Source organism: Capra hircus, chromosome 9 (assembly GCF_001704415.2).
Source record: "Capra hircus breed San Clemente chromosome 9, ASM170441v1, whole genome shotgun sequence".
Classification (NCBI taxonomy): Eukaryota; Metazoa; Chordata; class Mammalia; order Artiodactyla; family Bovidae; genus Capra; species Capra hircus.
Genome location: NC_030816.1, coordinates 87,169,242 through 87,313,420, shown reverse-complemented (window position 1 = coordinate 87,313,420; position 144,179 = coordinate 87,169,242). Strand labels below are relative to the sequence as shown.

Here is a 144,179-nt window from a genome sequence, read left to right as displayed (position 1 = left end):
CCTCTTCTTAATATCTTCTGCTTCTGTTAGGTCCACACCATTTCTGTCCTTTTTTGAGTCCATCTTTGCATGAAATATTCCCTTGGTATCTGTAATTTTCTTGAAGAAATCTCCAGTCTTTCCCATTCTATATTTTTCCTCTGTTTCTTTGCATTGACCACTGAGGAAGCCTTTCTTATCTCTCCTTGTTATTGTTTGGAACTCTACATTCAAATGGGTATATCTTTCCGTTTCTCCTTTGCTTTTCACCTCTCTTCTTTTCACAGCTGTTTGTAAGGCCTTCTCAGACAACCATTTTGCATTTTTGCATTTCTTTTTGTTGGGGATGGTCTTGATCACTGCCTCCCGTACAACGTCAGGAACCTTCGTCCATAGTTCTTCATGCACTCTGTCTATCAGATCTAGTCCCTTAAATCTATTTCTCACTTCCACTGTATAAGGGATTTGATTTAGGTCATACCTGAATGGTATAGTGGTTTTCCCTACTTTCTTCAATTTCAGTCTGAATTTGGCAATAAGGTGTTCATGATCTGAGCCACAGTCAGCTCCTGGTCTTGTTTTTGCTGACTGTATAGAGCTTCTCCATCTTTGACTGCAAAGAATATAGTCAATCTGATTTCAATATTCACCATCTTATGATGGTCAATGGAAGTCTCCAGGCCAGAATAATGGGGGCGGGGTTAGCCTTTCCCTTCTCCAGGGTATCTTCCCAACCTAAGGATCAAAGCCAGGTCCCCCGAATTGCAGTTGAGCCACAAGGGAAGCTCAAAATGGTCTCACATATGTACAATTACAGGCTGAAAGATAGATTAAAACAAAAACAAATACCTAATATTTGATTGTACAATAATAATCAAATGTCAAACCACTTTTAGACATATCATAGTCAAACTGTTGAACATTAAAAGTAAATTTCAGGAAGAAATGACACTGGAAAATGGAAATTTGTAGACAAAGATGAAAGAATATTGGTTGTTTAAAAAGAAAACAATAAGTTCATCTATTTAGATTTATAAGCTATAGAAATAAAACACATGGCAACATTAATGAAAAGATCCAAAGGAGGTAAAAATATTTAAACTGTTATAAAACACTTGTAGTATTCTGCATGTGGAAAAGATAATAAATTAGGAAATCACTGAATAAGTTAAAGCATATATTTTAATTCTAGACTTTCAATTAGAAAATAATGATATGAAAAGTTATAAAGCAACATTAATAGAGAAAATATAATGAAATGATTAAAAATACATGGTTATTTCAAAAGAACACAGAAAACAAGAAATAAAAAAATAAACCAAAGATTTGGCAGTTAACAGGTTAACAGAGGAGTGTGTTTAGGAGGAAGATTTCAGAAATGCTGAATTCTGTTGAGAGAGGAACAAGATGAGAACAGGACAGGATCTGTTGGATTTAAACAAGTAGCCTGGTCTTTGGATCTTTATAAGTGGTATTTTGCACTTTGGGAGCAAAAACATATGAAAAAACTGGATAAAAAATGAGAGGTGAGGATAGGAACCAGTTGCACTGATGACACTTTTTTGGAGGTTTATCTATGTTTTTGAAGCTTAGACGTTATCTGTGCAGAGATACAGATAAGAGATTCAGCACCAAGAGGCCATAGAGGTGGTGGGGGAAAAAGCGCAAATAATGGAGGTGCAGGTAGGTAGTTTCTAACAGTTAAAACACTTGTGAAACCAGTCCTGCTTATTTAGTCATACACCACTACAAAAACACCCAGAAACATCTTTCCAGCTTCTTTGTGGTCATCACCTTTTACCAAAAATGTCAGCTCTCCATATTACCGTCACTACCACTTATCTTGGCGTATTATTGAACATTACATAAATGAAATCATGCAGCATGTGTTTGCTTATGTCTAGCTTCTTTCATCCATTCTTATATTTGTGAAATTCCTATATTTCATGGCATTTTATAAAACACTTCATTCACTTTCATTGCTATATCATATGCATTTCCCCCAATATACCACATTTTTCTGTTGCATTCTCTTTTGATAGACATTAGGTTATTTCTGGATTTGTTCAGTAATGAATGAGATGCTCTAATATTCTCTAACATCTTTCTTTTGTAGAAAAATACTTTCATTTTTCTTAATTAAACATCAAGGTACAGAATTACTCCTCAAATGTTTGCATATATCCAGCTTAAATAGTCACTGCCAAACTTTATTTCCAGAATAATTGTACTGTTTTCAATTCCTGACAGCTTTAGAAAGATTTCAACTGATTCACTTTTCTACTAAAACTTTGTAAGATATTTTCCTTTTTCATTTTAATGATTCTAATAGGTAGGTAGGGGTATCTCATTATAGTTTTAATTTGCCTTTCCCTGCCGAATTGTGAATGGAGTGACTGCTCACGGATTTATTGTCCATTTGCCAGCCTCCTGTTGTCTAATGTCTTACTGCAGGGGCTGGCTTTGCATCTGGTTTCACATTTCCCACCGTTGTGATAGATCTGGTGACCATGCTAAGTGTGTGACTGCTCTGCTTCCACTCCCCCATTCTATTTGTCTGTCCACAGGCTGCGCCACTCTCTTAGTGACTGTAGGTATGTAAGGCCTCACTTCTCCTTGTGTAAGACCTCTACATTTCTGCTTCTTATCTCAGACCTCTGGATTTCTATAAAAACGTTGGAATGGGCTGGTCAATTTCCACACTCTTCTAGAAAAATTCTAGAATTTTAGAATTCTGGAATTTTGTTTTGAATTGCCATGAATTTACAAATTATTTTGGGAATGATGTTTTTATAATAATGAAATTTTAATGCATAACATGTGTACATTCATAAGTTTAAGTCTTCTTGGACTATGTTTAGTAATGTTTTATAAATTTCAGAGTAAAACTTACATACATCACTTTGTAGATTCATTATGACATTGTAGATTTTTTGATATTGTCAGTGATACTGATTAAATTTCAAATTTTATTTTATTCACATTTATTGACTTCAATTTGCATATTTTTTATACTTCAATTTATTTGCTTATTGCTACTACAGGGAATTATAATTAATTTTTATGTTGAACTTACATGCAATGATGCTGTTAAATTCACATATGAATTATTATAATTTATCTACAGATAAATTATCTATGATTTATTGTCTTTTGATTTCTATGTACACAAATATTTCTTATACAAATAATGACAGTTTTCATTTTTTACTTTTTATATCTTACAGTTTAGCTATTTTCCCTGATGTTGGATTTAATTTTCTTTCAGCTAGCAGGAAATGCAGGAGGTGTGCTTACAAGCCCTGGGTTGGGAAGATTCCTGGAGAAGGAAATGGCAACCCACTCCAGTACTCTTGCCTGGGAAATCCCGTGGACAGAGGAGACAGGTGGGCTACGGTCCATGGGGCCCCAAAGAGTCAGCACGCCTGAGCAGCTGAGCAGCAGTAGCAGGAACTGAGATGCTTTGGACTGGAGTGTCAGGCTTTGTGAGTGCTGGTGTGTTCTCATAGGCCCTATCTCCCAGAGAAAAGCCACTCGGAGGTCTCAGCAGAAAACTCAGGGCATTTTGCAGGACCCTTCCTCTTTCAGGGGATCTGAAGGCCTGGTTTTATCTGAAAGAATTTGTTTATTTGTTTACTTATTTGTTTGTCTTTCTCCTGAGAGAATGCTTAAAGCTCTCTTGGGTTTCTAACCTCTATGCAGCAGCTTTCTCCTTATTTTCTCAACCTCTGACCCTTGCGCATTTTAGGAATTAGACATGACCTCAAGGACACAAGCCTTTAGAATATCCGTTGAGCGTGTGTCGGTTAGTGCTCTAGTAGGGAGAACAGGAGAGGCTGTGCGAGCATGGACGCGAGCCTTGCGCTGATGACGAACTGGATGGTTCTGCTGCTTTTCCAATAAGGGAAGAGGGACATCAACTGAGAGCGGAAACTGGGCGGCCAGTAAAGTAAGGGTTCAAGAGAGTTTGCACAGAACGGAGAAGTCTGAGAACTAGTAATCTTCCCATGTCTGCAAATGCACTTAATATAAAAGGCTGGTGAATTGCCAGACACGTTAACGTAATTTTTGGTAAGGCAGTTTTCTCACCTGTTTTATTTATCCAGTTCATCTTGCAAGATTGATGTCATCTTAAAAAGAGTATCTATAAAATGTCTTTAAGAGCCACAAAGTGCTATAAAATATTAAGATACAAATAAAAATCAAGAGTAGTAATGGAGAAAATGGGGTTCGGAAAATGTCAAGGGAAGTAGAATAGTGAGGAAGACCTAAATTCTTACAATCTGTCTTGGAAGAGAAATGGAGACCTAATCAAACATCTGTGTCTTAGGGAACCAAGGCTTCTGTCTTCAGTGAGGAGGAAGTGTAGGGTTAGTGCTTGCTTAAGGGTCAAGTCAGAGACCCGCCATATCCGCGCTAAGTCGCCTCAGTCGTGTCCAACTCTTCGCAACCCCGCGGACTGTAGTCCGCCAGGCTTCTCTGTCCATGAGATTCGCCAGGCAAGAATACTGGAGTGGGTTGTGATGCCCTCCTCCAAAGGATCTTCCCAACCCAGGGATCAAACCTGAGTCTCTGAAGTCTCCTGAATTGGCAGAAGAGTTCTTCACCACTAACGCCATCTGGGAAGCCCACCAGAGGCCTGCTATGTACTAGGGAAGGAGTTTTGAATCCTAAACACCTAAGTGCCATTTTTAAGAGACTTGTCTATTATTGATTTATTTTTGCAGTTAGAGCATCTGAATATTCTGCATCTCTGAAGCAAAGATAAGATGAAAAAACAAGAGTTAAGATTCATTATTGTTATTATTGTTAGTGTATGTTTTAATAAATGCAAACTCTCAACCTACTGTCCCCAAAGGATTCTGCAATCACTAGGCATTCAGCCAAACAGTCGTGTATTATTCATGCGGCCGGTTTGTTTGCTTTAAAAGAAATTTAAGAGCTGTTCCAATTGCATACCGCATCCAACCTCTGTATAGCATCTGTGAGCATTCAATTCTTCTTCAGTAGCCCTTTCATCTTGAAGGCTAAAGACATATGGTCTTTGCCCTCACTAGGCTTCTTGGAGCCCTGTACCACGTCTTAGTGTGCTCTCTCTGCAATGCGTCATAATCAAAAATGTTAACAACCACTTCAATCAGGTTGAATTCCACCCTTGGGTTGAGCTCCCAGTGCATAACTCTGCTGTTTTATGAACCACAGGAGACCTGCCTCCGCAAGTAGTTTCTGGAGGACAGGATCTATGTGTTCTTGTTCCTGTGTGTGTGCTCAGCCATGTCCAACTCTTCTCAACCCCGTGGACTGTAGCCCGCCAGGCTCCTCTGTCCATGGGATTCTCCAAGTAAGAGTACTGGAGCGGGGCGCCGTTTCCTTCTCCAGGGGATCTTCCTGACACAGAGATCAAACCTGTGTCCTTACATCTCCTGCATTGGCAGGTGGGTTCTTTACCACTAGCACCACCTGGGCAGCCCACCTGGGCATCATAGAAGGGTTCAGGATTTTCTGAAAGTTACCAGATATGCCCCAGGTATCCAGGCAATAAGATTTATCAGTGCTTTCAACGGTGTATGTGCTGGGGAATATTCGATTGACTGAATGTTTAACCCATTTGATAACATATGAACTAGCACTTGTTGAGACAGTATTTATTGAGCATCTAGAGACTGTAATATTTTGTGCTTCTATTAAACTTCCAATAAGTCAGTGGAGTATCAAGTATGGTTACTCCCCATTAATAATTTTTAATTAGCTAAAGAAACAAGCCAGGTGTACATAAAGCAGTTTTCACAATGAAAACTCACTTTGCACAGAACTTAATAGTTTACTAAGAACTTCTGTCTCATGGGAGCCTCATAAAACTTTTGTAAAGTAAATCAAAGCAAGTTCCAGAGTCTCTGCTCTAAGGGTTCTGAGAAACTGAGTTTCTGAAGTGCGTACACATCTGGTAAATGGCAGAGCGGGGGCTCTAGTTCCATACGACTGACACCCCTCCCCTGGGGTTGTGTGACGGAGAAGGCCTGTCAGCGCATGTTCAGAGGAGCACACGCAAAGACACGCCTGTGGGCTTGAACGTGGGTGGCTGAGGAAGTGCCATGTCATGTGACCAGAAGCAACAGATCTTGAGAAATGAGGTTAGACCCGAACTCAGGAAAGCATGCAAGCTTCTTGAGAGAAACAGAAGTTGGACGGGATATTCTAATCCAGAATATTGCAAGCTTGATCTTTTACTTAAGACTCCGTTTTCCGTGGAGGGCCCAGGGCTCCACCCCACGAAACAGAGGTCTGGGCTTTGGATGTAGTAGATACACAGCTGGGAAAGAAAATAGGGGTGAATGGAGATTTGCAGACAAAGAGAGGCATTGCTGGGCTCAACTAGGGAACGGGCAGTGTCAAAAGGTTTCAGTTCAGCTCACTGAAAGACGCTGGCAACAGAGTGGTTGATTTTGTGGTGTCTTATGCAGACCAAAATACATTATTTTCATAAAGTTAAAACAAATTTTTAATCATCACCTTAGTAGAGCTGTCATTTTACTCAAATCTAAAAATCTGAACCCCAATTTCTCTATATATTTAGATTAGAAAGATGCAGCTGGGCTTTAAAATTGGCCCCACGCATTTTTTCCTTCCTTAATTTGGCAAAACTATAGCAACCTACTCTCAAACATTGGCCGACTTCCTTGTTTTCCCACAATGGAAGCTTTCACATCTCTTCCAAAAGGCTTATTCACAATTATGCAACCTTTTATGGAAGCTTCCTACTGAAAGTCACACAGAGTGATGCAGGCACCCCGTTTGTCTGGATTCCTGTGGAGAGGCAGCAATTTAATGAAAACAAGGAAGCCAGACCACAACATGAGTCCGATTTTAATGTGTGAGGCCAGTATACTAAAATATTAACAAGCCTGATCTTATCATCCACATTAATGAAAACGCAGTTAGTGAAAATTCTAAATGCACTTTATTTAAAAAGCAGTCCTCGTTCCTATACTGACCACATCATACTATTTTTTAATGTTTCTTTTTTCTTGAACCTAAGGTGATGGGTCAGAGAAAAATATGCTTATTACATTTACATTGAAAAAAAAAAGAGAATTCTTGCAAACAACAATGAAATATCATTTCCACTCTGAAATACTTAACATTATTCAGAGGAATATATTTAAATGAGGCTAGCAATGAAGCATGAAATATTCAGTTCCCTGATTCTGCAGCACTAACTCCCTTATTGTTTTGAGAACAACCTTCCAGAAGTTGCATTCAGATGAAAAGTTTAACCCCTTTAGATTTGCTGGCTGTTTAATATATTTCAATAATCATGTAATTAGCTCATCATTCCTTCCACATTCGGCATTTCCCTTCTAGCTACTTGCTTTGTTTACTTTAGGGACTTTCTGAAGTTCTGTGTACAGAATTAATAAGCGCAATAATTTATCTCCTTGCAGTTCACAAGAAGCCGTTCTGACTGAACGCCTTTATCCAATCAATGGTGTGCGATACAAAGGATGCTGTGATTCTTAGTGTTACTGATTCCAGGAATCAATTTAAGATATAGTTCACTTTATTCTGTTACACTGTGATTTCTTAACCTATAGATTTTGTATCTGAAGTCATTTCCAAAGAAACTTCCTGTCCAAGACATTAAATAACTAATTAAAAGATCATGATATATAAAATACATATTTTACATATGTGTTAGTGGATTTGAGATTGACAGAAAACAAGAGGACACTTTAAACATGTTTCTCGAAGAGATAATGACGAAGGTAAACGGAGTTCAGCAATTTTACACGAAAAGAGATGATAACGCTCTAGGACTGTCTCTCTTCTTTCTTCTATTTAAAGTGTGTTCAGAGACTGAGAAGTTATGCAGGTTAAGCAAGTTAAACAATATATTATGAATATATTGCCAGAGACACTCGAGGGAGAAGTTCCTCTGATTCAAAAAGGTGGATGAAGAGACAAGTGGATACTTCCTTTGAATGAGAAGAGGGTCTCAACAGAGAGAAAAATTTCCTAGTGATGAGAGAGGGCGACCCAAACAACTGTGCCCAGGGTTGAGGCTATCCATATTAAGAAAAGATTAAGATTGAAGGCAGAAGGAGAAAGGGCATGGCAGAGGTTGAGATGGTTAAATAGCGTCACTGACTTAATGGACATGAATCTGATGAATTTGAGCAAACTTCTGGAGATAAGGATGGACAGGGAAGCCTGGTGTGCTGCAGATCCTGGGCAGAAGGGTTGGACACGACCTAGCAACTGAAAAACAACAATAGCAAGACATTAAGGTAACCATGATTGAGTCATAAAATCTAGTGAAGAATTTAGGGGGAAAATGTATATGGATTTACTAGAATTTCCCCCAACTCTGAGAAGCCAAACCAAGAAAGTACCAGTATTAAAAATGAAATTGAAATATGTTTCAGGTTAATTAAAAGAACTCTGAAACAATCAAAACTGTTCTAAAAATGTAATACACTGCCCCAGCAATAACACACCTGTCATAAATTGAGATGTTCAATTATAATTTATCATCATTTGCCAGGTTCATTTCAGAACAGACTCAGAGAGTAACTGTGTGATTACACATTACCTCAAAGTTCTATTTTAATACTTCATCACTGGTCCAGTGTTCTTGCCTGGAGAATCCCAGGGATGGGGGAGCCTGGTGGGCTGCCGTCTTTGGGGTCGCACAGAGTCGGACATGACTGAAGTGACTTAGCAGCAACAGCAGCAGCAGCACTGGTTCTAAGTGTTCTTCTTTCTTTGTTTACTTTTTATGTGTTAAGATAAATAGGTATTATCTTTGCAAGTTTTATAAGGTGAAAGGGTGATGCCTGATTTCACGTCAATGAAGCACTTTGTAGGTTGAAACATGACCAATTAATGATACTCGTCTAGTTAGGAAATGACAACCCACCCCAGTACTCTTGCCTGGAGAATCCCAGGGACAGGGGAGCCTGGTGGGCTGCTGTCTATGGGGTCACACAGAGTCAGACACAACTGAAGTGACTTAGCAGCAGCAGCAGCAGCAGCAGCAGCAGTTCAATAAAATAAGTAAAGGAACCACTTCTGAAAACTGCATTTAGACCCACTGTTATTGAAAATGCAGGCGTGACAAAAGTCTCAACGTTTAATTTCCAGACCTGAGTAGTTAATATTAGCATATTTATAATAGCTGTAGTGATTCTGCTGATAAAATAAGACAAATGGGCCTCTAAAATCAAGACATGATCAATATAGGCATGAAAAACAACCAAGGAAATTAAATGAGAGAGGTACATAAAATCCTGGTGCAATAACCATGCATCTCATTATTATTTTTACTTTAATTTGATTATGACCTCCCAAGTAGACAATCTTAAACGTCCTTATGTAAAATAATGGAAAAATCCCAGTTGACATATTGTATTTTCATTTCTGTTCAATTGTTCATATTTTATATTTTTCTTTTAGGTTGACCCAATAGCTTATTTAGAAGTGTGTGCTTAATTTCCAAGTATCTAGAGATTTTTACACTGTCTTTCTATTATTGATTTTTAGTTCGATTGCATTATGGTAGGAAAACATACTCTATGTGGCTTAATTTTTTTGAAATGCACTGAGATTTGTTTTATTAGCCAGAATATGCTCTATCTTGGTGAATGTTCCAACAGTGCTTGGAAAGAAGCTGTTTTCTGCTTTTGTTGGTAGAATGTTCTGGAAGGGTAAATTGGAACCTATAGATTGATGGTTATTCAGTCTATAGAAAACCTCCTCTTTAGGCTTTTTGTTATGCTTTGCACCTTAGATATTTTAAACATCTTAGATATTTATATAACTTTCTTTTAAAAATGCAAGATGCTTTGCACTCTATGTATAAGTTTAATATAGTCTTAATTACAGTGTAGATTCCCACACAGGTCTCCCAGGGGATTTTTCCAAAGGATCTTAAAGTTGCTTAAATGATTCCACTGCTGTGAGTAAAGGATTTCGTTATCAAATGGCAAAATAAATGTAGATCCGGGAGATGGTAATGAATTTCTTTACAGCTTTTCCAACCATTAAACATGCTAATATTGACAGTGATATGAAGAGGCTCAGCAAGTCTGTGTCTCCTTTTGTGGTGGTCACTTCAGGATCAATAACTTACCTTCCAGTTTGGAAGGGGTGTTCCCTGTATCTAGTACGTTCCTAGAAAGTGAAAGTGTTAATGGCTCAGTTGTGTCTGACTCTTTGCAACCCCATGAACTGTAGCCTGCCAGGCTCCTCTGTCCATGGAATTCAGAATACTGGAGTGGGTTGCCATTCCCTTCTCCAGGGGATCAAACCCAAGGATCAAACCCAAGTCTCCCGCATTGCAAGCAGATGCTTTTTCACCGAGTGACAAGTAGCCACAAAACCTATTGGAAAGTCCAGTAAGTTCGAAGGAGAGTCAATTTTCAGGCTTCTCGTTTTTAAGGAGAGGGGATGGGGAGAAATCTGGAAGGGCAAACAGATGATGCTGTTGTCCATGCTGTGATGGGCCATGAACTTTTGCCCATCACTGCTCCTTGATAAGAAAAGCTGCTGCGGTAAACTTGTGTGGCTGCCACCTCACATTGAGTCACCAACTGGGAACCATTCCAGGGTCTCTGAAAAGTGTCTTGTTCTTATCAGCCTACAAACTGATGGATTTCTCCTGTCTTGTCATCAGAGGGCTTCCTTTGCTTTGTCCATTGCTCTTTGTCGAGAGCCAAAACGATAGTTGTACGTTCTTTTTCCTTCCTTTTCTTTTTCACTTCAGGTGAAAGAAGTGACAGATTAGGAAAGAAATACAAACATCAGCGAAGTCTCTCACCCAGATTCTGAGAATGGCTGCTGCTTTCCATAGACCTATACCTTGAAAAGCTTTCGGCATTTTAAATGCATTCAATGTGTCTCACAATGTAAATGCCAGCAACTGCCACAGAAGTATCTCATAACAAAGCATCTCCAAACGCAATGAGTTCATGAATATGCAGGACATTTGGCTGATCTAGGAAGTGTTTGCCCAGCTAAGCCCTACCTCAGGTTGTTGGTTTCCTATGCTTGGTTTCATAGGATAACTAACTCAGGAGTGTTATCCGGGTGTCTGTTACTGGACCTAGAGTGAAGATGCATCAGTTCCCTGGGCTATGGTTTTCCATTGTAAATCACTGTAGTGCAAGAGCAAACCCATCCCAAAACAGCATCTTAGAGACTCTGTTCACATCTACTAACATTTCATTGACCAAAGCAAGTGATGTAGCCAAGCGCCATGTCAGGTGGTTAAGAAGCAGGATGGGTGTGGGAGAAGCTAGTGGCAACCTGCTGAGCAATAATCTAAACTATTACACAAATCAGAGCACTTCCTGATCTTTTCAATACACTTCTCATCTAACTTTTCTTACCAGATTCAAACAATTTATTTAAGGGGGATGTGAAGGGGAAAGAGATATTACACTTATATATAGAAAGAAGTCAATCAGTCAGTTAAGCCACTCAGTTGTGTCCAACTCTTTGAGAGCCCATGGACTGCAGCACGCCAGGCTTCCCTGTCCATCACCAACTCCCAAAGCTTGCTTAAACTCATGTCTGTCAAGTCGGTGATGCCATCCAACCATCTCATCCTCTGTCGTCCCATTCTCCTCCTGCCTTCAATCTTTCTCAGCATCAGGGTCTTTTCCAATGAGTTAGCTCTTCACATCAGGTGGCCAAAGTATTGGAGTTTCAGCTTCAGCATCAATACTTCCAATAAATATTCAAGACTGGTTTCCTTTAGGATTGACTGGTTGAATCTCCTTGCAGTCCAAGGGATTCTCAAGAGTCTTCTCCAACACCAAAGTTCAAAAGCATCAATTCTTCTGTGCTCAGCTTTTTTTTGTAGTCCAACTCTCACATCTATACATAACTACTGGAAAAACCGTAACTTTGACTAGACAGACCTCTGTCAGCAAAGTAATGTCTCTGCTCTTAATGCAGTCTAAGTTGGCCATAACTTTCTTTACAAGGAGCAAGCGTCATTTAATTTCATGGCTGCAGTCACCACCGGTGGTGATTTTGGAGCCCCCAAAAATAAAGTCTGACACTGGGTTTCCACTGTTTCCCCATCTATTTGCCATAAAGTGATGGGACTGGTTGGCGTGATCTTCATTTTTTGAATGTTGAGCTTTAAACCAACTTTTTCACTCTCCTCTTTCACTTTCATCAAGAGGCTCTTTAGTTCTTCAATTTCTGCCATAAGGGTTGTGTCATCTGTGTATCTGAGGTTATTGATATTTCTCCCAGCAACCTTGATTCCAGCTTGTGCTTCCTCCTACCCAGCGTTTCTCATGATGTACTCTGCATATAAGTTAAGTAAGCAGAGTGACAATATACAGCTTTGACGTGCTCCTTTTCCTATTTGGAACCAGTCTGTTTTTCCATGTCCAGTTCTAACTGTTGCTTTTTGACCTGTATACAGGTTTCCCAGGAGGTGGTAAGGTGGTCTGGTATTCCCATCTCTTGAAGAATTTTCTACAGTTTATTGTGATCCACACAGTCAAAGGCTTTCGCATAATCAACAAAGCAGAAGTAGATGTTTTTCTGGTATTCTTTTGCTTTTTCCATGATCCAAGGCACATTGAAGAGAATTTGATCTCTGGTTTCTCTGTCTTTTCTAAATCCAGCTTGAACATCTCCCGAGGTTCACGGTTCACGTACTGTTGAAGCCTGGCTTGGAGAATTTTGAGCATTACTTTACCAGCGTGTGAGATGAGCGCAACTGTGCGGTAGTTTGAGCATTCTTTGGCATTGCCCTTCTTTGGGATTGGAATGAAAACTGACCCTTTTCCAGTCCTGCGGCCACTGCTGAGTTTTCCAAACTTGCTGGCGTACTGAGTGCAGCACTTTCGTCATAGCATCATCTTTTAGGGTTTGAAAGGAAAGGAATGCCATAGTTTCCTTATGGTGACTTAAAGGAGAGAGAATTAATTCCAGATAAATGATGGATGAAATAACTAGAGTTGGGTAGAAAACTAGGGTGAAGATAATGCTTTTCCAAAAGAAGTAAACAGGAAAGAGTGGGCAATTTGTTTCCCTTTGGATTATCTTGTCTTTCACTAAGGTGGTTAGATTAGTTGGCAACAGGCGCGCCTAATGACGCTGCAGTAAACATGCCCCTTATGTGAAACTCATGCTTGTCTGCCTTGTTCTCTTCTGGAAAGTAATTGACTTGTTTCCTTTTCTTCAAATGCCTTTAGTTTATTTCTTAAACTGAAATTTGTTCCTCCTGCGTTCAATACTTGATTGGATTTACTGCCTGAGGAAAAATAGATTATAAAAAGATCATCTAGGTTGTAACATTTTTAAATTGTGGAAAGCAGTTAATTTGTCCCATAAAAAGTAATATATGGATTGATCAGATGGATGACTGAACTCATGAATCTACCAGTCTCCCCCAGATATAATTTCTAGAGGGGGTGGAGGGGCGTGTTTAGAAAGATAAATCCAAATTAGCAAGGGAAAATGGACTGCCTTTAGGGGACCCAGAATTATCGGTAATTTCTGAAAGGTGAGAAGGAGGTAAATAGGGCTGCAGAGGAGACCAGTGGAGGGGAGGACCAGTTATGAGCTGTGAGGCTGGCGGTGGACAAGTGGGAAAGAGCGGTGTTCCCCGGGTGGAAGCCAGATGGCGGATCACTGGAAAGTAAAGATATATGTGTATAAAATAAAAAAGAATGAATATTACTACATAGAATGATATGTACGATTTCTGTTTCATAATTTTGCACATACATGCATATGAAAATGCCTAGGAAAATACATGAAGAAAACGTAAAGCACACATTTTAAAACCACAAATATAACAGGAACACATTTTTTTAAACACGGGATTGTACAGTTTCATTTGAATATAAAATTGAAGACAGAACCTGGAGTAAAGGTCTGAACAAAGCATTCTGTGAAGGAGTGGACTCACTTGAGAAGTCAAGATTCATGTAATAATTTCAGTTTATATCATGACTTGTTAACAATGAAATGTCTTTGTATATATTTCATGTACTGAAGAACCATACAAAAGAGCAAAAATGAACACAAATACAAATCAATAGAAAGATATTTAGCAAATACAGAAAAACAAAAAATGAGCTTCTAAATATCTCTATTTAGAGATACTAAAAAAGGAGACCATAAGTATTTTGGTATGATTCTTTGATTACTTGAAGATTTTACATTATTTGGTTTGATATTAAAGCACAGGGTTGCATTTCTTGCTTTTTTTTTTTTTCTTTACAATTTCGGCAGCCTATCTAGTATGTATTGCACACATCCTATTCAATACAGGTGTGCGCTTCCTAAACTTCATGACTAATTCCTAAGTTTATCAATTACAATTCTGCAGTTAAATCTTAATCCAGTCTTTCTTGCAAACCTACCCTAAGTTTATCAATTAAAATTCTGCATTTAAATCTTAATCCAGTCTTTCTGGCAAACCTACCTCTAATATATGGGTTTGTATGTAATACAAATACACAGTTTGTCAGCAATTAATTCATGTACCAATTAAGTTGCCATTGAATTCCATTCCCTCTTGCTACATTTTCTTAGCAAGAGTGTGTGGAGTATGTGTGTGTGTGTGTGTGTGTGTGTGTGTGTGTGTGTGTGTGTGTTCTCTTCACATGGAGGGCAGGTACTATCCTCAGGACTGTGGTTAAAGCTGTAGTACCCAGAAGGTAGAGAGTGGATCATTCTTGATGAAAAGCATGGGTGGAAGGGAGGGGTAAAAACAGGAAAGAGAAATGGAAAGAGAGAGGTTATTTCAATGTTAATGAAGGACTGAGGACAGTGGAGTCAAAATGACCTGTGGAAAAATTCTGAGATGTGTCCCCTACCTTCTATGAACCAGGGAACCGAGGCCAAGATAGTGCATGCATTTGGAAAAAGCTCCAGACGTCGTTCCCACAGACACCTTGACTTCTCTATTTTGTGATGTTTATTTTTATTTGTTTGGTTGCACCAGGTCTTAGTTGGAGCACGAGGCATCTTCTGTCTTCACCGTGGATGTGGCATCTCCTAGTGGCAGTGTGAGGGATCTAGTTCCCCGATCAGGGATCAAACCTGCACGTCCTGCATTGGGAATGCAGGGTCCTAGCCACTGGACCACCAGGGAAATCCCTCCACTCGTCTCTCCATCCTCCTTACTCCCCAGCTGAGGGCCACTAGCTTACTTAGATGCCACGCACAGGAAGACTCGACATACAGTGGCTGAAAGGACACCCTGAGGGGACAGGGTTGCATTATTCCTTACCTCTTCCACCAGAACAAAACCCAAACACCTTTCTAGAGAGCTAAATGCCTGCGGGAATATTACCAACCAACTTAATATTTCAAGATCATATAAAGTATGTTTGCTGTCCAAAATAAAATTACATGAAAAATCAATAATAAAAAGGCATCTAGATAATCGCTGAATACTTGGAAGCTGTGCAATTCAATTCTAAGTATCTCAGAGGTCAAATAAAATTTCTTGTTGTTCAGCTGCTAAGTCATGGCCAACTCTGTGATCCCAAGGACTGCAGGATGCCAGGCTTCCCTGTCCTTCACCATCTCCCAGAGTTTGCTTAAACTCATGTCCACTGTGTCAGTGATACCATCCAATCATCTCATCCTCTGCCACCCTCTTCTTCTGCCTTCAGTCTTTCCCAGTATCTGTGTCTTTTTCAGTGAGTCAGCTGTTCGAATCAGAACGCCAAAGTATTGGAGTTTCAGCTTCAGCATCAGTCCTCCCAATGAATATTCAGGGTTAATTTTTCTTTTTTCTTTTTTTAGGACTGACTGGTTTGATCTCCTTGCTGTTCAAGGGAATCTCAGGGGTCTTCTCCAGCACCACAGCTCAAAAGCATCAATTCTTCAGTGCTCAGCCTTCTGAATGGTTCAGCTCTAACATCTGTACATGACTACTGGAAAAATCATAGCTTTCAATGTCAGACCTCTGTCAGGAAAAAAAAAATTAAATAGTTTGAATGAAAGTGAAAACATGATCTATCAAAAATATTAGAAAAGAAATAGGGGATATGATGCTGCTGGATACTAAAGAAATTAAAAGGATAACATGGGGAAATTGTAAATAAGCTTATATAAATTAGTTGAGCACACACTTGAAATGGACAAATTCTTTGGAAGACAGAAACTTTTAAAATTTACTTTAAATAATTTAAATATGGACAGAGAGCCACAGCACCCCATACCTATCACAAATTGAAACTGTAGTTAAAAGCCTTCCATAGGGCAAACTCAAGGCCCAGCTGTTGCTGTTTAATCACTTAGTCACGTCCAACTCTTTCGTGACCCTCCTAGGGATCTTCCTGACCCAGGGCTCAAACCCATGTCTATTGTGGCTCCTGGACTGGCAGGCAGATTCTTTACCACTGAACTGTCTGGGAAGCCCAAGGCCCAGATGACTGACTGGTAAATTTTGCTAAACATTTAAGAAAGAAATAACAAAAATTATAAACAAACTCTTTGAGAAAATATAAGAGAAAAAAACCACAACATTACACCTCACCTTTTAGGCCAATATCACAGCAAGAGCAAATGAAAGACATTGTAAAACAGAAAAGAAACAAAAAAAAAACTAAAGACTAGGCTTTAGTCCACTTTCTATATGGACCTGGTAATATGCCACAGTAAGATTAATCAAGAATTTCACAATTTCAACTTTTATACTTAGATTTGTAACAGATTTTTGTGAATGGTGAAAGTAAGCATTGATTTTTTTTTCATGTAATTATCCAGTTGTTTCTGAATCATTTCTTGAAAAACCATTCTTTCTACTTAAGATTGATTTGATGGCTTGTCTATATCAAAGGACTGTTTACCTGAGGATCTATTTATGGGCTCCCTGTCCCATTCCATTGACCAGCACCAGATTGTCTTTGTAAGTTTTACAGGAAGTCTTCAGAACAGGTATGCAAGTCTTCTGAGTTTATTCTTTGTGTGTGCGTGTGTGATTTTACTATGTCAGTCTCTTTATTTTTTTAATTTAAATTTATTTATTTTAATTGGAGGCTAATTATTTTACAATATTGTGTTGGTTTTGCCATACATCAACATGATTATACAGAGTGAAGTAAGCCAGAAAGAAAAACACCAATACAGTGTACTAATGCATATATATGGAATTGAGTTTATTCTTTTTTAAGATTTTTTTTTTAATGTTCTAACAACCTAGATGTCCATCAGCAGATGAATGGATAAGAAAGCTGTGGTACATATACACAATGGAGTATTACTCAGCCATTAAAAAGAATTCATTTGAATCAGTTCTGATGAGATGGATGAAACTGGAGCCGATTATACAGAGTGAAGTAAGTCAGAAAGAAAAACACCAATACAGTATACTAACACATATATATGGAATTTAGAAAGATGGCAATGACGACCCTGTATGCAAGACAGCAAAAAAGACACAGATGTGTATAATGGACTTTTGGACTCAGGGAGAGGGAGAGGGAGAGGGTGGGATGATTTGGGAGAATGACATTCTAACATGTATACTATCATGTAAGAATTGAATCGCCAGTCTATGTCTGACGCAGGATACAGCATGCTTGGGGCTGGTGCATGGGGATAACCCAGAGATGTTATGGGGAGGGATGTGGGAGGGGGGTTCATGTTTGGAAACGCATGTAAGAATGAAAGATTTTAAAAATAAAAAAAAAAAAGAAAAGCCTCATAGAATTGTGAAGAATAAATAAATTCAGGAGTGAGAATAGCCCAGTAAAAAAAATAAAATGTAAAGAAAAAGCCTGGTGGGATTATTATTGGGTTTATATTGAATCTACAGGTCAATCTAAAGTATATCTTGAAAATATTGAGATTTCCAATAGATTAACAAGATTTTTTGCTAATTAATTTTTCTTAGTTTGTATTTTATAGTTTTCAAGACTCAAAAGTCTTTAAAAATTTTATTCATAACTATTGAATATTTTCAATGTAACTCTAATAAAACCTTCTGAAACTATCAGGTTTAGTTTTTCACTGCTAGTATTCTGTTGTTCAGCTATCAACTCCTGTCCGACTGTCTGTGACCCCATGGACTGCAGCATGCCAAGCTCCCCTGTCCTCTGCCATCTCCTGGAGTTTGCTCAGATTCATGTCCATTGAGTTGGTGATGTTATCTAACCGTCTAATTTTCTGCCTTTTAGTATACAGAGTGCAAATGATTTTTGAGTTTCAACATTATGCTTTGTAATTTAGTTAAATTTACTTACTGACTTTATTACTATTTCATTGATTCTTCAGGAATTTTTATGTAAAATTGCTGCTGCTGCTGCTGCTAAGTTGCTTCAGCCGTGTTCGACTCTGTGTGACCCTATAGACAGCAGCCCACCAGGCTCCCCCGACCCTGGGATTCTCCAGGCAAGAATACTGGAGTGGGTTGCCATTTCCTTCTCATATATATTAATTACATTGTAGTGAGAGAATGTACTCTGTAAGACAGAAATCTATTAAATTTATTAAGACATACCTTATGGCCAAGGATATGATCTGTCTTGGTGCAAATACCACATCCATTTGGAAATAATACGTTTTCTACAGTTGTTCTGTATTGGTATTCTTTTAATTTTGCTTCAGTTCAGTTCAGTTCAGTTGCTCAGTTGTGTCCAACTCTTTGCGACCCTGTGAATCGCAGCCCACCAGGCCTCCCTCTCCATCACCAACTCCCGGAGTTCACTCAGACTCTCTTCCATTGAGTCAGTGATGCCATCCAACCACCTCATCCTCTGTCATCCCCTTCTCCTCCTGCCCCCAATCACTCGCAGCATCAGGGTCTTTTCCAATGAGTCAACTCTTCGCATGAGGTGGCCAAAGTAGTGGAGTTTCAGCTTTAGCATCATTCCTTCCAAAGAACACCCAGGACTGATCTTCAGAATGGACTGGTTGGATCTCCTTGCAGTCCATGGGACTCTCAAGAGTCTTCTCCAACACCACAGTTCAAAAGCATCAATTCTTCGGCAGTCAGCTTTCTTCACAGTCCAACTCTCACATCCATACATGACTACTGGAAAAACCATAGCCTTGACTAGACGGACCTTTGTTGGCAAAATAATGTCTTTGCTTTTGAATATGCTATCTAGGTTGGTCATAACTTTTCTTCCAAGGAGTAAGCATCTTTTAATTTCATGGCTGCAATCACCATCTGCAGTGATTTTGGAGCCCCCCAAAATAAAGTCTGACACTGTTTCCACTGTTTCCCCATCTATTTCCCATGAAGTGATGGGACCAGATGCCATGACCTTCGTTTTCTGAATGTTGAGCTTTAAACCAACTTTTTCACCCTCCTCTTTCACTTTCATCAAGAGGCTTTTTAGTTCCTCTTCACTTTCTGCCATAAGGGTGGTGTCATCTGCATATCTGAGGTTATTGATATTTCTCCCGGCAATCTTGATTCCAGCTTGTGTTTCTTCCAGCCCAGCATTTCTCATGATGTACTCTGTATATAAGTTAAATAAGCAGGGTGACAATATACAGCCTTGACGTACTCCTTTTCCTATTTGGAACCAGTCTGTTGTTCCATGTCCAGTTCTAACTGTTGCTTCCTGACCTGCATATAGGTTTCTCAAGAGGCAGGTCAGATGCTTAGCTTTCTATTAATATATGAAAGGGGGAAATGATTACTTTTTCTCTGAAGAACATCTGTAATCTGTGATTATGTAACTATGTTTATGTACATGTTATTACATATTTTCTCTCTCGACTTAATGGACATGAGTTTGAGCAAACTCCAGGAGACAGTGAAGGACAGGGAAGCCTGGTGTACTACAGTCCATGGGGTTGCAAAGAGTAGGACATGACTGAGCAACTGAACAACCACAACAAAGATACATATATATGTATATTTGTATGTATATACACACATATACATATGTATATATTTGAGGCAAATATATACAAAATATAAAAGCACACTTTATGTATGTATTTAACATCTGTAATTTAGGTAATGTTAGTAACAGAATTATTACAAATACTTGTGTTTTATTTTTGTCTTTTTCAGTTACAGATTTTTCTGGAAAATATAGCTGGTTAGTCATGCCACCAGGGATTTCAGCTAACTAAGTGGTAATCTCCTAAATTCCAGCCTCTCCCTATTAAGAACTGGTCAAAGTGCTGTAAGGTCAACAGAGCAAAACCAAGTTCAAGCAATGCTAACAAAATACATTCTTTACTAAATTTTCTCTCAAATAGATGAGTTTACATGCTGCTTAACAAATATTCCATACTGAAGGTCTTCATTGTGACTCAAAAGAAATTGTCAATACGTGTATTGCTCAGGCGTTAAAATTTTAACAACTCTGCTATCAGTGTTCTGATAGCAGAACACTCTGGATATACTTTATGTAAGCTGATAGTTGCTACACAGCTTAAAAATGTTATATTTCATTATTAATATATGCTAGAAAATAAATTTAATATTCTTCTTATGATGACATACCCTATCATATCCTTATAGACACATTTATATCGATTAAATAATTTATTAAAAATAATAATTTAGGATAACATTCTAATGTACATTTTCCTTTCTTTCATTTTTGATAGTAGTGGTGAAAAGGGAGCTTTGAAATTCTGCTTGGAATCTGCTTTTGTCTTAGCCTGATCACAACGTTGTTATATATTAGGTGTGTTTATTTTCTGTCTCTCTGGCAATGAAGTAGTTCAGCAGTGCTTGGCCTCTGGGCAAAAAAAGACTATTGAGTTAGCCTTGTCTATAAATTGGTACCACTGGGATGGACAACTACTTGTATTATTGTATTATTTTTCAAAAATGCCATATTCTGAAATACTTCCCATTCATCACCCTAATAGCTCAGCAAGTATCTTCAGTAGCCTCTGTTGTCTGGGTCACTCAGCTCTGGAGGTTAGAATGGTGAGCGTGAGGCCAGGGCTGTGGTTTTAATTCCTGTTAGGCTCTCAGTTAGAAAAAAGTCTCTGTACACAGCTACCACCTGTGCTTCTCACTTTGACGTCTCGTAGCTGCACATTAAGGGTTATAAAAGTGATATGTCACAGGAATGCAGATGACACAGTCCAATTTATCATTACTATTAGGATAAAAATTTCAAGGTAAATATTCCCTTGACTACATTTTTGCTTCATTCTTACACGGGGAAGCCTATGCATTCAGTTGAAGCTACAGATACTTCACTTAAGTGCATTTTGCTGTGTGGTAAACTAAAGTCAATATTTTCTTTTGAGTTTGGAATATCAAAAGATAAAGCAGACTGATAGTTGAACTTTGGAATCATGTTAAAGCCCACTATGTGCCATGTGCAAAACACCCATAAATGCAGAAGCCAAGAGGCTCAGAAGTCCCTTTAGACGAATTTGAAACTATTATTTTTCTGATCTTTTATAATGATATTTGGCCTATTTTTTAATTTTCTACCAAGGTGCATTTATTATCTATTTTTTGTTTACCTAGCTGACGGAGACCTGGTGTGCCCTAAGGTTAATCTTCCATCCTTCCAGTAACTGAACTTTTGCTATAGTGATTCATGATGTTAGAACACTGCCCTTGCCAGCACTACATTTTGACTTCATTAACAAGGGAAATAGATTAAGCTCTTAACTTCTTCCTCCATCCATTTAGTCAGAAAAATCTACTGGCCACCTGCTTTCTTCTGGATGCCTTTTAGTTCTTTCTCTTGCCTGATGGCTGTGGAAAGAACCTACAGTGCTTCGTGAAATAGGAGTGATGACAGTGAGCACTTCTGTCTTGCTGCTAATACAAGAGGAAAGGCTTTCAAACTTTTATCATTGAGTGTGATGTCAGCTGTGGGCTTGTAATATATGGCCTTTATTATATTGAGATGACTGAAGTTAGGGGTGACCTTGTTCATTGTCTTGATAGCATCATGCCACGGAATTTGTTTTTATCATTTGCTGAAGTCTACTGACATTTTTATCCATGCATAAAAAATCATGTTTTTCTTTCTTTTTGTTAAAAATATTAAGAGGAAATCTTTTTTTTTTTTTTTTTTTTTTTAGTTTTACTTTTCTGTGCGCTCAGTCGTGTCTGACTCTTTGCGACCCCATGGACTGCAGCCTGCTAGGACCCTCCGCTGCTGCTGCTGCTGCTGCTGAGTCACCTCAGTCGTGACCGACTCTGTGCGACCCCAGAGACGGCAGCCCACCAGGCTCCCCCGTCCCTGGGATTCTCCAGGCAAGAACACTGGAGTGGGGTGCCATGGCCTTCTCCAATGCATGAAAGAGAAAAGTAAATGTGAACTCGCCTCAGTCGTGTCCGACTCTGTGCAGCCCCATAGACTGCAGCCCACCAGGCTCCTCCATCCATGGGATTTTCCAGGCAAGAGTACTGGAGGTGGGGTGCCATTGCCGTCTCCGGCAAGGATCCTCTATCCATGGTATTTTCTAGGCAGGAATACTGGAGTGGGTTCCCTTCCTTCTCCAAGGGATCTTCCTGACCCAGGAATCAAGCCCATGACTCTGGTGTCCGCAACGCCAGGTGGATTTTTTTTTATACCACTCTGCCACCTGGGAACCCTCTTTATTTTCCTGCTACACTAATATTTTCCAATTTACTTTAAACATACATATTTCCAAGTATATTCGTGTTGTATGCAGATAAAAATTTTAAAGAATTGCTGTTGGTTTTGACAGTTTCCCTCAGGACATCTCCAACACTTAAAATCAGATCATAAAGATAATTTAAAATGCCGTTATAAGAAGACAATAAAGTGGCGGATGCAGGGTTTTCACTTTATTTATCAAACACCTTGTTGTGCGCAAAAGCACATCAGAAGATTACTGCCCAGCGTGGAGGGACTGACGGAAATGGAGCTCATCACAGCCAATAGGAGACGGAGCTCATCACAGCCAATAGGAGCTGTGTTTCTGCGTCCCTGTGTGCTTTTCTGAGTGCCGCTTGGGCTGTCTGGTCCAATAAAGAGAGAAAATCCATCTGTGCCGCCTACTGCTCTCTTCCTCTCTCAGGTCATTCTGACCCACCTGCAACTTTACTCTGCCACTGAATGTGGCTGTACAATTGTCAAGGGCACAGCTTTGGAAAGGTGACTAAAGCTGGACATTTTCTATGAAAAAGGAGTGTTATTAATGCACTCAGAGAGAGAAAATAAATGCCGGGATCCTGTGGGAGTGTGGTATAGTTTTTACTGCCAGGAATTGGGAATAATCACCTTAATCATCTGTGTCAATAAATATATGAATCAACTGGGAAGCTTTTCTTGATCAAATGTCCATGAAAACTGCTTCAGGACTCTCCCCATCTCCTCCCAATTTTTATTTATGACAACTGTTAACTCCAGTTTGTTTTGGATTTCTGCTTCATCCTTCCCTTTTAAAGTTGATGCAAAATAGAAAGCACGTGCTTTCCCTTAATAAGGTGATGAAGAATATATAGTTAACTGGGAAGTCCAGGAATTCGAGGGTGTTTTTTATGGCAAGAGCTTGCATAGCATGATGGAAATACGGGAGGGAAGAAGGCACCTATACAGCCACAAGAACTGACTGAGCAGCAGTCTTTTATTTTTATTAAGATGGACCTGAAACCACTGTAGTGAAGTGAAAGTTGCTTAGTCGTGTCTGACTCTTTGCCACCCCATGGACTATATAGTCCCTGGAATTCTGCAGGCAAGAATACTGGAGTGGGTAGCCTTTCCCTTCTCCAGGGATCTTCCCAACCCCAGGATCGAACCCAGGTCTCCCACATTGCAGGCGGATTCTTTACTAGCTGAGCCACAAGGGAAGCCCCAAGAATACTGGAGTGGGTAGCCTTTTCCTGCTCCAGCAGCTCTACCTGACCCAGGAATCAAACCGGGGTCTCCTGCATTGCAGCCAGATTCTTCCAACTAAATTTCCAACTTCACTATTATTGATTAGCATTCTATGGAGAGTGTGTGTTTTTGCTGGGTTAAAAGGCATATGCGGTCAGAAATGAATTCTTGACAAGATGATTCTGAATATTCAAAACAAGTTTGTAGGCAAAAGAGAAATTTTTTAAAAAATATTGATTAATGGAAAATAATACTCTGATTCTACCAGACTGAGAAAATATAACAAAGTTAAGATGACAAAGGGGGCTTCCCAGATGGTTCAGTGGTAAATAATCCACCTGCCAATGCAGGACATATGGGTTCAATCCTTGATCCAGGAAGAGCCTACAGGCTGCAGAGTATCTGAGCTTTTGCTCCACAGCTACTGACCAGTGCTCTAGACCCGGGGAACCACAGCCACTGAGCTCTAGACCCTGGGAACCATAGCAACTGAGGCTAAGCATTGCAATTACTGAAGCCCACATGCCAGAGAGCCCGTGCTCCTCAACAAGAGAAGGCCCCACAGTGAGAAGCCTGCTATGACAACTAGAGTGTAGGCCGCACTCAATAGAGGAAAGCCCATGCAACAGCGAAGACCCAGCATAGCCATAAATAAATAGAATTACATATACAAAAAATCAGGCATGCAGTGAGGCAGGAAAGATGACCCACAACAAAACTAGTCAGTCAATAGAAACAGACCATAAAAAGAAAGAGAAAATGCGATTAGTGGGTAAAGACAGTAAAGAAGCTATTTTGAATATAGGCTGCATGTCAAGAACAGATACGCATGCCCAAAATACTCAAATCAAAATTCTAGAGACTGAATGTATCATATAAAATATATGTTGAGTGGGATCAAAAGCATGTTAGGCATTCAAGACCAAAAAGACAAATGAACTTAGGGTGTAGAAAAAAAACAGTATCAGAAAAAACCTAAAGTGAGAAAAAAAATGTGCAGAGACTCAGTAAGAGAGGAAGCATCAGGAGGCCAAATATATACTGGAAATGAATATACTGAGTATATACTGAATACATTGGAACTCTAGAAAAAGGGGGATACAGAAAAACGTGTTAAGAAATATGGCCAATTATTTCATGAGTTAATAAAAGCTGTAAATTCAGTTCAGTTGAGTCCCTCAGTCATGTCCGGTCATGGACTGAAGGAATGAACTGAACTAAACTGCAGCAGGCCAGGCCTCCCTGCCCATCACCAACTCCTGGAGTTTACTCAAACTCATGTTCATTGAGTTGGTGATGCCATCCAACCATCTCAACCTCTGTCGTCCCCTTCTCCTCCTGCCTTCAATCTTTCCCAGCATCAGGGTCTTTTCAAATGAGTCAGCTCTTCACATCAGGTGGCCAAAGTATTGGAGTTTCACCTTCCGCATCAGTCCTTCCAATGAATATTCAGGACTGATTTCCTTTAGGATTGACTGGTTGGATCGCCTTGCAGTCCAAGGGACTCTCAAGAGTCTTCAGCACCACACTTCAACAGCATCAATTCTTCAGCGCTCAGCTTTGTTTATAGTCCAGCTCTCACATCCATACATGACTACTGCAAAAACCGTAGCTCTGACTAGACAGACCTTTGTGGACAAAGTAATGTCTCTGTTTTTTAATATACTGTCTAGGTTGGTCATAACTTTTCTTTCATGGATCGGGTGTCTTTTAATTTCATGGCTGCAGTCACCATCTGCAGTGATTTTGGAGTCCCCCCAAAATGAAATCTGTCACTGTTTCCATTGTTTCCCCATCTATTTGCCATGAAGTGATGGGACCAGATGCTGTGAACTTAGTTTTCTGAATATTGAGTTTTAAGCCAACTTTTTCCACTCTGCTCTTTCACTGTCATCAAGAGGCTCTTTAGTTCTTCTTCTTGGGACTTCTTGGTAGTCCAGTGGTTAAGACTCTGAGCTTCCCCTGCAGGGCACACAAGTTCAATCCCTAGACAGGAAACTAAGATCCTGTATGCTGCATGGCATGGACGAAAAAATAAAATAAAAGCTGTAAATACACAAATGCAGAAAGCTCAATGAACCATAAGCAGCTGAAATAAGAAAAGTACAGAACTGATCAAAATAAAATTGTCTAAGTCTATAGGAAGTTATTTTAAAAATACCATCCCAAAAGACCTACATAGATAAGAAAAAAGAAATGTACTACAGGTGACTTCTCATCAAAAATCCTAGTTAGAAAACCGAGGATGGCCACATTTATGGTAAAAGAAGGAGAAAAGAAGATTTCTATACCTAGTCAATTTTTAAAAATAAGGGTGATATTAAATGTTTGATGTACAGTCAATTAACAAACTCATCACCAGTAACCAGTGAAATATTTAGAAAGTCATTCAATCAAAAGACAGACCAGATGGAAATGTGGATCTATGCAAAGAATTTAAGAGCACTAGGACCTATAAGTGTCAATAATAAGACAGATCTTCTTATTTGAAGTTCATTTAAAAGATAATGGAGGTGCTTCAAATTAATAATATCAGCTTCCACATCAAGAAATAGAAAGTAGATAACAAAACAAACTCAAAACAAACATAAGGAAGAAAATGAAATAGAACAGAAATCAATGAAATCAAAAGCAAAAATAATAGAAAAATCAGTGAAACCGAAACCTACTTTTGTAAAAATAACAATGAAATGACAACCTTTTATCAAAACTGATTAAAAAAAAAAAGAGGAGACACAAATGGCTAATATCAGGAGTCCTGTAGAGAATAATGAGAAGAGATCCTAGAGACTTGACGAGAATCTCCACGAATACTAGAAACACCTATCAGCACATGAATTTGGCAGCTTACATAAAAGGGATCCTTGACAACTACACATAAGCAAAGTCCCTCAGGAAGATTCAATCCTACCAAACATAAAAGAAGAAATAGCAATTCAGCACAGTCTGCACCAGAGATAGAATAGGAATGAGCATTTTTCAACTCATTTCATGACACCAGCTTTGCCCTGATCTTAAAACTAGACAAAAAAGTGCAAAAAAAAAAAAAAAAAAAAACCAAAAACAAAACTGTAGAATATTATCCTGTAAGAGCTTAGACACAGAAACCCCTCAGCATAAATGATAGCAAATCAAATCCAGTTTTATGTGTATAGATAGATTGATATAAATTTATACTGGTATAAATTTAGGTGGGTGGATGGATACACACACTCATACATAAATACATAGACAACTAGAAATCTAAAGAATAGCATGTATCCTTTGTGGCTCAGCTGGTAAAGAACCCACCTGCAATGTGGGAGACCTGGGTTCAGACCCTGGGTTGGGAAGATCCCCTGGAGAAGGGAAAGGCTACCCACTCCAGAAGCCTATTCTGGCCTAACCATTCCAGAAGCAACAGTTAGAACCTGACTGGAACAATGGACTGGTTCCAAATCAGGAAAGCAGTACGTCAAGGCTGTATATTGCCACCCTGTTTATTTAACTCATATGCAGAATGCATCATGAGAAATACTGGGGTGGATGAAGTGCAAGCTGGAATCAAGATTTCTGGGAGAAATATAAATAGTCTCAGATATGCAGATGACACCACCCTTATGGCAGAAAGTGAAGAGGAACTAAAAAGCCTCTTGATGAAAGTGAAAGAGGAGAGTGAAAAAGCTGGTTTAAAACTCAACATTCAGAAAACAAAGATCATGGCATCTGGTCCCATCACTTCATGGGAAAGAGATGGGGAAACAGTGGAAACAGTGACACTTTATTTTCTTGTGTTCCAAAATCACTGCAAATTACTTTGCCAACAAAGTTCTGTCTAGTCAAAATTTTTATTTTTCCAGTAGTCATGTATGGATACAAGAGTTGGACCATAAAGAAAGCTGACTGCTGAAGAATCATGCTTTTAAACTGTGGTGTTGGAGAAGACTCTCGAGAATCCCTTGGATTGCAAGGAGATCAAACCAGTCAGTCCTAAAGAAAATCAGTCCTGAATATTCATTGGAAGGACTGAGGCTGAAGCTCCAATACTATGGCCACCTGATGCAAAGAACTGACTCATTGGAAAAGGCCCTGATGCTGGGTAACATTGAAGGCAGGAGGAGAAGGGGAGGGCAGAGGATGAGATGGTTGGATGGTATCACCATCTCAACAGGCATGAGTTTAAGCAAGCTCCAGGATTTGGTGATGGACAGGGAGGCCTGGCATGGAGTCCATGGGGTCACAAAGAGTTGGACACGACTGAGCAACTGAACTGAAAGAATAACATGCCACTAACAAGTCAGGTTTCTCTCCAAAATGCTAATGTTTTCAATATTCAAAAATCAATTATATAGTCCATTATATCACTAGTCCAGGAATAAAACCCCACATGGTTGAGTCAATACAGAGAAGACATTTGGCAAATTATACCCATTCTTAAGACTCTTCCATGGCTTCTGATTGCTCTCAGACTGAGGAATGAGTTTTCCAAGTGTCCCGGAACTCTCTCAGGACTGGCCTCTGTGATCTCTCTGGTGCTACACGCCACAGATCAATTACAGGCCCTGCTCACAATCTCTGGGGATTTGCTGTGTGTGTGTGTGTGTGTGTGTGTGTGTGTGTGTGCGCGTGTGTGTCTGTGTGTGTCTGTGTGCACGCGCACGTGTGCACGCTCAGTCCCTTCAGTCGTGTCCGACTCTTTGTGACCCCATGGACTGTAGCCCGCCATGCCGCTCTGTCCATGGGATTTTTCCCAGCAAGAATACTAGAATGGGTTGCCGTTCCCTCCTCCAGGGGATATTCCAGACCCAGGGGTCAAATGTGCGTTTCTTATGTCTCCTGCATTGGCAGGCGAGTTCCTTACCACTAGCATCACCTGGGAAGCTCTTCTCAACAAATACTGTCATGGCTTCGAAAGGCTTTCCCCTTATGTACAGGTAGACTCTAGATTTAAATCTCTGTAGAGTTTAATCAGGAAGACTTTCTTTGGAAGGTTAATGTAAGTGAATTCGCACTCTGTTACACCTCTTTATCCCAAATTAATTTTAGAATTGTATTCATATGATAATTTGAAGCTCATGTACACATTTGTGCACGCTTATCTCTTTAGTTCATTCGTCTAGCTCATACTAGGCGTTAGTATTGACATATTTACTGGCTGAGCCAATGACGCCCTTCATAATGAGTTCTGCGTTAAAAGTGTTTCACTAACGGGAATGTCTTCACTTCTTATCAAGCAGGGTAAACACTCCGGGAAAGTACACGCTAAAAATAAATATAATTTGAATCTGTTAATTTTGCACTTAAAGAGACCTTTTATTTTAACTTCAATGCCATTTTAAATATATTTATTCATTTTTGTTGTTTATTTATGAAATGAGCATTTATTAAGTTCTTAACGTGTGCCAAGTGTGAGGGCCCAACAGTGACTAAACAGACAGAATCTCTCAAATGTTTGCAGCAAACAGGCTTGTGGCTCTTGTTTGTTTGTTTGAAGAAAGAGAACACAGTGAATGAAATGAACAGCTGTATGTATTCTTTCTTCCTGGATAATGTTCGTTAATATAAAGAAAGTGCTATGCGTGCACAGCTAAAATATTTAAACCGTTTAGAGAGGAGTGAGATGAAAAGTGGAAAAAATAACCCTACCCCAGTTCCCAGTTTATTCCCCTAAAGATGATCACTGTTTTAATTTTCTTATAACTTCTCCTGGAAAGAAAGAAAGAAAAAAAATATTTTCTTGCTCCCTTAGGGAAAAGAGATGATAATTATTTACTTCTGCTTTTTACTGAAATCATAGCATGGAAAATTTCCATATTAGCACATGGATATTTACCTCATTTTTACGGCAATGCAGTATTCTGGATTCACTATAATTAGTATAACAGCTCTCCTATTGAGTAGTTCCATTTTTCTATTGTTTCTACTATAAAAGCATTTTAATAACTATGTAATAGGCTGTAACAAATAACTGGTCAGTGGAGAATGCCATAGAATATTTATTGTACTCCCAAATTATGATATTAAATATTATTCTGATCCTCATAGCATAGAGTCTCGTAGTTCAGTAACTATTACTTCCCTGTGTGTGGAAGGACCAGAGAGTCTATCATAAGATAGGGAATGAGGTAAGCAGTGGGAAAAAAAATAAAATCACACTTGGAAAGTAGCTTTTCTCTGTGTTCTCCTTTTCTTGGAGCAGAGATAAGTGAATTTCCATAACAATGTCCCTGAAAAAAGAGACAGTATTCCAAAAACTAGAGAAGTATAGGGGGAAATTCCTTTTGCCTGTTTTGTTAACCCGCCATTGTGGCAATGGAAATTCCTTTTGATCAGCAATTTGGCCTAAAACTCAGAATTTTCCACTCTCACCTCTCAGATGGCCACATTTCCTTTGGAAGGCAGTTGATAAAAAGCTGAGCAGTGATTCCGCTCAAGGTACCGGTCCCCTGCTTTCCAGGAGCTGTGGGAACCAAGACAGTCCACAGAATGCATCACTCGTAAGCACGTTGACAAGGAAACGAGAGCGTTCATCTGAGACAGCCCGCCAGATGCTGCACGATATCCTGTCCATGTGGTTCACTTACTTCCATCAAAGCCTTTCTGACAGCGTGGCAGTTTTCTCCTGTAACTGTCAAGGCTGCTTTTGTATTGGCAGGCTCAGCAGGTATCACTTTTTAGTCTCCTTTTTATTTCTTTCTTCAAGCTCACATGATCACACAGATGCCACGAAGGACTAATCAATAAATCAACATGAAGGTCTAACGAAGAGGATACATATATGAGCTAACTCATTTTATTGTTTTAAAATATCCTAAGGGGACAAGGGCTTCCCCTGTGGCTCAGTTGGTAAAGAATCTGCCTGCAATGCAGGAGACTAGGGTTTAACTCCTGGGTTGGGAAGATCCCCTGGAGAAGGAAACGGCAACCCACTCCAGTATTCTTGCCTGGAGGATCCCATGGAGAGAGGAGCCTGGCAGGCTGCAGTCCATGAAGTTGCAAGAATCAGACATGACTTTGTGACTAAACTACCATCAGGGGGACAAAATACAAGAAATGATATATTTCTAGCATGGTGATGCTTCACACCACTTAATTTCTGCCTTTTCATGAGGTTGGGAATGTGAGTTACATATTTTACTGTTTACTTATTTATCTTCAAGTAGAGAGTGTGTGGCTAAATATGTTGTATTCTTTCCTTAAATCTCCAGGATTTCTGACAATATTTCCCCTAAGTGTTGAAAGTGATGCTCTCTGAAGCTGGGAACTTTAAAGTTCTAACAGATGAATGTGTGGACATAGCAGAACCAACCTCAAGACTTAAGCTGTGAAAGAGAAGAACTAACAGACTGAAATATCAGTGATACAATTGTTCAGCTGGATTTTGACTTCAAACAATGTTGACACATAATATGTCAGACAGTTTCTTTCTCAAAAATAAGATTCAGTCTCTTAAAGAGTTAGATTTTTAGAAACTTTAAAATTTGAAATTGTTTAAATTCAGGAGAAGTTGAAAAACAAAGCAGCATTCCCACATACATTTGACCAAGCTTCCTTAAATGATAACATTGTACAAAACTATTGTACGTGTATCAAGAGCAGCAATATGACATTGATACACTGCTTTTATACAGTCTTTCCTCCCAATCCTACACCCTGGTAACTATGGAATTTTCTCCATCATTACGATTTTGTCATTTAAATAATGTTATAAAAACTAAATGAAAAAGCATATAAGCTGTTTTAAACAACTTATCAGAGATAGACTCGGCATATCCTCAAGTCACCCATTTGGAATATACTATTCAGTGCATTTTAGGATACTCACAGAATTGTATAACCCATCACCATAAACTAATTTTAAAACATTTTCACCCCAAAAAGAAACCCCATGCCCATCATGGCCTCCCCCCATTTCCCTGCTCTAAAAGCTCATACAGCATTAAGAAATCAGGAATTACTTTCTACTTTCTGTCTCCCTGGATTTTTCTATTCTGTGTATTTAATATAAGTGGAGCCATACAATATATGGTCTTCCGGCATCTTTCAGCTGAAAACTGATGGCACCAAAGTTCACATTTTAGCATGCTGCAGACTTTCATTCCATTTTTATTTCTGAATAATGTTCTGTGATGTCTATATAGCATATTTTATCTATTTATGTATCATTCAGTGGATATTTGTTTAGTTATGGGCTGTTATGACTAACACTACTGTGAACAATTGATTTCACCTTGTGTCTGCTGCAGTCCATGGGGTCGCAAACAGTCAGACACGCCTGAGCGACTGTATGAACTGAACTGAACACGCTGTCATCTACTTGTTGAGTCGTCTGGTAGTGAAAAGTGAGGGTGAAAGTCGCTCAGTTGTGTCCGGCTCTTTATGACCTCATGGACTACAGCCCATGGAACTCTCCAGGCCAGCAAGCTGGAGTGGGCAGCCTTTTCCTTCTCCAGGGGATCTTCCGAAACCAGGGACTGAATCAGGGTCTCCTGCATTGCAGGCAGATTCTTTACCAGCTGAGCTCTGAGGGAAGCCCGAGTCATCTGATAACCGCATATTTTATGGGCAAATCACATCTTGCTCAACTTCATGCTATGAGTGTTAAGTAGAGATATTTTCATTTTTCTATTATAAATACCCAGGAATATAATTTTGGGAACATATAGCACATATTCAGCTTATTGAGCTGAGCAATATGTGATTTGCCCATAAAATGTGCAGTTATCAGATGACTTGGGCTTCCCTCAGAGCTCAGCTGGTAAAGAATCTGCCTGCAATGCAGGACACCCCGATTCAATCTCTGGGTTGGGAAGCCTGGTGGGCTGCCGTCTATGGGGTCGAACAGAGTCGGACACGACTGAAGCGACTTAGCAGCAGCAGCAGCAGCAGCTCAATAAGAAATTGCTAAGAATGTGTAACTGGACTTAGAAAACCCAGGCTGTAGCTCTTCGGCCTTAAGGAAATTTTGCAAAGCTTGCTGTTTAGCTGAGGATGGTATTGTTCCAAATAGAGTGGCAGCCATGTTTTTGCTCAGCCCAGTTCAGTTTTGAGAGAGTGTAACAGTACCTTCCCTTGTTTCATCTAGATGTGCCTTGAAGTGTTGTTGGTATTTGATTTTGTTTTGTAAGCCATCAAATTCAGATATACAGCCACACAAAACCACATACCATAGACATGTCCATTCTTGAGTGTTCTCTTAATAGTGTTTTCACCACGTCTTTACAATATTTGCATAATGCTTCTTTTCTTGCGCATTTGTAGGTAGCTCACACACATCTCCAGAAGCAGGAGCAAAGTGCCAAATAAACACCGTTTCATCTCTAAACTTTTCTTCCTGGTCACAAAAGTAGTTCAAACTCTCAATCTTGCAAATCCCACGTAAATCATCAGCCATTTGAAGAAGGGCGTCTAAACTTAATTCCCTTGCATGGGTGCTGGATGTCTTAGGGACTGGAAAAGAACTTGCTCTTCAACAAATCAGATGCGGTCTATCGCAAACTGAAACTAATCCAAGTTTCCTATTTGTTTTCAATTATCTTTTTTTCTCTTTTTTTATGTGAGGGTAATGCGCTCACAGACCGGTTCCAAATAGGAAAAGGAGTACGTCAAGGCTGTATACTGTCACCCTGCTTATTTAACTTATATGCAGAGTACATCATGAGAAACACTGGGCTGGAAGAAGCACAAGCTGGAATCAAGATTGCCAGGAGAAATATCAATAACCTCAGATATGCAGATGACATCACCCTTATGGCAGAAAGTGAAGAGGAACTAAAAAAATCTCTTGATGAAAGTGAAAGAGGAGAGTGAAAACGTTGGCTTAAAGCTCAACATTCAGAAAACGAAGATCATGGCATCCAGTCCCATCATTTCATGGGAAATAGATGGGGAAACAGTGGAAACAGGGTCAGACTTAATTTTGGGGGGCTTCAAAATCACTGCAGATCGTGATTGCAGCCATGAAATTAAAAGACGCTTACTCCTTGGAAGGAAAGTTATGACCAACCTAGATAGCATATTCAAAAGCAGAGACATTATATGCCAACAAAGGTCCGTCTAGTCAAGGCTATGGTTTTCCAGTAGTCATGTATGGTTGTGAGAGTTGGACTGTGAAGAGAGCTGAGTGCCGAAGAATTGATGCCTTTGAACTGTGGTGTTGGAGAAGACTCTTGAGAGTCCCATGGACTGCAAGGAGATCCAACAAGTCCATTCTAAAGGAGATCAGTCCTGGGTATTCTTTGGAAGGAATGATGCTAAAGCTGAAACTCCAATACTTTGGCCACCTCACGGGAAGAGCTGACTCATTGGAAAAGACTCTGATGCTGGGAGGGATTGGGGCAGGAGGAGAAGGGGATGGCAGAGGATGGGATGGCTGGATGGCATCACTGACTCGATGGACGTGAGTTTGGGTCAACTCTGGGAGTTGGTGATGGACAGGGAGGCCTCGTGTGCTGCGATTCATGGGGTCGCAAAGAGTCAGACATGACTGAGTGACTGAACTGAACTGAATGTGCTCAGATTTGAAGGTAAAAACATGTTTCTGCAGGATGTATTCCACTCGTATAAAGACAAGACGAACCATGTTATTGGAGAAATCGATTTCCCATGTCACTACAAAATGATCTTTAAATATGTATGTTTATATTTTCCCATTAGTAATATAATCTTCAGATATTTTTTAAATAAAATATTTAGATCAATTCAATGAGATGAACTCCAGTGAGTGCAAAAAAATAATCTCCAAGCAGTCTCCAGAGTAGCTGTAGTGATGTCTCATCTCCCAAGCAATGCATCAGGATCTAGTTGTTCCATATCCTCTTCAGAACTTGGTGTGTGTGTGTGTGTCTGTGTGTGTGAATCTTGTATATTTATCATACACACACACACGCACACTCACTCACTAGTGGGAAAGAATCTGCTTGCCAGTGTGGGAGACTTAAGAGTTTGATCCCTGGGTCAGGAAGATCCCCTGGAGAAGGGTATGGCACCCCACTCGTGTTCTTGCCTGGAGAATCTCATGGACAGAAGAGCCTGGTGGGCTACAGTTCATGGGGTCACAAAGAGTCAAGCACAACTGAAGCAACTTAACAGGCAAGCACATGCAATTCTTCAGGAATAAGTGGTATCTCATCATGGCTTTTATTTATTAATTATTGTTTATATGGAAATTTTTTTGTGGTTTATTTATTTTTTATTTTACAATATTGTATTGGTTTTGCCATACATCAACATGAACCCGCCACAGGTATACACATGTTCCCTATTCTGAACCCCTCTCCCTCCTCCCTCTTAATTTGCATTTCCATGATGGACAACAACATCAACAAATTTCCTGTGAACACTTGGTATTTCATACTCTCTTCCCTGATGTCTTTCACGTCTTTTGCTCATGTTCTAACTGAACTGTATTCTTACTGTATCATTTAGAAAATATTTTATAATTATGGAAACAAGTCCTTGGTCAGTTATGTGATTTGCTGATATTTGCTCCCCATCTGTGTGGTTTGCCTTTTCATCCTCTTAACGAGGTCTTTCAGAAATCAAATGATTTTAATCTTGGTGAAGCACAATTTCTTCATTATGTTTCTAATGGATTGTGCTCTTTGGAGTCATATCTACAAACTCTTCCTAATCTTAGGTCACACAGTCTTCTCCAGTGTTTTCCAAAATTATAATTATGCTTTTTACACTTGGACTTATAGGTCAATGTTTTAAATACAATGTAGTTTTAATGAAGATTGTTGCTTGTTTGCTCTGCTTACAGATATCCATTTTTTCCAATATGATTTATTTAATACATTTCTTCATTAAATTGGACTTCCCTGGTGGCTCAGATGGTAAAGCGCCTTGCTTACAATGTGGGAGACCTGGGTTCGATCCCTGGGTTGGGAAGATCCTCTGGAGAAGGTAATGGCACCCCACTCCAGTACTCTTGCCTGGAAAATCCCATGGACAGAGGAGCCTGGTGGGCTACAGTCCACGGGTTCACAAAGAGGCAGACACGACTGAGCGACTTCACTTTCACTTTCTTTCATTAAATTGCTTCTGCCACTTTGTTTAAAAATCGTATGTGTGTATTCGTGCTCAACTATTTTTATTCTTGACAATGTTGACTATTACCTGAGCCTTGTGATCCTGGAAAACAGAAAAGGTTCAGAAATTTCCTCAACTTTTGTGTTCTCGGAAGGTGGATGTTTCACTTGAGGTCAGCCTGCTTTTCTGGAAGACACCTGAGGAGGTGCACTGTGCCAGCTGGGGCTGAGTCAGCCAAAGTTCAAGTTCAAGGACATCTTAAGGAAAATTGGATTCCATCCTTTTTGTTCCCATTGATCAGTTCAGATAATCATTTATAAGGAAAAGAACAGGGATTTGGAGGGACTCTTTCTAACCTTCTCAGAGGTAAATAGGGTGGCTTCCTAAGGCTAACCTAAGCCACAGGGCAGAAGGTGTGCCTTTATCAAAACCACTGCTCTGCTGGGTATCAGCTGCTTTTAAAGCAGGTATCATCAGAGATGTGACCATATAAATCCTGAGTTTTAACCTATATTGTTGCTCAAAAAAATTGTCATCGCTTCCATACAAGTTTAACAAAACATATAGAAAGAATTTTTCACTGTACATGTGTATTATTGGAATATTTCTTCATTTCTTGTAGGGGCATTCTTTTGGAAAAGCGCCAAGGAAAGAGGGAGTATCTCCTCTCCAGAAAAAGAGAAGATAGTTGGAAACTGACTACTTTCCAATGTGATTGCATAACTACTTAACTCTCTTTCTTATGACTTCGGGTCCCTTAATGCATAGGGAAGTAAGTTAGCCAACTCCTGGACTCTGCTGACAGAAAGGATTTCAGATGAAAATACTGTTGTCAGTATAACAGCTATGACTTTTCTTTTGAAACGAATTCAATATCCTCCTCTGGTATTCCTCACTGATAAAATGTTCGTCGCTACATATCACACAATTATCAAAATGCTGCTGTAACAGACAAAATAGAAAATTAGAGTTTCTCAATAAGCTAGCTCTATTAATTATGGTATGTCCATAATATTGCATCACCATAGAAATGAGATAGATATGCATTCATTGACACAGAAAATTTCCATATATAACTTCATTGAAACATAGGCATGAACAATTATCATTCATTTTCTTCAAATAGAATATATATATATTTTCTTTTTTTCCAGAAAGAAAGAAAAGACGTATAGACCATACTTAAAGCAAGTGAATGAGATTACCTAGAGAGAAACAGTTTTGCAGGAATGGAGAAAAGTTCATGACTAACCTAGATAGAAAATTAAAAAAAAAATAGCAAATGAACTTGGAAAAGATTAACCTGCAGGGATCAGAGGAAAACTGTGGAAATGTGATGGCATGAGATCCAAGCTCAATGGCCATTTCAAGAAGGAAGGCCTCTAATTGCTATTGAGAGGGTTCGGAATATGAATGGAGAGGGAGTGTTTTCTGGAGTTACTAGCTATACTATCTCCCTGGGGAATAAAATGAACTGGAGATTGATTCAGAGAGAAGGAATGGAAAGAGTGAGTGCAAGGAACTTTCAAAAGACTGCTGTTAAAGAATAAAACCTGGCAAGATGGTACTTGGAGAGAGATATAAAGTCCAAAGAGAAGTTTATTTGCTTTAACGAGACATTCTGAAATAGGCCTGCATATTTAAGGGAAAGAAATCAGGAAAGACAAAGAAGTTTATTCAGTAGGAGAGAATTGGGAGCCGAAGTAAAAGGATAAAGCTTCTGTGGTTGACAGAATAATGCCCCCCAGTAGATCCACACCCTCATCTCTGGAATCTGTGAATCTGTTACTTGGATGACAAAGGGAGCTTTGCAGTTAGGGAAAGGAGCTTCAGATGGAGAGATCACCCAGGTAGATCCAATGGATCATAAAGGCCCTTAAACGTGAAAGAGGGAGACAGGGAAGACGGTCAGAGGAGGAGGCGTGGGGACAGAGCAGAAGCTGAGTGATGTTCTTGACGGCTTTGAAGATGAAAGGCAGTCAAGGCCCGAGGTGGCTCTAGAAGGAGGAAAAGGCAGAGAAAAGCATCTCCCCTGGAGCCTCAGGAAACACAGCACTGCCGACACCTTGATTTGAGCCTCTTGAGACATAGTGTGAATTTCTGCTGTGTGTGTCAAGTCAATTCAGTCGTGTCTGACTCTTTGCAACCCCGTGGACTGTAGCCCACCCGACTCCTCTGTCCATGGGATTCTCCAGGCAAGAACATTGGAGTAGGTTGCCTTTCCCTTCTGCACGGGATTTCCCCGACCCAGGGATCCAACCCACATCTCTCACATCTCCTGCAAGGGCAAGCAGTTTCTTCACCACTAGCACCACGTGGGATTTCTGCCATCCTCCAAACGATGATAACACATTTGTGTTCTTTTAAGCCACTACTTTCGCCTGATTTGTTTCAGAGACAATATGAAGCTGCTGCAGCTTCTATCTGGCCTGTTTCCCTTAAAGGTTTCACATCTGAAGTGTGTTTCTGGTGGTGGGAGATTATATTTCTTATTGACCTCTTTATTCATAAAACTATTTCATTAAAAGCACAGACTTGATTCTTACTGAGACAATTGCTATCTCTTACATACACATGCGTGCTCAGTCACTCAGTCGTGTCCAACTCTTTGCAACCCCAAGGATTAAAGCCAATCAGGCTCCTCTGTCCATGAGATTTTCCAGACAAGAATACTGGACTGGGTTGCCGTTTCCTTCTCCATCTCTTACATATAAAGACACCATTAAGTATCTACACAATAAAAATATTTTGTAGTCAGGTCAAAATCAACCCATATAAAGTCAGATGTTTTCCTATCATTTAAATATTGCAAACAAATCTGATACTTGTTTCTTTTTCTTAACCCTCAAAATTAGTCATTGTTTGTAAAACAAAATCCCAAGAAATTCCTGATAATGCAGTCTTAGGAGGGAATTCGCAGGAGTGAAATTTGACACTCTTCCCTCATATATTAGGCATCAGGGGTGATCTTTGGGATTTAGTTTTTGTTGAGTTACCATATCTTACCCTTTCCTACTCATCCTCTTTCGCCCCTGATGGTTGGATGGCATCACTGACTCAATGGACATGAGTTTGAGCAAACTCTGGGAGATGGTGAAGGACAGGGAAGCCTGGAGTGCTATAGTACCTGAGGTCACAAAGAGTCAGACACAACGAAGTAATTGAACAGCAACAGTCTTACCCTTTCAGCCCATAAATACCGCTAATAAAACTGTCCAACAGCAGATGCCATATACGCACAAGGGGGAATCCTTGTCTTCTCCGGTCTACAGCTCTTTGGGACACTCGTGTTGAGAAATGATTGTGCCCTTATTTGAGTTTCCATCATGCTATTATAAAATTTTCATAATGAATAATTGTTATAGATTTACTTCATTAATTTACCTAAAAGATGAATCAAGGATAGGAACATCCATAATTAATTTTTGCATTTCTAGCTCTAAGCACATTAACTGATATATAACAGGCACACAGCAGAGCATGAAATTGCATACAAGGCAGCGTTTGCTATGGCTTTACCGTAGTGTTTACACAGTATTGCCTATCTTTGACTAGATTTTTATACCTGTGTGAGAAAAGTAATAATAGTACCTACTTTGTATGCCATGTTGAATATTATAGGCAACATTGCATATTAAACTCTTAGCACAGTGTCTAACATAGCTTGCCTTCAGAAAAAGTTAGCAAAATCACAATCATCCTGTAAAATCATAATCTGATAACTAATGAATGTTGATGTTGTTTCTACATGATTTTCTGAAATGAAATTCTAAGGAACAAAATAAGCTATATCACCCATCACATTTTATATGAGATACTTAACTGAAGGCAACAAATAAAGTATGAATAATTTAACCTGAAGAGGAATGGATTAAAAAGATATTAAGTGATTCACAAATCCTCTAGGAAATCTAATGAACAGAATTTGGAGGCTACATAAAGAGAAATGATAAACTAAATCCAGTCAGTAAAGGACTTCCCTGGTGGGCCACTGGTTGGCTCTGAGCTTCCAATGCAAGGGTCAGGGGTTAGAGCCCTGGTCAAGGGACTGAGACCCCACATGGTATGAAGTGAAGTGAAGTGAAGTCGCTCAGTCGTGTCTGACTCTTTGCGACCCCATGGACTGTAGCCTACAAGGCTCCTCTGTCCATGGAATTTTCCAGGCAAGAGTACTGGAATGGGTTGCCATTTCCTTCTCCAGGGGATCTTCCCAACCCAGGGATGGAACCCAGGTCTCCCACATTGCAGGTGGATTCTTCACCATCTGAGCCACAGGGACCTGGCGGTAACTGCCCTTAGCAGTTTCCACCCATAGCAAGAATGCGTCCTGCTCAGTCACATTGCTTATGATTCAAAGTGCGGGCGCGGCATGTCCAGTTTGGGTTGCTATGTCGTGTTCCCTGCTTGCCTGCAAGAGAGGCTGGGACATGAAACCTGGCATTTGTGGTTTTTACTGGGGGGAGATGAAGTTTTGTTTCCTGCAATGTAATTCCCCAACCACAGAAAGGCAAATCCGAAGTAGAACAGCAAAAGTGGTAGGAAAAGTCCTCTAAGTCTTAGTGTGTGTTCATACGCAGAACTCACGGTATTTCAAGGGAAGGCCAGTTACAGGTAAAAATATATTGATCCACTATAAAACACAGGCTTTCTGGGTGGCGCAGTAGGTAAAGAATCTGCCTCCAATGCGAGAGACACAGGTTCCATCCCTTGGTCAGGAAGATCCCCTGCAGTAGGAAATGTCAATCCACGCCAGTATTCTAACCTGGAGAATCCCATGGACAGAGGAGCTGGCATAGGGTCACAGAGGGATGGATGCAAGTGAGCACACGCTGTATAGCGGAGGGAGCCCCATGTAGTGCTCTGCGGTGACCTAAATGGGAAGGAAATCCCCAAAAGAGGGGATAGACATATGCACATGGCTGACTCACTTTGCTGTACAGCAGAAGCTAGCACCACATTGTAAAGCAACTATGCTATAATAATTTTTTAAAATATACTATCTTAGGTTTAATCATATATCAGATATAACACTCTTAAAGATTTTTTCAGCGGTAGACTAGCCCTCACCTTCCTAAAAACCAAAGTGTTTTGCCCCCCTTTATCCTCGTTCCAAATGTTTGCTGTTGTCTTTCTCCCCTGCTCTTGGGCTTAGGTGAGATGTGGCTCAGGAGTGATGGCTGAGACAAGGGTGCCGTGACTGGCAGGCTCCCAGTGACCGGCGAGCGGCTGAGACAGTCACTCAACCCAGACATATTCTACAATCCCAGGAGAAACCTTAGAACCAATCCTGCATTTGGATTGTGGATACTGTATTCGCTCCCTTGTTCTACACTCAAGTTATCCCCAGATTTCGATCAGAAGGTAACCAAATTTAACCTGTGCCTCTGACAGGAAACGCATGGCGCCTGCACAAACACCAGGAGATTGAGCGAAGCCTTAGCTTGAGCAGATTTTTAAAGCAATTCTTTAAAATTTACCACTGGCCTTTTGTATTCCCCAGGGGCATCTTCTTGAATGTTGTTCCAAAGCAATAATGTTTCAGGGTTGAACATGGTGAATGCGTAACTAGAACGGATGTGAAATTCTTGACAAAAAGGTTTTCTCATGAGTGTTTCACAAGTAATATAATGAATTCTCACTATAGTCTCCATAAAAAGTCAAGTTCCTTATTATGGTAAGGTATTCTTATTCACTCAGTGTTAGAATAATCAGAGGAAGCACCATATTTAAATATGTATCATTCTGTGTGTATATAAATATTCATATTATACAGTTTATGAGTTACATCCTATGTCACTAAGCCCAGGGGTACAGTAACATAATTTAAAATACACATGCCACATTTCAACTTTTAAAACATTTAAAGTCAATATGAAATATATGTTAACTAGTAATGTTAATATAACTTTCTCTTGCAATAATCATGTGTGCACATAATATGAATATTAAATATATGAAATATTAAAAAGTATTTCGTTAAATATATTAAATATATTCTTATAAGAAATAAAACTGCTTTTTATTCCATAAATATTAAAAACATATTATCTGTCAATGTATGGTAGATTATATTTATTTTTAATGAATTAAAATTTACAGAAAAGTTTAAAGATTCCTACCTACTGTTCTGGTCAGAAACAAAAATAAGTCATGAATCTACTCAGCAAAAATCTCTGGAGTCAATATTTCTCTAACAGTGAATGCCAGTTTCTGATGGTTTAAAACACAAATTTATTGAGGAGAACCTTGCTAACGTGAGGACTTCTGATCAGTAGCATAAAATAGGAAAAATCTAGAATTTACACGAGAGCTAAACATTTAGTTTACATAAATTTGGAATTGGTAGTGCCTCCTATTTCCCTGAAGAAGAAAGGAAAAAGTGAAAGAAATTGGGTGCATATATGACCCAAGGGGAGAGACACACACATCCAGAGGACACACATCCTACCTAGGGTTCAAAGTTCAACCAGTAGATCCATTATGATGACAAGAAACACGAAGCTCTTTTTTTATACATATAACTTTAATTTTTAAAATTTATTTTTTTAAAAATATAAATTTACTTATTTTAATTGGAGGTTAATTACTTTACAATATCGTATTGGTTTTGCCATACATCAACATGAATCCACCACAGGTATACACGTGTTCCCCATCCTGAACCCCCCTCCCTCCTCTCTCCCCATCCCATCCTTCTGGGTCGTCTCAGTGCACCAGCCCCAAGCATCTAGTATCATGTATCGAACCTGGACTGGCGATTTGTTTCATATATGATATTATACATGTTTCAATGCCGTTCTTCCAAATCATCCCACCCTCTCCCTCTCCCACAGAGTCCAAAAGACTGTTCTATACCTCTGTGTCTCTTTTGCTGTCTCGCATATAGGGTCATCATTACCATCTTTCTAAATTCCATATATATGGTTTAGTATACTGTATTGGTGTTTTTCTTTCTGGCTTACTTCACTCTGTATAATAGGCTCCAGTTTCATCCACCTCATTAGAACTGATTGAAATGTATTCTTTTTAATGGCTGCGTAATACTCCATTGTGTACATGTACCACTGCTTTCTTATCTATTCATCTGCTGATGGACATCTAGGTTGCTTCCATGTCCTGGCTATTATAAACAGTGCTGTGATGAACATTGGGGTACATGTGTCTCTTTCAATTCTGGTTTCCTCGGTGTGTATGCCCAACAGTGGGACTGCTGGGGTCATAAGGCAGTTCTATTTCCAGTTTTTTAAGGAATATCCACACTGTTCTCCCTAGTGGCTGTACTAGTTTGCATTCCCACCAACAGTGTAAGAGGGTTCCCTTTTCTCCACACCCTTTCCAGCATTTGTTGCTTGTAGACTTTTGGATAGTAGCCATTCTGACTGGCGTGAAATGGCACCTCATTGTGGTTTTTATTTGCATTTCTCTGATAATGAGTGATGTTGAGCATCTTTTCATATGTTTGTTAGCCATCTGTATGTCTTCTTTGGAGAAATGTCTGTTTAGTTCTTTGGCCCATTTTTTGATTGGGTTATTTATTTTTCTGGAATTGAGCTTCAGGAGTTGCTTGTATATTTCTGAGTTTAGTTCTTTGTCAGTTGCTTCATTTGCTATTATTTTCTCCCACTCTGAAGGCTGTCTTTTCACCTTGCTTAGAGTTTCCTTTGTTGTGCAGAAGCTTTTAAGTTTAATTAGGTCCCATTTGTTTATTTTTGTTCTTATTTCCAATATTCTGGGAGGTGGGTCATAGAGGATCAGAGTGTTTTGCCTATATTCTCCTTTAGGAGTTTTATAGTTTCTGGTCTTATATTTAGATCTTTAATCCATTTTGAGTTTATTTTTGTGTATGGTAACACAAAGCTCTTAAACTGAGTCTTCTAAATACAAAGTGAAAGAAGTCCCAATTAATTTGATTTATCAGAAAAAATCACAGATATAGATACACAGTGACAACTGATGTTAGAACTATCATATGGAATATATAAAATAAATGGTTGATATACTTGAAGAAATAAAGTTGACAAAATATAATGAAGGAAAGGAGGATATAGTATGTGACAGCAAATTTAAATTTGAAATAAACAAATTATAGAATGAAAATTAAAATAGATATTAAGTAGCTAGGCACCAAAATAAACATCACTTAAGAGAGAATTAGAGATAGATTTGAAAAACTTAAACAGATGGCTTGAAGACATTGTACAGGAAATGCTCTGTAGAAGAGTGGGGGTATATCTTAGAGAGACTTAAAAAGATGCGTAAGATTGTGTAAGACATTCTAGCACCGTATCAAGGCTTCAGTCGGAAATAATCGAAGACAGGAGAGAAGGGCAAATTGGAAGATGTTTCCAAATCTGTTGTATACAATTCACATCTTTAGGAAATTCACTGAATCCAAGCCAGAATAATAGTGTGTGTGTGTGTGTGTATGATATGTATACATACATATATTTATATAAATATAATTTTTAAAAACTTCACTCTCATGTGATTAGGAGAGCTGGCAGGTCTGTAATCTGCAGGGCAACCCATAGGCTAGAAACAGGCAGAAGTTGGCACTTCAGTCTTGAGACAGAATTTCTTTTCACTTTAAACCTCATTTGTTTCTCTCAGGGCCTCTAACTGATTGGATGAGACCCACCCACATTATTAAGGATAATCTCTTTTCCTGAAGACCAAGTGACTGTAGATGTAAATCACAACTACAAAGCAGAAAAAGTAATAGAGAAAGTGAAGAAAATGAAACATTTAAAATACCAATAAAATTGATGACTTTAGCAAGACTGACAAAGAAAAAAGATTTAAATTACTACAATCAGGAATGATAAAGGGAAAATTAGAGCTGGATTTACAATATAAAGGTCGTAAGGAAATACTCTGAGCAATTGTATGGCAATAGATTATATAATGCAGGTGAAATGAACAAATTCCTAAAAAGATGCAAACTCCCAAAACTGACTCAGGGGACTCCCCTGGCTGGCCAGTGAATAAGACTCTGCTTCCAAAGCAGGGGACTTGGGTTCAATTCCTGGTTGAGGTACTAAGATCTCACATGCCATACTGCATGGTCAAAACATAAATAAAGAGATAAATAAATAACTGCCTCAGAAGACACAAACCTGAACAGAACGGTAATGAGTGTACAGATTGAGTATTTGAAACCATTTTCCCACAAAGAAAAATCCAAACCTACATTCCTTTGTTGGTAAACTATAATGATGATTTAAAGAATTAACATTAAACTAAAAAAATAAAAAAGAAAGAAAACACTTTCTGATTCAATTTTATTGAGATCAGTCTTATCTGATAGTAAAATATTACAAAAATATTGACATAAAATACATCAACAAATTTCTAAAAAAGTGAATCTAACATATTAAGATGATTATACAGCATGACCAAATGGAATTTGCCACACAATTCTAAGTGTGTCTTAACATACAAAAATCAATTAATATAATATACCATATTAATAAAAGGGAAGCAAATATACAGTTGTAATAGACACAGAACAATCATTTCGTAAAATCCATCACTTTATGAAAAAAAAAAAAAGCTGAATAATCCCCCTAGGAATAAAAACAAACTTTCTGAACTCAACAATAGGATATACAAAAATAAAACGAAACTCACGTTGTCAGTTCAGTTCAGTACAGTCGCTCAGTTGTGTCCAACTCTTTGTGACCCCGTGAACCAGGCCTCCCTGTCCATCACCAACTCCTGGAGTCCACCCAAACCCATGTCCATCGAGTCGGTGATGCCATCCAACTATCTCATCCTCTGTTGTTCCCTTCTCCTCCTGCCCTCAATCTTTCCCAGCATCAGGGTCTTTCCAAATGAGTCAGCTCTTCACATCAGGTGGCCAAAGTATTAGAGTTTCAGCTTCAACATCAGTCTTTCAACACCCAGGACTGATCTCCTTTAGGATGGACTCACGTTATGCTTACTGGTAAATTCTTGAAAGCTTTTCTTCTATGACCAGAAACAAGAAAAGATGGTATCAGAGCCCATCCAGGACATTATAAACAGCAGGAATGTCTTTCTCAAGTTATCAACAGCAGAAATATATTGGATCGTCCAAAAGTCAGCAACGTCTTACAGAAAAATTGAAGCAAGCTTTGTGGCCAGCCAGGATTTCTCACAGCTTTACAGCCCGGGCGGTTGGAGACCAACACGCTGGTAGAGTCAGTATCTGGTGAGAGTCGGGCTCCTGGTTTAGACTCCTTTCTTCCTGCTTTGTCCTCACAAAGCAGAAGGCAGGAGATCTCTCTGAGGTCTCTCATATAAGCCCACTGATCCCAGTCATGAGGGCTCTGAATTCATGCCTTAAACATCTCCCAAAGGCCCCGCCTCCAAAAATTGCCACCTGGGCATGAGAAATATTCAGTCTGCAGCAGGTTTGAAAGAATTCCTGTCCTTAAAGTACATAAAAAGATAAAAAGAAGAACGAAGTGGATGGGAATCTATAGGGCTTTTACTTTACTTCTCCCACAAAGGGAAAGGAGAGAGACAGATCTGGTTTACTGGCAAAGGGCTTAGAACTCGGAGTAAGAGATTTTGGTTTAAAGCCTGGTTCCTGCACCAAGTGTCAGTCAGACTATTTATGAGGCCCAAAGTTCATGTACAATACATCTAAGTATCACTGTTATTGTTTGTCACTCAGTCAGGTCTGATTGTGTGACTCCACCGATTGCAGCCTGCCAGGCTCCCCTGTCCTTCACTATCTCCCAGAGCTTGCTCAAACTCAAGTCCATCGAGTCAGTGATACCATCCAACCATCTCATCCTCTGTTGTCCCCTTCTCTTGAACTCCGTCTTTCCCAGCATCAGGGTCAGCTCCAGAGAGTCAGCTCTTCACTTCAGGTGGCCAAAGTATTGGAGCTTCAGCTTCAGCATTAGTCGTTCCAGTGTATATTCAGGGTTGGAAGATTGCAAACCAAGCTAGTGAAAGTGAAAATGAAGTTGCTCAGTTGTGCCTGACTCTGCAACCCCATAGACAGTAGCCTGCACCATGCTTCTCCGTCCATGGGATTTTCAAGGCAAGAGTACTGGAGTGGGTTGCCATTTCCTTCTCCAGGGAATCTTCCCAACCCAGGGATCGAACCCAGGTCTCTCACACTGTAGACAGATGCTTTACCTTCCGAGCCATCAGGGAAGTGAAATCAAGCTAGTAGGATGTTAAATAAAACAAGTTCTCTCCTCTCAGCTTGACAAATATACTTTTATAGCACTCTGAAAGGCTAGGACCACATTGAGACTCCTTAGATTTCTCCCCAAGTTTCTGGCCTAACACCACTTGTTCTTACTTCTGACTTTATGCAGCATTACAAGGAGTCTGATGTGCATGGACATGGATGCCCACCTGTACACCCAAGCTGAGTCCCCTTGGACTCAATGGTAAAAGTCCTGAGAGGTATGGATTACCCTTGGAAGGAGAAAAAATCCATACTGATGATGGAACGGAGCTTAGATCATTTGGCCAAGGATTCAAGAATCCAGGATTCTTGAACCTGAACCTGGTCTACAGATGGGCATAGTAGCTCTGTGGCCATGTCCCTTTACTGCTTAAGACTCCCTGCCAGGAGAGAAGCATGGTCAGAGAAGGGCCATCATGGAGGCTTCTGAAGTACAGGTTTCTCTTTGTGTCCAAGGACATTACTGCTTCCACCAACTGTCTGGTGTAGAATGGAGATGATATTCAATCCATTGAATTATGAGAGTTAAAGAAAATCAAAGATTAAAGAAAAAATATTATATCAACATGTTGCCTGATACATAGAGTAATGAACTCTCTTTCTCTCTTCCTCTTTTCATTGTTACCTTAATTTCTCCCAGATTGCTCATTTATGTTCAGTTCAGTTTCTCAGTCTTGTCTGACTCTTTGCCACCCCATGAACCACAGCATGCCAGGCCTCCCTGTCCATCACCAATTCCCGGAGTCCACCCAAACCCATGTCCATTGAGTCGATGATGCCATCCAACCATCTCATACTCTGTGGTCCCCTTCTCCTCCTGCCCTCAATCTTTCCCAGCATCAGGGTCTTTTCCAATGAGTCAGCTCTTCGCGTCAGGTGGCCAAAGTATTGGAGTTTCAGTAGTAAGACTAATATTAGTGCTTCATCCTCAGGACTGACATAACACGTACGTCATATAATATGTGATAATGAGGCAAGAAATCTGTAAGTGGTATATGTGATAGGGCATGACAACCTCCTGCAGTATCCTTGCCTAGATAATTCCGCAGACAGAGAAGTCTGGCTGGCTACAGCTCATGGGGTTGCAAAGAGTCAGACAAGATTGAAGTGGCATAGCACACAGCACACGACACTCAATAGAAGAGGCACTGAACTGGAGGAGAAAGTGGGAAAGTGGGTTTTCCACTTGGGAAAACCTAAGTGGAATTTGTAACTACATGGGAGTTTCTGGTAGGATCATCTTGATATTTACCTTTTCCTGAAAAAATGTTTCCATTAGTTGAAAATGTTTCCATTCATTGGTTGACCTAGAAATTAATTCTTGCCTTAGTTTTAGCCAAACCTGATAATATACACACCCAATTTGGAAAATTCACCAAAGACTTATCACATAATCCCCAATAATACGTGTCAGGGAGATTTCTGGTTAGTGCCAGTCCTCAGATGTTCTGATTTCCCCTGGCCAGCATAAGCAGATGGCATTGTTCAGAGAAGTTGGCCTGGAGACGAAATTGGGAAAGAAACTCTGCGTGTAATTTGAAAGCCGCCTGGATCCTGATCAAACAGGAGTCATGGTGGGATTTTGATGCTTCACAGGAGTCATCAACAGGGTGAAATATTCTCCTTAAGTGAGTCCTGAATGTCTTTCGTGTCCAGTCATGGTTCCCTGTATATGAGTGTGTAGAACAATATAAAACTCTCTGATCATTTTTGCAGCAGCTTTATTTAACCACCACTTCTGCTCTGTACTCACCCCACGCTCCCAAGAGCATCACAAATGTACATATGTATCAATAAGCAATATATCCTCCAGAAGGGTCTAGAAAGTTTAGCAAAATCTGATTCATGGAAACCACTCAGATATTGAAGTTTTAACTGACATTTGGCATGAAATAAAATAATTACTGGGTTTGACAATGTTAATTTAAGGCATTATATTAGATTTTGAAAAAGTCAATGCATCTGATATGAACCTATTTAGTTGAGCCAATAAATTTTAATGAAGACCTTTCTGGATACAAATAGTAAAGGAATAAACTTTAACAAAATTTTAATCTTCAAAAACTCAGCTTTATCCAACCAATACACTTTTTGTCTTGATTCCTTTTTAGTGAAAAAAACTGACTTTCCCCACCTCCCCAAGTACCTCTTCTCATGATAATATATTCTAAAATAATGAGGCTATATTGCAGTGGCTCACTTATTTTAAAAGAAATATGGTCAACATGTAATCCATTATTTGGTTTATGCGAAGAGAAATTCCAATGAAAGATAACTGAGTATATTATTTTTCACATTTTAGAAGAATCATTGCTTAAATTGCAAGGTAATGTTAAATATAATAGACAAATGTACAGAGGTCTGTGTGCGAAAAATATTTTACTTTCTCCACATAGTGTTCTGAAAACATTAAAATTCAATTAATTCAGGAGAATCAATCAAAGGCTCCTGTTTTACAATGCGTAGTGCCATATGCATGCGTATGCCCATGTTTGTGTTTGCACAGAGAGATATGGCTGGAGAGAGAGTAAAAGATAAGGAGGCCAGTAGACATCGAAGGAAACACAAAAAAGAGAAGTGAAAAAAAGCTTTCGTGGATTTTCAAACTTTAGGAAAATTACTCAAGTCTTTGTTTCCCAAAAGGCACAGGGAAGATATCTATTAAGATATCTATTAAGGAACCCGAAAGCACTATTCTCCTTTCAACCAGTAAAGCAACGTAGGTAAGTATAATCAGAGGTGGATGCAGAAATCAGAGCCAATGAATGTTAAATCAGAAATGCAAAACGCCTGATGATATTTTAACACACAATACCTGAGAGCTTTATTCATTTTCCCTTCTATTTTAAGGGATCCTCACCTTTTCCATGTCAAGAATTCCCTGTTAGCGCTTAGGAAAAGAGGAAGTCAATGGTTGGTTGCATTAGTTTTTCTATTTCAATCTGTCACAGCTGCAAAATTGCTCAATGCGACTCCACAGGGAATGCTACCCAGCTATGCAAATGAATTCCAAATGTGACATGGGCCAGCACGGGGGGTGGGGTGGGGGGTGACTGTGCAGGCTGAGTGACTGCCACCAAGGAGCCAGAGCCATTGATTTCTGCTCATCTATCTCATCATAGTGGCCTCTCCCTAGAAGGAAGGAAAGGAAGAGCCAAAGAGAGGTACAGAGAGAAAATAAAGGTAAAATGTTTCTGTACTTACTTACGCCTCCTTCTTTCAAATACCTTTATGATCATATCATTTCCCTTCACCACATATCTTACTCATATCACAACCAGGTTAATAACTAGTCTTTACTTTTTCTCTGTCCTAATTATGTGACTTGATTTGGTGTTGCTTAATGGGGATTTGTGTCATATTCTTTAGAATTCACTAATTTGAAGAATAGAGATAACAAAGACTTGCTCTAGTTTGATGTAAATTCTAAACCATGCATGCAGAAGATATAAAATATTGTCAGCACTCTTTCACTAAGAAACTTCAGCCTCATGCGATTTTCCATTTAGCCAGGAGCTCCTTGCTTTGGTGAAATAATCCCTTATTCCTTCATTTTCAGTGGATGAGAGATTACAGGAGAAAGGAGAAATGAAGTGTTAGTGATGTCAAAAAAAAAAAAAAAAAAAAAAAAGAGATAGAATTAAGAAACCCAAATGTCCCAAAGCAGTTCATAGAACTTTCAGAATGCAGTCTAGAATGTGCTTATTTCAGAATGTTATTGTTCTCTTCATCTTCTCTGTTTGAACTGTTCTAGGTCATTTTCCTGTATGGAAGCAGATTTTTCACAGAGAAAAACTATGTCTTCTGAAAAGTGAAAGTGCTGGTCACTCAGTCGTGTCCAACTTTGTGACCCCCTGGACTGTAGCCCTACAGGCTCCTCTGTCCAAGGAACTCTCCAGGCAAGAATGTTGGAGTGGGCTGCCATTAGCTTCTTCAAGAGATCTTCCCAACCCAGTGATCAAACTGGTGTCTCCTGCATTGTAGGGAGATTCTTTACTGTGTGAGCCACCTTGGAATCCCAAGGTTCCCTCTGTTTGAGAATTTAAGAGCTATCTCTCTTGTTTAAAGAGTTACAGTGAAGGCAACGATGGGATGGCAAAACCAGGGCAGATGTACAGACAAGTTTGTTTAGCTTTTCCTGGGGGATTCACCCTTCCATTTTCAAGACCTCTCTGAAATTCTCAACTGTTTGTTTGAAAATTCCTTTCTTCAGTTGTGTTCAGTTTGTAACACAACTTAGTGGCAATATAGAGGACAAGGTATATGGTTGAAGGAGTTTGTTTTTTTTTTTTTATTGGAGTTTTATTCTTAGAAGAATCTGTATGCAGTGAAAGCCATCAGAGGAGAGATGACATCAGGATGAGGCTATCAAATCTACTTTCAAGGATTCAGAGAGATATAAGGCAGTGGATAGTAGAATTAAGCTAAAATTGACAAAAGGCCTTCTAAGAATCATCAGTGCCTTGCACTACAAATGTCTCACACAAAGACCACATATAAAAGAATGTCTCAGAAAGATTTATGGATGATCCTTTTGGAGCACTGTGTAAATGTTTATTGTATTCATAGGAAGCCCAGAAAGGATTTAAGAAGGATATATAAAAGAAAACTCTACAATTAAGTTAGACTGATAATAAAGAGAATTAATTAGTGTTGTGCTCAATTAAGGGAAAATATAATAGTCAACCTGAAATTCTAGAGCTAGTGAAATTAGGACTTCTCAGGCAGAAACTGAGTCAATGGGGGAATTACGCTACAAGAAATAATCAAAGACAATTTTCAGACTGAAGAATGATCCTAGATGAAAACACAAAATTTTAGAAGAGATTGGATAACACTGAAAGTGTGAATAAGTGGACTGTGACCAAACAAACATAGCCTACTTCCCCCCCACCCCCCACCGCCCAAGAGCCAAGATAATTTAATGAGCAATAGTCTCTAAACATATAGTTCTTGGAAAACCAGATATTGATATAAAAAGATGAAAAAGAATATTTGGCTTTTATTGCACAAAATAAAACAAACAATATTGATCATAGCTATATAAATCTATAGATTTCAAAAGAAAAATTTAATTTTCCACCTTATGAATAGAAAAAGGAAGAGATAATGAAATTAAAAGAACAGAAGCAGTGAAGTAAAAATATAAAAGAAATAAAAAATAAAAAATAATGAAGCACTGGATGTCAAGATCTCTCAATGAAATCAAGAAATTTCTATCCAGACTGATCGAGAGAGTAAGAACAAGGATAAAAATGGCCAGTATTTAGGATTGGACACCAGTATAGACAATAAAAATATTTTTTAAAGAAATAAAGAAGAGCATGAGAAAATTTGTTATAGTACATTCACCAGCTTAGATAAAACAGACAGTTAGCTTCATAAACATAAGCTCTTCAATAGCCCATTAAAGCTTGTTATCTATTAATAAATAAGTAGCCCTATTTCAATCCTATTAAAATTGCATAAGTAAATTTTTTTCGTACAAAATAAATCTCAGACTAAGATGTCAGTGCTTATGAAATATGTCAAACTCTTAGGGGAGAAAAAAGTGTCAGTCTATGCAAACTTTCTTTTTTTTATTCAGAAAATGGACACAGAAAGGAAACTTTCAGACACATTTAGGAGACAAGTATAATCTTGCTTCTAAAACCAGCAAAAGGTATTGCAAAAATAATTCAGGTCAGCATCACTCATAATATAAAACCAAAAACCTTTAACAAAATGCTAGAAAATTAAAATCAGTGATATATAAAATGAATAATATGTTATACTTAAAGAAGTTTATCATAAAAATGCAATATTTGTTCAACATTAAAAAAAAACTCAATAAATGCAATTCACCAAATTAAGGGCATTTAGGAGAGGGAAATGGCAACCCACTCCAGTGTTCTTGCTTGGAGAATCCCAGGGAAGGGGGAGCCTGATGGGCTGCCATCTCTGGGGTCTCACAGAGTCGGACACGACTGAAGCAACTTAGCAGCAGCAGCAGCAGGAGAAAAATATAATGAATAAATAGATTTTTAAAAAAGCGTATCTGACAAAATTTAAAATGAATTCATCAGACAATTTCTCAATGAAGTAATAATATGAAGAAGCATGCTTAACCTGATACTCACTCTCTATAAAACCTACAAGCCACATTGTATTTATGAGTGAGTGTTTTCTTCTATATAAGACAAGACGTCTCTCTTCACTACTTCTTTTTTTTTATTTTTTATTACTTTATTTTATACTCTATTTTACTTTACAATACTGTATTGGTTTTGCCATACATTGACATGAATCCACCATGGGTGTATATGCGTTCCCAAACATGAACCCCCCTCCCACCTCCCTCCCCATAACATCTCTCTGGGTCATCCCCGTGCACCAGCCCCAAGCATGGTGTATCCTACATCGGACATAGACTGGCGATTCGTTTCTTACATGATAGTATACATGTTTCAATGCCATTCTCCCAAATCATCCCACCCTCTCCCTCTCCCTCTGAGTCCAAAAGTCTGCTTTACACATCTGCGTCTCTTTTGCTGTCTTGCATACAGGGTCATCATTGCTATCTTTCTAAATTCCATATATATGTGTTAGTATACTATTTAACTTTGTGCTTGAGTTCTTAGTGCAACAGGCTAAGAAAAATATATAAAGCATTACTAAATAGAAAGAAAGCAATCAGTTTCTTTATTCACTAGTGACGCAGACGTATGTGAAGAATATCTTAACAAAGCCATCAAACAGTCAGCAGGACTGAACACGCTTATCTAGCAGGATCAGATGTCCCAAATTCACTGTAATAAGGATCTAATGTATTTTAGTATTCTGACAATGAACATTAGGAAATTATTTCCATTTATATTTCTAAGCCTAAATTCTATCCCAATCATTCTCTCCTCTTTCTCTGGTCCTTTAATTATCAGTCAGTTAGTCAGTTCAGTGGCTCAGTCATGTCCAACTCTTTGTGACCCCAAGAACTACAGCACGCCAGGCCTCCATATCCATCACCAACTCCTGGAGTCCACCCAAACCCATGTCAATCGAGTTGGTGATGCCATCCAACCATCTCATCCTCTGTCGTCCCCTTCTCCTCCTGCCCCCAATCCCTCCCAGCATCAGGGTTGTTTCCAATGAGTCAGCACTTCGCATCAGGTGGCCAAAGTATTGGAGTTTCAGCTTCAACGTTAGTCCCTCCAATGAACACCCAGGACTGGTCTCTTTTAGGATGGACTGGTTGGATCTTCTTGCAGTCCAAGGGACTCTCAAGAGTCTTCTCCAACACCACAGTTCAAAAGCATCAGTTCTTCGGTGCTCAGCTTTCTTCACAGTCCAACTCTCACATCCATACATGACCACTGGAAAAACCATAGCCTTGACTAGATGGACTTTTATTGGCAAAGTAATGTCTCTGCTTTTGAATATACTATCTAGGTTGGTCATAACTTTCCTTCCAAAGAGTAAGCGTCTTTTAATTTCATGGCTGCAATCACCATCTGCAGTGATTTTGGAGCCCAGAAAAATAAAGTCAGCCACCGTTTCCACTGTTTCCCCATCTATTTGTCATGAAGTGATGGGAACAGATGCCATGATCTTAGTTTTCTGAATGTTGAGCTTTAAGCCAACTTTTTCACTCTCTTCTTTCACTTTCATCAAGAGGCTCCTTAGTTCTTCTTCACTTTCTGCCATAAGGGTGGTGTCATCTGCATATCTGAGGTTATTGATATTTCTCCCGGCAATCTTGATTCCAGCTTGTGTTTTTTCCAGCCCAGCGTTTCTCATGATGTACTCTGCATAGAAGTTAAATAAGCAGGGTGACAATATACAGCCTTGACGTTCTACTTTTCCTATTTGGAACCAGTCTGTTGTTCCATGTCCAGTTCTAACTATTGCTTCCTGACATGCATACAGGTTTCTCAAGAGGCAGATTAGGTGGTCTGGTATTCCCATCTCTTTCAGAATTTTCCACAGTTTATTGTGATCCACACAGTTAGAGGCTTTGGCATAGTCAATAAAGCAGAAATAGATGTTTTTCAGGAACTCTCTTGCTTTTTCCATGATCCAGCGGATGTTGGCAATTTGATCTCTGGTTCCTCTGCTTTTTCTAAAATCAGCTTGAACGTCTGGAAGTTCATGGTTCACATATTGCTGAAACCTGACTTGGAGTATTTTGAACATTACTTTACTAGTGTGTGAGATGAGTGCAATTATGCGGTAGTTTGAGCATTCTTTTATATATGATCAATAATCTGATAGTTTTATAAACTTCTGTACCCTGATTAGGTTTTTTGAATGTTACCTATAGGGTCAATTTTGATAATTTCCATTTACTTGTCTTCAAATTTACTAATCATATCTTCTTGGCATTAATTAAATCTATTTCATGATCATTAACTTTCTGACATTGTATTAATTATAGAATGCCTGCTTTTTGTTTAAGAGATTGCAATTATCTGTTAACATTCTCTCCTTTTTAAGATCCTGATTTCCTTGTCTTTTCTCCTATTAAAAAATATGTATTTGAAGTAAAGATCGTACCTATTAACTTCAGCAGATAGCCTGTCTATGCATTCACTTTTATTTAGTTTTTTCCTCTTGATCCCAGTTTTTATTGTCTTGCTTTTTTCTTGGCCTTGAAGAAAATTCTTTCTTTGTCTCATAATATCTAGTAATCAAAGTTGTTATTGTTCTTCCCCAGACAGTGTATATTGTTTTATCTGTAACACAGGTAGGATGAGGAGATGAAACAATCAGTCAATTAATTATACATCTTGTCTACAACTAGGGTGAAGTTTCACTTAAATTTCATTTACTTCTGATTCCAAATGATCTGTGGGGAAGAACTGTAAGTTTATGGCAAACTACTCTACATCACATTGCGGAGTTTCCATCTTCTAAGCACCCAAAGTTGATGAGAGATTACTTCGCTTCCCTGTTCTGCTTTCTAACCACTGGACTGCTAGGGAATGCCCAGAAACTCTCGGCTTCCCATTTGGCGCTAGTGGTAAAGAACCCACCTGGCAATGCAGGAGACCTAAGAGACATGGTTTGGATCTCTGGGTTGGGAAGATCCCCTGGGGGAAGGCACAACAATCCACTCCAGTATTCTTGCCTGGAGAATCCCATGGACAGAGGAGCCTGGTGGGTTATAATCCATAGGGTCACAAAGAGTCGGACACTACAACAGCAACTTAACGCTGCCTTTTCGATACTGAAAGCTCTTTCCTTCCAAGTTTTTGAAGTTTGCTTTTGCTTCCTGCAACACACAAGTTCAAAAACTTGGGGTTGTGTTGAAAGGAGAATTGTTATGTCTACAGAGTAGGAGTCATCTCGTGTGTCTCTGACCCTTCAAGTACCAGTAGAAGTGGGAAGTGTTGCTCTGAGCTTGTGGCCCAGCCATTCAGCCTTGATAGCCCCATCCTTCAAATAAAGTCCCTTTGAGATAAATGATGTCTTGGGGATCTTCTAGCTTTGAATCTTTCACTCCACTCTTCCAGTTATCAAATACTATTGTGCTAATGCAGTATAAATGCTAGTGTTCTGTTTAATTATTACTTTTATAATTGCATATTATGTTTTGATATAAAGCAATATATAATACAGGGGAAAAAAGAAAAAGTGGAATTCAGTAATGGATTTCCTGAAAGATAACTTAGCCAAAAATTTAAATTTTGGTAAATTTTATGTTTCACAAGAGCTCCTTCATTTATTAAAATGAAACAGTCATTAGTCTTGCATATTTAAAACACAGTGTTCATATGAACCATGACCACTGAGCCACAAAATAAATTTCACAGTGTTCATTCCCTGGGGAATTTGCTTGTTATTTTTCTTCCATTTTTTTTTTCATGTAATTCTCCTGGGTTTGCATTTTTTTGAAAGCTCACAGTACAACTGAAGTCACAGTTTAAATGTAGATAATGCCCGTAGCAAAACTTGTAATAAGAGTTGCTAATTATTGTGCACCTACTGTACCTACTCAGTACTTATATTACTGTCATCTAATTCTCTCTTGTAGTTTATGAAGTAGGAATATTTGAAAATGCAAAACTAAAGCCTAGATGAGAAATAGCTTGCCCGAGGATACATGCTAATAGCTGCATGATCCTGACAGTGAAAGAAGGAGCTGTGATCAAAAATGCTTCCAATAATAGAGCATAAACTTCAGGTCTTAGGTGTGAGACAATAGCTCCCTCCAGCTCTCTTGGGGTCTTGAATATCACAGCACAATAATTGTTGTTCATAGTGATGCTCCTAAGAAAATCAAATGAACAGATAAAATAATATTTATTGTTTAATAAACTGGGGGACAATGAAATGCACTTTAGAAATGAGCAATTACTTCCAGAGTAGTCAGATTTCATTATGTAGTAGATAATAACAATTTTAAGTTATATGTGGAAAATGAAAAGCAAATTCTGTAAAAGAAATTATACAGAGTGAAGTAAGCCAGAAAGAAAAACACCAATACAGTATACTAACACATATATATGGAATTTAGGAAGATGGCAATGACGACCCTGTATGCAAGACAGGAAAAAAGACACAGATGTGTATACCAGAATTTTGGACTCAGAGGGAGAGGGAGAGGGTGGGATGATTTGGGAGAATGGGAATTATAACATGTATACTGTCATGTAAGAATTGAATCGCCAGTCCATGTCTGACATAGGGTGCAGCTTGCTTGGGGCTGGTGCATGGGGATGACCCAGAGAGATGTTGTGGGGAGGGAGGTGGGAGGGGGGTTCATGTTTGGGAACGCATGTAAGAATTAAAGATTTTAAAATTTAAAAAAAATAAAAAATTAAAATAAAAAAAAGTGAAAAAAAAAACAAACCAATAGTCTGCCCCTTTTTAAAAAAAAAAAAAAAAAGAAATGATATCAAAGTAAGTACACATCAATAGGATTAATATGGCTTTTATTTGTGTGTGTGACAAGGCTGTATATTGTCCCCTGCATATTTAAACCACATGCAGAGTACATCAGGCAAAATGCCTGGCTGGATGAAGCACAAGCTGGAATCAGGGGTGCCAGGAGAAACATCAACAGCTTCAGATATACAGATGATACCACTCTAATGGCAGAAACTGAAGAGGAATGAAAGAGCCTCTTGATGAGGGTGACAGGGGAGAGTGAAAAAACTGACTTGATACAACATTAAAGAACTAAGATCATGGCATCTGGTCCCATCAACTCATGGCAGATAGATGCGAAAACCATGGAAACAGTGAGAGATTTATTTTCTTGGGCTCCAAAATCACTGCAGATGGCGACTGCAGACATGAAATTAAAAGGCACTTGGTCCTTGGAAGAAAAGCTATGACACAGCTAGACAGCATATTAAAAAGCAGGGACATCATTTTGCCAACAAAGGTCCATATAGTCAAAGCTATGGTTTTCCCGCTAGTCATATGTGGATATGAGATTTGGACCACAGTGAAGGCTGAGCATGGAAAAATTGATGCTTTTGAATTGTGGTGCTGGAGAATACTCTTGACAGATCCTTGGACCGCAAGAAAATCAAACCAGTCAGTCCTAAAGGAAAGCAACCCTGAATATTCATTAGAAGGCCTGGTGCTGAAGCCAAAGCTCCAATACTTTGGCCACCTGATGTGAGGAGCCAGCTGATTCACTGGAAAAGACTGTGATGCTGGGAAAGATTGAGGGCCGGAGGAGAAGGGGGCGGCAGAGAATGAGATGATTAGACAGCATCACTAGCTCAATGGCCATAAATTTGAACAAACTCTGGGATATAGTCAGAGAAGGCAATCGCAACTCAGTCCAGTACTCTTGCCTGGAATAGCCCATGGACGGAGGAGCCTGGTGGGCTGCAGTCCATCGGGTTGCGAAGACTCGGACACAACTGAGCAGCTTCACTTTCACTTTCCACTTTCCACTCTCACGCATTGGAGAAGGAAATGGCAACCCACTCCAGTGTTCTTGCCTGGAGAATCCCAGGGACGGGGAAGCCTGGCGGACTGCCATCTATGGGGTCTCACAGAGTCGGACACGACTGAAGCGACTTAGCAGCAGCAGTAGCAGCAGCAGCAGCAGACGGCTTCAATGTTACAGTACCTAGGGATAGACACCAGCTCCCCAAAGGCAAAGATGAGAGAAGGCTGAAGTGTCCAGAGCTAGCAATCCAATGAGGTCAGTTCACATGGCCATACCTGATACTGAGATGGTGGAGAGCATCCACAACCTTGCGCTCGAAAGGAGAGGAACGGAGAACACTGCTGAGCAAACTTAGCATCTACCGCCGAAGCACATACGTGAAAAAACGATGTCCTGTTATTTACTCAGAAATTATTTTATTCTTCTGAAATGGACCTTGCTATGCCAGGAACAACTAAGGTTTCCTCCAAAAATAATATTTTACAAAGATCTTGAGAAATTTGTTATAAAGCTAAATGTCTGAAATTAAGAAATTAAATATCAAACTTATTAATTGTTTAATATGGACTTAATTGATATATTAATATTTAGATAATATTTTGAAATGTAATTGATTTACAATATAATGTTAGGTTTAGGTGTACTGCTTGGCAATTCAGTTATATATATTCTTTTTCAAATTCTTTTGCCTTATAGGTTATTATTTTAATATACTATTCATAGCTAAAATTACAATGACTAATTTGATTCTTCATAGAATAAAATTTGTATAATTTTTTAGGGTTAGGTTAGAATTAAGAGACATGTCGTAGTGTCATAGTGGAATGTCATAAAATATTCAGTAGCACAGAAGATGCTCAGCCTGATTATTTAAGAACTTATAAAAACCTTACTTACTGTCTAGAACTGTTAATGTGATGAAGAAAAATAATTATAGTTGAAGAAAGTAATACATCCCCACTTTTACCTGCATGCAATATTGAGACATATTGCTCTAATTATTTAAAAACATAAGAAAAACAATGTACTAATAATAAACAGCATGCACTACTTTAGGTAATAATCCAATATTTATTTAAGCTATTCTAACCTAATTAATGTTTTTTAAAAACTGTAAGATCCAAAGGTTAGATAAGCATACTAGAAGTCTGGAAATTTTTAACTTCAGATAAATGTTTCCTGAAATATAGAATAAATTTTGATTTGATGATGTTTTAAATTAGTTAAAATATTAATTGCAATGAATTTAATGAAATATTACTAAATTAAATGAGCATTTATTCTCCATTTTTAATTTATCAGAGAATTTTAAAAACAAAGCTGACTCCAGAGATTGGGGAAAAAAGTTGTTTGCAATACATATATCTTTTAGAGAACTCACATTTAGAATACATAAACAATCCCCTGGAGAGAGAAATGGCAACTCACTCCATTATTCTTGCCTGGAGAAGTTCATGGACAGAGGAGTTTGGCAGGCGAGAGTCCATGGGATTGCAGTCGGACACGGCTGAGTGACCAACACAATGCACACGAATAACCCCCAGTGCTCAATAACAGAGATGTAATTTTAATTAAAAATAGGAACACGCAGAAAGTTCACAAAGATAATGCAGAAATGACCAATAATCATATCAACAGGTACTCAGTATCACTGGCCATCTGAGAAAGAGAAAATAAAACTATTGTGAGATGCTGCTGCTGCTGGCTGCTGCTAAGTTGCTTCAGTCGTGTCCAACTCTGTGCGACCCCATAGACGGCAGCCCACTAGGCTCCTCTGTCTCTGGGATTCTCCAGGCAAGAACTCTGGAGTGGGTTGCCATTCCCTTCTCCAATGCATGAAAGTGAAAAGTCAAAGTGAAGTCGCTCAGTCATGCCGACTCTTAGCGACCCCATGGACTGCAGCCTACCAGGCTCCTCCATCCATGGGACTTTCCAGGCAAGAGTACTGGAGTGGGGTGCCATTGCCTTCTCCATGTGAGATGCTATTTTATATCAAAAAGAATGTCAAAATTCAAGTTAATGACTAAACCAAGTGTTGGGAAGATGTGGAGCAATTACAACCTGTATAGGTCCCATTTTTACTCACATGCAATATTGAGAAATATTGCTCTAGTGATTTAAAGACATAATTAGAATCAGCACACACTAGTTTAGGTAGCAATCCAATACTTGTTTTAACCATGCTCATCTAATTAATGTTTAAAAAACTGTAAGAGCTATAGATTAGATAAGCATACTAAAAGGTTGGAAATCTTTAACTTCAGATAAATATTTCCTGAAATATAGAATAAATGGGAGCACAAATGGAGCAACAATCTGCAAAATTGTTACCAAGCTAAATATACACTGAGGTTGTGCTCAATCACTCATCCCTTTCCAACTCTTCGTGACCCCGTGGACTGTTAGTCTGCCAGACTCCCCTGTTCATGGGATTTCCCAGGCAAAAATACTGGAGTGGGTTGCCATGCCCTCCTCCAGGGGATCTTCCCAATTCAGGGATAGAACCCACATCTCTTGTGTCTCCTGCTTTGGCAGGAGGATTCTTTACCACTGAGCCACCTGGGAAGTGCACGCTAGGTTATGAGTCAACAATTTTACTTTTAGGTATCTGATTAAGAGAAATGGAAAAATGCTTACCTAAAGACTCATGTAAAATTATTCACAACAATTCTATTTGTAACAATCCTGAAACTGAGAAAAAGACAAGTTTTCATCAACAAGAAAATTATTTTTAAAAAGCCAAACACACAATGGAATACTTACTCAGTAATTCTTTTTTAAATGAACTACTGGCATAAGCAATAACTTGGAGGAATCTAAAACAAGTTAAATATTTATATGAAGCTGTAGAAGGAACAAGATTAGTTTATAGTGACAAAAATGTGAACAGTGAGTAAAAAATTAAAGAAGAGGAATACAAGGAAATCTGAGGAGATGGATGTATTCTCTATCTTGTTTGGGTGATGCTAAAATGTGTATTTGTCAAAATTGAATTGTACGCTTAAGACATGTGCTTTGCACTAACTTTACCTTAATTAAAAAAAATACAAATTTAAGAATTACTGCTTGATTATATTTATCTGGATGTTTTTTATATCTCCAGTGCATGCATGTTCAGTCACTCAGTTGTGTCCGACTTTTTGTGATCCCATGGACTGTACCCCTCCAGGCTACTCTGTCCATAGGATTTTCCTGGCAACAATACTGGAGTGGGTTGCCATGCCCTTCTCCAGGGGATCTTCTTGAACCCAGAGATTGAAACTGCAAGTCCTGCATCTCCTGTATTGGCAGGCAGATTCTTTACTACTAGACCACCTGGGAAGCCCCCAAAGCATGCCTAGGCAGCAGGTATAGTCCTAAAATTTATATACCCTATACCTGTCCATATAGTATGTGGTGGATTGAATCTTTAGATTAAAGTCTTAAAATAGTCTGCCGAACTCCTCTCTCTATAGGATTCTACAGGCAACAGTACTGGAGTGGGTTGCCAATTCCTTCTCCAGGGAATCTTCCCAACCCAGGAACCGAACACATGTCCTGGGTCTCGTGCATTGCAGGCAGATGCTTTACTGCTGAGCCACCAGGAAGCCCATCTCTCTGGTAATAACCAGTTTGTTTAATAAGTTACCCATTTCTGCATTTTAACATTACAGTGATAGTAAAGTGTTGAGGCTCAGCATTTCAGGTATCAGAAACAGCAAGTAAAAAGTCAAGAGACAGGCAAAGGCCATATCCAGAACATTAAAGAATGCTGGTGTTAGTGGATCCTGCTGAGAAAGGGGGTCCTGAGGATTCAGTGGGGGAAGTTGGAGCCAGACATGCAAGGACTTTCAGGTTTAACAGTGCTTGTAAAGATGTCCTGATAATATTCATTATTTTTCTTTGCCTTGTCTTAACCTTAAACAAAAGCCACAGTTGGAAAAAAAAAAAAAATCATTGAAAGTTTAGACTTGCTTCTGATGTTCCTGGCACAAGCCAACATAAACAGTATATTACCTTGTATTCAAAGCACCAATGCCCCATTAAAGGAGAGCCCTTTGAGGAATTCCATATGGTTTGCAAAAGCTTGATTACAGCAGCTTTTCTGAAGGTTAAAGTAAGATCTTTTTAAAATGTTTGTGTGAACACAAATGCACACACTTTCAAATAGACATGGACGTTTAAACTTTTATGTACACTAAATTCTTGGTAGATATCCAACTATCACAAATTGAATAATTATTTAAGCTTTTTATTTTTCAAGAGTGGAGGAGAATTTAAGGATGCATATGCATGTATTTTATTTTATTTTTTTAGATTTATTTTTAGATTTTTTAAATATAAATTTATTTATTTTAATTGGAAGCTAATTACTTTACAATATTGTATTGGTTTTGCTGTACATCAACATGAATCTGCCACATGTGTACACGTGTTTCCCATCCTGAACTCCCCTCGCTCCTCCCTCCCTGTACCATCCCTCTGGGTCATCCCAGTGCACCAGCCTCAAGGATCCTGTATCCTGCATCAAACCTGGACTGGCGAATTGTTTCATATATGATATTATACATGTTTCAATGCCATTCTCCCAAATCATCCCACCCTCTCCCTCTCTCACAGAGTCCAAAAGACTGTTCTATATATCTGTATATATCTTTTCTATATATCTGATATATCTATATATCTGTGTCTCTTTTGCTATCTCACATACAGGGTTATCGTTACCATTTTTCTAAATTCCATATATATGCGTTAGTATACCATATTGGTGATCTTCTTTCTGGCTTACTTCACTCTGTATAATTGGCTGCAGTTTCATTCACCTCACTAGAACTGATTCAAATGTATTCTTTTTAATGGCCGAGTAATACTCCATTGTGTATATGTACCACAGCTTTCTTGTCCATTCATCTGCTGATGGACATCTAGGTTGCTTCCATGTCCTGGCTATTATAAACAGTGCTGCAATGAACATTGGGGTACATGTGTCTCTTTCAATTCTGGTTTCCTTGGTGTGTATGCCCAGTAGTGAAATTGCTGGATCATAAGGCAGTTCTATTTGCAGTTTTTTAAGGAATCTCCACACTGTTCTCCATAGTGGCTGTACTAGTTTGCAATCCCACAAACAATGTAAGAGGGTTCCCTTTTCTCCACATCCTCTCCAGCATTTATTGCTTGTAGACTTTTGGATTGCAGCCATTCTGACTGGTGTGAAATGGCACCTCATTGTGGTTTTGATTTGCATTTCTCTGATAATCATTGATGTTGAGCATCTTTTCATATGTTTGTTAGCCATCTGTATGTCTTTGGAGAAATGTCTGTTTAGTTCTTTGGCCCATTTCTTTGATTGGGTGGTTTATTTTTCTGGAATTGAGCTTCAGGAGTTGCTTGTGTATTTTTGAGATTAGTTCTTTGTCAGTTGCTTCATTTGCTATTATTTTCTCCCATTCTGAAGGCTGTCTTTTCACCTTGCTTAGAGTTTCCTTTATTGTGCAGAAGCTCTTAATTTTAATTAGGTCCCATTTGTTTATTTTTGCTTTTATTTCCAATATTCTGGGAGGTGGGTCATAGAGGATCCTGCTGTGATTTATGTTGAAGAGTGTTTTGCTTATGTTCTCCTCTAGGAGTTTTATAGTTTCTGGTCTTACATTTAGATCTTTAATTCATTTTGAGTTTATTTTTGTGTATGGTGTTAGAAGGTGTTCTAGTTTCATTCTTTTTCAAGTGGTTGACCAGTTTTCCCAACACGACTTGTTAGAGAGATTATCTTTTCTCCATTGTATATTCTTGCCTCTTTTGTCAGAGATAAGGTGTCCATAGGTGCGTGGATTTATCTCTGGGCTCTTTATTTTGTTCCATTGATCTATATTTCTGTCTTTGTGCCAGTACCATACTGTCTTGATGACTTGGGTTTGTAGTAGAGCCTGAAGTCAGGCAGGTTGATTTCTCCAGTTCCATTCTTCTTTCTCAAGATTGCTTTGGCTATTTGAGGTTTTTTGTATTTCCATACAAATCATGAAATTATTTGATCTCTGTGAAAAATACCATTGGTATCTTGATAGGGATTGCACTGAATCTATAGATTGCTTTGGGTAGTATACTCATTTTCACTATATTGATTCTTCCAATCCATGAACATGGTATATTTCTCCATCTATTTGTGTCCTCTTTGATTACTTTCACCAGTGTTTTATAGTTTTCTATATATAGATCTTTAGTTTCTTTAGGTAGATATATTCCTAAGTATTTTATTCTTTTCATTGCAATGGTGAATGGAATTGTTTCCTTAATTTCTCTATTTTCTCATTATTAGTGTATACGAATGCAAGGGATTTCTGTGTAATGATTTTATATCCTGCAACTTTACTGTATTCATTGATTAGCTCTAATAATTTTCTGGTGGAGTCCTTAGGGTTTTCTATGTAGAGGATCGTGTCATCTGCAAACAGTGAGAGTTTTACTTCTTCTTTTCCAATTTGGATTCCTTTTATCTCTTTTTCTGCTCCGATTGCTCTGGCCAAAACTCCCAAAACTATGTTGAATAGTAGTGGTGAAAGTGGACCCCCTTTTCTTGTTCCTCACTTTAGGGGAAATGCTTTCAATTTTTCACCATTGAGGATAATGTTTACTGTGGGTTTGTCATATACAGCTTTTATTATGTTGAGGTATGTTCCTTCTATTCCTGCTTTCTGGAGAGTTTTTATCATAAATGGATGTTGAATTTTGTCAAAGGCTTTCTCTGCATCTACTGAGATAATTACATGGCTTTTATTTTTCAATTTGTTAATGTGGTGTATTACATTGATTGATTTGCTGATATTGAAGAATCCTTGCATCCCTGGGATAAAGCCCACTTGGTCATGGTGTATGATCTTTTTAATGTGTTGTTGGATTCTGATTGCTAGAATTTTGTTAAGGATTTTTGCATCTATGTTCATCAGTGATATTGGCCTGTAGTTTTCTGTTTTTGTGGCATCTTTGTCAGGTTTTGGTATTAGGGTGATGGTGGCCTCATAGAATGAGTTTGGAAGTTTACCTTCCTCTGCAATTTTCTGGAAGAGTTTGAGTAGGATAGGTGTTAGCTCTTCTCTAGGTTTTTGGTGGAATTCAGCTGTGAAGCCGTCTGGACCTGGGCTTTTGTTTGCTGGAAGATTTCTGATTACAGTTTCAATTTCTGTGCTTGTGATGGGTCTGTTAAGATTTTCTATTTCTTCCTGGTTCAGTTTTGAAAAGTTGTCACTTTTCTAAGAATTTGTCCATTTCTTCCAAGTTGTCCATTTTATTGGCATATAATTACTGATAGTAGTCTCTTATGATCCTTTGTATTTCTGTGTTGTCTGTTGTTATCTCTCCAATGTCATTTCTAATTTTATTGATTTGATTTTTCTCCCTTTGTTTCTTGATGAGTCTGGCTAATGGTTTGTCAATTTTATTTATCCTTTCAAAAAACCAGCTTTTGGCTTTGTTGATTTTTGCTATGGTCTCTTTTGTTCTTTTGCATTTATTTCTGCCCTAATTTTTATGATTTCTTTCCTTCTACTAACCCTGGGGTTCTTCATTTCTTCCTTTTCTAGTTGCTTTAGGTGTCAAGATAGGTTATTTATTTGACTTTTTTCTTGTTTCTTGAGGTAAGCCTGTATTGCTATGAACCTTCCCCTTAGCACTGCTTTTACAGTGTCCTACAAGTTATGGGTTGTTGTGTTTTCATTTTCATTCATTTCTATGCATATTTTGATTTCTTTTTAGATTTCTTCTGTGATTTGTTGGTTATAGAGCAGAGTGTTGTTCAGCCTCCTAGAGGCATGTATTTTAAATAATACATTTTATATTGATAAAAACGTGATTATAATTCTTTGTAAGGGCTTCCTAGCTGGCTCAGTGATAAAGAATCTGCCTGCCAATGCAAGAGACACAGGTTCAATACCTGGGTTTGGAAGATTCCTTGGAGAAGGAGATAGCAACCCACTCCAATATTCTTGCCTGGAGAATCCCACGAACAGAGGAGCCTGGCCAGTTACAGTCCATGGGTCACACAGAGTTGGGCAAAACTGAGCACTGTATGCAAGAATATTTCTTTGTAAATGTGTGTTTCCCTGAGTCTATATATATATACACACTAATAGTTAAGATTTGTACAGTGATTTCTTGATTCCAGAAATTCTTCTATGCATTAACTAAAGCATACAACAGCCTTACAAAGAAAATAGTATGATTTCCAGTATATCGATGCAGGATTTCTAGTTTTCATGCTTTTTTGACCTTGGTAGTGTTCCTCCTTAATTTATGTGTGTGTGTGTGTGTGTGTGTGTGTGTGTGTATGTGTGAAAGTCGCTTAGTCATTTCTGACTCTTTACAACCCCATGGATTGTAGCCCACCAGGCTCCTCTGTTCATGGAATTCTCCAGGCAAGAATACTAGAGTGGGTTGCCATTTCCTTCTCCAGGAGACCTTCCTGATCCAGGGATCAAACCCAAGTCTCCTGCATTTGAGGCAGTTTCTTTACCACCTGAGCTACCAGGAAAGCCCTTAATTTCTGTATCCTCAATTTATTGGAGAATTGCAAAGTAATCACTTTTATAATTCTTATAATATATATATATATATTTAAATTTTACTTTATAATACTGTATTGGTTTTGCCATACATCAACATGAATCCACCACAGGTGTACACATGTTCCCAATCCTGAACCCCCTCCCATCTCCCCCTCCATACCATCTCTCTGGGTCATCCCAGTGCACCAGCCTCAAGCATCCTGTATCCTGCATTGAACCTAGACTGGCGATTTTTTTCTTACATGATATTATACATGTTTCAATGTCATTCTCCCAAATCATCCCACCCTCTCCCACTCCCACAGTCCAAAAGACTGTTGTATACATCTGTGTTTCTTTTGCTGTCTTGCATACAGGGTTATCATTACCATCTTTCTAAATTCCATATATATGTGTTAGTATACTGTATTGGTGTTTTTCTTTCTGGCTTACTTCACTCTGTATAATCGGCTCCAGTTTCATCCACCTCATTAGAACTGATTCAAATGTATTCTTTTTAATGGCTTATAATATTTTTATTAATACTTGTTAGAGTAATTTTCTAATAGATTCTTTCCTTTATCTGTTTGTTTGCTCATTCATACAGTTCATATAGGAAGGTCAAAATGTGTGCCCAATTTTAAGGCAAGTGAATTGTTTTTCTAGCATCTTCAGAGGCAGCTAGTTAATCTTATTTGATATAACTTATAGCTTAAATATGTTTAATCTGATAAAATCCTTCACACATTAGGAAAGCCAAAACCTTTTCTTTATACGTATTGCTGTTATCATATTTATGACATTTCCATATCTTTGTCAGTGAGGGCTCTTTCAAGCTGGCTTCTTGCTCCTTTTGACATAACCCTAGCAATCTTTGATCATTTCTGTGTCTCATGTTCTCCTTGCACATTTCCTTCTCAAAGTTTAAGTTCATCTGTTTCTTCAAGAAGTTCTGGTTTCTTAAATAGAAAATGGCAGTTCACATTCAAATCTAAAGTTTATCGGCATGACTCTTCTTTGTCTTTGGACTCTCATGAATTCTAGGGTCTTCATTGGACTGAGCTTCAGGGCAAAGCTAATCTGGATCTTCTATTTAGGATCTTACAAAGTAGAGTTGAGGGGCCTCTGGGCTGCATGCTTATCTGGAGGCTCAAGCAGGAGAGTATCTCCCGGAGGTGGGGATCATCAGAAATATGCTAGAGTCCAATCATCACGTATTTTAATTTGTATATATATATATATAATTATATAACGTATATGATATGTGTATAATATATAATGTATAATAAACACATATGTAAATAATGTATAATGTTATGTATATAGCATAAATTATAATGTATATATATAATACAAAGATGTATTTACCTAATAGCTACCCCATACCTTATGGGGTATGTTTATGCTTGCTCTTCTAATTCTCAGGACAGCACAGTTTCTATTCCATATCTTTAACATCACATCTGTGTCTGTTTTCACTTACATTGAGAATCCTAGTTGTCAGGGTTGCAGGAGATGACAGAGCTGGAATATCTCATCATCACACATACAAATCTCTCAGAATAACCATACCAATACTATCTCACTAATCTTGATAGCTGGAGTGGGCTAGTTTATTTACTCTATCTTCTCATTCTCTCTATTTTTACATTTGTGTACTGCATATGGTTTTCTACATGCTATCATCTCCCATTTCCTTCCTGTTTAATCTTAGTTCTGTAAGCAATTCTGTATTTAATGCTACCCATAAGTCCTTGTGTGGAAGACTCTTCATTCACTTCGCTTTTCTGACAGAAAATCTGTCTTCAGTAGACAGATTGCTCATGCAGAGTCTGATGTTGCATCCTTCACAGAAAACATGAACTTTCATCTGGAAAATTGGCATATTTTTTAACCAAGTTGAGTCTGAATTTACAATTGTCTCATCATTTCAGTTTAGATTCAGGTGGATCCTTCAAATAGCTATTGAAGAAATAGGTGTAGCTATTTCTTCAACTCATGGGCATTTTCCTCTGTTCTTTGTGTAAATTTTATCTTCCACATATGCATTTTCTTTTTCCTGGAACTTCAACTACTCACAGTCTTTTACATCTTCTAAGAATCTTATAATTTTCATCACTTTATATTTTCTCTTTGTTCAATGAAATACCAATTTCCTGTGATTCTTGAGGTTACACAGGTATGAATAATGATGATCCCTATCTTTATCTCTTCAGTTTAATTTATATCTGATAAATCATATATGTTTTTTACCAACATCATGTCTTTTTAATGATTCTCCTAAACCTCTTTTTTCTTTTTTTTATCTGCTAAATGCATTGTTTCTGTTTTTATTTATTTTATGTATCAACACTTGGCTGAACCATGGTGCCCAGATATGTAGTCAAACATTATTCTGAATGTTTCTGTTCTATTTTGGATGAGGTTAACATTTTAATTGGTGGACTTCTAGTAAGGCAGATTGTTCTTTATAATGGGTGGTCTCATACAATAACTTGAAACCTTGGCTCCACAAAAGATATCCCCCAAGAAAGAGGGGATTCTGTCAGGCTGCTGCTGCTGCTGCTAAGTCACTTCAGTCATGTCCAACTCTGTGAGACCCCATAGACAGCAGCCCACCAGGCTCCCCCGTCCCTGGGATTCTCCAGGCAAGAAGCCTGGAGTGGGTTGCCATTTCCTTCTTCAATGCATGAAAGTGAAAAGTGAAAGTGAAGTTTCTCAGTTGTATTCAACTCTTAGCGACCCCATGGACTGCAGCCTACCAGGCTCCTCCATCCATAGGATTTTCCAGGCAAGAGTACTGGAGTGGGGTGCCATTGCCTTCTCCTCTGTCAGGCTAATGGCCTTTAAACTAGAACCAAAACAGGCTCTCCCTTGGGTCTCCAGCTATAGTTTTTCCTTCTCCGGAGAACCCTAACTTATGCGATTTCCTATAGCTGCCATGTTTTGCCAGTTTTTGAGTTTATTCCAATCTTTTTCTCTCTTGTTGCTATTGGATCCTCTGGGATACGATGTTTTTCCCAGATGACTCACTGGGGCTCACATTTGTTTACAGGAGTAACTAACTAATCCAAGAGTGGAAGTCTCAAAAGCGGGGAAAGGCCGAGTAAGACTCTTCTAGCTTGAAGGAGTGGAAGGGGCAGGGCAACAGCGCAGCCGAGAAAGCGTCACTCTTTCTCCTCTTTTCTTCTGCGGGCTTCCCTGGCGGCTCAGTTAGTAAAGAGCCTGCCTGCCACGTGGGAGAGCCGCGTGCAATCCCTTGCTGGGAAGATCCCCTGGAGAAGAAAATGGCAACCCACTCCAGCATTCTTGCCTGCAGAATCTCACGGATGGAGGGGCCCTGTGGACTCTGGTCCACGGGGTTGCAAAGAGTCGGACATGACTGAGCAACTAACACACTTTTTTTCTATTGGTACAATGTCCAGCTCAGTTGACCTGGAACTCCTTAACCTTCCAAGAGCAATGACCAATGTTGCTTGGTCATATTCAGGTAGTACCAACATAGACTCCGTGCAGGGCTTTGCCTTTTTCTGTAGAAGCAGCTTTTTGCAGAGTCCAGTGGTTTTGCATACCCCCTGCCAAATTTGCCTTTGGTGTTATCCAAGTTCTGTAGATCCTAAAATCCCTTAGAATAAGGGTAAATATACAGATTAGATATTGCATAAGACAAGGAGGAAGACTGCCTTACTCATAATTTATCCTCAAAAGTATTTTTTTTTGCATTTTCTGAGTACATTTTTTGCTGTTTCTCCCCAAATTTCCTATTATAATGAAATCTGTTCTAAGAATAGAACACATTTTAGCATTATCCATTCATCTTTCATTCCGCTATTAAGTAGACATATTGACATACTGTTACTAACTACATATTATAGGAAGACACAACACAGGTAAGAAAATAGATAAGTAAGAATTTTAAAACAGTGTCAAAAATCCTCTCAGAACTATAAACTCACATTTCTAAGGATCTCCAAATGATCTTTCCGAAACTGATTTTTTTTTAAAAAAAATCTTCCAATTTTGCATTGTATTCGTTTTCTGATTTATAAAAGTTTCATTAAGTCATTTGTCAAAGTTGTCACAAAGGACAGTAATATTTTTAATTTGGAAAATTGAAACAATATTTTTTAAAGAGAAGTTAGTTGAAACACTGAGATTTATACCAAATGTTATTTTTGGTTTCTGGAAACTGTCCTAAGAATAATATTTGGGAATGGTCAGGGTCATTTTAGTGGATCAATACATGTCTGTGTTAACCATGAAATATACCATTTACATGAGGGTAAAATCTAAGCTATATTCCAGAAAGTGTAGGCTGAGAGAGTTGTGTTGCCTAAATTCCCTAAGTAAGTGGAGTAGAAATAATTGAAACCATATGGGAATTGACCTGGAAATATATTAAATCCAGGAGGAAGAGATGGGAACAAGAGAGAAACACTTAATATCTCACTGGAGGGAAGCTTTCTAAGTATGTAAAATGTTTCTGTGGAAATTTTTATCCCCTAAGGAAATAACATGAGGTTCTGCAACTGTGTTTCTGACACAGGCAAGTAGGTTTCTATCAAAAATTCTATAACTAAAAGGGAACAAATTTCTCACGAGAACCTATATACCAAACTAATAATGTGTATATTTAATAAGCAATATATTTAAGTAGATATTCTTTAGTTGGGCTTTTGAGATCGAAATGACAGAGAAGGGTGGGTGCATGACATGTCTTTAAGGAAGGTGCAGAGTCCCAGGAGAAATATGGCTTTCTGTCTGCTGTAATTCTAAACCAAGTCTGTGTCAAGATATGAGTATATTACAAATAATGTAAAAATATGTGAAGTTGTCAGAAGCTAAACATGATTATTAGAAGCTTATTTGTAAGAAAGCTAAATTTACCTAATGGCTTCCTATCGGTAGTCATGATGTCTGATGAGTTTTTGGGTGACTGGAAAACTACTTTTCACAACATAACATATTTTTCTTAAAATAGTTTCAAGAAAAGATATAGAATTCAAGGCTTTTTTTTAATTCTCAAGATTTTTAAGCTATAAAAGATTGTCTATGATAAATGAAAAGCAATACATAGAAGAACATTCAAAATATTTCTCTAGCACTTTTGAAGGATAACACAGTATAGCTGAGTTTTGCATGGATGTGCGCTCAGGCATCAAGCCTTGCCTGACTCTTTGTGGCTCCATGGCTTGCCAGGCTCCTCTGTCCACGGTGTTTTCCAGACAAGAATTTTGGGGTGGGTTGTCATTTCCTCCTCCTGGGGATCTTCCTGACCCAGGGATTGAATCCAGGTCTCCTGTGTCTCCTGCATTGGCAGGTGGATTCTTTACCACTGACCCTCCGGGAGAACTCTAGCTGAGTTTTGACTTCCCATTTAATTAAATCCTCACTTATTCCTTCACATCATGGTTTTATGACTCCAGTGTCTATTAATAATCTGCTGCTACAGGGCTCTGAAAACCCAATAATAACACAGAGAAATATCTCAACAAATTAAAATGCTTATTCTATCTCATTCTCTGATTTTTTTTAAGAAAGAGACAATGAAAATAGAGTTTTCTGCCTTTCTCTTCTCCAGGATGGTAAAAATATCACATTTTTTCCCATTTCACCAGTACATTTAAATATGAAGTACAAAACCATATTCTTGATTAATCTTGGTTGATAAGTCATCTGTTCCATGATCTTCCTCAATATTATAGGTATAAAATTCACAAGAATGTTTCCTGATTATGGCATTCATTATGTAGATAGAGAACCAATAGATTGAAAATAAGGCAAAATGCATGTTGGGTGTGGTGTGTAAAGTGGCCTGCATGACACAGTCTGGTGTTCAATTAAACTCTGAATAGCCGTAAAGATGGAAAATGTGTTTAACCTGAGGATACCTCTATTCCAGGACAGAAGCAGAATCCAAGGGAACAGTCCATCACTGTTCAGAGACAAGTTTGCTCGAAAGAAAGAAATCATAATCATTTCTTCTGTAAGAGACAGAGACTAACCAGCTTGGACATTTTTAAATAATTTCATTTATAAAAGACTGTTTTTTATTACAGACATTGAGAAAATTCACACGTAATATATTTCAAAATTTACATCTGTTTAGTAATTTTGTCAATTTAAGCTTCTAGTTCTATCATATAACAAAAAAAATGGCTTTTTCTTAAAAACACAAAATCAGACAGTCATCTTGAGACTCTTTCCCTGTAATATTGCTGTATGGAGTCTACTGTTTTAATTTCCATATTTTCAAGAAACGTGAGAATGTCTCTCCTTACCGAAAGTGGACTGTGAACCTGTTATTATAAACAGGAGCCTTAGCCTACATCTCAGAGTAACAGCTTGCACAGCACGACCTTAATCATGAAATATGTCAGGACTAGTTTGCAAGGAAATTTTTAAGTGCCAGATGATCATAAAATTGAGACACTTTCACTAATCCTTCCTTCCTGATTAGAAAGTGTCCTTTGAAATGTGGAGAAACACTTCACATATTTTGTGACTCGTTTCAGCTGCACAGTTACTGTCCATGTTTTAGGATTTCATTTGGCTTCTAAAGTACTGCCAATGAGGAAGTAAGGATCTGGAGTATGTCTTTTTAAGGTATAGCTGAGGATTTTCTTAACTTAAGGGGAAATTATGGGAGGCCATGCTTGTACTCAGTTTTGTGCGTACACACACACACACACACCACTGCTTTGTTTGTACTCAGCTTTGCGCATACTCACACACACACATAAACACACACACACACACACACACACACACACACACACACACCGTAAAGCTTTGACTGCCCTGCACACACTGTGCTGGGATATTTTGTTTCCTTTTCATGCGTCATTTACAAGTTGCCGCCATGATTCCCCAAAATCTGCACATCATTCCAACTCACACAACATGAATTTGAAGGGAAGAGATATGTTCTGTGATGTCTACACATGTTTGCTTGTGTCCATTGATTGCTTTTAGCAAGCAAGCCAAGCAGGAAGAAAGATGAACACATTGGGTAAGTGACAGAAAGTGCACGTGTGTGCAGATGGGGGAAGTTCCACCTTGCTCAGGTTACAGCAACAGCCTGACAGACATGCTTTGTACTCCAAACTTCTTTCCACAGTAAATACCTGTGCCTAAGAGCATACCTGGGATAGCCCAGGGAGTTCTGGGGTAAAGAAACTGCCTGCTTATGCAGGAAATGTAGGTTCGATCCCTGGGTGAGGAAGACCAAGCATTGTTGCCTGGGAAATTCCACAGACAGAGGAGCTTGGTGGGCTAGATAGAGTCCATAGGATCTCAAAAGTGTCAGACACTACTGAACAGCAAAAACAACAAGAGCATACCCATGAAACAATAAGGTATAAAGAACTTTCATGACTAAATGGACAGATATTAAAATTATCAAAGAATTGAACAATCACTTCATGAATTAAAAGAAACAAATGGCAAAGTAGAACCTGAAGTATACATCCATAGTGGTTCAGTTCAGTTCAGTTGCTCAGTCGTGTCCAACTCTTTGCAGCTTCATGAACCGCAGCATGCCAGGCCTCTCTGTCCATCACCAACTCCCGGAGTCCACCCAAACCCATGTCCATTAAGCCAGTGGTGCCATCCAACCATATCATCCTCTGTAATCCCCTTCTCCTTCTACCCTCAATCTTTCCCAGCATCAGGGTCTTTTCCAATGAGTCAGCTCTTCGCATCAGGTGGCCAAATTATTGGAGTTTCAGCTTCAACATCAGTCCTACCAATGAACACCCAGGACTGATCTCCTTTAGGATGGACTGGTTGGATCTCCTGCAGTCCAAGGGACTCTCAAGAGTCTTCTCCAACACCACAGTTCAAAAGCATCAATTCTTTGATGCTGAGCTTTCTTTATAGTCCAACTCTCACATCCATACATGACCACTGGAAACACCATTGTTTTGACTAGATGGACCTTTATTGGCAAAGTAATGTCTTTGCTTTTTAATATTCTGTCTAGGTTGGTCATAGCTTTTCTTCCAAGGAGTAAGTGTCTTTTAATTTCATGGCTGCAGTCACCATCTGCAATGATTTTGGAGACCAAAAAAATAAAGTCTCTCACAGTTTCCATTGTTTCCCCATCTATTTGCCATTAAGTGATGGGACCGGATGCCATGATCTTAGCTTTCTGAACGCTAAGTTTTAAGCCAATTTTTTCTCTCTCTCTTTTCACCCTCATCAAGATGCTATGTAGTTCATCTTCACTCTCTGCCATTTGAGTGGTATCATCTGTCTGAGGTTGTTGATTTTCCCAGCAATCTTGATTCCAGGTTGTGATTCATCCAGCTTAGTATTTGGCATGATGTACTCTGCATATGAGTTAAGTAAGCAGGGTGACAATATACAGCTTTGTTGTACTCCTTTCTCAGTTTTGAACCAGTACATCGTTCTATGTAATGTTCTAACCGTTGCTTCTTAACCTGCATACAGGTGTCTCAGGAGACAGGTAAGGTGGTCTGGTATTATAATCTCTTTAAGAATTTTCCATGGTTTGTTGTGATCCACACAGTCAAAGGTTTTAACACAGTCAATGAAGCAGAAGTGGACATTTTTCTGGAATTCCCTTGCTATGATCCAAGGAATGTTGGCAATTTGATCTCTGGTTCTTCTGCCTTTTCCAAATCCAACATGTACATGCGGATGTTCTTCCTTCTTGTACTGTTGAAGCCTAGTTTGAAGGATTTTGAGTATAACCTTATGAGCATGCAAAATAAGAACAGCTGTGCAGTAGTTTGAACATTCTTTGGCATTGCCCTTCTTTGGGATTGGAGTTAAAACTGACTGTTTAATAAGGATTATGTTTCTTTTTATCCATTAGTGGAGCAAAGCTTTTACACATTAAATTTTCCTTGTTTGGTTGACTGCAAAATGATACCTTTGCATGAATGGCTTAGCATAATTTATGCCATCATTTTAATTTTATCTAATTTTTAAAAATACCAATAAAGATATAGTTAAATTGCCTGCACAATGTTGGAAAGATATTTTCTTCCTAGAAGGATAGTTATGAATGCATCATATCCTAAATATTTTATTTCACAAAATTACAATTCTTCATGAATAATATATTTTAATTTTTTTAAATTGGAGTATAATTGATCCAAAATACTCTTTTGGCTTCTGCTATACAACAACGTGAATAAGCCATAGGTATACATAGGTCCCCTCCCACTTGAACCTCCTGCCAACCACCGTCTCATCCCACCCATCTAGGCCATTGCAGAGCACTGAGTTGAGCTCCCCCTGTCCTAGAGCGGCTCCCTGCTGGCTCTCCATTTCATGCGTGGTGGTGTATATACGTCAGTGCCTCGCTCTCAACGTGTCCCACCCTCCCCTCCTTCACTGTGTCCAAAATTTGTTCTCCATGTTTGTGCCTCTATTTATGCCCTACAAATAAATAAGGAGCATTTGAAAGCATCCCATATATAAGAATATCCCTACAAATATAACAATTAATGAATATATGAGATGTTTTTAAATACTCCTCATTTTATTCTTTTATCAGTGGTAAGGATGGAAAGAGGAATCCATATAAATGAAAACATCACCAAAATAGTTCACTAATAACTTGATGGCATTTACACTTAACACACAGTAGAATTTACCTTAGTTGTTTCTGTTTTTTTCTTAATCTTATCTCAGAATTTATCTTTTTCCAGTATCCAGTTTTTTCCTCAGATTGTCTTCCCAAGTATAATGTACAAACTTAGGTTTTAAAATCCAAACCGTATATGGAGGGGGCGAGTGTCCACACTAATGACCTTGACCAGCTGGAGAGACATGGCAGACTTTGTCATTTAGGCACAGCTTTTTTAGTTTTTTGTTTTTTTTTTTCATTTTTTTAGATTAATTTATTTTTTAATTGAAGGATAATTGCTTTACAGACTTTTGTTTTTCCCTGTCAAACATCAACATTAATAGTTTTTTTAAACACAAAAATCTATTAAAACCAATCAATGCTTTACATTGTTAAATGAAAAAAAATTTATCATTCTCAAATAGTGTCTTTGTAACTGCTCTGCGCTCAACTGATTAAAATACTGAAATGCTCTAATGGACATTTTATAGAATATCTATCTCATTGGAGAAGATTGTATTGGCACTTAATTGTGTTCAACTGTAAATGAGCATCTATATAGCCTATTGCAGGAGAGGAAGTATCGTACACTAACTTAGCTTTCTGTCTACAGTGTAATGGCTAACTGAATATGGGATTTGTGTTTTTACTTATTTTATTTACCTGTGTCACTTACAACTGCAGAAAAATTTTTAAAAATCTCAGATAGCATCTTAGCTGGTTACTACAAATGCCTAGACAAGGCTGATCTGATATCTGATATCTGATATCTAATATCACAGTTGTCTAAAGAGGATCAGAATGATCGCTGGCAAAACTGTGGTTGACACTGTTTCCTCTGATATCTTTCTAATGGTCACCATTTACTGGGGGGATGGAGGAAAGGTAGCCACTTCTAGAATATGGAACATAAAGTCTACCTGCTGGAATAATACATGCTACCTCATTTCATCAGGTTTTTCTGAGTGAAAATCTCAGAGTTGCACTCTTTACACAATTCAGAAAAAAACACACAAATTTTTCTCCCACTATACCCCTCCTTTCAAGTGCAAAACAAGAAGACATCAAACTCACAGCACATTCATACCCACATAGACAGCTCCCACACACATACCCACTCTCACATACACACAGGAGAGTCCACCAACCAGGACCTGGGAGAAGCACGTGGCCTTAGAGTTCAGCTGCAGAGGGAGGTCTCCTCATCTCCTTTCCTTACCAACTTGTTCCTTGATAAATGTACTTCATTAATGGTCATTTCCTTGGACTTAGCACTGGAATTAATAAAAGAAAAACAAACAAACAAAAAAAACCCTTATCATGAATCATGTGAAAGTGTTAGTCTCTCAGTCATGTCTGACCCTTTGTGACCCCATGGACTATAGTTCACCAGGCTCCTCTGTCCATGGGATTTCCCAGGCAAAAATACTGGAGTGCGTTGCCATTTCCTTCTCCAGGGGACCTTCCCTGCCCAGGGATTGAACCCACTATTGGGTGGGAAATAATCCTAAAGCTACACTTGTTAAGCCTGGATTTCATCCATCATGAGTATCTTGTCTACATTTAACACCAGGAGTACTGGGAACAAGGTATTCTCTCATGAGGTAGCTATGTCTATAGGAAGTTCTTAAATTCACTCAAAGCGCATCTCCCTATATGTAAATTGTAACCTGCAGATAACAGTCCTGCCTCTTAGGACAATGCAAAAGGCCAATTCCCTTGTATGGGGGGACAGCCTTTCATATTCCCCCAACATGAACTTTTCTGCAAACAAAATGTATCTCAACAGCTTATAGGAAAAAATGTGTTGCTTCATCATGCTGGTGTTGGTATTTAAAATATGTTCCAATTTTCATATCTTCATCTTCAAATGTGTTCTCTAACAACAATCACTGGAGATGCCAGAATTTCTAGAAAAATATTTGCATTTTGTTTTAAATCTCAATAATCTGATAATTGGTAGTTTATCTCCTAGGCTACATTACTATATTGAAATATCAGAAAGAACTGAGATAAAGATGTTATTCTACAGATTAAGATATTGCATTCCTTTGGTGCATGTAACATTGCTATGATTCATTCACACCTTTATAAGTTTAGTTGCTTGTCAATTTATTCATTCATTAGAAATGTACAAGGCTATATGCTAGTTTTATATGATATATAAAAAAAGAATCAGTCATTGATCCTGGTACCAAGAGATCATAGTCATTAAGAAACATAAGGTACATTATAGAAATAAGAAATGTGGTATAGATTGTAATTTGTGTAACCTTACTCCCTTAATGTTGACTATAATTCATATATTGGAAGATTGCTTTTAGGTGGGAGTTGATTTTATTCTTTTATTTTTAGAATATTATCCAATGTAATATTTGAACCATTATATATAACCCTTTGTCTATATTTTTAAGCTCCTTTTGATTTGGTAGTAAATTATTAAAGATAGAAATTTTGTTGTAAAGCTGAAAACATTTTAAAGTGTATTGCAGTATATTGTGTATTGGCATTTTTATAGTCATAATCTTCAAATATATAAAAATCTAAACATAGAAAACTTATAAAATGACATTAATTTATACATTGTATAATATTTTTACTTCATCGTGAATGAGATGTTATCAGTCCTGATGCTTGTACTGGTCCCAACAGACCCTTGAAATTTACGTCCTGCAATTCAAGCAAACAAAGTCAAACTGTATCGAGAAGATATCTGTGTATCCAGGCACTGAGAAGAGTCGTTTGCTGTGGTTGTTTAGTCTCTAAGTCATGTCCGACTCTTTGCAACCTCATGGGCTGTAGCCCGCCAGGCTCCTCTGTCCATGGGATTTCCCAGGCAGTGGGCTGCCATTTTCCTCTCCAGAGTATCTTCCCAACTCAAAGACTGAACCTACTTCTCCTGAACTGGCAAGTGGATTCTTTACTGTGAGCCACCAGGGAAGCCCAATAGAAATGAGTAGATTTACATTTATTCTTCTCATAAAGCTTACAAAGTAGATAGTGTTAGTCCCAATATTACAGAAAAGGACGTCAAATTTTAGATGTTTGAATCATGGATGCTGACTATAACTAGTAAATTTCAGATCTAACTTCAGATAGACATGGGTTAAATATTTTAGAGGTTAAGTCATTAAGACATGTAAGGTGCATCATGGAAATAAGAAATGTGGTATAGGTTGTACTTTGTATAATCTTATTCCCTTAAGTTTGACTATAAAGATAATTCAGATATTGAAAGATTGTTTTTAGGTGGGAGTCAATTTTATTCTTTTATGTTAAGACTACTTTTCAGGTAAGATTTACATTCTTACTAAAATCGCTCATCTTGCCAGAAGTACTAGGGGATTGTAGGATATGTGAGCAGAGAAGGGACTGTTTTCACGTGCTGCTTATCATGGTGATTATGGTAGTCAGCACCTGTATTTACAGTGAGACCCTTAGAGAAGGCACACGGAATAGACATTCCTCATTCACTGAAGTTTGTGGTGAAAGCATAATCATTAGGCCTTTTATTTTTTAAAAAGATTTTTATTGGAGTATAGTTTTCTTAAAGACATAAATCTGAAATTCACAAACTTATCAAAGCAAATTGGGAGGGCTTGATTCAGATCGATGTTATAAGCAGCTGTGATGAAAAACATTTAACTGTAAAACATTTTACTGTAACGCATTTAACACTCAGATTTAAAGTTTGAAAGTTGTGGAAATGTAGCTTCAGGCTCTGCTTTCTTTAATGTATTAGGATAATGAAGTTAGTGTCTATGTTTCTGGAAAATGGATGATGACATTCACTATTGATCTCTGGACAGGTTGAGAACAATATTATAATAATCCATACCAGTCAGCTTGACCTTTTACTGATTTGGCCTTTACGTTGAGCGGGAGGGAAAGGAAGAATAAAACAAAGGTGTCTCCATGAGTGAAGTATAACACAGGGCTTGTCACATCCCTGGACTTTATTATTATTTATCATTAAAGCACAGTGATCCATCAAGCCTTTAATCTCATTAGACACCTGTAAATCAGGAAGACAGACCATGGTGAAGCTTCACAGCATCTGCTTAGCAATAAACTTTAAACATTTTCCAAGGTCTTTATAAGAAAATGGGCCTTAAAAGCAATAAAGAGGCTGCAAATACTTGTTACAGCTCAAATATCACCTCTGTAAAGGCTTCTGGGATCTTCACAGACATAATCGATTGCTCTGTTCTACATATTGTGTCTCTATTATAGGTCACAGATTAAATTCAGAGAGTAGTAACCTTGTGAAGGCATTAAAGTGACAACTAATGATGCAAAGCTCATTAGAGGGACAGGGACCTTTTTTTAGAACATCTGCCTCCACCAGTAGAATATAGCTACTGGACATTAAACCTGGTCCACCCAACTATGTCTATAAACTGCACTTCATGTCACAGAATATTAATGGATGAAATGGTCCAGGTGAGATCAGGGGAAGAACAGAGAGATGTACAATTGTGAGCAGCATTTCAGGCTCTGAAATGGGTAAAGAGGCTATGGAGGGAAGGAGGCAAGAGTCAACAGATGCACAGGTGAGGCAGCAGAGGAAAGAGTGCACTGACAGAGGAGGAGCGTTCATTTCCATTAAGGCAGCGGCAGCTCTTCAATGCAGGCTCAGGGTTATTTAATTTTAAAATTTTAAGCTAGGTCTCTTTCCAAACTCATGAAGACTGCGGTTGCTCTTGCGGCCTGTCTCTAAACTGCACATCTTCACGATGTTCATGATTACTGCTGTTTTTGAGCCTCACAGATGTCATAAGCATGTATAGAGCAGATCTGAAATAAGCATTAAGCAGCACTACACAGCTTTGAAAAGTTTAGAAGCTCGTGCCAGTAAGCGAGTTTCAAATCCTGGCTCCATCACTGTGTGACTGGGGACTGTCACATTGCATCTTTAAGCCTCTCTGGTAAACGAGGATAATAATAGTGTCCACTGGGAAAGTAAATAGAAGAGCAAAGATTTCTATGAGAAAAATTTCAAGACTGTGCATTGGTCAAGAACTAGAGGTAACGCCAGAAGCATGATCCATAAAACAAAAACAAAAGGCAAATTGGATTTCAGGAAGATTTAAAACCTTTGCACTTCAAAAGACCCTGCTGAGAAAATGAAAAGACAAGTCACACACAGAAAGAAAACATTTACAAGGCATTTCTCTAATAAATAACTTGTATCCAGACTATATAATACACTTAACAATGAAAAGAAAGACAATAATTCAGTTAAAATGGGGAAAAGGTTTGAATGGATATTTCACTAGAGAAGATACAGTAATGGCTATTAATGCATGAAAATGTGTTCAAATGTGTTTGCAGGGAAATGCAAATTAAATGAGATACCACTTCGTGTCTATCCACGAAAAGGACCATAATTTAAAGACAAAAAAAAAAAAATGCCTCCTGCTCCTGAGGAGGAGGAAAAATGAAAACTTCAACATACCAGGGAGAAATAAAGAATGTTACAGCTGCTTTGGAAGCAGTGTGGCAGTTTTTAAAAAAGTTAAACACATCAGTGTATGGTGTGTTCATAAAATGGCATGCTATTCAGCCACACACACACAAAAATAGAACAATTGATAAATGCTACAATGCGGATTAACCTCACAACTATTATGATAAATGAAAGTGATATAAACCAAAAATAAAATAAATATATGGGAATGGATTATATGAATCACTTTATATGAAGTATATAGAAAATACAAATTTCTAGAGACAGACAACTGATCAATGATTGCCTTGGGCTTAGATTGATAGCAGTTAATTGAAAATAGACTCAAGGGTGTTTTGAAATATTCTAAAACTATTGTGGTAATGTTTGCACACTTTATAATTTTACTAAAATCATTGAATTCTACATAGAAAATGGATGAATTATGTGCTATGTAATTTTTCTCTCAATAAAGCTCTAAAACATACATTAATTTAAAAAGAGTAAGCAATACTAAAAAAGTGCTACTTATTCTTAAAGGTTTATTAAAGCTCCTAAAAATAGGAATATATGCATAGTATGACATATAACAGTAACAACAAAATACTACTGACTTTATGGAGATTTTACATTAACTAAAAGACTGCATGTAAATGAAGCTCCATTGCACTTTACAGAGAAGGCATTTGATAAATATTTTATTGTGAGTAGTTATTACTTTTAAACTATTCAATAATCATTTATATACATATATGTACAAACATGTTAATATCAATTTATGTATTTAAATATTAATATTTTCCATTTTAATTATTTCTCTCAGCTCAAAACTAGATTTCTTTTGCCACTCAAATGGGGTTCCCAAAATTGCACATTTACTCACTTAAGTTATCACAGAGTTGTTTTATTTTTATATAAATTATTTTATAATAAACTTCATTCTTCCTAAATATTCTTTCCATTTTTTTTGTTTTTTCACAAAATCTGTGATAGAAACAAAACAGATTCCAAAATGCTGAGGAATGGTTTGAATGATTGAAGAGCAATAACATGAGATGATATGGGGAGGGTGGTGGGAGGGGGGTTCAGGACTGGGAACTCATGTACACCCATGGCAGATTCATGTCAATGTATGGCAAAACCAATACAGTATTGTAAAGTTAAAAAAAATAAAAATAATAAAATAATAAAATTGGAATATTGTTAGAAACTTACGCCTCCTATTTGCCACTTGCAAATGCCAGCTGATAGTTCTCCCCAGAAGTAACTGCAATTCTGATTCTGGTGTTAGTTATCCCCTTACTGTCTCTACAGTTTTCATAGCTAAGTGTGTGTGTATGTGTGAGTGTGTGAGAGAGATTAAAAGCCATGTTGTTTAGTTTTGATTTTGAGCTACATAAGAATGCAACTGCACTCATGGGTTATTGCCTTTTCACTCAGCATTTCGTGTTTGAGATTAGGTCATTTTACAGGTAGTCAATCTAATTCTTCAAGCTAATTTTATTTTCATTGATGATAGAATTCGATCAAATGGATTCTTTGCGGTCTTGTATTCATTAGATAGGCCATGTAGGATGTCCCACATTTAGCTCTTACAGATAGTGCGGCTATGAACATTATTCTATTCCCTCTTGGTATCTAAGTTAGATCATGTCTCTCTAGTTTGCTGCTAAGTAGTAGCATAAGCATAAGTTCATACTTACATGTTATGCCAAATATTTCCCACTTTGCTTGTACCATTGACACTCCAATTAGCAATGTCTGTGAGCTCTAGGGTTCCACAGTTTCACAAACATTTGATATATTTAACAGCTTAAACGTTTTGCCAATCTGGATGTTGTGGAATAGAAATCCATTATGTTGTTGATTTGCACTCTTCTGAGTACTACTGGATTTGAACATACTTTCCAATGTTGATTAATCATTGCAACTCCTCTTCCGTTGAAGATTTATTTCCAGGCAAACGGCTTCCCTAGTGGCTCAGACAGTAAAGAATCTGCCTGCAGTGCTGGAGACCTGGGTTCGATCCCTGAATTGGGAAGATCCCCTAGAGAAGGGCATGGCAACCCACTCCAATATTCTTGCCTGTAGAATTCCATGGACAGAAGAGCCTGATGGGTTACAGTCCATGGGATCGCAAAGAATCAGACACATCTGAGTGACTAAGCACAGTCAATATTAATAGAAGGGCTACTAAAATATTTTGCTTAAATATTTTCCTGTATTTTGATACATAGAAATGCATTCTTTTGAATCTTGGTGTTACATTCAGGGATTGTGCTAATTTCCCTTATTAATTTTACTAATTTATTTGTAGATTCTTCAGGGTTATTTAGAGACAAAAGGTAAGTAATGTCACTTTCCTTTCTACTTTTATAGTTTCCCATTCCCTTTACTTACTGAACTAACTAGAAATATAGAAAGTGAAAGTGAAGTCGCTCAGTCGTGTCCGATTCTTTGCGAACCCATGGACTGTAGCCTACCAGGCTCCTCCGTCCATGGGATTTTCCAGGCAAAAGTACTGGAGTGGGGTGCCATTTCCTTCTCCAGAGCATCTTCCCGACCCAGGGATCTAACGGAGGTCTCCCGCAGTGTAACCAAGAGGCTTTACCGTCTGAGTCACCAGGGAGACAGAAGTAGTGGCGGAAGTACTTAGTGTTGTTCTCAGTTTTAAGAAAATGTTCTTTTGTAAGTTTTTATTGGATATTATTTGAGATGCTTCTATCAGTTCAGTTCAGTTCAGGTACTCAATCATGTCCGACTCTTTGCGACCACTGAATTGCAGCACCCCAGGCCTCCCTGTCCATCACCAACTCCTGGAGTTCACTCAAACTCATGTCCATCGAGTGGGTGATGTCATCCAGCCATCTCATCCTCTGTCGTCCCCTTCTTCTCCTGCCCCAAATCCCTCCCAGCATCAGAGTCTTTTCCAATGAGTCAACTCTTCGCATCAGGTGGCCAAAGTACTGGAGTTTCAGCTTTAGCATCATGCCTTCCAAAGAACACCCAGGACTGATCTCCTTTAGAATGGACTGGTTGGGTCTCCTTGCAGTCCAAGGGACCCTCAAGAGTCTTCTCCAACACCACAGTTCAAAAGCATCAATTCTTCAGCACTCAGCTTTCTTCACAGTCCACCTCTCACATCCATATATGACCACTGGAAAAACATAGCCTTGACTAGATGAACCTTTGTTGGCAAAGTAATGTCTTTGTTTTTGAATATGCTATCTAGGCTGGTCATAACTTTCCTTCCAAGGAGTAAGCATCTTTTAATTTCATGGCTGCAATCACCATCTGCAGTGATTTTGGAGCCCAAAAATATAAAGTCAGCCACTGTTTCCACTGTTTCCCCATCTATTTGTCATGAAATGATGGGACCAGATGCCATGATCTTAGTTTTCTGAATGTTGAGCTTTAAGCCAACTTTTTCACTCTCCTCTCACTTTCATCAAGAGGCTTTTTAGTTCCTTGTGGCTCAGAGGTTAAAGCATCTGCTTGCAATGTGGGAGACCTGGGTTCGATCCCTGGGTTGGGAAGATCCCCTGGAGAAGGAAATGGCAACCCACTCCAGTATTCTTGCCTGGTGAATTCCATGGACGGAGGAGCCTGGTGGGCTACAGTCCATGGGGTCGCAAAGAGTCGGACACGACTGAGCGACTTCACTTCACTTCACTTCTTCACTTTCTGCCATAAGAGTGCTGTCATCTGCATATCTGAGGTTATTGATAAAACTGCCAAATTGCCTCTTTCCTTCAGATTGGCTTTGCCTTTCCATAATATCTCCCCATGTCTATTGCTTAATTTATTACCTCTTACTATTTTCTCATTTAAAGTTTGAGAGCAATTTTGCCAATAAATTTAAAAAAATCATCTGTTTTTTTCTTTGTAGCATTTTTAATGATGCCTTGTTTTCATTGCCTGATTTTCATTGTTATTTCTCCTTTAATTTGTGAGTTATTTAGAATAATTTCTTAATTTTAAAATATATAAGAATTTTGGATATGGAAAGTGAGATAAAAGATAATAGCTATATGACACTAATTCTTTGAAATAAATTGAAACTTACTGAATTTACTAAATAATCCAAACTAGAGCAAATTGTATGTAATACACCATTTATGGTTGATAAGCACATTCATTTCCAGTGGTCATGTATGGATGTGAAAGTTGGACTATAAAGAAAGCTGAGCACTGAAGAATTGATGCTTTTGAACTGTGGTGTTGGAGAAGACTCTTGAGAGTCCCTTCGACTGCAGGGAGATCCAACCAGTCCATCCTAAAGGAAATCAGTCCTGAATATTCATTGGAAGGACTGATGCTGAAGCTGACACTTCAGTACTTTGGCCACCTGATGCGAAGAACTGACTCATTTGAAAAGACCCTGATGCTGGGCAAGATTGAAGGTGGGAGGAAAAGGGGAAGACAGAGGATGAGATGGTTGGATGGCATCACCGATTCAATGGACATGAGTTTGAGCAACCTCCAGGAGTTGGTGATGGACAGGGAGGTCTAGAATGCTGCAGTCTATGGGGTCGCAAAAGAGTCGGACACAACTGAGCAACAGAATGGAACTGAACTGAGAAAAGTTCATAATTTTAGAGTTCATAGTTTTAGGGTTCAGTTATATATGTACTATGATTAGGTTCCTTGCCATAAAATCTGAACAATTTTGTACCTTTACTGATTTTTGTTTTCTTGATCTATTAGTTACTGAAAGAGTTCTCAATCTGCCAGATTTTCTTCTATATCTTAAAGCTGTGTTATTAAATGCACACTATAATTATAATTATTCATCAATTATATTCATATATTATAATTATCTTAATTACAATGACATCTTTCAGCTATGTTAAAATTTGTCATTATGAAATATGCAGCAATGTTTACCCTTAAACTCTATTTTTGTCCAGTAAGAAAGAGTTATACCAGCTTTCTTTTTGCTTAGTATTTTCTTGGTAGATTTTTTCCTAGCTTTTTTGTTTCAACATTTTGATAACATTATAATTTAGATATGTTTTTGTAAACTACATATAGAAGAGTTTTTTCCATTATTTATGGGAATTTCTTTACCAAATTCTTGATGAAATTTTGCCTTTTAGCTGCATTATTTAGCCCAATTACATATCTTTACTGTTATCTTTGTGTTTTTTTCTAAAAGTAGATCTATTGTCTGATATTTTAAAACCATCGTTTTTCCTTTTGAATTTAGAATTTTAGTTCCTGCCAAGTTTTTAATTTATTAATTCTAAAACTACACTTTTTATTGCTATTCCTGTGCTGGTCATTCTACAAGGTCTAATACTATCGAAGTATTGCTTTCCAGTAAGTACCAAGCTGTGCCCTAAAGGATCATGTGCTGTTTTTTCATGTATTTTAAAACACTGTTCAGTTTTTAACATCAAGAGATATTTTGATGTGTGCTGAATTGTATACACCTTTAATTGGAATTAAAGTGTTTCATCAGTTCTGAAATTTTCCAAATTGTTATCATCTCAATTGCTTCCCCGACTCATTTTCCATCTCCAGTCTTTCTATTCCAATTAGATGAATATGTAAATGTTCTTTGAAGTTTTAATAGCATCTACTTGAGAAACTGAATGTACCTGGGTATAGTTTGACATTTTCTCAACGTCTTAAATAGTAATTGGTCACTTTAGACTATCAGCAGTTACTTTCATTAGGTTATATGTTCCTAGGAAATTGTCCATTTCTCCCAGGTTTTCAAAAAAATATGGAGACAATTGATCAAACTACTTAATATCTATGTTTGAATTACCTCTAATTCTGTTATTACTAGCTCATTCTCAGTTATAAATTTATGAAATTATTTTTTATTAAGATAGCTAGTGCCTTCTCTATCTCAGTATTATTTTTCCACAGAGAAGCAGAAATTGATTTTATAAGCAATTTATTTTTAGAAGCAGAACTTTGTTTTTTAGTTATTATATCCAAGTTCTAACTATTAACTTAATTCTGCTTTGCTATTATTATTATTTCTCATTTCATTTAGTTCTTAAAGTTTTTCTAACTCTTTAAATTGAATGTCTAAATTCTTTTGAAATATTTGTAATATTTTAAGCATTTAAGAATTCATGGTTATGAAACTGTCTGTGTTTTACATTACTAATTTTAAAAAATACTTTGGAACATGGGTTTTGAATAAAAATTTTTTCTGATGTGATCAATTGTCCTTTTAATAGGCATCTTTGCACTGTTGTTATTTTCTTTTTACTGATATTTTTATTACAGAAATAAATATCTTTATTTATTTGGAATGTTTTGTTTATTTTCATATAGATTCTTTGTATTATATCTTTATAATATGGTCAATACTGTGCTGTGTTACTTTTATGAAATATTAGAATATCAAAGATTGAATTTTTGTTTTGTATTAACCTTAATATATTATATATTTTTACTTATATTTCTTAAAAATTATGTATTGATTTCCTACTTTGAAGACTGATGAAAATCACCCAACTATTGTTCCTTATTTCTGGTGTTTGACTTTGCTTGGTTATAGCATAATTCAAGGGTTATTTTCAAAGTGTGGCTCATCTTTTAATGAATAGTGTGGAGAAAGGCAGAGTTGGAGTACATGTTGGTTAAGCTGTCAGAGAGTCAGTCTGGACTTTGGTCAGTTTTTTTCTTTGAATGTTTTCCCATCATTTATCTGCCTAGGGCTCTGCCTCCACTCAGGCCATAGAGAGTCTTCCTGACTTACCCTGAGCTCTATATGTCATTTTTTAGGGGTAATTTAATAGCAGCTTTATTCAAGGTGATACACATCAGTGGCTGCCTAACCTGATTTTGCTGTTTTTTTTTTTTTTTTTTTTTTGTATTACACCCATCATACTAACAGCAAGATGTTGGACATTTACATCTCCATGTCCCTCTCTTCTACAAGGAGTTAAGCAATCTTCAATACAACTGGATCCTTCCTTCCCAAGTAAGGAACTGTCTGATGGGCTCCGTGTGTGAGTGTCTGTGTGTGTACTCAGCCATGTCCAACTCTGCCACTTCATGAACTGTAGCCTGCCAGGCTCCTCTGTCCATGAAATTTTCCAGGCAAGAATACTGGAGTGGGTTGCCATTTCCTATTCTAGGGGATCTTCCCGACCCAGGGATCAAACCCATGTCTCTTGCATCTCCTGCACTGACAGGCAGATTCTTTACCTCTAGTAATCCTTTACTAAAACAATCTTTCATATGTTATTAGAAATTTGAACCAAGAGAGCAGGTTTTTGTTTTGTTTGTTTGTTTGTTTTTTTTGGAAAAGTAGAAAGTCAAGATCATAGGTAGCCACATTATTTATCATCACAAATTTAAAATTAGAAACTTCCTGGGTCAAGTTCTAGTTAATATAAAGTGTATTCTTAAATGATTGAAGCTAGATTCTCACTGTGTTTCTCCAGTGAAGTATTCATCTGTAATCTTTAATCATGGACGATTCCTCCTACCTGAGATCTTGTTTTGGGGAAGGCTCTGGGTTCAGAGTATCCACAGTCAAGCACTTCCATTCCACTGGCCTGGGGACAGCTCCTAACCCAGGGAGGAGAGCCATGCCAGCCTCCCTCACGGTCCCTCTGGACTTGTTTCTTTTCTGCACTCAACACTGCCAGTAAAGATTGTTTATGCCAAAAAACTAAACAAAACATTCTTAGAGTGCTCCTTTTTTTCTTTTTGCTCTGCCTTGATTATTGACCAGCCATATAATCTGGGCAGAAGTAGTGTCAGGTAACAAATCATTTTATTCATTATTTCATAATTAAGTGAGAAATAATGCATGTTCCTTGTTCTAATAGAACTGCATGCTTACTATAAAGGGTTGTTAATTCACTGTAAACTACCCTGAGTCTTCCGATGCATCTCCTCTGTTGGTCGAATTCTCTGCAGTTTTACGTAAGGCTCAGCATGTGTGCATATTTATTATCTACTTCTCAACCACTCAGAAATAAGATTATAATCTTCAGTAGCCTGGCACTAGGGTTTATTGCAAACACAGAATCCCAAGCTAAAAGCTATCATTGTTTGTCTATTTTTATTCTTCTTTTTTTTTTTTTTTGGTCTTTCCTGATAGTGAAAAATTCTATCAGAGTTGGTCTTATTTTAAAAACCAGAGAAAAACCAAAAATAACTTCTACATTCTTAAATAGGTACACAGCAATATATTTCCTAGTAGGAAATGTGTAGCTTTTCTGACTGCTGACAATAAAGCTTTGACACTAGTTTCTATAAGTCACACAGAAATCAAGAACAGTAAGTGTCACATTAATATGGCACTTTATTTTATGTAGCTTTTAAATCCAAAATCTAACCCGAGGGTAAGACAAATTAGTATGGTTTCAAGTAGGAAAAATAAAAGGTAATTATGAAACTGTAAAGAACAGGTGGTTCTTTTATATTAGCCAGCTCAAAATGGATGGAAAGCAGTTGAATCAAGAGAAGAAAACTGTGCTAGGTGACGTTGAGTGCTAAAGAGAGGACTTTTACACCCCCAGCTCTAACGGCTAGTGTTATGTAAGGAAACAGCAGCATGAAAAGATGGAGATACAAAGCAATGAAAGGCTTATATGATGGGAAAGCCATCAAAACTCATTAGAAAAGATTCTAACGTTAATTTAAAAAAAACACAAATAGAATGAGTTTGGAAGTTTACCTTCCTCTGCAATTTTCTGGAAGAGTTTGAGTAGGATAGGTGTTAGCTATTCTCTAAATTTTTGGTAGAATTCAGCTGTGAAGCCATCTGGACCTGGGCTTTTGTTTGCTGGAAGATTTCTGATTACAGTTTCAATTTCTGTGCTTGTGATGGGTCTGTTAAGATTTTCTATTCCTTCCTGGTTCAGTTTTGGAAAATTGTGCTTTTCTAGGAATTTGTCCATTTCTTCCACGTTGTCCATTTTATTGGCATATAACTGCTGATAGTAGTCTCTTATGATCCTTTGTATTTCTGTGTTGTCTGTTGTGATCTCTCCATTTTCATTTCTAATTTTATTGATTTGATTTTTCTCTCTTTGCTTCTTGATGAGTCTGGCTAATGGTTTGTCAATTTTATTTATCCTTTCAAAGAACCAGCTTTTGGCTTTGTTGATTTTTGCTATGGACTCTTTTGTTTCTTTTGCATTTATTTCTGCCCTAATTTTTAAGATTTCTTTCCTTCTACTAACTCTGGGGTTCTCCAATTCTTCCTTTTCTAGTTGCTTTAGGTGTAGAGTTAGGTTACTTATTTGACTTTTTTCTTGTTTCTTGAGGTATGCCTGTATTGCTATGAACTTTCCTCTTAGCACTGCTTTTATAGTGTCCCACAGGTTTTGGGTTGTTGTGTTTTCATTTTCATTAGTTTCTATGCATATTTTGATTTCTTTTTTGATTTCTTCTGTGATTTGTTGGTTATTCAGAAGTGTGTTGTTCAACTTCCATATGTTGGAATTTTTAATAGTTTTTCTCCTGTAAATGAGATCTAATCTTAATGCATTATGGTCAGAAAAGATGCTTGGAATGATTTTGATTTTTTTGAATTTATCAAGGTTAGATTTATGGCCCAGGATGTGATCTATCATGGAGAAGGTTCCATGAGCACTTGAGAAAAAAGTGAAATTCATTGTTTTGGGGTGAAATGTCCTATAGATATCAATTAGGTCTAACTGATCTAATGTATCATTTAAAGTTTGCATTTCTTTGTTAATTTTCTGTTTAGTTGATCTGTCCATAGGTGTGAGTGGGGTATTAAAGTCTCCCACTATTATTGTGTTATTGTTGATTTCCCCTTTCATACTTGTTAGCATTTGTCTTACATATTGCGGTGCTCCTATATTGGGTGCATATGTATTTATAATTGTTATATCTTCTTCTTGGATTGATCCTTTGATCATTATGTAGTGGCCTTCTTTGTCTCTTTTCACAGTCGTTTTAAAGTCTATTTTATCGGATATGAGTATTGCCACTCCTGCTTTCTTTTGGTCTCTATTTGCGTGGTATATCTTTTTCCAGCCCTTCACTTTCAGTCTGTATGTGTCCCTTGTTTTGAGGTGGGTCTCTTGTAAGCAGCATATAGAGGGGTCTTGCTTTTGTATCCATTCGGCCAGTCTTTGCCTTTTGGTTGGGGCGTTCAACCCATTTACGTTTAAGGTAATTATTGATAATATGATCCTGTTACCATTTACTTTATTGTTTTGGGTTCGGGTTTATACACCCTTTTTGTGTTTCCTGTCTAGAGAATATCCTTTAGAATTTGTTGGAGAGCTGGTTTGGTGGTGCTGAATTCTGTCAGCTTTTGCTTGTCTGTAAAGCTTTTGATTTCTCCTTCGTATTTGAATGAGATCCTTGCTGGGTACAGTAATCTGGGCTGTAGATTATTTTCTTTCATCACTTTAAGTATGTCTTGCCATTCCCTCCTGGCCTGAAGAGTTTCTATTGAAAGATCAGCTGTTATCCTTATGGGAATCCCCTTGTGTGTTATTTGTTGTCTTTCTCTTACTGCTTTTAATATTTGTTCTTTGTGTTTAATCTTTGTTAATTTGATTAATATGTGTCTTGGGGTGTTTCGTCTTGGTTTTATCCTATTTGGAACTCTCTGTGTTTCTTGGACTTGGGTAATTATTTCCTTCCCCATTTTAGGGAAGTTTTCAACTATTATCTCCTCAAGGATTTTCTCGTGATCTTTCTTTCTGTCTTCTTCTTCTGGGACTCCTATAATTCGAATGTTGGAGCATTTCATATTGTCCTGGAGGTCTCTGAGATTGTCCTCATTTCTTTTAATTCATTTTTCTTGTTTCCTCTCTAGATGCAAAAATCCTCAACAAAATTCTAGCAACCAGAATCCAACAACACATTGAAAAGATCATACACCATGACCAAGTGGGCTTTATTCCAGGGATGCAAGGATTCTTCAATATCCACAAATCAATCAATGTAATTCACCACATTAACAAATTGAAAAATAAAAACCATATGATTATCTCAATAGATGCAGAGAAGGCCTTTGACAAAATTCAACATCCATTTATGATAAAAACTCTCCAGAAAGCAGCAATAGAAGGAACATACCTCAACATAATAAAAGCTATATATGACAAACCCACAGCAAACATTATCCTCAATGGTGAAAAATTGAAAGCATTTCCCCTAAAGTCAGGAACAACACAAAGGTGCCCACTTTCACCGCTACTATTCAACATAGTTCTGGAAGTTTTGGCCACAGCAATCAGAGCAAAAAAAGAAATAAAAGGAATCCAAATTGGAAAAGAAGAAGTAAAACTTTCACTGTTTGCAGATGACATGATCCTCTACATAGAAAACCCTAAAGACTCCACCAGAAAATTACTAGAGCTAATCAATGAATATAGTAAAGTTGCAGGATATAAAATCAACACACAGAAATATCTGGCATTCCTATACACTAATAATGAGAAAGTAGAAAAAGAAATTAAGGAAACAATTCCATTCACCATTGCAACGAAAAGAATAAAATACTTAGGAATATATCTACCTAAAGAAACTAAAGACCTATATATAGAAAACTATAAAAAACTGATGAAAGAAATCAAAGAGGACACTAATAGATGAAGAAATATACCATGTTCATGGATCGGAAGAATCAATATAGTGAAAATGAGTATACTACCCAAAGCAATTTACAAATTCAATGCAATCCCTACCAAGCCACCAGCCATATTTTTCACAGAACTAGAACAAATAATTTCAAGATTTGTATGGAAATACAAAAAACCTCGAATTGCCAAAGCAATCTTGAGAAATAAGAATGGAACTGGAGGAATCAACTTGCCTGACTTCAGGCTCTACTACAAAGCCACAGTCATCAAAACAGTATGGTACTGGCACAAAGACAGACATATAGATCAATGGAACAAAATAGAAAGCCCAGAGATAAATCCACACACATATGGACACCTTATCTTTGACAAAGGAGGCAAGAATATACAATGGAGTAAAGGTAATCTCTTTAACAGGTGGTGCTGGGAAAACTGGTTAACCACTTGTAAAAGAATGAAACTAGATTACTTTCTAACACCACACACACAAATAAACTCAAAATGGATTAAAGATCTAAATGTAAGACCAGAAACTATAAAACTCCTAGAGGAGAACATAGGCAAAACACTCTCAGACATAAATCACAGCAGGATCCTCTATGATCCACCTACCAGAATTCTGGAAATTAAAGCAAAAATAAACAAATGGGATCTAATTAAAATTAAAACCTTCTGCACAACAAAGGAAAATATAAGCAAGGTGAAAAGACAGCCTTCTGAATGGGAGAAAATAATAGCAAATGAAGCAACTGACAAACAACTAATCTCAAAAATATACAAGCAACTCCTGAAGCTCAATTCCAGAAAAATAAACGACCCAATCAAAAAATGGGCCAAAGAACTAAATAGACATTTCTCCAAAGAAGACATATGGATGGCTAACAAACACATGAAAAGATGCTCAACATCACTCATTATTAGAGAAATGCAAATCAAAACCACAATGAGGTACCACTTCACACCAGTCAGAATGTCTGTGATCCAAAAATCTGCAAGCAATAAATGCTGGAGAGGGTGTGGAGAAAAGGGAACCCTCCTACACTGTTGGTGGGAATGCAAACTAGTACAGCCACCATGGAGAATAGTGTGGAGATTCCTTAAAAAATTGCAAATAGAACTAACTTATGACCCAGCAACCCCACTTCTGGGCATACACACCGAGGAAACCAGAATTGAAAGAGACACATGTACCCCAATGTTCATCGCAGCACTGTCGTCCATCAGCAGATGAATGGATAAGAAAGCTGTGGTACATATACACAATGGAGTATTACTCAGCTGTTAAAAAGAATTCATTTGAATCAGTTCTGATGAGATGGATGAAACTGGAGCCGATTATACAGAGTGAAGTAAGCCAGAAAGAAAAACACCAATACAGTATACTAACACATATATATGGAATTTAGAAAGATGGCAATGATGACCCTGTATGCAAGACAGCAAAAAAGACACAGATGTGTATAACGGACTTTTGGACTCAGAGAGAGAGGGAGAGGGTGGGATGATTTGGGAGAATGGCATTCTAACATGTATACTATCATGTAAGAATCGAATCGCCAGTCTATGTCTGACGCAGGATACAGCATGCTTGGGGCTGGTGCATGGGGATGACCCAGAGAGATGTTATGGGGAGGGAGGTGGGAGGGGGGTTCATGTTTGGGAACTCATGTAAGAATTAAAGATTTTAAAATTAAAAATAAATAAATAAATAAATAAACACAAATAAATCAATATTTTATTTATCTTTCCTGTCACTAATTTGAGATTTCAGTTTGATTTCGAGCAATAAACATGGAATTACAGTAGTCTGCCCCCAACTGGAAAATTGAGTGGCCGCTGACACAGGCCCCTTGAAGTTACACAGCAGTACTGAATAAACTGAGCACACTTCATCTTCAGTTACCATGTAAAGGCCGTCCACTATCGCTGTTTCCTCTAGAACTGGACTCAAACTGTGCCATGCCAGGAAAACAACAACAACAAACAAATGGAAACAGCGATAGACTTTGTTTTCTTGGCCTTCAAACTCGCTGGGGACAATGACTGCAGCCATGAAATTAAAACAAACAAACAAACAGAAAAACAAAAAACCCTATTGTTCTTTGAAAGAAAAGCTATGACAAACCTAGACTACATATTAAAAAGCAGAGACATCACCTTGCCAACAAAGGGTCATATGGTCAAAGCTATGGTTTTTCCATTAGTCATGTGCAAATGTGAGAGCTGAACCATAAAGATGGCTGAGTGCTGAAGAACCGATGCTTTCAAACTGTGGTGCTGGAGAAGAGTCTTGAGAGTCCCTTGAACTGCAAGGAGAAAAAAGATTGTCACTCCTGAAAGAAATCAACCCTGAATTTCATTGGAAGAACTGATGCTGAAGCTGAAGCTCCAACTGTTTGGCCACCCGATGCAAAGAACCAACTCATTGGAGAAGACCCTGAGGTTGGGAAAGATTGAGGGCAGGAGGAGAAGGGAGTGACAGAGGATGACATAGTTGGGTGGCATCATTGTCTCCATGGACATGAATTTGAGCAAACTCTGGGATACATTGAAGGATAGAGAAGTCTGGTGTGCGGCATTCCATGGGATCTCAAAGAGCTGGACACAACTATGTGCCTGAGCAACAACAAAACCAGTAGTACAGGCATTTTTCATGAATAACAGCAAGGAATGGTCTTGACCAGGAGGGCTGAGAATGAAGGGTGGAATGTTCTAATTTCTTCAGATTTTACCAATATTTTAGGAATGATGGCATTATTTTGACAGTAAAGTGTGGCTGTGTGTAGGGTATTTTGTGGTGGGGCAGAGAAGGAAAGGCCTAGAGCACAAAAGATCTGGTTCAAGTCAAAACTAGAAGGGAAGGGGCACCAAAAACTTGCTTCCACTTGAAGCAGAGGAACTTCCAGCCTTGTGTTTCAGATCCTGAAGCCTGGTGTAAAATCTTTTGCCAAAAAGGCTCTGTTTATTTTTCTTTCAGTACAGAAATACATTTGTAACCAATAGAAAGCCTAATAGAACCTAGAGTAAGATGAATGCATCCTATTTTCACAAACAAGGACACCTACCAATCACCAGCTGCTCCCCATCATCCCCATTGTTTGCATCACACCCCATGGCTTGGAACAGGTTCTGGAAGAAGATGAGATGGAGAAATGCCATGCCCTACCCTTGGGGAAATTTGACTATGATGTCATTTGTGCTATTTTTATCTTTCCTGCTTGGATTTGTCAGTCTTTTTGCATCTATAGTTTAATAGTTCTCATCTGATTTGGAAAAATTTCAGTCATTAATCCTTCAAATACTATTTCTGCTCCTCCCTTTCTCCTCTCCTTCAAAGAGCATGCTACACTCCTTAATATTGTATACAAGTCTCTGAGGATCTGCTTATTTCAGCCTTTTTTCCCCAGTGTCCTTTATTTTGGTTAACTTTGATTGCTATGTCTTCAAACTCATTATATATTTCCCCTGCAGATTCTAATATTCTATTAAGTTAGTTCACTGAAAATTTCATTTCAACTCATATTTTTTCTTCCCACATATTTCTTTTTATATCATTTATTTATCTCCTTTAAATACTTGAATACAGCTATAATTGCAATTTTACAGAATTTGTCACTGGGATGACCCAGAGGGATGGTATGGGGAGGGAGGCGGAAGGGGGGCTCAGGATGGGGAACACATGTATGCCCGTGGCAGATTCATGTTGATGTGTGGCAGAACCAATACAATATTGTAAAGTAATTAGCCGCCAATTAAAATAAATAAATTTAATTTAAAAAACTAAAGAATTTGTCTCTTATTATATTATCTCTGGAATTTCTGAGTCCCTATTACCTAACATTTTCCATTTATGGTTCACCTTTTTCTGTTTCTTTGCATATCAAGTGATTTTTAAAAATAGATTCTGGATATTGTGATATTACAATTTTGAATACTTGCATTTTTGTTGTCTTTCTTCAAATCGGGCTTCAATTTGAGTTGGCAGGTGATTGAGTTACTTGTAGGTTGTCGTTGTTCAGCTGTTAAGTCGTGTCTGACTGTTACCCCATGTGCTTCAGCACACCAGGCTCCTCGGTCCTCCACTATTTTCCAGAGTTTGCTCAAATTCATGTCCATTGACTTGATGATGCTGTCTCTCCATCTCATCCTCTGTCACCCCATTCTTCTTTCCCAGCATCAGGTTCTTTTCCAATGAGTCCATCCAGAGGATCTGCTTGTTTCAGTTTTTCATCCCATGTGAAGCTATAGTTATGGGAGGGACAAGTCCAGGCACAGACACTCTTTATCCCAGGAGGTAAACGCTGAAACTTAAAACTTTTGCAGCTTCTTTTCATGTTCTGATAAGGCAAATCTGGACTGGCCGTATGTTACCTCTAGTTGAATCTGACACTGAAGTGTGACCCTCCTGGATCTCAACAGAGAGTTGAGTGGTCTTTCCTCACCCACGCTGGTTGAGGGGAACTCAGACACCTCAGACCCCCACGTGTTTGCCTGATCTGGCCACTTACGGCTGCAGGGTAGTTTCTCCTTGCTGGTCTCACGCATCCCATTCTGCAAGTGCGGGTCTCCGTATCCGGGCAAGAATTCACAGGGCCGCTGTGTAGGTCTCTGAAGCTCTCCCTCTGCACTGTGTCCTCCTCTCTGGAACTCTGCAACTCAAATTCCAGCCATCAACACTCCCCCAGACACCACTTTCTGCTTTGTCAAGTCAACAAAACTCCAGACTCTACTTTAAGAACGGTTCCCAGGAATGGTGTACGAAAGGACATCTAGCAGAAAATTGGAGCGATGGTAGGATACACCTCATTGGTTGCCCTTTTCCCAGGGGTGAATCCTTTCCCTTCTGCAGTGCAATATATGAAAAAGTTATTTCATATATTTTGTCAAGTTTTCTAATTGTTTATGGCAGTTCAGACACCATTATGTCTGTAACAACATATCCAAATTTGAAATCAGTTCAGTTCAGTCACTCTGTCACGTCCAACTGTTTGTGACCCCATAGACTGCAGCAAGACGGGATTCTCTGTCCATCACCAACTCCTGGAGCTTGCTCAAACTCATGTCCATCAAGTTTGTGATGCCATCCAACCATCTCATTTTCTATTGTTTCCTTCTCTTCCTGCCTTCAATCCTTCCCAGATTCAGGGTCTTTTCAAATGACTCAGTTCTTCACATCAGGTGGCCAAAGTATTGGAGTTTCAGCTTCAACATCAGTCCTTCCAATGAATAGTCAGGACTGATTTCCTTCAGGATTGACTGGTTGGATCTCCTTGCAGTCCAAGGGACTCTCAAGAGTCTTCTCCAACATCACAGTTCAAAAGTATCAGTTCTCTGGCTCTCAGCTTTTTTTTATGGTCCAACTCTCACATCCATACATGAGTACTGGAAAAAACATAGCTTTGACCATATGGACGTTTGTCAGTAAAATAACGTCTCTGGTTTTTAATATGCTGTCTAGGTTGGTCATAGCTTTTCTTCCAAGGAGCAAGCGTCTTTTAATTTCATGGCTGCAGTCACCATCTGCAGAAATTTTGGAGTCCAAGAAAATAAAGTCTGTCACTGTTTCCATTGCTTCCCCATCTATTTGTCATGAAGTGATGGGACCAGATGCCATAATCTTTGTTTTCCAAATGTTGAGTTTTAAGTCAACGTTTTCACTCTCCTCTTTCACTTTCATCAAGAGGCTCTTCAGTTTCTCTTCGCTTTCTGCTATAAGGGTGGTGTCATCTGCATATCTGAGGTTATTGATATTTCTCCCAGCAATTTGGATTCCAGCTTGTGCTTCATCCAGCCCAGCATTTCACATGATGTACTCTGCATATAATTTAAATAAGCAGGGTGACAATATACAGCTTTGATGTACTCCTTTCCCAATTTGGAACCAGTTCATTGTTCCATGTCCAGTTTTAACTGTTGTTTCTTGACCTCCATAAAGATTTTTCAGGAGGCTGGTAAGGTGGTCTGGTATTCCCATCTTTAAGAATTTTCCACAGTTTGTTGTGATGCACAGAGTCAAAGGCTTTAGTGTAGTCAATGACGCAAAAGTAGATGATTTTCTGGAATTCTCTTGCTTTTTCTATGATCCAACAGATGTTGGCAACTTGATCTCTCGTTCCTCTGCCTTTTCTAAAACCAGCTTAAACATATGAAAGTCCTTGCTTCACATATGGTTGAAGCTTAGCTTGGAGAATTTTGAGCATTCCTTTGTTAGCATGTGAGATTTGTGCAATTGTGCAGTAGTTTGAACATTCTTTGGCATTGCCTTTCTTGGAGAGAGAGAGAGAGAGAAGTCGCTCAGTCGTGTCCGACTCTTTGCAACCCCGTGGACTGTAGCCTACCAGGCTCCTCTGTCCTTGAGATTCTCCAGGCAAGAATACTGCAGTGGGTTGCCATTGGAGAATGGAATAAAAACTGACATTTTCTAGTCTGTAGCCACTGCTGAGTGTTCCAAATTTGCTGACATATTGAGTGCAAAACTTTCACAGCATCACATTTTCCGATTTGAAATAGCTCAGCTGGAGTTCCATCACCTACCCTAGCTTTGTTTATAGTGATGCTTCCTAAGGCCCACTTGACCTCACGTTCCAGGATGTCTGGCTCTAAGTGAGTGATCACATCATCATGGTTATCTACATGATACCTACATTGATTCTTTTCTCTCCTGCTACATTGATACATTGAGATACCTACATTGATTCTTTTCTCTCTTGTGACATTTGCAGTTAAAATGATTTTTCTCCTTGTGCAGTTTGCATAGAAAATAGGTGTTTGTATTTTCATTTTATTTTTAAATAATTGATGCAAAAAATAGTTTGAGTAATATGTCTCAGATCATACAGTTAACAGGGTTTAGAGCCATAATTCAAATGGATGATGGCCTAATCAAAAAATAAGCTTGCTTTTAACATCTGTGACATAATAATCTAAATATAGTCATAACTTATGCACATAGCTTAAAAAGAAAAGTTTTAAAAACACACAGCTTTTCAAGGAAAACTTTACAAACTGAAAAGTATTAAAAACTTTACAAACTGAAAAGTATTATGGAATATAAGAATGGTAATAATCTTGAGGATAATCATGTCTTGTGAAAGAAGCTTTTAGATGAGTTATGCACTTGTATTTTTTACAGTCTGAGATATATTTAAGTATAAAGAAACATTTTCTCATTTAGAGTATTGTCCAATGAACTCATTTATTTCCATTATTTTTTAATTTATATCTTTTATTGAAGGATAATTGCTTTACAGAATTTTGCTGTTTTCTGTCAAACCTCAACATGAATCAGCCATAGGTATACATATATCCCCTCCCTTCTGAACCTCCCTCCCATCTCCTGCCCCATCCCACCCCTCTAGATTGATACAGAACCCTTGTTTGAGTTTCCTGAGCCATACAGCAAATTTCCATTGGCTATCTATTTTGCATATGATAATGTAAGTTTCCAGGTTACTCTTTCCATGCATCTCATCCTCTCCTCCCCTCTCCCCATGTCCACAAGTCTATTCTCTATGTCTGTTTCTCCATATTTAGAATCTACTATGGTAGGCTCAGAGGATAAAGAATCTGCCTGCAATGTGGGATACTAGGGTTCGATCCCTGGGCTGGGAAGATCCCCCAGAGAAGTGAATGGCTATGCACTCCAGTATTCTTGCCTGGAGAACTCCATGGACAGAAGAGCCTGGTGGGCTTCAGTCTACAGAACTGCAAAGGTTGGACACGACTGAGCGACTAACACATACACACACAGAAAGCTCAGGAGAAACCGAGAAAATAAAACACAGGCCCTACCCTGCAAGAGGTGGAAACTTAGAGCAGTGTTACCCAGTCCCTTCTTAGACTTTTCCCTATGATTCCCAACTGGGTCCTTCCTATTTCCTGGCAATTCTATTCATTTATATAAAGTACACTGCTTCTCTCTGATGTATCTATTTTGCATCTTCTCCTTCCTCTCAAATGCCCAGTGTTCCTGCTTCCACTTCACCATTAGTTCATGACATTTCATCTACTTTTGCTTAGGAAACAGGAGCTGCAGGAAAATAAAAAGCCCATCTCCCTGGGTACCAAGGTGCTCTGCTTTCTTTCTTGTTAAAGTGGATAGCTGCTCAGGTGCATTTCCCACTGCCCTATTTCTGCTCTGGATCCAGCGATTCTTGCTCTCCCTTACCCTTTGGTCTTTTAATTCTCCCTTCTTCCTGTAGCATCCTTGCTTTGTCCCTCTCTACTGGATCTCATTTACCACACCAAACAAACATGTCCTTAAAGAAACAAATATATAAACATGGAGACATCATTTGCTCTCAGAATATGTCTTAACTCGTATACCTGTTCCTCGTCATAGCACAGCTCATTAGTAGGGTTCCTTCCAATCCCTGCCCCCACTTTCTCAGCCCTCTTTACACCCCACATCTCTAGCTCTCCTGTTTCATAAACCTGCTCATGTCAAAGGCATCAGTACCCTGTATCTTTCCACATCTAGTCAGTGGTTTGCACCATTTCTTCATTATTCACTCTTTCTTGAAACACGATCCAGAGGTACCCTTCCAGAGCACCACAATCGTGGTTTTTCTTTTCTCTATTCTCAGTTTTATTTACCGGATCATCCTTTCCCTGGCCTCTAGAACTTAAGATGCTTGGCATTTCTCTTTTCTCTGTACACATTTACTACCTGGAATAGCTGTCAAGTTTACATTTCCAGCTCAATCTCTACTGTGTGTCAAGTCCTTCAATTTAAAGCTTTCCTCTCTGATGTCTTGTAGGCCTGTTCATGTTAACTTGCCCCCAAAGGAACTCTTCATTGCACCATCACTCCCCCAATATCTAAATGTCACTAACATCCATCTCAGAGCTAAAGTTCAAGGCCTAGAAGTCATACTTCATTTGCTGTCAATCATCCAGCATTATCAGCTCTTCCTTCAAAATATTTCCTGAATCTGCTTATATCCTGTCATCCTCTTTCCTGTAACTTAACTGCAAGTCACCAGGACATTCAACTCAGTTATTTCTCTCTTTGCTTCCAGTTCCGATTTTCTGAAACTCTCTTCTCCATGCAGGACACAAAGCAGCATTTCCCAAAATTAAACCAGGCATGTTTCATCACTGCTGAAAACGCCCTAACTACATCTATCACACACAGAACTAAATCCAAGCTCTTCCACGTCTTGGCCCTTGTTTAAGCTCTGACTTCATCTCTCATCACGTTTGTCAGGGTGAGTGTCTCCAACCTGCTGTGTTGATCATGTTTGGAAACTGCCAGGCCTGCCTCTGCTCTGGGGCCTTGGCATCAGCCCTTCCTGTGAGTGGAAAGGACTGTCCGAGAAATGTTCATGCTTTGTGCTTCACTTTGTTAGCACCTGGTCCCAGTGTGATTCTTCAGCTTGATTTCTGATCCTGTAGTTAAAACGTTACTTGTCCACACTTGCCATTCCTATCACAGTGTCATTTTTTTTCTTAGCATTTATCACTACTCCAGGTTTCATTATATATTTGTCTAGTTTTTTTTTTTCTTTCACTGTGTCAATTCCATGAGGAAAAAACACAATTTTCTCAACTGCTATTTAGGATCTGCTGCCTCTAGCCTTGAGGACTGGACTCCACAGCTTATCCTGAAAACCCTCTTAGCCCTGGAAGTGCTACTTTTAGCGCTGCCAACGTTGCCTTTTGCAGAAGTTTGTGTGGCCCCACCAGCATCACCAGAATGGTCTTCACCACTCCTGCCTCCTTCAATCACTCTGCTCTGCTTCACAATTAGCTTAGAGACAGAAGAAGAGAAATTGAGGCCAGAGAGAATGGTATCAATGACGACAGAGAGACTCTGAAAAACTATAAGAAGCAATTAATTTTACACACCATAAACAGAATGAGTAATATAAGAAACAAAAAAAAAATTCACTGAATTAAGTCACCTGACCACTTACAATCTGGATGATAACAATTGTCATAGAGTGAGAAAGTCAGACACCAGATTTCAATGTGATGAAGGGGAAATGCAAGAAATAAATACTGACTTTTATTTATAAAGTTTCACTGAAGAGAAAGAAAGGAGAATGAGGAGAGGAGGAGGAGGAGAGTCAACAGAAAGTCTTTGTTTTACGACAGGAGAGAAATGACTGTCTACTTACTATGCGGAATGGCATAAGAACTGACGGAGATAAATCTTAGGTCCTGGGAGGAGCCATTCCAGTAGCTAACATTTAATAAGCCCCCAGAGGGGTTACGGGGGGCTTATTTTAAACATATTAGCACATGAAGAGGGGAAATGGACTCTGCCACTGAAACTAGAAGGAGAACAAAGACAGATCTCTAGAGGGTCTGGAGAGACACAGGTTCAAAGTGACAGGGAGTGCAGTTTCTTCCCGTCCTCCACTTCTGGCCTCTATTCTGTTTGCAGTAGGAGATGCTCCCTCCTGAGAGTTTTAAGAGAGACAGAAACTAGCCACTAGGAATACATAAAAGAAGAGGAGTTCAGTTTTAAGTAATCATCAGAGACTGAAGACTATGAGTTCACAGTGGCTCTCTTCTGCGGTTTTTCATCACTAAGCAGCCTTGTCATAGGAAGGGAAGGATGGATTCTTTAATTAATAGATTCATAGGATGTTGATAGACATGGTAACCACATGATAAGAGGTTATCAGAAACAAAAATATTGATAATACGGTTGAAGTGCTGAACCTTTGTGACTAAGTTGATCAGGGAGGGTGGTGAAGCCAGAACAGCACCAAACTGTTGAGTTGACGTGGAGAAAGAGATTTCAGCCCTCCACAATGGAAGAATAGTGATCCCAGTGGAAGTGGACTGGGATGCGGTGAGCAGAGGGTAGCACAGACCTGACTTGAGACACTGAAACTTCTGGAGTTTAAGATGTCAGAGAAGTGGTAATTCTGGGTTAAGAGATGGTCAAGAATATGGTCACATAATCAGGTGACTGAAGTCAAAAGATGTTTGACAGTTTCTAAGGTTGGGTATTTTTTTCTTTGTTGTTATTGTTGTTCTTTAAGTACAGAATGGTGTCCAACAGAGTTCAAATGGCTGGAGGAGGTAAGAGGTGAGAAGTTGAAACATGGAGGAAAATTCCAGAGAAACATGAAATGGGAAAAGTGGAACTGGAAAGATGACCATTGACAAGGGATTGTATTGAACTGAACCCCACGATGACACAGGAGGAAGAAGAGTTGGATTCGTTAACTTCTAGCTGCCAAGTGGAGTTTCGGTGGAAACAACTTTAAGCTTAGTATGAACTGTCTCCTGCAGTCTTTGGAACTTGAAGGTATCTCTTATTTTCCAGAAAATAAAAATGTAGATGAGCATCAGAGGAACTTTCAACAGCTTCAAAGGCAATAAAATAGGGGTTTTGCAAGACGTATTACATCGTCTTAAAAACAGTCTACCGTTAGTGGGTGAGACCATTTCTCAGGGAAGTGGCCAAGATGTGAACTGGCCATGTCAGCTTTGGTCTGGGAAACACAGCAGCTTTTGGGGGTTTTCATTGTGAGAGATGGGTATGGTCACAAGATGGGCTGTTTTTCCTCTCCTTTATGGATCCCAGCATCCCGTCAAGTTATAGCACTGGATTTGACACTGCCTAACTGGGCATCATTGTATGTACCTTGCTTGTCATCACTACTGGAGAACTTGACAGATTTTGCACATCAGTAACCAATTAAGATCAGATGACTTTTATTTTGAAATAAAAGTTCTAAATCTTAAAAAGTGTCCTATTGTAATAAAGATTGATATTTACATTTTACTACTTATTTGCCTAATATTAAAAATTTTATGTCAAAATAGATTTGTATAAAGTCAGATATATTACTAGTATAGCCAAGCCCTACTTACCCTCGGATTTGTTATTTATAATCTGATATTTCCCCATGAAGCTTAAAGAATACCCTTAACACTGTTCACAATTTTTAAGGACAGAGTGTAGTTGAGTATGTAATAATAATCTATTCTTTGTGAGCCACAGACTGTAGCCTGCCAGCCTCCTCTGTCCAAGAGGGTTTCCAGGCAAGAATATTAGGGTGGGTTGCCATTTCCTTCTCCAGGGGATCTTCCCAGATCAGGGATTGAGCATGTCTTCTGCATTGGCAGGCAAGTTCTTTACCACTGAGCCACCAGGGAAGAGCTTGCTACTCCTTAGATATTTCAAATAAAGTCTTGTAAAGCTACCACTCAGGTACCCCAACTTATAGGCAGGATGAGGGGTAACCTTGGGTAGATATTAGCACTTGATAAGTTGTGCAAAGGTTCTATTAGTGAAACTTCAGTAGAACTGTTCATATGAAATCTGGTCAACTGTCCTCTTACAGTTTTGATTGCATTGATTACACTGTAATTGTGCCATATTGTTAAAAATGTAAGCTTTCTTTTTTTAGAGTATGAAATATTCTTTTTTAATTGTTGAAATCTAAAATATCAATAAGGAAGTAACAGAAAAATCATAAATATGAACGCAAATGTAGTTCAGTTCAGTTCAGTCCTCAGTCGTGTCCGACTCTTTGTGACCCCATGAACCACAGCACGCCAGGCCTCCCTGTCCATCACCAACTCCCGGAGTCCACCTAAACCCATGTCCATTGAGCTGGTGATGCCTCAATCTTTCCCAGCATCAGGGTCTTTTCAAATGAGTCAGCTCTTTGCATCAGGTGGCCAAAGTACTGGAGTTTCAGCTTCAACATCAGTCCTTCCAATGAACACCCAAGACTGAGCTCCTTTAGGATGGACTGGTTGGGTCTCCTTGCAGTCCAAGGGGCTCTCAAGAGTCTTCTCCAACACCACAGTTGAAAAGCATCAATTTTTCGGTACTCAGCTTTCTTTATAGTCCAACTCTCACATCCATACACGACCACTGGAAAAACCATAGCCTTGACTAGATGGACCTTTGTTGACAAAGCAGTGTCTCTGCTTTTTAATACGCTGTCTAGGTTGGTCATAACTTTCCTTCCAAGGAGTAAGCGTCTTCTAATTTCATGGCTGCAATCACTATCTGCAATGATTTTGGAGCCCAGGAAAAAGTCAGCTACTGTTTCCACTGTTTCCCCATCTATTTGTCATGAAGTGATGGGACCGGATGCCATGATCTTCGTTTTCTGAATGTTGAGCTTTGAGCCAACTTTTTCACTCTCCTCTTTCACTTTCATCAGGAGACTCTTTAGTTCTTCTGGCAAATGTAGAAGTGGTTGCAAACATAATGTGAGTATGTGTGTTTTCGTTTGTCTGTGCATGTGTGTGTATTAAAAAGAATAGATTATTACTTCACATTTGTAATGTACCCACAAAAGAGTGTTCACTCTTCACATTAAAACTAACTTGTTCCAATGGGCCCTTTACAGGAACTCCCAGGAATGCTGTGTACAAGTGTGATGACCACTCACCCAAAATTGTGCAAAACCAGGATAAGTGGTGGAAGAGCCTGGACCAGAGTTAAGAAGACACCTCCACTCCTGGTTCTGCCATAGCCTTGTGATAGCTTGTGCTGTGACCCGGCTTTTATAGACTATTGTTTACTCATCCGAAAAGCAAAGTGTTAGAATTTGATAATCCCCTACGTCCTTTTCTGTACTGATACTACTCAAACTACTTTTTAATTTAAGTGGGAAAAAGCAAAGATGTCTATCTCACAGCCTCCAGATTTTACCAAACGTATCATGATATTTTCCTCTTCCTTGAGAGAAGAAAGCAGAATATATACACACACACACACACACACACACACACACACACACACACACACACACACACCTATATAGTTCAAGTGGGTTTCCCTGGTGGCTCAGATGGTAACGAATCTGCCTGCAATGCGAGAGACTGGGTTTGATCCCTGGGTTGGGAAGATCCCCTGGAGGAGGGCATGGCAACCCACTCCAGTATTCTTGCCTGGAGAATCCTCATGGACAGAAGAGCCTGGCGGGCTACAGCCCATGGGGTCGCAAAGAGTCAGACATGACTGAGTGACTGAGCACATACACACATAGTTCAAGTTCAGTTTAGTTCATTCCAGTCGCTCAGTCTGTCCGACTCTTTGCAACCCCATGAATTGCAGCACGCCAGGCCTCCCTGTCCATCACCATCTCCCGGAGTTCACTTAGACTCACGTCCATCAAGTCTGTGATGCCATCCAGCCATCTCATCCTCAGTCGTCCCCTTCTCCTCCTGCCCCCAATCCCTCCCAGCAATCAGTCTTTTCCAATGAGTCAACGCTTCACATGAGGTGGCCAAAGTACTGGAGCTTCAGCTTTAGCATCATTATTTCCAAAGAAATCCCAGGGTTGATCTCCTTCAGAATGCACTGGTTAGATCTCCTTGCAGTCCAAGGGACTCTCAAGAGTCTTCTCCAACACACATACTTCAAACACAGTTTCAAATTACTTAAAATGCCTTGTAAACATACTGAAGTTATTGGAAATGGCCAGTGATTATTAGCATATAGTCAATTTTTTTCAGCTTGTATTTTCCCTTCATGGACTTAAACATGCCTCTTGCATGAGTGGTGGAGAAATAGACACATCTCCAGATATTTGCATATTAATTGACTTTCATTTTAGGTGTGAATTAAAGGAAAACACAAAAGAAATATTAAACTCTATACAAATTTTTATATCAAAACATGCTACCAAATCTGAAATATCATCAGTGCAAGGGAAAAAAGTTAATTTGAGTGGGGTTATTATTAATCTTCAGCATATAATTTACATGTTTCCTGGCATTTGGCTGGGTTCTATAATTTTTTACTGCATTTTACCGCAATGACATGTGCAGCCCCATCTACTCCCACTTTCTTCTGGTTGTAACATTAAATTATATTTGGTCTTTCCCAATGTTATCTCTACATCCCTGGAGAGGTGGAGTCATTCCACATAGCCCTTAGATTCTGAGAATTCCAAAGCATGATTACTATGTTCAGAATTAAGAGCTGCTCGTTTCAGTTAGAGAAGATGATGGGTAATGATTTTAGAGTAGTTTTCTTCCTTTTGGAGTTATGACAGTTGGGAATGGAAAGCTACAGAGCCTAGAAACTCTTCTACTTATGTATGAATAATATAAAATAATTTAAAGCCTTTTCTCTTATTTATCTTATAAAACAGGGAAATAGTGAAAGCGATCATTATAGTATCTTCTCGGTGACAGAAACTGATAGCAAAGTTGTGACTTTTTTTATATAATATTCAACCATTCTCAGATTCTTCAACACTCTGAGATAACTGTTTGTACTCCACTTTGAGAGATGAGATTTAAGGAGATCAAAACGTACCCAAAGTCTCAGTTACCTAGCATCAAGGTTTGGATTTGAATTCAGCTGGAATGGAACTGAAAGGATCCATGCTTTTAGGAACATGTGTATAATTTTCACATCAGAGTAAAGAGAACCAGGATAAATAAGAACACACAAGAACTGTTGAAATACAGCCATAGTTCTTAGGATGGCCGCATTGTAATGTTTCTCCAACTACAGTATACCAAACCTTGTAGTTCTTGACAATGGATCCTCATTTAATGAACAAATACTTGACTGTCTGCAGTTTAGCTTGGTTGTTGTTGTTCAGTTGCTCAGCTGTGTCCATCTCTTTGTGACCCCATGGACTTTCCCAACATCAGGGTCTTTTCCCATGAGTCAGCTCTTCGCATCAGGTGGCCAAAGTACCGGAGTTCCAACTTTAGCATTGGTTTTTCCAGTGAATATTCTGGGTTGATTTCCTTTAGGATTGACTTGTTTATCTCCTTGCTGTCCAAAGGACTCTCTTAATTTAAGTAGACAGACCTATATTGGAAACCTGCTGTGTTCAAGGCAGACCACCAGAAATTAAACAATAGCATTAGTAAGGCAATTTCCACCCTTGAGTAAAGATGGTTCCATTCATTATGCTCTGACAGTCAAGAGTGGTGTAAAAGAGAAGCAAACAAAACCCTTTATGAGCAGAGAGAAGGAAGGGCTATCTTCTTACTAAAGGGGAGGAAGGTTTCATAAGGGAAGCAACAACAGAGCTGAATCTTGGAGGTTATATTCAAAGGCCTTCTGTCTTGGTTGATTTCCAGTGTGATCTTTTTAAGCTTGAATAAACAGTGAACTATAGATGAGACACTATATCGTGGTGGTTGGCTGAACCCACATCCTACCTAAGCCTCTGATGATTATACAGTCCTTGACCAGCTGGATAACCTTTCTCCATTTGTTTTGTGCTTGTTCCTCATAGTATTCGTAAAGCAGGGAGCAGGGAAGGAGAGGGACAGGCTGGAAGTTTGAGATTATGAGATGCAAACTACTATGTTTAGAATGGATAAACAACAAGGTTCAACTGTATAGCTCAGGGAACTGTATTCAATATCCTGTGATAAACCATACTGAAAAAGAATATGAAAAAGGAATGCGTATAACTGAGTCACTTTGCTGTATAACAGAGATTGGCACAGCATTGTAAATCGACTATGCTTCAATAAAATGAAAGGAAGAAAGAAAGAAGGAAAGAGAGAAGGAAAATTCCCATGGAAACAAGCAAAAATATTGGACGGGCTGAAAGGCTCATGCAGGGTCTTATCTGAATGTTCAACAGGGAAAGGACACTGTGCTCTCCCTATTTCTGAAGACTTTTCAGATTTTTTTTCATCAAAAATCTTTAGCTACAAATGAGAAGCTTTTCATTGCTGTGCCTCGAACATGCTAGTTTGAACTAAGAAAGAAGCAGAGATGGGTCAAAGAGAAATGCCCTGAAATTGCCATGTGAGGAGCAGGGTGGAAATCTTGCTCCCACTCCTTTCCTTTGTTTCCAGGAGCACGGTGACTCAGACCAGGGGTGGGTTAAAACTGTCAAGCAAGAACCCTATCATTGCCCTTTTCCAAATGTAATTGTTCTCTCTCCTAAATCCAGGAGAGGCAGTCAGAAACACAGCCACGAATCAAGGAGCCAAAATAGCCGCTAATTGCTACTCCTAAAAAGATGCAGTCTCTAAAAGAAAAATCCTGGGAGCTAATTAAAAGTTGTGGAAATATCTTCACGGTGCTGGCGCCTCTGTGCTTCAGGGATGATGACAGCATTTTCTAAAGAGCTCAGGCACCAGCAGTGATCGCTGGGTGGGCTATGGGAAGTCATCCTATACTTTAGGAAAAAGGGGCAGAAGTAAAATTCACAAGTTGCATGTTGCTCACATCAAGCTCAAAGAGGGTTTGATCAACTGTGTTGGTGCTATTTTTTTCCACTTGTTATCATTTACTTTGATATTTAAAACCATATAAAGTAATACAAAGTTAAAACCAGAATGCTTATATACATAGGAGAAAGTTTTATAGTTTTGAGTACAATAAAATGTATTTCATAAAACTATCTTGAATTCGGATAGACTTGGATAAATTTAATGCACTTGAATTGGTCAGTGATTGCTTAACATGACTTTGCTAACATTCAACAATACAGTCAGGTCTAATACGATTTAAATTTAGTCCCATGGTATTTTCTTCCCTAAGCTGTTGTATGAATTAGCACTGTTTGGTGAAAGGGCTCTAAATAAAGGGCGGGAGCTCTGAGTCTGTAACCTTGAGGAAGACACAGACCCTCAGGGCTCCAATTTCTAATCTATGAAACTAGGGCTCTGTATTCACACCTTTCAAGCTATGTTCAGTCTTCTGTGTCTGTGTGCTAAGTGGCTTCAACCATGTTCAACTCTTTGCAACCTCATGGCCTGTATACCCTGGGAGGCTCCTCTGTCCATGAGATTTCTCAGGCAAGAATAGTGGAGTGGGTTGCCATTTCCTTCCCCAGGGGATCTTCCAGACCCAGGGATGGAACCCACATCTCCTGTGTCTCCTACATTGGCAGGCAGGTTCTTTACCACCAGTGCTACCTGGGAAACCCAGCTTCCTGGATGGCTCAAGCAGTAAAGAATCTGCCATACAGGAGATGCTGGTTCAATCCCCAGGTCAGACAGATCCCCTGGAGAAGGAAAAGCAACCCATTCCAGTATTCTTGCCTGGGAAACCCCATGGACAGAGGAGCCTGGAGGGCTGTAGTCCACAGGGTCACAAAGAGTCAGACACAAGTGAGTATGGATGCACTGAGTCAATTAGATAGTTATGTGGAGGGGGAAAATGACCTCTTCCTCATGACTTACTAAAAACAAAACAAAAAAGAAATCTAGCTGCTTTCAGTCCTGGTAATCTCTGATTAGTGTGATGTAACTAGTCAGAGGAGACAAGTGACCTTTTCTCGTTTGGGAAATAATAAAGACTCATTCATATTTAGAACCAAATACACCATTTAGCAAAAGACCATTTGTGACTTTTTAGGACTTTTTTTTCAGTATTTCACTTCTTAAATCTCGTCTTTGCAGAAGTTTGGCTTCTGCTACTTTGTCTTCAACAGATACAACTGTAATGTCTTGAGTTTACTAGGACGCAGAAGAATGGGAGAAATTCTGGGCCTAGAATGTAGTACGTACGTGTTGTATTGTTTTACCTCTCTGAGATACTTGCTGCATTTCACTCTTTTCCTTAGTTTCAGAAGATCCATCCAATGACCACTCTCAGTCATCAGATCCATAGGCCAATAGTTACCTTCCTCAGTAAGACTGTCTTATAAATAATTTCAGTGTCTGAATTTATGGAAGGTTTTATTCAATGCTACGGCAATGGTGGAGTGAGACAAAACTCAACTCTGCCGAAATAAAAAGCAGGATGGTTGTAAGCTGAAATGAACTAGCGGAAAAGTAAGCACTGCAGGATATTAGGGGAGATTGGTTGCCAGGGGGAGGCCTACATCTTAGAGTAGCAACAAAGTAACTTACTATTGCAAGTTTTCTAAATTAAATTCTTGAAGAAAAGGGAGGCAAGGGGCCCTTTAAATGTCAGAAGAAAACTGTTTAAAGTTTAGTCAAGCTGAGGGGAACTTCACTGTGTCTTACTCAAGATAAAAAGTACTCTGAGAATGCTAAGAAAGGGAAGAGTTTTCTTGCTTAGATGAAAATCAGGTATTTGGAGAAAGACTTAAATAATAAACTATTCCCCATCGCTTACCTCTATTTTATAGCAACTCATAATCAAAGTTTTAATTGGTGCTTTCTTATAAACAAGAGGAAAAGAAATTGTAAATTTGGAAGAATTTGACTCATGATTGTGTGAGGTGGTGGCCTGAATACAACTAAATGTATTTTTCAGTTTTCTTTCTCTGCACAGTCTATGTAATTATTTTAATGACTGTGAACTCCACATAAATGGTGTGGTTGAGTAACGGAAAAGGAGGCAGGTGATGGCAAGTAAAGGAAAAGCAGCAACAGAGAGGAGAGAGACTCCAGGCTGGTTAAGACCTCCACCTTGTGGTTCAGCCTTTACTGGGTGTTGCAATCCTGCTGGTGCTAAGCAGATACGTTGCATCAGGGGCCTCTGGGAACCTGGGGATGAATACTGGGAGATGCTGTTGAAGACAAGATGGTCTGGTTGGTTGGAAGAAAGAGGAGAACAGGGCAACCTATGGAAGAAGGATCCCTGCTGAAGTTATTTTATTTTGTGTGTTTTCGATTTTTTCTACAGCTTGAGTGAAGGATCAATGGATAAAGTATTTAAAAGGCTTGGCTAAGAATACCACATTACTCAGTTCCTAAAAAGCAGTTGCCTTTGCAAAGACCACAAAACCACACATACACATTTGCACACACATATATCCAAGACTAATATTAAAACAAAATAATACTTATATTTTCTGTTCATTTCTCTCTTTTTAAAAGACTTAACCTATGCAATCTATACTAACTTTGCAACATTTTTATGCCATATTAGTGCTTCTTCACAAATCTAGGGAAGTAACTCCAAGCAGAAGGAAAAAGAACAAACATGCCTTAGATGTCTTTGGCCTTATGGCCAAAACTGACCTACCCTGATTTCAGTGTTTATTTGAAGTCACATCTTTCAACTAAGCAATTTTTGTTGTTGCTCAGTCTCTAAGTCATTTCCAACTCTTTGCCACCCTATAAACTGCAGCACACCAGGCTTCCCTGTCCTCCACTATTTCCTGGAGTTTGCTCAAACCATATGCATTGAGTCAGTGATGCCATTCAACCATCTCATCCTCTGTCACCTCCTTCTTCTCTTTCCCTCAATCTTTCCCAGGATCGGCCTCTTTTCCAATGAGTTGACTCTTCACATCAGGTGAGAATGTGTACTTTACTATGTCGTATAGATGTTGCAATTTTTAATATGAAGGATAGTGTGGATTTCCCCAACTTTTAGAGTAAAATAAACAATGCAAGAAGACACACAGCAGGTACCCTGTCTTCAAAGGCTCTCTTCATCTGATCATTTACCTTGGAGGATGGGGAAGTCCATGCACCTCATTTGGGACTTTTCAGCTGGCAATAATATCTTTGGTTTTAAATTTAAGAAATCAATGTTTGGATAAGAGAATCTTACTTAATATTACATGTGTTTTAAGGTGCATGTTTTCTGAAAAATATAGTACATGTATCAAGTAAGTTAAAACCTTTAATGCATGTTTTCAAGAACATTCAGATGGAGAAGATAATAAACCTATCCTGAGCCAGTTTCCATGCCTCCCAGGTTAATGTTCCCAACAATACTAATGATTGAAGAAAACTTCTTCACATTCAGGCCTCCTTGGGCCCTTATGCAAATCAAAGATTTTTGTCTCAACCATTTGCCATGCATACGTTAGTTCATTTATTTATTAAACCTTTCTTGAGCATTAATTAGGTGCTAGTTATAATGTCAAGTACTTAAAATATGATAAATAAGGTCCCAACTTTCAAGAAGTTTACAGCAGGATAGTTAAAATATGTTTAATTTCCATAATGAACAGAGGAAATAACTCTGTTCATTATGACAATATTCAAATAAAGGACCACATGCCTGCAAATTCAACATGCCAACTGTTATTAATACTTGCCTACTACTTGAAATTATTCTTGGTTTTCTCAATCTAGCATATTTAAAGGTTCAGCAATGAAAAGATGATAATATACACTAACACATTAGCATTATACAATAGTTAGAGAGCAGTGAACAATATTAAAAATTCAAACCATTTATTCTCAGGAAGAAATAAGATTTAATCGCTAACACAGTTCTCCAGAATCACATTAACTCTGCCCACTAGAGAATATATTTATTTGAATATATTTTTAAAAGGCCACACATCTTCCAAGAATTCAATGACAGTTATAAGAAAACCTGCTTTGCTTGATTTCTCCTTTGTGTTATAGTTAACACAGTTACCTCACTGGAGAAAAGGGATTTAATTGATAAAAATAACAACTACAAATGGTAAGCTTTCTTGGGGTGGGGGAAGAGCTCCTAGCTGATCAGTAAACAAAACCCCTCAACAGCCAGTAGTTCCTTCAGCTGATAATGCAGGATTCAAATTGCCTTGTGGTGTTAGTTAATCTTCTTAGGAATGTGTTATTCCAGTAAATATCCCCCCAAATGTCTCAACCTTACTATTTTGTCCTGTGGAAAAAGAGGAAATATGGAAATGTAGATTCTCTACCCCATTTCACATTAAATAAATCACAAGGTATGTCAGGATGAAAGAACTCTGAGTGCATTTCAAGTTCAATGGCAGCTGTGCTGCTCCCCAGTAAGCTGACCTGGCCATGCAACTGCAGAACAAAATTTACCCAACATCTAGAACTCTGCCAGAGATAAATAGGTGCTATCTCCCAAGTGGAGGCTTCAAGAAAATCCTATTATCTGATTATGCAACTAAGCAAAGCTAAACCACAAAATAAGCATCATATCAAAGATATGAAACAGAATTGTGTTAGCAATGAAAAGTACTAAGAAAAACTGTTTTATTTGTGTTTTTTTTCTTAAGAATACAAGTTTCATCAAATAATGTCCCATAATCCTTTAACCTGAAGAGGGAAGTTGTGTTATTTATATCATTTTGAGGAACCACTAAAATAACCTCTGACAATGGGATGGCATGTGCCTTTAAAAGCGAGCTGAGATAGTCCCTAAAAATAGTTTACCAAGCAACAGAGTCAAATTGTTGGGGAATCTGCTCTTTAATGCATTAGAGAGTCTATTCCTATGGCACTTAAACTAGCCAAAGTAATAAATACAAAATGGTAATTTTTCCCCATGAGCTGTTCTTACCTCTTCCACATGCCTTTGTTCCCACCCAGGAGTAATATAACACTGCCTGCTTGCAGGCTCCTGGACCCATGGGAGAAGGCAGTGGCATTCTGCCACTGGGTTAAACGTTCTCAAGAGAAGGCAGCAATGACAATGAACCCCTCTGTTGCCTGGGCACCGCCTGTCTCTGGTTCCAAGGAGTGAGTACCCATGGGGTGTTTCCAGGACACTGAAACTTTAGACTGCAACAACAGAGTGCTTGAATACCCTTTGTGCCCAGTCCAGACCCGCCCTTTCCTTCCCCCAGCCCTAAATCAGGCAGGGAAAATGCTGATCAAACATGAATTTCTGCGTCAGCGCTGCCTGTATTAACAACACAACCACTATTAAAGAGAAGCATTTCCAAAGATGAATCATCCAAGGAACTTATTTGAAATAAAAGATGCATTCTGATAGACAAAGCTATTAAGAGACATGTTAAAAATTAAGATATGTGTGTGTGTGCTGCCTGCTCAGTCATGTCCAACTATTCAGGACCCCACGGACTGTAGCCTGCGAGGCTCCTCACCCATGGCATTTTTCCAGGCAAGAAGACTGGAGTAGGTTGCCATTCCCTTCTCCAGGGATCTTCCTGACCCAGGGATTGAACCCGTGACTCCTGAAAGTCTCCTGCATTGCAGGTAAATTCTTTACTGCTGATCCACCAGGAAGGTAATGTGGGACATATAGAATTGGTCCATTGCAATCTCTTTCAAGATAAGTTATCTTCTGGAAACTCTCAGGAGTTGTCATTTAATGTACACATGTACTGTTGATAGCTTTGCTTTTGTAATGGTGAAAAGCAGATGAAATAGGCATTGACATTTTATATTGTTGAATTTCTAACAGATCATGAGTTTGAAAATCTGACTCTTTCTATCATCATCATTTTTTTCTACCAGTTTTAACTTGTCCCTTATTAAACTCCTATGGACGGAGGTTCATGACATTGTACAGGAGGCAGTGATCAAGACCATCCCCAAGAAAATGAAATGCAAAAACACAAAATGGTTGTCTGAGGAGGCCTTACAAATAGCTTTGAAAAGAAGAGAAGTGGAAGGCAAAGGAGAAAAAGAAAGATATACCCAACTGAATGCAGAGTTCCAAAGAATAGCAAGGAGAGATAAGAAAGCCTTCCTCGGGGATCAATGCAAATAGAGGAAAATAATAGAATGGGAAAGACTAGAGATCTCTTCAAGAAAATTAGAGATACCAAGGGAACATTTCATGCAAAGATGGGACAATAAAGACAGAAATGGCATGGACCTAACAGGAGCAGAAGATATTAAGAAAAGGTGGCAAGAATACACAGAGGAACTATACAAAAAAGATCTTCATGACCTACATAATCATGATGGTGTGATCACTCACCTAGAGCCAGACATCCTGGAATGCAAAGTCAAGTGAACCTTAGAAAGTATCACTACGAACAAAGCTAGTGGAGGTGATAGAATTCCAGTTGAGATATTTCAAATCCTGAAAGATGATGCTGTGAAAGTGCTACACTCAATATGCCAGCAGATTTGGAAGACTCAGCAGTGGCCACAGTACTGGAAAAGGTCAGTTTTCATTCCAATCCCAAAGAAAGGCAATGCCAAAGAACGCTCAAACTACCACCATGCAATTGCACTCATCTCACACACTATTAAAGTAATGCTCAAAATTCTCCAAGCCAGGCTTCAATAGTACGTGAACCATGAACTTCCAGATGTTCAAGCTGGTTTTAGAAGAGGCAGAGGAACCAGAGATCAAATTGCCAACATCTGCTAGATCACCAAAAAAAAACAAACAAACAAAAAAAAAAACAAGAAACTTCCAGAAAAACATCTATTTCTGCTTTATTGACTATGCCAAAGCTTTTGACTGTGTGGATCACAATAAACTGGAAAATTCTGAAAGAGATGGGAATACCAGACCACCTGACTTGCCTCTTGAGAAATAAGTATGCAGGTCAAGAAGCAAGAGCTAGAACCAGACATGGAACAATGGACCGGTTCCAAATTGGGAAAGGACTACATCAGGGCTGGATATTGTCACCCTGCTTATTTTACTTATATGCAGAGAACATCATGATAAATGCTGGACTTAATGAATCACAAGCTGGGATCAAGGTTGCCGGGAGAAATATCAATAAACTCAGATATGCAGATGACACCATCCTTATGGCAGAAAGCAAAGAAAAACTAAAGAGCCTCTTGATGAAAGTGAAAGAGGAGAGTGAAAAGGTTGGCTTAAAACTCAGCATTCAGAAAACCAGAATCATGGCATCCAGTCCCATCACTTCATGGCAAATAGATGGGGAAACAATGGAAACAGTGACAGATTTTATTTTTTTGGACTCAGAAATCACTGCAGATGGTGACTGCCACCATGAAGTTAAAAGATGCCTGCTCCTTGGAAGAAAAGCTATGACAAACCTAGACAGCATATTTAAAAGTAGAGACATTACTTGGCCAACAAAGATCCATCTAGTCAAAACTATGGTTTTTCCAGTAGTCATGTATGGATGTGAGAGTTGGACTGTGAAGAAGGCTGAGCGCTGAAGAATTGATGCATTTGAACTGTTGTGTTGGAGAAGACTCTTGAGAGTCCCTTGGACTGCAGGGAGATCCAACCAGTCCATCCTAAAGGAAATCAGTCCTGAATATTCATTGGAAGGACTGATGTTGAAGCTGAAACTCCAATACTTTGGCTACCTGAAGCAAATAACTGACTCATTTGAAAACACCCTGATGCTGGGAAAGATTGAAAGCAGGAGGAGAAGGGGAAGACAGAGGATGAGACGGTTGGATGGCATCTTTGACTCAATGGGCATGAATTTGAGTGAACTCTGGGAGTTGATGATGGACAGGGAGGTCTGGTGTGCTGCAGTTCATGGGTTTGCAAAGACTTGGACACAACTGAGAGACTGAACTCAACTGAGTCTCTTATGTGCATATTACTTTCTTATGAGAGGGTAAGAAACATAATTTGATGATTATATTTTATTAAAGGTTGAAAGATTATCCAAACACCTATCTGTTAGCTTAAATACAATTAATGTGTAAATAAATATAGATCTCTATTTTTGTTTTCCAATATTCTGAATACTCACAAAGAAAGAGATTCTGCTTCTGAATAGGAATAGTAAGCCTCGGAAGAACGTCCACCTATTGGGAAAATAACATCCAGAGAAAATACAAATTCATAATGTTTCCTGAACCTCAAAGTGACCTGTGCCAGCAGGGCTTCCAAGGTAATCTGATGAAAGCCAGGTGCCTTCCAGGAACCAGAGTGGCAATATTCACTTACCTGCATCAGAGCATGAGAGGGACTGATGCTGGGCACCATAAAAATGAGTGACAAGTTCATATGGAATTTTTAAATAGTTGCTAAATGCCAACATTGAGTGTCTCACAGATTTGGCTGCCATAACTAAATACAATAGATAGAAAGCCTTATAAAGAATAACTATTGATCACAGTTCTGGAGGCTGGAATTCTGAGATCAAGGTGCCAACAAGGTCGGGTTCTGCTGAGAGGTGGCTTCTGGATTGCAGATACTACCTTTGCATTTTATCCTTACTTGGAGGAAGGGGAGTGGGAGTTTCCTGTGGTCTCATTTATAAGTGCCCTAATCCCATGCATGAGGACTCCACTCTTAGGACCTAATCACCTCCCCATGACCCGACCTATGTCCCAAAACCATCACATCAAGGGTTAGGATTTCCACTTATGAATTTCAAGGGACACAAACAGTCAATTGGTTGGTTATTACAGTGAGCTGGTGTGAGAATCTGGAAACCCAGGGAGCTTCTTGTCTGAGGATATCTGCTAGACAGACTGGCAGCAGTGATGGGATCTCAGGCCAAGTCCCAGTGGTATTTGGAATCAGCTGCGGCACTTGAGAACTTCATTTTGAATTCACTGTCTTTCTCAACACTTTCAAGCGGTGGTGGTAAGTCCCTCCCACCAGTTGAGCTTCACTTTCTTTGTATTCAAGTTGCTGATCTGTTTGGCATTTCATACCTCGATTCCCTGGATTTTGAATAGAAAACCTCAGCTCCTGATTGCCAGATTCCTTGCTGGGCACTGCTATAGTTCTCCACTTGTTTGGAATCCTTCCCCAGCTTCCATGCTGGGACCGGGGGTTGGCATGCACAGTCTCCCTTTGTTTGGAATCTATTGCAGTCCCAATTCTTTGAGAGGTGTTGGTTCATTACTTTCCCCTAGTCTACATTTTCATGGGAATTGGCAGTGGGTTAAGGACCAGGACTGGAATGGGTCCAGGAACAGACTGGGTCCAATTTGAAATTTCGAATAGGTTTGGGGTCATATTAAAGAAGCTGAAGTTGAATGGTTCTATGAAGACCTACAAGACCTTTTAGAACTAACACCTAAAAAAGATGTCCTTTTCATTATAGGGGACTGGAGTGCAAAAGGAGGAAGTCAAGAAACACCTGGAGTAACAGGCAAATTTGGTCTTGAAATGCAGAATGAAGCAGGGCAAAGACTAATAGAGTTTTGCCAAGAAAATGCACTGGTCATAGCAAACACCCTCTTCCAACAACACAGGAGAAGACTCTACACATGGACATCACCAGATGGTCAACACCAAAATCAGATTGATTATATTCTTTGCAGCCAAAGATGGAGAAGCTCTATACAGTCAACAAAAACAAGACCAGGAGCTGACAGTGGCTCAGATCATGAACTCCTTATTACCAAATACAGACTTAAATTGAAGAAAGTAGGGAAAACCGCTAGACCATTCAGGTATGACCTAAATCAAATCCCTTATGATTATACAGTGGAAGTGAGAAATAGATTTAAGGGCCTAGATCTGATAGATAGAGTGCCTGATGAACTAAGGAATGAGGTTCATGACATTGTACAGGAGACAGGGATCAAGACCATCCCCATGGAAAAGAAAGGCAAAAAAGCAAAATGGCTGTCTGGGGAGGCCTTACAAATAGCTGTGAAAAGAAGAGAAGTGAAAAGCAAAGGCGAAAAGGAAAGATATAAGCATCTGAATGCAGAATTCCAAAGAGTAGCAAGAAGAGATAAGAAAGCCTTCTTCAGCGATCAATGCAAAGAAATAGATGAAAACAACAGAATGGGAAAGACTAGAGATCTCTTCAAGAAAATTAGAGATACCAAGGGAACATTTCATGCAAGGATGGGCTCGATAAAGGACAGAAATGGTATGGACCAAACAGAAGCAGAAGATATTAAGAAGAGGTGGCAAGAATACACAGAAGAACTGTACAAAAAAGATCTTCATGAGCCAGATAATCACGATGGTGTGATCACTCACTTAGAGCCAGACATTCTGGAATGTGAAGTCAAGTGGGCCCAAGAAAGCATCACTATGAACAAAGCTAGTGGAGGTGATGGCATTCCAGTTGAGCTATTTCAAATCCTGAAAGATGATGCTGTGAAAGTGCTACACTCAATATGCCAGCAGATTTGGAAGACTCAGCAGTGGCCACAGTACTGGAAAAGGTCAGTTTTCATTCCAATCCCAAAGAAAGGCAATGCCAAAGAATGCTCAAACTACCGCACAATTGCACTCATCTCACATGCTGGTAAAGTAATGCTCAAAATTCTCCAAGCTAGGCTTCAACAATATGTGAACCGTGAACTTCCAGATGTTCAAGCTGGCTTTAGAAAAGGCAGAGGAACTAGAGATCAAATTGCCAACATCCACTGGATCATGGAAAAAGCATGAGAGTTCCAGAAAAATATCTATTTCTGCTTTATTGACTGTGCCAAAGACTTTGACTGTGTGGATCACAATAAACTGTGGAAAATACTTCAAGAGATGGGAATACCAGACCACCTGACCTGCCTCTTGAGAAATAAGTATGCAGGTCAGGAAGCAACAGTTAGAACTGGACGTGGAACAATGACTGTTTCCAAATAAGAAAAGGAGTATGTCAAGGCTGTATATTGTCACCCTGTTTATTTAACTTATATGCAGAGTACATCATGAGGAATGCTGGACTGGAAGAAACATGAGCTGGAATCAAGATTGCCGAGAGATATATCAATCACCTCAGATATGCAGATGACAGCACCCTTATGGCAGAAAGTAAAGAGGAACTCAGAAACCTCCTGATGAAAGTGAAAGAGGAGAGTGAAAAAGTTGGCTTAAAGCTCAACATTCAGAAAATGAAGATCATGGCATCTGGTCCCATCACTTCATGGCAAATAGATGGGGAAACAGTGGAAACAGTGTCAGCCTTTATTTTTTTGGGCTCCAAAATCACTGCAGATGGTGACTGCAGCCATGAAATTAAAGACGCTTACTCTTTGGAAGAAAAGTTATGACCAACCTAGATAGCATCTTCAAAAGCAGAGACATTACTTTGCCGACTAAGGTCCGTCTAGTCAGGGCTATGGTTTTTCCAACAGTCATGTATGGATGTGAGAGTTGGACTGTGAAGAAGGCTGAGTACCGAAGAATTGATGCTTTGAACTGTGGTGTTGGAGAAGACTCTTGAGAGTCCCTTGGACTGCAAGGAGTTCCAACCAGTCCATTCTGAAGGAGATCAGCCCCGGGATTTCTTTGGAAGGAATGATGCTAAAGCTGAAACTCTAGTACTTCGGCCACTGCATGTGAAGAGTTGACTCATTGGAAAAGACTCTGATGCTGGGAGGGATTGGGGGCAGGAGAAGAAGGGGACGACAGAGGATGAGATGGCTGGATGGCATCACTGACTCCATGGACGTGAGTCTGAGTGAAGTCCGGGAGTTGGTGATGGACAGGGAGGCCTGGCGTGCTGTGATTCATGGGGTCGCAAAGAGCTGGACATGACTGAGTGACTGAACTGAACTTGGGATCATATTAGATTGGGTCTAATTGGAGCTGGTCTGAGTCCTCTGAGAGGCCTCAGGTAGATACTAAATAAAGGCCAGTTGCTAACAGTAATCTCTGAAGAAAAGTAAGTGGCAATATTGGTGCACAGGAGTCCAAGGACTTAAAGGATGCTAGGGGATCACCCCATTTAGGCATTAGTCTGACTCTGAGACAACCAAAAGGACCTCACAGGTGGAACTGGAGGTAAATAATCCACCAGCCAATGCAGGAGACATGAGACCCGGGTTTAGTCCCTGGGTCTGGAAGATTCCCTGGAGGAGGGCATGGCAACGTGCTCCAATATTCTTTCCTTGAGAATCCCAAAGGCAGACTTTACCTGGTGGGTAAAGTCCGTGGGGTCGCAAAGAATCAGACACGACTGAAGTCATTTGGCACACATGCAGGAGACAACCAAAAGCTAGCTAAAAGAAACAAGATTCTTCATATCCAAAGAATTGTGTGAACCACTTTTGAGCATTTATTTTATATTTTATGCTTATTTTATATTTGACAACTATAGCCCCAGAAGTTGTGCATATCTAACAAGATGGCAGGATTTTACTAAAAATAACTTAGAATTATTATAACCATTAAGAGGAGCATTCCAAACAGTTAAGATCATTTAAAAATGCACTTAAAAGCATGAACTGCCAAGTCAAGCAGGATGGAATACCTGTTTTAATAAGTTTGCAGAAGCCTCCAGAATGTTTCAGAATTCCACAATGGCCTCATTGAAAGATTTGTTGCAAAAAACTGATGGAAAATTAAAGAGATAAAAAATGTCTAAAACAAAAACTACAACCCAGTTCTTTGGAGAATTGGAAACCACTGCTTTTGTCTTGCAAATCTCTGCATAGCCAAAAGTGTGGCTATAGAATTGTAAAATTAAAGAGTTTTCTTTTTCTTTTTTTTTTCTTTTCCCAATTCTCCAAATTTCACCTATTTCTCTCAAAACTGAAAATATTCAGAATTGGAGACAAAATTTTCCTGCACGTAATCAGCCTTTGTGGATGTGGATGTCCAGCCTGTATTCTCCAGAACCTAAGAAGCATTCTTTGAAATGCAAACTTTAGGGAGAAATTTCTCTAGTCAGAAGGGGAAAAAGAGAGAGGAGTTTTTTTTTTTTTTTTAATTGGGCTAATGGTAAATATTACAACATTTCCACAAATAGCGGTAACTCTAAAGGCTCTGTGTCTGGCTGGATATAAGTGTGTGCGTATCTACGTAGGCATGTTGCGGATGTGTGATGTTTTCTGACTTCTGGATGGCATTGCTAAAACTAGTTTATAAAAGAGCTCTAGTTGATTTAAAGTCAAGCTCTTGGAGTAATGGGCATTAACAGAAATTAACCCAGATGCTTTTCAAGTTCCTATTATCTGGGATAATCATGGTAAAGAAAAGCCAGTAGAAGTTGGTTGGTGTAACTAAAACAATTATGCATTAGGTCATCAACATTGGATGCAACGCAGGGAAAGGACTTCTGTGTTGTGTGTTAGCCGCTCGGTTGTGCCTGACTCTGTGAGACCGCATGGGCTGTAGCCCATCAGGCTCCTCTGTCCATGGGATTCTCCAGGCAAGAATACTGGAGTGGGTTGTCATGCCCTCCTGCAGGGGATCTTCCCACCCCAGGGATCGAACACGGGTATCCCGCATCGCAGACAGATTCTTTACCACCTGAGCCCCCAAACCACCATGGAAGAATAAACAGCTTTTATTCTGAGTTTATTAGTCAGATCAGTTCCTGAAATCTCTGTCACAAAATTTGTCAGAAAAATAACTCACAGTGACCGTTGATCTTGTCAAATGTCTCATGAAGCTTAGGGAAATAATCTAAACATAATTGTTAAAAGCAAGTGACAGACATAAAGGGAATAAGCATTTTAGATGAGGTTTTTAGCTATTATGTTATGTATTATATAGACTTAGAATAACCTCCAAAATCTTTTTGGTAACTTGAAATGTCAGAGTTTTGCTAAGCTAAATTAAATGATAGAAATTTGTTAAATATCTACATCATTTCCAAGTAAAGATAAAATACTGAAACATTAATGACAGAACATATGGGTTCTCTACTTTTGACTTCTTATTACAGAAGAACTAGATATCTGGGTCTACAAGAATATATATCTGGTGCCATGCTGAGAAATTTTCTAAGAGCACGTTTCTAAAAATTATAGCAAGTATTTATAAACTTGGCAAACCACAGAATTCTAACCTAAAAGACAGTTTATAATTGTTTACTTCTTTATTTTTCACTAGAAATTAAGGATTTCAGGTTAAAAATTCTGATATATGTAATTAAAGCTACTAGAATGATAAGGCAAACAGCTCTGCACGCAGGAAAGATAGGATATGCTTTTGCTTTTGAAAAGATACGAGGAATGATGATGCTTTTTGTTAAGGGAATGAGAGTAATTTGTCTAAACTAGAACTTTTGATTATTTTGATATGGAAAGAAGAAAATTAAAGAGAAACTAAATGGATATGGAAAGAAAGCGAGAGAAAGAATAGAGAATTTCATCTTGTGTAATCAAAATGGCCCAAAATGAATATACATTATAGGAGTGTTAAAAATAATTCTTAGTATCCATAATGTATGGGTTGGCCAAAAGTTTTGTTTGGGTTTTTCAGTGAGATTTATGGGAACTGAATGAAATTTTTCCCCAGTCCAATACTATGTAAACTTGATTTTCTTTCGTCTGCTGAAAGGAGAGAGCTTTCTTGATTGCTGGTCTGCCGTTAATAAGAAATTGTAAACAAAGGTTTTCTTTACCCTTTGTGTGGTTTGCCTTGAAAACAAAGGTTCTGTGTTTTATCAAAATTATTGTCTGTGTTTGCTGTCTTCATCAGGTCTTTGATTACTTAGGAAAATTGAGTCCTCTTCATGTTAAAAGAGTTTCATTAATAGGTAGTTAAGTGTTAAGTTTTATAATGTTCTGTGATCCTATTAGGCAAGTGTTTTAAAACTTCAGAAGAAACATTTTTGACAAACTTCCCAAAATTCTTTTTTTAAAATATAAATTTATTTTAATTGGAGGTTAATTACTTTACAATATTGTATTGCTTTTGCCTACATCAACATGTATCCACCACAGGTATACATGTGTTCCCCCAAATTCTAAATGAAGTCTTTTTGACCACAAGCTAACTTTGAGATTTTTCAGAGGGCCCTAAAATATTTTAAAAGGTTTATTCTCTCTATTTATAAAAAGAAAGCTATTAAACTAATGAGACTTATTTGGTATATCAAATTACAAGAGAGGCATTGTCAAATAAGAAATGCCAAACCTTCCTTACTTATATTTGTGTAGATAGGTGTCAATAATATATTCTAGAAATTGTGTAAAATTTCTAGAAATCTAATATGCCCTGGTACAATATTATCACTTGTAATTCTAGTTACTATCTTACCATGTTGGATGATGCCACACCTATCAAAAACTGGACAACAAGAAAGTGATCTATCTCATTGCTATTCTGTATCTTCCTATTGTTACTCTGGTAGCTTTTGAAAATGTTGCTGTCGAAACTGAGCTCTCACTACAAGGAATGGACTTGAATATCAGGAAAACCTCTCTGCCCAGGTTCACGAAAGGGCAGATGTAGAAAGGTGGGTTGGCACATGTGGATGAAGGCCATTCTGCTTAATGTGGCAACACTCTGTTCCTGAACTGGAGAAATTAAGATGGGTAAACAGTGGCTGTAAATGAACTAAATAGTCAGAGAATGTATGGAAAATCCAAGATGGCCTCTGGTTCACCCCTACATCCTGTCAACCCCCCATTTATCAGATCTTACACTCCTTCACCCACCATGGTGAATTTAACAACAACAACAAAAACTACTTTTGTTCTCAGAGGCTAAGGCCTCTTGGCTCAGGACCCTGGGACACCTGCAGCTGGGCTTCATTCAACCGTCACTTGGGATGAGTTCTCAATATATTCTCATCATTGTACATACGTTTGCCAGATAGGTTGAAGCCTCCCACGGCTGCAAAGCCAACATCTTCACAGAGGAAAAGAAACTTAGAAAACATGCTTCCTTCTAGGGGCATACTTTCCACAATCTCCAGTGATAAAGGCATCCACTTCACTGGGAAAATTATATGTGCCTTAACAAAAACCTTGCAGATTTATTGGTATTAACACTCTTCCTATCAGCCTCAGTCACCAGGCAAAGTTGGGAGAACTGCTGGATAAACTGGATTTAAGCAGAACAAGAATGAATAACGTGGGGCTGAAGGAACTGATGAGATGATTATAACTGTTATGACTGAAGTGTTTAAAATATTTCTGGGCTTTTAATGTTTTTTTTCCCAAATTTAAAGACATCTTTCTTGTAAGCACTCAATGATTTGGTAAGCTATATCTTGTGATCAATCCCTGGTAGTTCAGCTGGCAAAAAACCTGCTTGCAGTGCAGGAGACCCTGGTTTGATCCCTGGATTGGGAAGATCCCCTGCACAAGGGAACGGCTACCCAATCCAGCGGGCTTGGGCTTCACTGGTGGCCAGGTGGTGCTAGTGGTAAAGGACACACCCACCAACGCAGGAGACGTAAGAAATGAGGGTTCAATCCCTGGGTTGGGAAGATCCCCTGGAGAAGGAAAGGGGAACCCACTCCAGTATTCTTGCCTAGAGAATCCCATGGACAGAGGAGCCTGACAGACTAGTCCATAGCATTGTAAAGAGTTGGACATGATTGAGGTGGCTTCACACACACACACACACACACACACACACACACACACACACACACATTCCAGTATTCTTGGGCTTACCTAGTGATTCAGACAGTAAAGAATCCACCTGCAGTGTGGAATATCTGGGTTCAGTCCCTGGCTTGGGAAGATCTCCTGGAAAAGGAAATGGCAACCCACTCCAGTATTCTTAACTGGAGAATCCCATGGACAGAGGAGCCTGGTGGGTTACAGTCCATGGGGTCACAAAGAGTTGGACGTGACTGAAGCAACTTAGCACAGCATAGCATCTTGTGGCCAAATGTGAAAAATTTACTTTCTCTTCCTACCTGGTTCTTCCAGAACTCGAGTATCCTCAGGGAGTATTATTTTCATGTCCCTAGTAACAGGACACAGTGCAAACATTGACTGTGGTACTGAGGCTTGGACTGAAATGGTATTGAGAAAAAAGTCTGAAAATACCTATGAAAAGTTTCAGCAAAGCCATCTTAAAAAGAACTTATATGGCTGGTTACTATTCTTGTCACATTTATATAAATAATTAGGTCAAGTTTAATACAAACAAACTAGCTTTACTGGGATTATCTTTGTCAAAAATTATGGTAATAGTAGAGAGAAATATTATGTTTCCACTTCTGCGAATACTAAGGTTCTAGTCCTGTTAATTGTCTTTGAGGTTTTGTTAATGTGTGCTAAATCGCTTCAGTCATGTCTGACTCTTGCAACCCAATGGACCAGAGCCCACCAGCCTCCTCTGTCCGTGGGATTCTCAGGCAAGAATATTGGAGTGGGGAGCCATTCCCTTCTCCGGGGGATCTTCCCAAACCAGGGATTGAACCTGGGTCTCTGCATTGCAGGCAGATTCTTTACCAATGGAGGCACCAGGGAAGCCCATATTTAGAGATGGAGCTTTGAAAGAGGTAGCTGAGGTTAAATGAAGTCACAAGGGTTTGCTGCAATTTGATACGATTGTTCTTAGGAAAAGGAAGTGACTCAAACAATACATACATGAGGAAGAAAAAAAATATGACCACTCAGTGAGAAGGGAGTTATCTACCAGTCACAGTGAGAGGCCACTAGAGAAACCAATCCTGACAACACCTTGATCTTAGACCCCAGCCTCTGTGATAAATAAAGTTTACCACAGTTTACCTATCCTGTGGGTATTTTTGTTATGGCACCCTAGCAGACTAATATATTATCTCTGCAATGGTATTCTGAGAATTCTTGATCTACCTGTAGGGCTTGAGACCCAGAGAGTGCTATAATGTATTACGTGATATTAGCAGGGTCAGTATTATTGGGTTAGTTTGTGATACTGAACTTTAGGAATATGGGTTTGATCAAGTTATCGAAAATCTTCAGTATCACCTTTGAACTTATATTTAGAGGCAAGTACAGAATTGGAGAAGATCCACGAGCCAGGAAAATGACATCATCAGAATTATACTTCAGAAATATGAGTAATATCTAACAGCTATAGCATAAAAAGTCTTGCCCTTGGGAAACCAGTCTGATAGACAACGATGCTGGCATGAAAGGGAGGCTATGGTTCAGGTGGTGTTGCTTGGCTAGACAACTGGACGTTGATTGTAAAGGAAACAGAAGTTATAACTGGTGCTGAATTTTCAAGGCTGGTTTTTAGGGTTTGGAGTGAGAATAACAGTCTATAAAGAAGCACTGGTCCCATGGGGCGTAGGTGAGGCCAATGCAGACGCATATGCTCTAACTTACGGACTTAGTCAATTGCAGCTTTTTGCTGATATTGATTGATCATGAGTAAAATGGAAATTATATCTTGCCTCCTTATGCCAAAGAATTTTGATAATTAAATGGGATTCTGTGAAACTTCTTTTGGTAAAGAATAATACACACTATTAAAATCCCAAATATTAAAATACTAAAACAAGACACTTACTGTTTTAGAAGGCACGGAAATCCTAAAGGTAGGGCCGGTTTCATTATGTTTGCACTTCTTATATCAGTCGTAGGATAAAGATGACAGGTATCTATTCTGTGTAGGCTGCACAAAATAGAAATGAACTCTCAGGCCTCTGGACCTGACGGCATCAAGAGCTTTGAGGATGAACTTGCTGCCTCTGACTCGTACCTGTGCAGAACTGATGTGAAGTACTCAGGGAACAGAGCTGGTGGAGCCAACAGCAAACGCACGAGGGTTGTAACTGTGGCGGGAAGTGGAGCGGTGATCTGTGCAGAAGAGCCTGGCAACGCGCAAGCCAACCTCTGCACTCATCCTGCTCGGCAAATCAGTTCTCAGGCGGGAGACTGCATAGAGATGGCTCCTTGGCAGACAGAGGAGGCGAGAACTTGGCCCTGGCTGTCAGGAGAGGCAGGCTGCTTCTGTGGACAGAGGGCTGGGTCCTCAGTCCTCCCCGCTAAGCGGCAGCAGCTGCTCTGCGCACTCCCCGAGAACCGCTTCTGCAGTCAGGGAGTAGCAGAGGCTCAAGTGAAAATGGCAGATTTCACAGCCGTTCTGGCGGAAGCTGCTGCCGCCGCTAAGCCGCTTCAGTCGTGTCCGACTCTGTGCGACCCCGCAGACGGCAGCCCACCAGGCTCCGCCGTCCCTGGGATTCTCTAGGCAAGAACACTGGAGTGGGTTGCCATTTCCTTCTCCAATGCGTGCTTGCATGCTATGGCGCTTCAGTCGTGTCCAACTCTGTGCGATCCCATAGACGGCAGCCTACCAGGCTCCTCTGTCCACATTCTGGTGGAAGAGATGTTGTAAAGGGCCCCTCGTGTCCAGCTGTCCCTTCCATCTTGTAGGGATCGGACTCTGAAGCTCGTTATTTCTGTGCTCTGTTGTCAGCGGTGGCTTCCTGATGCAACTAGGAAAGCTCAAGTGCCTGCAGACCCCGGGACCCAAGAGCTACAAGGAGGCTGGGAGAGGACCCCTGTCTGCTCCTTCCATCTGTGGGTGATTCCAGCACCCACAGTGCGGGAATGTGAGGACGCAGAGCTGCCACCAGCAGTGGAAGCCTAGGTGCTAGTTTGACCTAAAACATCCACTGGGTACTTAGAGGAAATGTCCACGAAATGCAAAAATTGACTAATTATCAGCTCTCGCTCCCTCTGTGGAAGGTGCTATCAGAGTGATGTCAGAATTCAGGCTCCCAGAAGAAAATCAAGACACTTAATGGTGTAAAGAGCAGTTAATTAGACCCTTAATGATAGAGAATCGACTGCTATTTGCTATATAACTTGAGGCATTGGAATTAGAGGACACCGAATATCTAAAGCATGTGTGTTTTCCAGATTGGCTTGGGAGGAGTTCAGCCTACTCTGACACACTTCCTTATCTTGGTATAGAAAAGAGAGAAAAATGAAGAACACATTTCCTGATTATTCATTTTTATCGCATTGCTTTGTTATGTTCTCTGATTTCTGTGTGCTTGATTTGACTGTTTCATTTTGCCTTTCTTTGCATAAGATGGGTTAGGATAAGGGTCAGAAGAATGGTGACGATTCAATAATAGAACATTTTTAATATACCACTATGCAAATAAACAAAAGTAAAACAAAATCTATTGATGACTTCTCCCGCTTAAACTTCACCAATCTCTGCTTCTTTTTCTGGCTTCCTCTACTTGACTTTCCTCATCTTCCATGGCTAGGACAGGCAGGCATGCTTTATCCCACCACTGCCACGCTGAGATTTATGTCATACCCATCATTCAGTGGGCTTCCCTGATAGCTCAGTTGGTAAAGAATCTGCCTGCAATGCAGGAGACCCCAGTTTGATTTCTGGGTTGGGAAGATCTGCTGGAGAAGGGATAGGCTACCCACTCCAGTATTCTTGGGCTTCCCTGGCAGCTCAGCTGGTAAAGAATCTGCCTGCAATGTGGGATACCTGGGTTTGATCCCCGAGTTGGGAAGATCCCCTGGAGAAGGGAACTGCTACTCACTCCAGTATTCTGAAGAATTTCATGGACTGTATTGTCCATGGGGTTGCAAAGAGTCAGACATGACTGAGGGACTTTCACTTTCATCATTCAATAGTTGCTACGCTTGTGAAATTCCTTCTTGCTTCAGTCACCAAATTTCTACCAGAAGATCAGTCCTCTTCATTCACACCTTCTCTCTCCATCCACTCCACGCCCCTCCTCAGAATGGATGCAACTGAAGCCTCAGCGCTCGCCCATGACTGCATGTGCCTGACCAGCTGGTTAAATGCTGGAGTCTCCCCCTTCTCATCCCTAACAGGGGGAATGAGTCTCATGCTTCTTACTCTCCCACTTGACTGTGCCATGGCGAATCTCACTGTTACCATTGGTACTATTAGTAGCATCATTGTTCCCATTATCATCATCAGGGCCACTGTTTGCATCCCTAGTCAATTTCCATTTGTAATTTGAATCCTTCAAATATTATGGACTAAAAACATTCTTCGCCTCCTTGTTTTAGTAACAAATCTGCTTCAACTAATCATTGATCTTAAAATGTGGATAGTAATCACGATTCTGTACATTACAAAGTTGTTGAGAAACTAAGAGAGATTGTTTCCATTTGCCTGGTATAGTCTTGGATAATAGAGATTGCCACTATTATTATTCCTCTAATTATTATAAATCTGTCTGTTTACCCAGGTCACTGTAGTCTTCTATTGAAGCGTCATTGGCCTGTTGGTTTCAGCTGTACATGTAGCAACTTGATGCTTGTATGCATTGCAAAATGATCCCCACGTTAAGTGGTTCCTATTCATACTGCAAAGTTACAAAGCTTTTATTTTTTCTTAAGGTGAGACTCTTCCAGATCTACTCTTTTAGCAACTTTCAAACTTGCAGCACAATGTTGTGACTATAGTTATCATGCTGTCCATTACATTCTCATGGCTTGTTTATTTATAAGCTAGAAGTTGGTGCTTTCGATCCTCTTCCCCCATTCTGCCCACCTCCCAGTTCCCCTCCCATTATGGTCAGTGAAATAAGTCAGACAAAGACAGTGTATGAATTCACTATATGTGGAATCTAAAACAAGCCTGATGAAGAAACAAAAAGCAAAACAAAAGTCACTGCAGTCTTAACAGAAAGCATTACTATGTTATACTCCTAAATGTTCACTTCATGGGACTGCAAACAGCCTTTCTTCTCTGCATGTGTTACTATAAAAAAGAACAAATATGAATTTTATGGACAGCTAGCAGTCTCTACCTCATCACATATTTAGGGTGTTGGGAGCAGCAAAGATCCTGAGCCACATCCTTTCCACTTGACCACTGTCCTAGTGAAAAAGAAGGTGCTTTAATTTCCCCTCGGCACATAAATCTATGAACCAACAACAGTCAAAATATCATTCTCTGTGAGCTTGTCTTTCTTCCTTATGCCAGATAAGAGATTAAAATACATGAAGTCATTTAGAAAGGCAGATGTGGGTAATATTTTTGGATAAGATCATCTCACATTTTTTTGAAAAAATATGTTTCTTAATTTTTAACTGAAAATATTGATATAACAAAAAACCGTTTAAAATAACAGATTTGGGAAAGAAAATATGCGCAGCCTAACAATGTAAATACATGCAGCTTATGAATAATTAAATGTGCTTTTACTTCTTGACTTTCATAAATTTGAATGTTCTGTTCTCTAAAATAGTAATGTCATTATCCTCTATTAACATTCAAACAATTATAAAAAGGGTACCTTTGGACTTCATTTACAATTTAAGTTACGGTCCATCTTCACTGTTTAGGAAAAAAATTACTGTCAGGAATTACCCAACATTTCTGAATTTGTTTTGTTTTTGTATTGTAAACTATCGAAGTGAGCTGTCTTCATTCAGGGAGTGGGTGCTTTTTGGAGTTAATAGCTGTGTATTACATGCACACAGCACTCTGGGAAGACGGGTGTGAACGTTCACTGTACCATATAAGTAAGACATAGTGAAGTTTGAATTTTCATAACGTCAAAGGAAAAGGATGGATCTGTATCTCCCTTTGTACTCTGTATTTAATCAAAGTTTGTCTGTGTTGCCTATTTACTCTGTAATCTAAATGTCCATTCTGCCCCTTGAGGTAAAGACGAAATTCATACATGCCCATGCTCTACACCCCAGGGCAAACAAATACTATTGCTATAATCTTTGCATTTCCATGCTTGACCTCGCTTCTGCCTCCTAGCTCTTGTTTCCAGAGTGCAGGTTGTGGATTTCCTCAAGTGCTTCAAGTATTGATCCTGTCCTTATTAGAACAGGAATTGGATCTGTTCTAGCAGATAGAAATTTTCACTTTCTTTAAATCCCACATAAGTAGACAGAGAAAAACAGACCAAAACTTTCCTATGTGAGTGAGGATAGCAGATTTATCAGCAAATTGGTCGGGAGGAAGGATCAGCGATCTTATACCACAGTCTACAGACAAACGAACAGAAACCTCAGTTAGAGTTAAGAGGCCAGAAGAGGGAGCCCTGGGATGATAGCAGAGCCCAACAGGGAGAGAAGGAAACATCTTCTTCCCTGCAAGGTCTCAGCCAATGAAAAACCAGGATTCTGTTTCCTGCAGTTTGTAAATTTCCCTTCCCTCCATAAAGGAGTTCTCCTTCCCCTGCTGTGTGTGCATTTGGCTCACACCATGGTTGCAAACCCTGAATTTCAATTCTCTGCTGGCCCCCAAATAAACCTGTTTCTGCTGGAGAAAAATCTGGGCAACAACTCAAAACTGCATTTAAAACTTTTGGTTTTTGATTTTGTGTGTGTGTGCTAACACTTTCCAGTCCTCAATCAGGTGTTTTGACTCTGCATCTCCTCCCCCTTTGCTCTCTCCCTTTCCCCTCCCCACCAGGCTCTTGCATCCATGAAATTCCCCAGGAAAGAATAATTAACTGGGTAGCCTTCCCTTCTCCAGGGGATCTTCCCAACCCAGGAATCAAACCTAGGTCTCCTGAATTGTAGGCAGATTCTTTACCATCTGACCCACCAGGGAAGCACCCTATATTTTGGACCTACCAGCAAATCCTTGATTGCTATTAAGATGAAACAGCTTAATTTACTTTTTAAACGCTCAGCCTTCTCTCTCCTTGAATTTGCAAATTGTGTTCCCTAAAACTTGAGCCCATTAATGATATGAAAATGCCACATAGTTGCTTCTTTACCCAAACAACCAGCTAAAGAGAAAACAACTGTAAATCTTCTGTTCAGCTTCTCCATGAGGCAGATATATCTCTCCTCTCCCCAGTGGGCAGGGATGGGAAGATGAGGGCTGGTGTTGGCACTGCCACAAAGCTGGTCAGATAATTGTGGAAAGAATTGTGACACAAATGATGTGTCATTTGTGAATTTTTTTTTTTAAAGAAGGTGAAAAGATCATTCCCTTTAAAGGATCATTCCCTTAAAAAGAGCATTCCCTTAAAGAAATGGCTGGCTCACAGGTGGTTGCTGAGGCACTCTTCCAGGGCGTGGACGTATCTGGAGGGAAAGTTTGAAGACGGCGGAGGGGGTGTGCGTGGACAGCAAACAGAAATTGGGAGACAGGAGAACGCCTGCTGTGCTGAGACCCCTGGACGTGTGGATGGAGCTGAGCGAGGGCAGGAGGACAAATCAGAAATTAGTGAGAATACATACATACACTATCTCGTGCAAAATAGCTGGCTAGTGGGGACCTGCTGCAGAACACAGGGGGCCCCTTTCAGTGCCCTGTGATGACCTAGAGGGATGGGGTGGGCTGGGGTGGGAGGAAGGGAGGACCAAGAGGGAGGGGTCATGCATACATGCGCAGCTGATTCGCATTGTTGTACAGCAGAAACTAACACAGCATTGGACAACAACTATCCTCCATGAAGGCACTGAAACCACACACACACACACCCCGAGAAAAGAAAAAGAAAAGAGAATTAGGTCAGAGTATTAATCGTCTCAGCCTTTCTTGAAAGAATACTGCAAGCCCTGGGACTCAAACAACAGAATGTATTTTCTCCCAGGTGTGGAGGCTGGAGGTGCAACTGGGCACTTTCGGGTTTGGTTTCTGGGCGACCTCTCTTCCTGATTGCGGACAGTCAACTCTGCTCTGTATCTTTACGTGGCCTCTCCTCTGTGCACTGAGAGAGAGCGCACTGGGATGTCTTCTTCTTTCTATAAGGACTCCAGTCATACAGGATAGAGACTCCGCCCTCGAACCTCACTTAGCTTTCCCTTTATTAGGGCTCCAGAGAGCATAAAGAGACAGAGCCAAAGCGAAAACAACACCCAGTTGTGCATGTGACTGGTGATGGAAGTAAAGTTGGGTGCTGTAAAGAACAATATTGCATCAGTTCAGTTCAGTCGATCAGTCATGTCCAATTCTTTGCGACCCCATGAATCCCAGCACGCCAGGCCTCCCTGTCCATCACCAACTCCTGGAGTTCACTCAGACTCATGCCCATCAAGCCAGTGATGCCATCCAGCCATCTCATCCTTGGTCGTCCCCTTCTCCTCCTGCCCCCAATCCCTCCCAGCATCAGAGTCTTTTCCAATGAGTCAAATCTTGGCATGAGGTGGCCAAAGTACTGGAGTTTCGAAATCCCAGGGCTGATCTCCTTCAGAATGGACTGGCTGGATCTCCTTGCAGTCCAAGGGACTCTCAAGAGTCTTCTCCAACACCACAGCTCAAAAGCATCGATTCTTAGGCACTCAGCCTTCTTCATAGTCCAACTCTCACATCCATACATGACCACAGGAAAAACCATAGCTTTGACTAGACAGACATTAGTCGGCAAAGTAATGTCTCTGCTTTTCAATATGCTATCTAGGTTGGTCATAACTTTTCTTCCAAGGAGTAAGCATCTTTTAATTTCATGGCTGCAGTCACCATCTGCAGTGATTTTGGAGCCCTAAAAAATAAAGTCTGACACTGTTTCCCCATCTATTTCCCATGAAGTGATGGGACCAGATGCCACAGGAAGCTGGAAAGTTAAGTCCCTGAATCAGGGTAAGTTAGAAGCGGTCAAACAGGAGTAGAGTCACACGAGGGGGTTAGGGCTTTGACAGATCAATTTGGGGGGAGCACCACTCAGTCCATATCAAACAGACATAGAGTGGGACCGAATAATGCATAATACATGACATTTTTTAGTCTTTATTGAACTGGTTGCAATATTGCTTCTGTCGTTTATGTTCTGGTTTTTTGGCTGTGAGGCATGTGGGACCCCTGGTGAGCTCCCTGACCAGGGATTGAACCCATACTCCCTTCACTGGAAGACATAGTCTTCACCACTGGACCGCCAGGGAAGTCCCATGACCCATGATATTTAATCCTCGGGAGAGGGGAAGTCATTGAAGGGTTCTGAGTGGAGGAGAAACACAAACTGATAATGGCATATGGACCACTCTTTTTTTCTGGGTAAGAAATAGAGTGTGTATCAAATGGAGGAAGCTGAGATACCACAGGCAACTGTTGAACCAGTTCAAGAGGAAGATAACCGACTCAGGGTGCTGACTGTAATCGCATTTACACCAAGAGCCGAGAAGATTTGCTGATGGGTTGGATGTGGCCTGCGAGGAAAAGCAGGAGTCAAGGAAGACTCTGAATTGGGGAGCTGGGTGGGAGAGAACGTGAGGTGAAGCAAGCAATGTTATCTGTTCATTAGCTGTACAAGGTGAGCGTGTCTCAGAACAGCTGATGGTGGAGGATAGGGAGGGAGTGATTGCCAGCATGAGGGGGGCTTGCAGCAGGAAGGTTTGCTGTGGCTTCAGTTCATCCCAGTCACAGGAGGCAGGGCCACAGACACAGCCAGCATGCTGACTGGTTGGGATAAGGTGATGTCAGCACCTAGAAATTCTCTCCTAATCTCTTGGTGAACGGCTTCACAAGCTGAGAAGAGAATGAGGTCCTGCTGAAGCACTAAAGAGAAAGGAAATGTATGAAGTAGTCAGCTGGAAGAGTGGGAGAGGGACTGGAAAATTAGCAGACTTGACTGAGTTAAAAATGTTAGCTTCTCAAAGAATTCAAGAGTCAAGTGAGCCACTGTCTAAACAAGAATAAATAATTTAAATGTATTGTATGGCATTAGTTTAAACCTGATGCACAAACCCACCAAATATTTGTTTACTTGTTTTTTCAAACTAAACATATTGAGATAATAGAAGTGAAACCCTAAATAAAATAGAAGCAAGCTGGATCCTTTATTATAAAGAGAAATATGTGCTGTGATTAGGAAGGATTTATTATATGAATATTATAATACTAAAATACTAAAAAGCCTACTTATGTAATTCCTCAAGTCCTCAAAAGGCAGATTTCAAAGATTTGAAAAAAATTGACATACCATTAAAACTCTCTCTCTTTTTGTTTTTTACCAAATATACTAAGACTTTGGAGCTATCATTTATTATTGAATTTTAACTCATTTGCCTAGGAGGAGAACTGATACCGCATGTTATATATTTTTAGTAGTCAAGTTTTTATAGCTACCAGCTGTCAAATTTACCAACTATCTTTGAAAAAAAATGCATAGTCTCTCATTGTAAGATGGAAGATTGAAAGTATTAATTATACCAGGCTTGCTCATCATTTTATCTGATTCTTTTGAAATTTTTATTTTTGCCAGTTTGATTGATCATTTTAACATTAAGATGATACATTCTCCAATTAGGATCAGAATTGTTAATTTTACTTAAAATTTTAATTTTTAAATAGGCCTTTCTGCTAGACAGAAGCAAGTGTAGAATTTTTACATCTTCCCAATGAATTGTTCTTTTATTAAGTGATGATTATATTTAACATTGTTTTGGGCCTAAAACTATTCAGATTTTAGTTTTACTGTGCTAGCTTTTTTTCCTCTGCAGTGGCGGGGAGAATTGGTGGGCTGTGCTACACTACAGTGCTTGGGAACTCTTCGTTCCCTGACCAGGGGCTGAATTCAGGCCATGGCAGCGAAAGCTCCGCTCCTAACCTCTGGACCACCAGGGCGCTCTGCATTTTATTTCCTTTGGTTACTATTTTTCTGGATGTTTTTTCATCTAAATACTTTCAAATTTTTAAATCATTTATCTTTTGGTCTTATAAAAGATAACCAAGTTACACTTAAGTATATTTCTTGTGAAAAATATAATAATAGGATATGTGAGTTTTTAAATGTATTGGATAATGTCATTTTTTTTCAGAAGTGCTTACACCAGCTTTTATCCCAAGGATCAGTTTATAAATGTACCTCTTGATTGGCAACCTCAGTAGTCTCTCCTTTCTCTACTGACTCGATGTATAAATGTGCACTTGGTTAAACGTTGGATATGCATATATGCATACAGAGATGTGCTATCCTATACGATAGCTTACATTTGTTGTTCGTTTGCTCAGTCATGTCCAACTCTTTGTAACCCCATGGACTGCACCATGCCTGGCTTCACTGTCCTTCACCATTTCCTGGAGTTTGCTCAAATTCAAGTTCACTGAGTCGATGATGCCATCCAACCGTCTCATCTTCTGTCATCTGTTGTCCCCTTCCCCTCCTGCCTTCAATCTTTCCAAGCATCAGGGTCTTTTCTAATCAGTCAGCATATATATATATATTATACCTGTATATATGTATATATTATACCTGTATAATATAATATATACATCATATAATAATATATATATTCCTGCATATAATATAATATACACTCTCTTCTAAAATTTTTGTTTCTGAAACTCCCAATAAAGTACTTAATAAGCTAGAGTGACATGAAAGTGTTAGTCTGTCATGTCTGACTCTTTGTGACTCCGTGAACTACAGCCTGTCAGGATCCTCTGCCCATGAAATTCTCCAGGCAAGAATACTGGGGTGGGTAGCCATTCCCTTCTTCAGGGGATCTTCCCTACCCAGGGATTGAACCTGGCTCTCCTGCATTGCAGGTGGATTCTTTACCATCTGAGCCACCGGGTAGCTCCTGATAACCTGGAGAGAGACGCACAGTCTCAAAATATGAAGAATATTCCTCTGAGATCAGCTGCCCTCATTATGTATAATAGTAGCTCCACCACTACCAGTACTGGTTCCGCTGCATTCCTTGAACTCTTCAAAGGTAATTAGGGTTTCCTTAGTGTGTTTCAGAACTGTCTCCAAACTTGAAAGACAGAGATTCTGGGTTGGTAGGCACTCTAATATTTGAAGCACAATTTCGCATACTCCTAGGTGTAGGTTCTTTCTAACTGTGTGTGTTAGTTGCCCAACCGTGTCTGACTCTTTGTGACGCCAGGGACTATAGCCGACCTGGCTCCTCTGTCCATGGGATTTCCCAGGCAAGAATACTGGGGTGGGCTGCCATTTCCTCCTCCATGTACTGTGCTTTCGACCTGTCCTTAAACTTGAAAGACAGGGATCCTGGGTTGGCATGTCCTCTACTATTGGACGTACAGTTTCCCAAACCCCTAGTTGTAGGTGGTTTCAGTAGCTTTTTGAGGAATTTATTCATTTAGGTAGCTACAGTAAAATTAATTACAGTAAAAATGTCGGGGGTCAGGAGAGAGGAGCTGTATTTTGTGCTGGTCTCAGATGATCAAGGGTGATTCTATGGCTAGAAATGTCTGGGGGCACTCACTTCAGCCCCCCAAGCTTCCCACAGACATCTCCAAACCAGGGTTGCCACTGGACTGACCCTTGTGGTTCATATTATGACAGCAAGACACCTTTCAGCAATAACTATGAGGATGCTTTTATTACTTACAGGATGTGGAAATTATAAAGCACACCTGGGACCACACAGTGAGATTAAAGGAGAGAGACAGAGGCGGGAAGAGAGACACAGAGAGAGAGAGGTTCTGCTTTTACTGGGTCTAGAGTTTCATGGGCTCACTCTTTACCAGTGAATGGAAAACCAAAAAAGTGAGAATTTCAACCCCAGGAACAGAAAAAATGAGTGGCCCAAATGGTCAGTTATCAAAATCAACCTAGATCTCTAAAACAAAGGTGTCTCAGTGGTACGGCGGTGGCTGGCGAGGTATTTATTTGAGATTATCTTCTTTGAAGACAATGCCTCTTTAAACTGGATGCCTCATCAATCAAAGCTTAAGTCAGCCCCTTGCATGACACAAAGAATAGATGGTGGTTTAAATGTCTGAACCAGGGGACCTGGTTTAGGACCAGTATTCCCAAAGCTCACAGTCAGTGGATGCTTTGTAAGTTCTAAGTCTATTTGTAAAGAGAAAATTCTCTGGGCCCAGGAATTCTGAGCAGGCCAACAGTCCAGCTGGTTTCCTCCACAGGAATCTCTGTATGGAGTGAACACAGCCAGGGATAGGGAGCCCTGGGCCTCGTTTCTGCCTTTGCCTTCGTCCCTTCCATCTGTGGCAGGTCCCAAGGGCAAGCCTCTCAAGCACGCCTAGATTCTGCTCCTCATTCCTCCCATGGGTCTACATTTCCGACTAGTATCCTGTCACTTCAGCAGAAAGGCATTCATGAGTGCTCAGTTGCGTCCAACCTTTTGTGACCCCATGGACAGTAGCCCACCCGGCTCCTCTGTTCCATGGAATTTTCCCAGGCAAGAATACTGGAGTGAGTTGCCATTTCCTTCTCCAGGGGATCTTTCCAACCCAGGAATCGAACCCACATCTCCTGTGTCTCTTGCATTGGCAGGCGGATCCTTCACCTCTGAGCCACCAGGGAAGCCCTCAGCAGGCCAGGCTCTAGCACTTCTGTGTGCATCTGCTGGCCAGCAAACCCTCAGCTGTCTCTCATCCAAGACTGTCTTCACACCCTTATTTCCAAGGGTATTTTCACTGGACATAGAATTCTGAGATGGTCGTTTCTGTTGCTGTTTCAAGCTCTTTAAAAGGCCCTTGATGTCACTATTTCTCTCGATGCTGGGCTTCTTGTTTCTCTTGCTGGTTCCAGAATTCCCCTTTGTTTCAGCTTTCAGCAGTTGGAGAAGGAGGGACCCAGGTGGTTTCTTTCTGTCTCTTCCTGCCTGAGGTTCTGAGGTTTTGGAACTCTGGCAGGATTTTTGGAAATGCTTATTCTTTTTATCTCTAAATTCTTTTTCCTGCCCCACTCTTACCATATTGTTCTGGCCCTTTAATGGCTTCGACACTAGAATGTGTGAGATTACCCCACAAGCCTCCGAGGCTCTCTTTACTTTCTTCTCAACTCCTTTTCTCTCATTTCTTTAGTCGAAAAATGTCAACAGATCAATCTTCAGGGTGTGTGACTAATTCTTCAGCCGTCTCCAATCTAGTGTTAAGTCCCTTCGGTGATTTTTACTTATTGAACTTTTAATTCTTAGATTTGGTATTTGATTCTTTGAAAAATGTTCATTTCTCTGATGGCCTTTATCATTTACAACTTAAGGCTCTGTCTTTCTTTAATTCTCTGTTTATATATTTTTAATTGCTTTGCAGTCTGCCTCACTCATGGCTGCTTTTGACTTCTTTTTTCTGCTTTCATTCTTCACTTGGAATATTTTACATTATAAACAAGCACATATATATGACATCTAGAAGCATTTTGTTGTTTGCTAGACAGATGCAGGAGATGCAGGTTTAATCCCTGGGTTGGGAAGGTTCCCTGGAGTAGGAAATGGCAACCCACTCCGGTCTTCTTGCCTGGGAATCCCACAGACAGAGGAGCCTGGAAAGTTGCTGCTCATAGAGTCACAAAGAGGTGGATGCTACTGAGTGACCGAGCTTGCACAGGCATTGTGAATAACATTTTAGAGAGCCTGGAGTTGCTTATCTTCCTCTGAAGAGCGCTGCTTTTTTTCCCTTTTACTTTATTGCGGAGTTACTAACTGCTCTCCTTTAACTTGTATGAGGTCCTCTGTACACTTTGTGAATAAGGGTCTGTGGAAGACTCCAGGTATTGCTAACCCCTACTTCACACCTTACTTCTCTTTTTACTGTGGATTGTTATGTTTATGAGGTGGGTCCAGAAGATGCCTTATTTCTGGTGAGGTTCTTGCTCCCAAGATGGGGCCTGAGTGATATTTCAGCTGGTATTTCACTCTGGTACTATTGAAGGGTCAGTGACTTCTGTCCACCCAGGTAAGGCTCGAAGGCCAACATTTCTTAGCACTGTCTGAACTCTGGTGTTTCTGGTTCTTTCTCTGCCTACAGCAGCCATGCTCTTGTAAGCCTCTGATAATTACTTTGCCTTGTACATATGTAAGAAAAAATTTGAGAAGGACTCACCTACAGCAAGGACTTGCGGGTTCTCTGCTCAACCCCTGACCTGCCTCGTCAGCTGTGTGGCTTGGCCTGGACAGCAGCTCTTTGCTTTATGTCAGGGAAAGTGTTCTTAGGCAGAGAGATGGGCTAATTGGAAAGCTTGCCACTAGAGTTTCTCTTTATTTCATGGGGTTTTACTCATTATTACCTATGCCCAATGATGAAAAGGGTCATCTCATGTGTTTTGTATAGTTATAGCCTAATTTATGATGGGAGGGCTAGACCAGTCTCTGCCCCATCCTTATTATTACCCACTGTATTCCATCAACCCAAATTATTTCAACAGGATAGTAAGTAAAAGTAAAAGGAATTATGGGATTTTCACCCTAGTCCAGTGGCTAAGACTGCACTCCCAATGCACAGGGCCAGGGTTGATCCCTGGTCGGGACACTAGATCCTACATGCTACAACTATAAAGACCTGATGCAGCCAAGTAAATAACAAATAAAAATAAATATTAAAAAAAGAAGTAAAAGGAATGACTATACAAAGGAGTTAGTACAATTACTATTAATTTTGAAATGTAGGATAGTTTTGCTCAAAAGTCAAAAAAAAGCCTACTAAAATAATAACAGTATTTTTAATTGATTACACAAAAATATGCAAAATTAATAGGCTTCCCATATGCAAGGAGAGAACATTTGGAAATACAGTGTTAATTAAGAAGAGCCATTCACACTCACAATAGGAGTGATTCCAGCCACTTTGGATTATTTGTTTACAAAAAGATAAACTTTTCTGAGAAAATAGAAAAACTTTTTAGGAAACTGAACACAGAAATCAATATTTTATTCAGTCACCTTCTCCTTGATGGTAGTCAGGGTGTCTGAGCCTCCTTCTATGGGTGTTTCAAAACCTTCATTTACTTCTACTTGTGTTTTTGTTCAGCCACTCAGTCATGTCTGACTCTTTGTGACCCCATGGACTCTAGCACACCAGGCTGCTCTGTCCTTCCCTATCTCCGGAGTTTGCTCAGACTCATGTCCATTGAGTCAACGATGCCATCCAACCATCTTATCCTTTGTCTTCCCCTTCTCCTTCCACCTTCAGTCTTTCCCAGCATCAGAGTCTTTTCCAATAAGTTGGCTCTTCACATTAGATGACCAAAGTATTGGAGCTTCTGCTTCAACTACTAATATTCATTAGACTTTCTAATGAATCTTTAGGGTTGATTTCCTTTAGGATTGACTGGTTTGAACTCCTTGCTGTCCAAGGGACTCTCAAGAGTCTTCCCCAGCACCACAGTTGGAAAGCATCAATTCTTCAGTGCTCAGCCATCTTTTATTGTATAACTCTTACATCTGTTGGTGACTACTGAAAAAACCATAGCATTGATTATATGGACCTTTGTCAGCCAAGTGATGTCTCTACTTTTTAATACACTGTCTAACTTTTTCATGGCTTTTCTCCCAAGGAGCAAGCTTCTTTTAATTTCATGGCTGAATT

General features: G+C 39.2%; 1 pseudogene; it reads right to left on the bottom strand.

Moving 5' to 3' along the window:
- LOC106502500 lies at positions 32,626–119,484 on the bottom strand (annotated as a pseudogene).